This window comes from Manis javanica, chromosome 4 (genome assembly GCF_040802235.1).
Source record: "Manis javanica isolate MJ-LG chromosome 4, MJ_LKY, whole genome shotgun sequence".
NCBI classification, from domain to species: domain Eukaryota; kingdom Metazoa; phylum Chordata; class Mammalia; order Pholidota; family Manidae; genus Manis; species Manis javanica.
This window is the reverse complement of record NC_133159.1, coordinates 149,950,741-150,079,742: the sequence shown is the minus strand read 5'-3', so window position 1 is coordinate 150,079,742 and position 129,002 is coordinate 149,950,741. Positions and strand designations below refer to the sequence as shown.

The following is a 129,002-nucleotide window of genomic DNA, read 5'->3' as shown; positions in this document are numbered from 1 at the left end:
CAGGGAAAGATACCAAGAAGACTGACCCAAAGCCCCCCACTCTGCAGAGGTTGCCAAAGCCCAACGGTCCACAGCAAGGGCCCCAAGGAAGGCAGGCTGGCTCTCAGCTGGCCAGGCCTGGAGGATGGAGCCCCGCCCCAACCCTGTCTCTGCCAGCGAACGGGACATCCTTCTGTGGCTGGTGGGAGGGCGGGTCTGTGCTCCGTGGTCTTCACCCCCTTCCTGAGCCTGGAAACCCAGTTCCAGAGGCCCAGTCTTCCGGGCTAGGTAGGTGCTGATGGTTTTATCTGGCCTCTTTCTATTCTAGGTTTTACTCTCAGTTTGAGAAGATAAGAGGGAGACCTTCCACAGAGATGAAGCTCCCCCATTCATACTAAGTGGAAATGAGCATTTCAGCCTCCTACAGCCCAGGCTGGAGCAAGGATGGGGTGAGCGGGGGCTGGTCACTCTTGAGGAGATGGGGAAAGACACCACCACACCTCCCCAGGAAGCGCGTCTGCCCCTAGACCCTGCTTGTACCAATGAGGGATAGACTAAGCTGTCCACGGAGGCATCTGTGCAGAAGAAGGACGTCCAGGCCATCGTCACCAGAGACTGCTTGCTGCCCACCAGCACCTCGGCCACTCCTGCGGGGTGCCACGTCCAAGCCTGGGCTTGGGTCACGTGGCTGTGCCTTCTCTGCATGCCTTTCCCTTTCCCTGTGGCCGGAACCATGGCTGCCCAACCTCAACTCTATAGACAAACTCAAGGCCTGATGGCAGGAATTGGGGTGCCTCTGACTTTGTGAAAGGCTCACCTCAAACTCTGATGTAGCAGAGAAGTAAACGGCTATCTTATTAAAGCTCCTCAGGTGCCCCTGGGCTTCTGGTTACAGCAGCCAGACCTTGCTTCTATCCAACACACTCCTCACGCGCATCACCCAAGAAGGTGGGAGTGCTCGCCTCCTCCGCATATGCTCAGAGGAAGGGTGAGAGGAAGGCCTCTTGGAGGCAGAAACCACAACACATGGGAACATTCTCCCTGAGACATAGCCTAAGTGAGACCAGAGGTGAAGAATCAAATCCCAAACCCCTCTTATTCCTCCTCCCTTTTTAATTATAATCCCATTTGTAAGCCAGACCCTGTCATTCTGTCTCCTTAATGGCTAGTTTCTATTCTGGGACTTTCTCCACCCTATTATCTTTTGCAATATTTAGGAGCTCAGGCAATGAAGGGGTAAGGCCGCTCCTTCAGACTGCCTGTCCTCCTCTATCTTTTTAAATATTTCAGTTGCTCTCAATCTTTATTTCTGCATTTCGATTTCCTGTGGTACAGTACATTTATCTCGGTCACTCAGTCAAGTTTTCCCGGCTCTCCTCTCTTATCTTTCCTGCTCCTGGGCTGACTGAAAATACCTATATTATCTTTTGCAGCCAATATGCTGCCTGGAGGGAAATCTACAGATTGCCTGATAGGGAAACCTGGGAAGGGCTGAGCTTGTCAAAGGACAAGTGTGAAGTCTGTGACCTCAGTCAGTGACTTTCTTTCAAGGTTAACCATACCACGAATGCCTCTTCCAAAGGCATTTGTAAGGATTCTCCTCCTCTTTGGTTCAGTTTAGAACCAAACCTTCCATTGAGTCTTTGTCCTTCCGTGGACTGGGTCTGCTGATAACCTCAGCCCCCTCGCCTGGCTTCAGATGGCCTTGACCACTAAGAACCTGAGCCTTAGACTTCTCACTTGGTGCGAACATGCTATTTTTAGATTAATGGGACATAAGCAGATCTGTCTCAGTGGAATCCTAAAACCACGATTTGAGAGAAAAAGTCTATCTTTGCTGCCTGAATCCTAAGACTCTTGAATTAGAGAACCTCTCTCTTTTGACCATGCTGTTGCCCCTCATGGAGACCTGAGCACGGAGATGGTGGCAAACGAAAATCTCTTTTAAAGGTGAGGGTTAGACCCTGCACCAAACCTCTGAGTGGCATCCCTTCTTGAACAGCCCTGAGCTCCCACAGGTTTGGTGACAGATGGACTTTGCATGTTGCTCATGTCATGGGGCAGTATTCCTTAATGGAGCCTGTGCTGGGGCAGCTCAGGCTTAACTTCCACCAAACCATAGCTTCACAATAGTGTGCTGGATAGTGGACAGGCGGTGCCGGTCATCGTTCAGCAGTCAGTCAACCCACATGGATCTGGAACACAGAAACAACAGTCCTTTGTTTCACTTTCATGTTTTGTCACCTAATCTGCTCAAAATCCATAGATAATTTGGGGTCCTGCTCCTCAAAGGACACAGGCTTTCATCCGCAGCTCTTGGCTTTGGGTGGCCACCCCTCTCAAAGTTGGTAAGGAAAACTTGTCCCTTTCCTTAAAGGCTCTTCTCCTCTTAGCCCATTTTCTCCCCTCCTCCTGGTTCCACTTCCAGTCAATCCTTAGAACATATTTCAGTCATTTCATTCCACTGCAGCTGATGACTCTGGAATTAGAGGACAGGGTAAGAGACATGTGTTTGGAGCCTGCCAGATGGACTACTTTTAGCAAACCTCAAACCTTCTCCAAGGCTCTAATACTTGGGAATTCCATTTATCTTCCTGTTAGAGATATTTGACCAATGTGGCCTAAACAAGATAGAAATTTGTATCTCTCATGTTAAAAAAAAAAAAAAGAATCCAAAACAAGGCAGTCCAAAGCTGATCTGGTCATTTCCAGGCTCCTTCCATGCTTCTGTTCCACCATCCACAGCATGTGGCTTCCATCCGTGACGTGGCTTCAGTGTGGCTGCTGAAGGTCCAGACATTGTGTCTGTATTCCAAGCAGCAGGAAGAAGAAATAGCCACAGAGCTTCTACTTACATCTCATTGACCACATAAGGCTGCAAGGGAGACTAGAAACTAGTTTGCCAACTGAAAATGTTGTCCAGGGTCCTGACACTAGTGAAGAAGAATAGAATGAACATTGAGTGGGCAAATGGGAGGGTCTTCCACAGAGGCGGTCATAGCAGTGGTCAAGAGAGGAGGCATTGATAGTATACAGATGCTGTAGGTTCAAATCCATTGCTCTACAATTCAGTCACCAGCTGTGAGATCCTCGACAAGCTTCCTCATCTTTCTGTCTGTCCTTCTCTGTTCTCATCTGTATATGGGAGTACTGTGCACTGACCACATCACTGGGAACCTACAGTGCTCTGGGAGCTAGTGAGTGCTTGCCAAATGCTGGTTATTTCCTCTGCCTGTAGGTATATTACTGATGCCCCGACTATTACCCTGCCTCCAATGCACCTTGCCTGTCTGATTACAGAGGAAGAATTGATCTTGGAATCAGCTGAGGGAGAGGAGGGTAATGAAAGGTTGAAATGAACTTTTTATTCCCATTCACAGGGTAAAGGAACTCAAGTCACTTGAAATGTCCCTTCATTTTCCTTTCCATCCTCTCACAAGATGGGCCAGGAATGCAGGGAGTACAGACGAAGTCATGCAGAACAATGCCTCCCCACCCTTTCTGCCCATCTCAAGCCCCAAGTGCAGTACTGAAAATGTCAGCCTTCCCACAGAGTCACCCTCAAGCCCTGGATTGTGCATAACTCCATTCTAGGGGTTTGGGGCATTCACTTAAACCTTGCTCCTAGGAATTTATTGTCTAGAACAAGAGACAGCAAATTATAGCCTGCAGGCCAAATCCAGCCTTGTGGCAATTTTGGCGAGTAAAGTTTTGTTGGCACACAGCCACCCTCTGCTTACACACTGACTGTGGCTGCCTTGGCTCTACTGCAGATGAGTTGAGTTAACGGCAGCAAACACACTACGACCTACAAGCCCAAAATACTATCTGGCCGTTTCCAGAAAAAAAGTTTGCCTCCCTCTACTCTAGGAGGAGAAAAAGAACATATTTTTGAAAACACCAGCAGATGTGCATAATCAGATAGTATGTTGAATCGGTGTATGTAAAGATACAGAAAAGGGCCTGGAGGCACTAACCACCACCAGCGAGCCCTGGGTACCCGCAGAGCAGAGGAGAAGAGCAGAGTGAGGAGTGAGGATACGGTCAAAAGCCATGTCAGCCTGACCTGTGACATTTTGTTTTACAAGGAGAATAGACTTGAGTAGTTAAAACCTAATCTTTAACAGTGTATATCGATGGCTGGAAAGACTGTGACATGTTTAACACTTTTATGGACTCCTAATAAAGTATAAATTAATATAAGCCTTTGGAAAGCAATTTGAAAGAATACATCAAGAGCCTCAAATGTGTTCATACTCTTGGCCTCATAATTCCACTCCTGGGAATCCATCCTAAAGCTATAAACTAAAATGTCAAAAATCTTAATGCACAAATATGTCCATCGTGATATGATTTATAGAAGCAAAAAGCTAGAACCATTTAGATTGTCGGTCATATTAGAGTTGAATATATGATACAGCCATATGAGAGTATTACATAGTAATTAAAATGATGTTCACAAAAAGTTTATAAACAATTTGGGGGAAATCTGAGTGGATATGTTACAAAGTTGAGTATCATTTCTGCAAAGCAGTACATAAAAAAAAAACTTACTCTACCACTTGGGCATATACCTAAATGTCACAGTAGTTATCTTTGCAGGAATGAGTGGTTCACATTTCTTTTTTTCATGCTCATATATATCTTTTTTTCCAGAACATGTTGGTTTTATTTTCATAATGGGGAGCATATATATCATCTTAAACTATAAACCTTAAACTTTGAAAGATTTGAGCCAAGTGGATCAGAGATGCCACAGAAGCAGAAAAGAGGCTCGTTTCTATCAAGTCAGGAAAGGGAAGCAGAGGGAGGGGAGAGATTTACACTCCACCCCACCAAATGACAGGTGGGAAGCAGGTTCCTGGACCAGATGCCGCCTTCTGGCCCTGTCCTCCATCCTCCACTGCTCAGGACCTGGTGGGGGCAGGGGGACTTGAAGGGCTGGTGAGAGCTCTCCCCACGTCCTGGGCTCAGGTTTCAGTTTCTTCCAGGAGCTGGAAGCGAGGGAGGGAAGAGCATCAGGATGGATGGGAAGCCTAGGGTGGCTGGAGTCCATTCATTTTCCCTCAGGGGCCTCTGAGTCACAGAGATCCCTGCCTTCTGACTGTGTTCCTCTGGCTCAGCCTGCCGCCCAGTTCTGAAGGCTCCAGGCATGCTCCTCCCTACTGCTATGTTTTCCTTTAGCAGTAACACTGGGTTTCTCTTCTCTTACCCTAAAAAAAAGACAAGGAAATTATATCCAAGCTGGGTCCTCAATCTACGCAGTGTTTCAGGAGTGTTCCAAGACACCAGGTCTTCTTGAAGGCAGGAAATTAGGCACTCATAAGGGAACTCTTCAGAAAACAGCTACCCATTGGGTCCCTTCTGCAAATCAAAGCCCCTGATTTTCAAATCGGAACAGGCCTCCAATCCTGGCTTTGCTCTGACTTAGCTCCATGACCTTGAGCAAGACATCTACACTCCCTGAGCTCTATTTTCCTTCATTTATAGATTAGGGTAGGAAATGATCTTCCAAGGAGTGTTGTTGTAAACATCAGAAATAAATTTTTTAAATGTGCCCCATGTAATGATGGGCAGATAATAGGTGCTCATAAAAGGTCATTCTTTTTTTTTTAATTAAAGTATCATTGACACACAATCTTATGTTGATTTTAGATGTACAACACAGTGGTTCAACAGTTTAAAGGTCATTCTTATTTATCAAATTACATCTCTGAGCACCCTGAAGATGTAAGGGGCAGTGCCCTGGAATCAGGCACTAATCTAGAAAAGATGGTTAGCCCTCTATCTTTTCCAAAGCAAAAAAGAATCATGAAATCTTTTCATGGTGTCTGATGTACTCAGCCTTCAAGGAGCAACTCAAATCCGGGCCTTGTCCCACCTCACATCTCCCATCCTGCCCCAGTGCAGCCCTTCCTGACCACATGGGTCTGAAGCCCTCCCTCTCTCCCCTGGACCAGGAGAACAGTTACTGTCAGGAGCCATTCACTTGGTGATTGATCTGATAAGGACCTGTGACATCTGTTCTACTGCAGTTGAAACTTGTTACTCTGCGCCCTGCACTTGCATGTGTTTGCATCTCATCTCTTCTTCTAGACTATAAGGCCCTAGAGGGCGAGGCTACTTCTTCTACTCCTTGCTCTATGTCTCTCTCCAGTAGTTATGGATTGATACTCGTTCCACATTAGTTTTTGTGTCTCTTTAGGCCTAGCCCGCAGAAAGTACTGCCGTGCTTGGCTGGTGCAGGTAAAATAGTTGTAGCTCTAAACACATCGGAACAGCTCTCGGACAGGCTGCTTCCAAAGGGCACATACAAAGAATGTACAGCAGGAAGGGGCTTCCTATGCCCCTCAAAGTGTGGCTCCCCCGATTCTGAGCGGATGGGGGTGGAGGCAAAGGCAGCGCTGCCAAATTCAGGGCTAGATTTGTGTCGGGGGCAATGCTAGGACACTGGTTGCCTCCTGCCACCCACAGCAGCTTCTGCGGGTCCCAGGGAGCAGCTGCCCTGGGGAAGTCAGACCTAATCAGTAGGCACTGGGCCACGCAACCTGGAATCATTTAGAAAGGGGTAGCATTCGGTTTCTCCTCCTTCTTCTCATCTTTGCTCCCTGGGCTTGTGGGTCCCGGAGAGAGCCAAGAAGCGCACGCACCCAGCGGGAGCAGCTGCGTCCCCGCCCTCCCTCTGTGGCCTGGGGCGCCTGTGGTCCTGCAGGAGCAGTCACAGGCAGCAGACAGCTGCTGCGGCGCCAGGGCTCAGGCGCCCACCACATGGCTTCCTTTTTTGATTCTGGCCCTCCCTCGAGGTTGCTTGCTCCTCCCTTGCCACCAGAGAAGCAAATGGCCAGTGGGGTCCTTGCAGAGGGGCGGAGGAGGGTGGGCAAGGGTTAACAGCACCTGCTCCCTCTTCACCCTCCTTCCTGTGACATTCACTTCAAAGTCACAGGACTGATGCCTCCCTTTGTTGCATCCCCGCCCGATACCGGAATCTGTTTTTCCCAAATGGGAATTCGTATTTCAGCGGTTCTGGGGGTTGGGATCTCAGAAAGGAACTTGGGGAAGAAAGCCGATACTTGCTCAGTGCCTGCCAATATCTGACGCACACCATCCCAGGCGCTGGGCTAGACCCCTACGAGCTGGGCTCCAGCGCAGAGCTAAGCTTGCGGGTCCCCTTCCCTCCGCTTCCACTATTTTAGCATCAACAAGCCCCAGCCAAGGGCCAGCACCTCCCACCTCTATCCCATCGTTGCCCCACGACCGTTTACCGGACAGAGGTTCTTCCTGACCCCGGGAAGTAGCTTTGCTAACAGCAGCCGCCGTAAACTGCTGGGGTATCCGCTGCGGAGGGGGAACACCCGCGGGCGGGGCGGTGGGGCGAGGGAGTACTGTTTTCCTCTCTGCTACGTACTCTGGAGCGATTGCCAGCCCGGTCCGCCACTCGCGAAGGGAGAGCGCCCCCTGCTGCCCAAGCCCCACTGTGTCACACAGCCCGGCCGCTGGGAGAGCGTCAGCACCGGGAGCTGCGTCCCGGCAGGGCGAGTCATCCAGGAAGCTGCACCCCGGTCCGGCGGGACCGCTTCGCCGCTCAGCCTGGCAGAAGGTGATGCAGCCTCCCTTCCCGACATTTGCCTGCAGCGGCCAAGGGCCTGGACCAACCCCTGTTGGGGAACGGCTCTCCAGCGCGGCGTGGTGAAAAGCATGGGATCTGGTTCAGAACCTGGCCCCATAGCGCACTGCCTGCAGGACGCTGGGCCTGTGGTTCAACCTCTGCACCTTCAGTTTCTTCGTCATTAAACAGAGGTAATCAATAATATGTATATCACAGAGATGTTCTGAGGAGATAATTCCTGTAAAGCACATAGTAGCCCTTGATAATAGTAACTATTATTAATGAGTCAGCTGCCACCTCTACAACTGAGTGACAAAGGAATAACTGACAAGATCCGGTGGATAAAAGTCAGAGCATTTGTTTTTTCAAATCATTTTCATTAAATGGATCTGATCTAGTTCCATGGGCATATTTGAGGGACACAATATTGCCTACAGGGGAAATAAATGCCAGAGACATTCACAGAAACATCAACTACAAACAATTACTAAACACATTGATCAATGCCCCAAGCTGTGCAATAAAGAAAAGGGAGAAAAGTTATATTTGGGGAGACTGTCCTGCATTATCAGTTTTTTCCATTTTGCTGGATTGTTTCCATTAACGACAAACATGCTGAAACATATCCTATTACAAAAAAAAAAAAAAGACTTGACATCCCCCTTCAGCTAGCCCCTCACCCATCATTTTTTTCCTTCCCTAAACAGCAAAATGTCTTGAAATATGCTCAGTGACTCCACTTCCTCTCCTTCTGTTAGCTCTTGAACTCAATCAGATGTTAGTGCCCACCACTCACTCCACTTTACCTGCCCCGGTCATGGTCCCCAGTGACCCGCCGCCCAGCTCATTCAATGGCCCACTGTCAGGCCTCGTCACTGCACCCAGTCGCACCGCTGACCTAGTTAATGGACCACTCCCTCTTGCTTGGAACACCCCCTTCCACCCACCCCTGGTTCTCCTCCTACCTCTCTGGCCAGTTCTCAGTCACCTTTGGCTGGATGCTCACCATGTCAGCCTATAAATGTTGGGACATCCTAGGCTTAGTGTCCAAGCCACTTTATTTACACTTACTCTCTAGGTGACTTCTGCCAGCCCCATGCTTTAACTACTACCCATTGATGAGGCCCACATTTATGTCTCTAGCCCCCCCACCCTGCCCTGAACTCCAGACTTGCACATCTAGCAGCCTCTTTACCTTCTTCACTTGGAGGTCCTATCGTCATCTAACTTGACAGGTCCCAGTGGAGTTCTTGATTCTCTCTTCTCCCTCTTTTTCATCTGAATAAATGGCAACTTCATGCTTATAGTTGCTCAAGGTAAACACTGTGCCAACCTTATTGCCTCTTGTTCTTTCACACCCTCAATCAGCCCATCAACAAATCCAATCAGTTTTACTTTCAAAACGTATCCACAATCTGATTCTTAAAATCTGCACTGTTGACTGCAGCCCAAGCCATGATCATCTCCTGACTGGTCTCCCAGTTTCTACATGCTCCCCTGCAGAAATCTCCATGTAGCAGCAGATAGAGTCTTTTATAACAAAGAGCCAAATCATGTCACTCCTTTGCTGAACATTCTCCAAGGATTTCCTTCCTCACTATGAATAGAATATAGTGGTCTGTCTACAGGGCTACACGTGATCCTGTCCCTGGCTTCTCCTCCAACTTTATCTTCTACCCTCATGTTCACTTCACTCTGGCCACACTGGTCCCCTTGGGGTGTGCTGAGCATGATTCTGCCTCAGAACCTTTGCACTTACTCTTCTCTCTTCCTGGAGTGCTCTGACTCCAGGCACCTGAACTCCTTTTCTCACTTTATTCAGTCTCTGCTAGTCTCAGCTCTGCTGACCACTCTGTAAAAGATAGAAACCCTTCCTCCTTAGTGTGATGTATTCATAGCATTTACCCCTCTTGACATATAAATGTAATAGTTATTTTCTCTCTCCTCCAGTGGAGCAAGGATTTTGTCTTGTTCACTGCTATATCCCCACTTTCTAGAACAGTACCTGGCACATAGTAACTGCTCAGTATTTGTGTTGACTGCAGAAATGAATGAGTCCATCCCAGCTCTCCTTCCACATAACTAGGAAGCAAAAAGACCCCAGGCCAACCTCAACACTGATTTAGAGCTGAGTTCACGGCTCTGGGCTTGCCTGTCGCCAGTCGCCTACTAGACAGGCTTATATCTATAAGAGGAGCAGATGCCTGAGTCTTCTCCATCTCAGAAATATTGATTATGTAAGCCTGGGAGATTCTGAGATAATGGCCTCTTCCACTTCTGGGTTGGCCAATTCGATTTCTTTTTTTTTTTTCTTCTTTTTCCATCATAAGAACTGAGACAACCCTGTGAAATAATCCACTCCAGGTTTTCTCTCTGCTATATCATGTCATCAGTCTCTATCATTCGTTGTTCCAGTGATACATTCAAAGAAATGAACCTTTCGGGTAATATGGCTTTACACTCTCCAGCTTCACATGTAAATTCCTCTCCTTAGTGGTGACCTTAGTCTTTCATTCTACAAACATCTGGCCAGATAGACAATTATATAAACTCACAATTACCATTAGTGTGCAAAATATTAAATATAGGTATTTACAAGGCATGAAAAAGCCTAGAGGAAGATTCCTTGGAGGGTGGGGAGTGATATAAAAGCTGGAGCAGAGAGGGTGCTGAAGTGGCCCTTCAGTTGGGAAGTTGATGCAATAGCCCAGGCAAGGCACAGTGGCCAGTGGGCTGGTGCTATGGGATAGCCTGGGCTGAAGAGAGACCAGAGGGCTTAAGGGAGGGAAGGAAGAGGCACAATCCAGGGAGACTCCCAGATTTGGGGCCCAGACCACTGGATACTCAGAAAGATTCCCAACCGCCCATCCCTTCTTCCTTCCTCTTCAATACCTTCAGGCTCCAGTTCACCTAACTGTCCCCAGACCAAACCTGTCAGCCTTGTCACTACCCTCTCCGGGTCTGTTTCCTCATCCATACAGGGGGGCAAAAAGAGTCATTTCCCAGAAGCTTGCAGCCAGGCATAAGCAGCTGGTCCGTGTAAAGTGTATTAGTACCCGGGACATAGTAAGCACCCCGATGTGTTGGCCGGGGTCTGCACCATGACCACTGCCGCCGGCATCATTATCACCAGCATTATCACTTCTTTTTCAGCCTCCTACCCTGAACCACTGGGCTCCTTTCTATCTTCACGAGCTATCTATGCTCTCAGCCCTTCTTCTCTATTCCTTTGCACAGTAGAATATCTTTTCCTGCTTTATTTTTCTCCTGTCTTCAAGACCCCCAAATATCTGCCATGGAGGAACTTTTTGGCACAAGACTTTAACTCATTCTCAAAGTGAGTCAAATTAAAACTGAGGCTCCGTCCTCTGGCCCCTCAGCACTCCCCTCCTTCTCCACCCCAGCAGCTGCCTCTCTCCCCTGGGCAGAAGGAAACAATACAATCAGGACAGAAACTCCAACCCCCTGGCTGGCTGGATTGAAACCGGCTTGTTTCTTTTTCCACTCTCTAAAAGCTCACAGTCGGCTTGCCTCTATTATGTGCCTTCCAAAGGACGGGGGAAGGTCTGATACTTGTAAATACTTTAATCTCTCTTCTTTCTCTTTTGGTATCAAAAGAAGCAGGGGGTGGGTAAGGAGATGCTTTTCTCCTTCTGGGTAGAGTTGAAGTTGGCAAAACCTGAGAACAACTTCATTTCCTATCCCTGGGGGGTAGGAACAAGTGAATTAACTGCCCAGAGAATTCAAGTGAGCCCTTCACCCCTTACTCAGCACTAATCCCACCAGCTTCACTGGACTCAGAAAAGCACTAGAAGGAATTCAACTAAGGAGTCGCCAGCGTGGCCACAGACTGAAGTGGGGACCTGGCAGGGCCCGGAAAGGGCAGTGGGTTTCTGAATTGCTGCCAGACCTTTAGATAAGAGAATTGGCCCAGGAGGAAAGGACAGGAATGACTACTGGTGGCCTAAGACTAGATTGGGAGAAGAGGAGGGACAATCTGCAAGTGCATATTGCCTCGTGACTCTGCTTCACAGCATCTTTCAGAAAGAACCGGAGGCTTGATGCAGGAGGGGATGATGTCACAGGTGTCAAAAACCTTAAAGTTTATATCTGACAGGGGAAATATTTACTCTAGAAGGTGTGGTACGTGGAACAATGTCACTCATGATTTAAAGACTCAAAGCAGGACTCTGTGGGAATGTAAATTCATGCAAAGTCTTTGAGAAGCAAATTGGCTAAGTGAGTCAAGAGTCATAAAAATATCCATCATCTTTGACTCAGAAATCCCATTTCGGGGGCTGGATCTGAAGGAAATTGCTCCAAATACAGAAAAAGATGTTTGCTATGGTATTATTTATAACAGCAAAAACATAGCAGCAGAAATGGAAACATGCCACTTTGCCATTGATCAGGTGCATGTTCGGAGGGGACCATGTGGCAGCATGCCTCTTTGGAAGAGCATGTGATAGCATGGAGGCATTTTATAACAAGGCTGGAAATGACAGTTACACATAAATTTAGGTATACTAGACTTTCTGCCATCAGCGCGAGATGATGGGGATGTGGATGCAAAGAAACTAATGGAATAAAATAGACAAAAATGCATTTACGCTTGTGTTTGGGTGATGGGACACTGGTAGGTTTTGTTTTCCTTCCTTGTTTTCTTTTTGTATTTTCCAAGAGTTTTTAAAAGGAGTGTTTTCAGTTTTGAAGTGGAAAATAATGATTGGTCTTCAAACTGGAAACCCCATCAAGAGTTGTTGCTATAACACCTAAATGAAAAGTTTTACATGGAAATCATTTTTCCAGACTTTGTTTCATTCCACTGTATAGTCTCGAGGTGGTAAAATTCTGCCACTCCAAGCATATCCACACAGCTTTGCTCCCTCAAAATGCCCACATTCCTTTAGCCTTCACTAGGAAGCAGGGAAAACATTAGGTGGGGCAGAAACAATTATGTTATACACAGCTAAATATAGACTGTTTACACAGGAAGACTCAGAGGAAGTGAAGATAAGATCTTCCACTGGAAGGCCTGATTTGCCTAAAAACATCACGGTCTCCCGGACAGATCTTAGGGAGGTACCCACCTTCGGTGCTCTGGGACAGCAGCATGCAGAATGCAGGTCTGGGAGGACTGCAGAAACGGAGGAGGAGGAGGGTCTGAGTGTAGAAATCATTCCCTTCAGGCCTGGGGAAACCAGCAGAGACAAGGACCCTCCCAGCAGCTCCCCCGCACGAAGGAGAAACAGCAGTCAGAAAGGACTGGCGCTCCCCACCTTGGGCCCTAAAGACACCAAGCTGCTGTCAAGGAATAACTAGGCAGGTATGAGACAGGAAGCTTCCGGGTGCCTGCTGAGCCCCTGCTTTGAGTTCCTATTTCAAAGGGCTGACACCCTCTGTCAAAGAAGAGTCAGAAGTCACCGAGGGGCCTGGGGTAAATGAGCTCCTGGCAGGGGTGATAGTTGCTTTAAGGGCATTTTTTTGCATTCTGCTTGAGATGGCCTGTAAGATTTGCCTCTTAAATATGACTGTTCTGTTTATGAATATGAGAGGGATTCGGTTGACAAATACATAAGGAAACAAACAAATAAAAAGGGGGCTACCTCAGAAGCCCCTCACTCTGTCAGAGGCACCCCTGGTCTGGCAGCCTCCAGGTGGCTTGGAGGGTCCTGGGTGCCCTCTGGCTTTCTCCCTATCCACACCCCTCCCATCCTGAACACCCATCCCACTTCTGCCCATGTATCTTTTGTTCAGTCAAAGAGCTAGAATTTTCTTAAAAAACCAAGCTTTTATAAGGAAACATTTCAGAGTATAATAAACCCTACATAGCCTTCTCCCAGATTGAATTATTGTCAATTCATGGCCGGTCTTGCCTCATCTGCACTCCCACCTTTTCCTCCTTCCCCTTCAGTTATTTTGAAGCAAATTCCAAACATTGCATCATTTCATGCATACAGAGTTGAGCATATATACATATACATATATATATATATATATACCTAAAAGGTAAATTCATTTTAAAATCATTGGCACTCTATGATTTTATATGATTTTGGCTCAACCAAAAAAAAAAAGTTAATGATTCTTCAATATCATCAAATATCCAGGCAGTATTTAACTTTCCTTGATTCTCTCATACATTTCTTTGTTTATTTGAATCAGGATCCAAATAAGGTTCTTATAATTGTGGTTGACTGTCAAGTCTCAAGACAAAGAGCTGAATCCTGAATTCTGAAACCACAAAATCCAAAATCCACAGGCAGCAAAGTGATAGTCTTAACAGGTGGCGCCAGTCATCAAAGCCAAGAATTCATTCTTTGACTCATTCAACAAACACTTATCAAGGACCTTAGTGCACTGGCCTGCACACTGGAATATACTGGTGGCTATCCTCTTTCCTAGAGCCTTCACTGTAGGGGAGGTCTGGTGAGCAAGGCAGACATTGGTCAAATGATCACACAAGTAAATGTGGCATTTGAAAGATTGAGAAGTGCTGTGAAGAAAGGTCCTACAGACATCAATGGCAGAGTTTACATAACTCTAAAGTACAGAATTAGGATCCACAGACTGAAGTGTTGGGAATCAGATTTGGGCACAGTAGAGGGAAGAATGCAAAAAATTGTCCGAGCATGAAAAGAACTGGGAACATAGGATCTGTAATGAAGAGAAAAACTAAGCACCAGAAACAGATCCAGAAATGACACAGATGATAAAATTAGTAGGCAGGGTCTTAAAATAGCTAACACTCCATATGTTCCAGAAGGCAGAGGAAAACATGATCATGACAAGGATAGACAGAGAAAACACTGAGAAAAGACTCAAGCCCAACTCCTAGAGATGAAAAATACATCTGAAATGAAAATACTCTGGGTGAGCTTACTTCAGAAGAGAAGACTGATGAACTCGAGGATACAGCAATAAAAACAACCCAAAGGGAATCACAGAGCGACAAAAGACCAAAACAAACGAACACCAATGCAGTTGAACTGGCTATCAGCGGGCTGTGACACAGGATCAGACATATGTGTAGCTGGAATCCAAGGAGAGGAAAGGGAGGGAGAAAACAGTTTAAAGAAATACTGACCCAAAATTTTCTGAATTTAATGAAAATGATAAGCCCACGGATGCAAGAAGCTCAATGAACCCCAAGAACAAGAAACACGAAGAAAGTTACATTAGGCCATGTCATCATCCCATTACTTAAAACCAGTAATAAAGAAAAAAAAATCTCAAAAGCAGCTAGAGAAAGAAAGGTGCACATACAGAATAGTGTATTTAAATTTAACTACATCAACAGACACACCCACTTAAAAGATAGAGATTGTCTGTATAAGACAAAGACAGATTGGATAAGAAAGCAAGTCACAGCTCTATGCCCTTTGTGAGGAATCCACTTTAAATATAAAGAACAAATAGGTTAAAAGGGTAGAAAAAGATATATCATGCTAACAGTAAGCAAAAGAAAGCAGGAGTTGCCATGAAATATCAGACAAAGTAGATTTCAGAACAGGAAAATTAACAAGGATAAAAGAAATAATAAATATTATTTCATTATTTCTTAATAATAAAGGGGTAACTTCCTCAGGACATAATAATCATAAATATTTATAGAACTAATAATAGAGCTCCAGAATGAATGAAGCACAATGTCATTATTCACAAACAACATAATTGTGTGCATAGAAAAATCCAAAAATATATAGAGAATTATTAGAATTAATAAGAAATTTACAAAGTCACTGTGTATGGGGGCAATATACAACCTCTTCCATTTTAGCCATTTTCACGGGTGGATGCTGGTATCACATTTTAACATACTTAGTGACAACTCAGAAATTTTCTTCTGTAATGTACTTATACAAGTCCTTTGCCCATTTTTCTATTGGGTTGTCTATTTTCTTCATTGACTTGCAGGAGTTCCTTCTATATCCTATGTATGAATCTTTGATAGATTTACATATGGCAAATATTTTCTTCCACCCTGTGGTTTGCATTCTCATTTTTGTTCTACTTGTAAATTTACTACCTCTCTTGGCTTTGCTTCATTGATTCTGGAACTGGACTCTGAAGATGATATTTCTCTTTGGCCAGCTGGCTGATGATATGCTTTGTCAGTGGAAGATTCTGGAGGCTCACTGCAAGGCTGGAAGAGGAAGGGGTGCTTTTTTCTTCTGTTGTTCTATCTTTGCACAGAGTGGCAAATGGAGCGGTGTACAGGGGGGCCCGGTTGTGTTTGGCACAGGGGTGGGCTGTTCCTGCAGATCGGTGGGGAGTCCTCCAGCCATCCCCTTTGTCACTGCATAGCGGACAGGATGTTCTTGGGATGGCCCTGCCCCCTCCTCAGAGAGGTGAATCTCCGCCTTGCAGGTTCCCCTTCTGAATTTTTTTTTTCCAAAACAGACTTGTAAAAACTGTATTTGTTACACTGTGCACAAACCTTTTATACTAAATAAATATCAAACTACATTCTTCTGAAAGATGTTTCCCCTTCTAAATCTTTAAGCTCCTTCCTTATTCATCTTTCCCTCAGCCCTGGTGTAATAGCTGTTTCCTGTAGTTACTACGCTTAATCATATCTCAGAATTCTCTTTCACTTTTTTAAATAGTGACTTGCCTTTTCCTTCCTCTGTATATTTCTTTGTATTAAGTTTCCTTCTTCATATTAGTGGTATATTTTCTGTCTCCTGACTGGATTCTGACTTAGATTCTCTTGATAGTGTCATTGGGTGAATAAAATCTCTTAATCTTAATGTGCTTTGGCAGCTCTGTCAAGAATCAATTGGTCCAATCTGTGTCGGTCTAGTTCTGGGCTTTCCATTATGTTCCATTGATCTATATAACTGTCTGCACGCCAGTACCACACTGTCTTGATTACTATGGCTGTGTAGTAAGTTCTTGAAATCAGGTGGTATACATTTTCCAACTTCACTCTTTCTCAAAGTTGTTTTGGCTATTCTAGGTCCTTTGGGTCTTCATGTAAATTTTAGAAACAGCTTGGCAATTTCTAAAAATGTCTTCTGGGATTTTAATTGGAATTGTGTTGAATCTAAAGATCAATCTGGGTCGAACTGATATCTTAATAATATTGAGTCTTCTGATCCATGAATATTGTGTTAGTCTGCTATAAGAAAATAGACTGTGTGGCTTATGAAAGTAGACTGGGTGGCTTGAACAACAGAAGTTTATTTTTCACAGTTCTGGAGTCTGGGAAACACAAGATCAAGGTGCCAGCAGAGTAGGTATCATTCTGAGACCTTTTCTCTTAACTTGCAGACAGCTGCCACCATGCTGTGTGCTCACATGACTTCTGTGTGAACACAGAGAGAGGGAGAGAGCTCTCTGGTGTCATTTCTCATGTGGACACAAATCCTGTCAGATCAAGATCCACCCTTATCACTTCATCTAGTCTTAAGTCCTTCCTTGTAGATCCCAACTACACAGTCACATGGTTGGGGCTGCAACATATGATTGGGACGGGGGGAGCCCAATTTAGTCCATAGCAAACATCATGTATCTTCCATTATTTAAGTCTTCTTTGATTTCTCTCAACAACTTTTAAAATTTGTCAGTGTTCTGCACATCTTTCATCAACTATGTCCCTAGGTATTTAATATTTTTGATGCTATTATAGATGATGCTTTTAAAGATTTTGGTTTCTAATTGTTTTTCACTAATATGTAGAAATAAAATTTATTTTTGTATATAATAGACCTCATATCCTAAAAGTTTTCTAAACTCACTGCTTAGTTCTCACAGCTTTCCTTAGGATTTTCCACATAAAAATCATGTCATCTGTGAACAAAGATGGATTGTTTTCTGCCATCCATCTGAATGCATGTTTTTCTTTTTGTTTGTTTTGCCTTATTATACCTGCTAGAACCTCCAGGACAATGTTGAATAGATGTGGTGAGAGCATTCTTCCTTGCTCCTTGGGAAAATGCATCCTTTTTCCCAATCTTAGGGAAGTATTCAAAATTTTTATGCTTGATGTTAGCTATAGGTTTTCTTAGGTGCCTTTTATCAGTTGAGAAAGTTTCCTTCTATTCATAGTTTTCTGGGAGTATCTGTCCTAAATGGGGAAATTTTGTCAAATACACTTTTCTGTTGAGATGACCATGTAGTTTTTCTCCTTTACTCTGTTAATAAGGTTAATTACCTCAATTGATTTTCAAATATTGAACCAACCATGCATTCCTGGGATAAATCCCACTATGTATTATTCTTTTTATATGTATTTTGGATTTGATTTCTTAGTCTTTCGTTAAGAATTTTTGCGTCTATGTTCAAGAGGCTTGTTGAAGATCCCCGTGCAGTTGAAAAGATGATCTAGTCTGCCATTGTTCAGGATAGTGCTCTATAAATGCCGGTTAGGTTGCTTTGATTGACAGTGCTGTTCAAGTTCCTAGAGCTTTACTGATTTTTCTGGTTTTTGTATTGACTACTGATTATTGCCAATTATCATTTCTGTAAGTTTTTGGTTCATGTATTTTGAAACTTTTGTTACTAGATGCATTCAGCTTTAGAATTTAACATCTTTTGTTTTTAAGCTATGTTTTCCCCATACAACTAAAGGAAAAAACAAACACAGTAACCAAAAACACTTGTGACTGCATTTCTTCATAAATTCCGTGTTTAATAAATAGTAAAAGACATGAGCAAAAACAGAGCAGGAAAAAAATCAAGCATAATCCCACCTCTAGAGAGATAAGCTGCATCACCATGCTAGAACATCTTTCAAAATGTTTTTCATGGATAGTGTAATACTTTTCTATAGCCAAATAATCATGAACACTTTTCTGTCATTTTTATTCAATGTTATTTTTAGTGGTCACATAATATTCCATTGTATAGATAACCGTAATAATATTAGCTTCATATTACATTCACACACAGCTTTTTAATTTTAGTCTTATACATATTCATTCATTGGGATCCCCTTTTCAGAATGTTTTCCCTTTATTCTATTAGCTTTCTTTTCAGAGTACAGGCTGCAGGTAAGTCCTGTGCTCTGACAGCTAGTCCTCCAGCTGGCAGCCATTCACTCCATGCTCTTCTGAAGTGTCTGTTCAGCCACCTCTGCTACCACCTGAGCACACTATCGTCTTTCTCTTCCAGTAACAGTTTAAATGCCTTGTTGTAGGAAGCTAATTCATTTCACTGATTTTTTTTTATTAAGGTTGAGCCTTAGAGAGCCGTTTGCACACCGTACTTGGCACCATAATGGGCTCCACTGACACCCCTCCTGCATCTGCTGGTCTCTTTCACCAGCTTTGCATGCCCACTGCCCCTTCTGGGTACTTTCCTGCTAACAGCTTGCACTGGTGACTTTCAGAAGATTCACTTTGGGCGCAGAAGCTGCTTCCCCCTGGGAATTTTACACATTACCCTGGCCAGCCTATAGGCAAAAATGGATGTTTTGAGAGCATAAAAGCCCAGTGACTTTGATTCAAGGTGGTAAGCTCTGAAGTGTAACTTATGCTCCAGAGCTCCCATGAGATCAGGCTGAGTCTGGGCCCTGAAATCGGACCTTCACTGGCTTCCTCCCTTTCCCTGTCTTGCCTCTCCCATTCCCATACAGATTTCTTCTGAGAGCAGTTCCTTTATAAATCACTTGCACCCAAGTCCAGGCCCAAGCTCTTCTTGTGGCAGAACCCAGCCATAAGACAGCATCCAAATGCCACCTAAAGCCTCACTCAAAGCAGGCCCCTGCAACACTGCTGCCCCCGCCTTCCACACCCAAAGACTGGGGTGCCCAGCTTCAAAGCAATTTGACATCTGAACATCTGTGCTTGCACGAAAAGAATAATCGGGGTTTTCTTCACCTTACAAAAGAACTCACAGCAGAGTTCTAAATATAGGGAACTCTACTTGTGCATTTAAAATAAAATTACAAAATTGTACCCCCCAAACTGACCTACAGCAACTTTTCCAGAACTAATATGTCCTATATAAAGCAGTGTCCTGTATAGCAGCCTAGTAATGGAGACTCTGAGGTCCCTCTCTGTGAAAGTGGCTTTCATCTGGGACCCCCTGGTAAGTGTCTGACTTTCCCTCAGCCCTCTTGGTCACACCCTGAAGGCGGTTGTCATGGTGACCGTGGGCCAGGGACCTCTGGAGTACCTCGCACTCAGAAGAAAGGGTTTCCATCAGTGTGGCTAAGAAGTAGGGAGCCGAGATGCCGATGGCAGGCTCCTGCATCAGTCAGGCAGATACTTAACTAGTTCAGCCTTGGAGATGTGCGGCAAGAGCCCAAACCACATCAGATGCTGGGAAGCCGACATGGTGCTCACCCTGCTACTGAAGAGCAGAAGCTGTGACACTGCGCCTGCTCTGAGCCTGGCTCAGACCGATGTGTGCCCCCACGGAAAGGCCACCCCAGGGAGGCAGGTTGGGACTGAATGGCTCTAATTAATTTATTATGGGAGTTCGTTGATATAAAGAGAGGATCAGCACATATGTAAATGATGCTGTTTCTATCCCAGGATCAGGCACTTAACCACGGAAAGGAAAGCTCTTTCATGTTTGTTTAATTCGCTTGTTTGAAGAGAAGAGAAGCCAGGGAGGGACCAATAGGCCTGCACTCAGGAACTTGCCCACAGGAATCATTCCTCACCCTCTTGACACGAAGACCCTGCTGAACTCTTTCCCCAGGACTTTTTAAATATGTTACCAATATTTGCAATTACAAGGATAGTTTGGTGCTCATTGTAACAAGTCAAACAATACCGAGTTTTTAAGTTACTGCCTCCCATCCAGTTCGTCAGTTGTGGTAATGAATGTTAACCTCCTGAGTATATAGCTTCCCACCCTTTCTTTGCAATCATTTATCAGTACACATCCAAACCCCATAAGTCCCCCCCACCTCACGTGCTTCAACACTGCTCTGGCTCCTTAACATTATACCACGGTATCACGGGGGTTCCTCCAGTCGGCATATATGGATTCATGCTTTAATACTCCATAATATTCTATAATATCCTTTAAATACTATAATTTATAACTGATGGACAATTCCCATCCTATCTAGCTTTTGCTACCATGAATAGGGTCACTCTCATGTGTATGTGTGTGTATCTTATCATATACATACAATATTGTATACTTACATTTATGTATACTGATGTTTTTATTTCTATAGGACATATTCTCAAAACTGGAATCAAAGGATGTGTTCATTTTCACTTTCTCACAGTCACCTTGAGATTACTTTCCCAAAAGGGTTTAGCAATTCACATATCCATTAGCAATGTATGACAGTCTCTGTTTACCCACCCACTTGACAACACTGGATGTTATCAATCTTTAATTTTTTCCAATCTGATGAGTGAAAACAGTATTAATTGTTGTTTTCTTTTGCATTTCCCTGAATACAAATAGAATTGAGTGTCTTTTCATATGCTTATCAGCCATTTGTATTCTCTTATTTGTAAAATGCTTGTTCATATCCTTTGTCCATCTTTTTTTTAAGTTTTGTTCTTTTCCTTATTAGATTATAATATTATATTATTACTATTATATATAATTAATATAATATTATTAGGTATTACATAATAATAGTCTTTTGACTTAGTGGGACTTGATCATTTTTTCCATTCTCTGTCAGTTTCACTTGTAAATGCCAGCTTTCACACCATTTTTTCCAAGTTAATGGGCAAAGTGTGGGGCTGGGAAAAAGCACACCATGACTATAGAACAGAAAGGAGATTCAAAAGACCAGAGCAGCAAGTTTGTGCTGGGAGGCTGGGAAATAACTAAGCTGGAAAGCATTCAGCATCTGTGATATTCTTGTATCTGCTGGAGAGAGGTAAGTAGCTTTTCCAGAATGCAATCAATCTCTTTGTTCTGCTTTCAATGTTCTTCCTCCTCCTTCTCCCATTCAATGTTCTTCCTCCTCCTTCTCCCATATCTAGCTCACACCTACTCACCCTTCAAACTCAGCTCACACATCCCCTCCTCTGAAAAGCCTTCCTTGATCCACCCACAAGATGCTCTAGATGACCCTTCTCCATATAATTCTATTCTAGCTCTTGTCACGTCATATCACAACCCACTGGTTGGCCCCTGAGAGTCTCCCTCTAGACTGAGTGTTCATTAGAAGCAGGACTCCCTTTGAAGCACACGTCTGTTCCCAGGATCTGGCACCTTCGTGAGTACTCTGATTGTTCACAGAATGGCTTGAACAAATTTAGCAAACTTTTGTTTGGCACCACTGTGCCAGGTGCTGTGGGGGTGACAGGAGAACTGTGACACAGGACCCCTGGCAGCAGAGTGGTTAAATCTAGCTAATATATAATACATTAAAACTGAGACAATAGCACAGGAGAGCAATTGCACTTCAGTAGATTATTATGTAATTGAGAATATAAGTAACGGAAGCCCTGGGTGAGGGGGCACAGAGGAGAGTCACGGAGGACATGGGCCTTGATCTGGATTTTGATGGGTAGGTGGTATTTGGGTAAAGACTAAGAAGAAACAGAGGCAGACAAGTAGGGGCAGCAGTGGGCAAAGGGTGTGGGACTGGGAAAGAGCCCATGGTAATTATGAGGCAGCAAGGAGGTTAAAGTGGCCAGAGCAGAGAGTCTGTGCTGGGAGAAGGAGGAAAACTGAGATGGACAGCATCTAGTTCCCAGCAAGGGCTTTCTGGGTTGTTGTGAATATGCACGCTGCCTCCCCAGATTTTGCTGGCTGATTATGGCACTTTGTTATGTACTCCAAAGATATTTTCATGCATCTCTCTCACTAAATTGCAAGCTCCTCATCTGGAGCATGATTTGCTGAATAATATCTCCCCAACCCCTCCAAAAAAAGATGTCCATGTCCTGATCCCCAAAACCTGTGAATATGTTGCATTATGTGGCAAAGGGGAATTAAGGTTGCTAATCAGATGGCCTCAAAACAGGGAGATTATCTGTGGGCCCAATATAGTCACATGGGTCCTTAAAAGTGGAACAGAGAAGATGAGAATCAGAAGAAGCTGTGACTGTGGAAGGTCAAGGTCAAAGTGATGCAAAGAGAGGATCTGGCTTACCTGGCTCACCATTGCTGGCTTCTAAGATGGAGGAACGATTCAAGAAACCAAGGAGTGCAGGCAGGCTGTAGGCACTGGGAAGGTAAGAAAACAAAATCTTCCCTACAGCCTCCAAAAAGGCACACAGGCTTGCAGACATCTTGATCTTAGCCCAGGGAGACATGTTTCATACTTCTGACATACAGAACTCTAAGTTAAATATGTACTCTTTAAGTCACTAAGTTGGAGGTCATTTGCTGCAGCAGCAATGGCCACCTAACCCAGGAGGGACTGTGTCTCATCTGTATGTACATACACACAAAACCTGGCTCCATTGATTGTGGTGCCCAGTAAATGCAGTTGCGTAAAGAATTCTTCATGATTCAACATCCCTTCCAGAAAACACAAAGCAAACTTTATCAGCATCCATGGGCTTAGAGCCATGTGCCTAAGTCAGTTTGCTCCCAGGTTTTGTTTTTGCTACTATAAATAACTCCACAACAAACATCTTTCTTCTGTTTTTGAAGCAATTTGCTTCTCCTAAGCAGAATTCCTGGGTCAAAGATGATAAACATTTGTTATGGGTCTTGACCTATTTAGCCAACTTACTTTCCAGAGAGTTCAAGCTAATTTACACACCTACTTGTAATCAAGCACCACTCTCCTCCACAACTGGGCCTAGCAGGGCCCTCCTGCCCTGCCCTCTCCCGGCACATTAAACTTTTTCCTGTTCTGATATAAGTTGTATAAGTTCTGGCCTCTGAGACTCAGTGGGACCTCCCACACTGAGCAGAGATCCTTTCGCTTTGGTGGATTTCATAAAGGCAAGAGCCACTTCTCCATAGTCATGAAGAACATTCCTTTGGGATAATGCTAGTCCAGGAGGGAGAAACCTGACACATCCCTAGTTTATTTTTAGTCAGCAATTATGATGAGAGTTTTTTTTGTTAAGATTGCAAGAAATGATATGCCTGTGTTCAGGAAGCTGGTAATTTTCCAATGTCCCCAAATAGGTTGTCTGGGAATGGTAGCTGACTGATCCAGGGGAAAAGTTGGTTGATTTAAGGAACTGGTTCTTTTTTTCCTCTTTGCAATACAGTAGGCATTGTTTTTGGTTTTGATTTTGTTTTGAATGAGTCTTTTGTTGACTCTTCTAATAAGAGCATCATGGAAGCAAGAACGAGATTAGTCATTTTTCCACCTGCCCCCAGTCCACAGGACAGAGACAGACATGCAGGTTTCATCTTCCCGTAGAAATGACTGTCTCCCCATTTAGGGAAGAAAAAAATCTTGTGACTCTAACTTTCCTTGCCTCTGTTTCCTCACTCATAAAAGTTTGATTGGCTTGGGTGTGGAGGATACTGGTCAAGCGTGGGGAGGCAACCGGGTCAGGGTGGTGCTAACAGGACCTGCCAAAGAGGTTGGAATCAGAGGCTGCTGGGAAAGCGGGTCATTCCCCTCTCAGGCCCTCCAGGGTAGACCAGCAGTCTGACAGCCCTTCCCTCCCTTTTCTCCTCCCCCTCTGCTTCCCCAGCCACTATGTGTGATGTGTCCGTGTGAAATAGGGTTGATGAAGCATAGCCCTTGGGAGAACAGAGCAATGTCCTACTGCACCAGAGACCCAGCCTGGGACTCTGTCAGGCCCAAAGGTACCTTGGTTTTACCTGCATGTGCTAGATCCGAAGAATGGAAAAAGCCTTTGGACTCTGCAGGTAACTGCTGTAGTCTTGGCTCCTCCCCAGGCTTCCCTTATGACTTTGGGGCGTCAGTCCCCAGTCCCTCAGATTCCCACTCTGTGAAATGGCCAAGCAATCCTGCTTCCCAAGCAGCAAGCGCCTGGAGCGCCTCGGGAGAAAAGAGCAACAAATATTTATAAATCCATCACTGAAGTGGCAGCTGAAACAGCTGACAGAGCGAAGTCCCACCCTGTCAGGTCCCGGTCCACGGGACCTGCTTCTTCCTGCTGCCTCCCACCCGCACTCTGAGAGAGCAGGGCGAACCTCCAGCCTCCCGGTGGGGCCCCAGGCAACTTCCCAGCCCATGAATTTCCTTCTGCACTTTGAGGCTCCCCAGGAGGATTCATGAGACCGCAGCAGGAAATGAGGAACATATTTTTAAATCAGAAGGGGAAGCAATGTCTTTGTGTCAGATAAGTGGCCTGGATCCAGGGCTGAGACTGTGGTGCATTTCTCTTCGCAGACAGCAGGTGCTCTTCTAGATGTGGTTATGGCAACAAAATAAATGATGGATAATTGCTTTTGTGACAACTTGCCAATTAAATTAGACTCAGCAGAATAACATAATGACAATTTGTTATGCTCCGGTGGGCACTAACATACCAATCATAATTAAATGCTATGACTGAAATAGAATACGGCTCAACGCAGGAATATATAACCCCAATTCCCTCTCCATGAAACATTATAGGTTGAGGCTTGATTTTAATTTCGGAAAGATAATGGCATTAGTGCATATCCAAGTGGGTTTGTGAGAGGCCTGTGTTGAGAAGAGATGGGCCTGAGTGGGAAAACAAGGCCTGTAAGGAAATACCCTGGAGCCAAACTCCAAGGTCATGGGGAAGAGTTGAGGAGCCCTTGGTTGTGAAGACAGTGCTTCATGGGCTCCAGATGTGCCTGGTCCTGTCGGTGGGCCAGGGAGGGCGAAGAGGAGGCGTCTGCCAGTAGCTTCTGCGGTACCAGGGCCTGTGCTACAACAGCTCCATGGCCCCCACACCAGAATGTTCCAGGGGCATGTCCTCGAACAAGAAGCTCAAGTTCACACTTCATAATAAAGATCTACTTCTCCTCCAGCGAGTATTCAGTATGCTTCATCCGTGAGGCATTTTCTCCTCACAATCCTCAACTAGAGTGAGGTGGCCACCAGGGAGATGAGGGACCTACTCAAAATCACAGCCCATTCAAACCTAGACTGTCTGCCTTCAAAGCTCCCCTCCCTCTAGGTTTCCACCAGGCTCTTGGTAGCTGCATGAAGCAGTTAGCTCAATACACAGGAGGGAAGGAAACACAGGGGAGAAACATAGCAAACCGACTGGAGGTGAAATGTCTGTCTGCCCAGTCCACACCCACCCTGCCTAATACAACCCTAACCTCCCTGTCACAGCTAATTGGGCCAGGAGGGAACAGTTGATCCAACATGGGCCAGTCAGGTTCTCCTCTGGTAACTTTGCAACTGAGCTACTGCAATTCCATTAAATGGTCATGAATGTACACTTCTGTCTCAGTCCATTTGAACTGCTGTAACAGAATACCATAGACTAAGTGGCTTACAAACAACAGAAATTTATTTCTCACATTTTTGGAGGTTGGCAAGTCCAAGATTAAGGTACCTGTACATTCAATGTCTAGTAAAAGCCCACTTCCTGGTTCACTGTGTCATCACATGGTGTAGGGGATGAGGGAGCTCTGTGGGGTCCCTTTTTATAAAGGCACTAATCCCATGCATGAGGGCTCCACCCAGATGACCTAATCACCTCACAAGGACCCCACCTCTTAACACCATCACATTGGGGTTAGGATTTCAATAGATGAATTTGGGGGGGACACAAACCTTCAATCCATAGCAAGATTTATTTTAAAAGAGCTTCTCTATTTTATGATATGCAACAATACATACAGTAAAAATAGGCTACAACTATCAGAAACTTGACCTAAATTGGATATTCTGATAATAAGTATTAATTATGTATTTAAGTTTGAGTATCATTACTGATGTATTAATCCCCAAGCATTCCATAAAATATTTGAGGTGGCTTTTTAAAAAATCAAGTAGCATGATTTTGTTTGTTTGTTGAATAGAAGGGGTTCTATAGAAATAAAAAGAATGATTGTGGTTTCTCTCAACAATTTTATTGAGCTTTTTTTGGATGTATTAATGCAAAAACAAATCACATAATACTGAAATGTTTAAAATAAAAATCCACCCTTGTCAATCCTACTCCCCAGCCATTACCACTGACATCAACTCAGTTTGTTCTTTGAGCCTTTGGTCCCTGACTGCACCATCTTTTGTGAATGTGGATCTGATATATTTATGGATATGATGACAGGATATTTCAGATTTGCTTCAAATAATTCATGGGCTGGGGAAACGGGTGAATGGGAAGGAAAAAGAGTAGCCAGGAAGTGAAAATTGCTGGAACAAGGTGATGGAACTATTGCAGTTTTTTACACTATATGCTTTACTTTCAATGTGCTTGAAAATTTCTACAATAATAGCTTAAATTTTTAAGTGCTATTTTACTTTGTTTAACTGTTTAAAAAATGGACTCGTTTTATGTAGTATTTATTCTTCAATTAACTTTTTTCTTTAACTGGCACTTTGTTGTGGACATTTGTCCAAATCTGTACAACATGGATATAGATCAGCCCTATTCTTTCTAATAGTTTTCCTTTGTATGGATATTCCACAATTTACCCAGCCTCTCTTACTCTGATGGATTATATGCAGTGTGTTTCTATAGCAAATAATGCCACAAAGGCATAGTTACACATACATCTCTTCTCTCTTGAAGGAGGGTTTCTGTATGATAAATTCCTCAAAGAATAATTTATGGGTCAAAGGGCAAATATATTTTAAATTTGATATATTGCCAAATTACTCTTCAAAAATGTTACAGCAAGTTTTCATTTCAACTACTAATGCCTTTTTTATCTGTATCCTTCCAAACACAGTACTAGCAATCTGGCTAATGTCAGTTTGGACAGGGAAAATGCATCTCATTTTGTATTGATGTAGTTTGTTTCAATTATTGCTGAGGTCGAGCGTCTTTTCATGCTTTGTATACTGCATGTATTCCTTCTTCAGTGAATAGCCAGTTCATCACCCTGGCTCTTTTGTCTGTGGAATTTCTCTTTCTTACTGATTTGTAGCAGCTCTTTATATATTATAATCTTAATTTTTTTCTCTAGTATATATGTTAAAAACATTTTCTACCATTCTTTAACTTCTGTTTGTGGTATTTTTTACCATACAGAACTTGTCACTTTTTTTTTAATGTAGTCAGAACTGTCACTCTTTCTCTTCTGTCATGTGGGCATCATGTCATACTCAAAAGGCCATATATTTTCCTTCAGTACTTTCAAGTTTTAATTTCAATTTTTATATCTTTCATCTATTGGGATTTGATCTATTTGGTACAGTATTGTTAAGAGAACTAAATTTAAATTTTCCCAACCTATTTCCAACACTATTTAACAGTCCCTCCTTTTCTCACTGATATGAAATGCTTTTGTCATATACTTAATAGCTATATATACACAGATTTTTTTTTATTCTGTTTTACTCCCCTAGTCTAATTGCCTATTCACATATCTTCATCATGCTGTTTTAATTATTATTGCTTTGTAGTATATTTGATAGCTAGTAAGATAGTATCACCTTCTGATATTTTAAAAATTTATTGGCCCATTCTCACTCAGTTACCTTCTAGATGAATTTTATTAACAAGTTATTAATGTAAAAATAAAAACTGCAAGGTGATCTAATTAGAATTGCCTTAACTATATACATTAAGTTGGGAAAGATGGTCTAAGACTTTTCGGGTGAAAGGGAAAAACAAAAACTAGCCGTCCCACATATCCAGCATGCCATGGCTAGACTCCAACAGGCTTAGAAGCATTCTTGGAATGATCTTGCCCCACAACCAGGTTCCCTTCCTCTCAGCCTGCTCTGTATTCAACTCCTGTTTTTCCTCCCTGTTGGGCTCCAACTCTGATTCCTACATGCATATGAGTTATGTGTTTCTCTGGCCTTCCAACTACCTCCTGTTCTTACCATGAAAAATTGATTAGACTTGGCCCCTAAGGACCAGCTCAGGGCTGCCAGGCCTGGCCATTTCTAGCAAACCTTTTGATAACGAAGCCACTTATTCTGGCCTCTAAAATCAAGGACATCTCCTTGTGAAGGGTAGAAATCCAGGTGAGATAAGATTGATAATCCTGCATTGCAGAATTTATTAAAGATGTCCAGATTAAAAATTGGGTTGCCTGTCAATCAATCAGCCTGTTCTCTCCTAGTAGAGCTTCTGTTTTTAACTGATAGCCGGAGAGAACCAGCATGGCCTGGTTCTCTCCTTTGACCGTTCTGTAATCTGATTCCTCATGCAGATGAGTGGTCCTACCCACTGAAGCTGGCCAGTAGGGGACAAGAATGGGTAATGTCTTCAATGCCATAATAACGGAGGAAACAAAGGACAAGGGCAAATCCAGGGACCTCTGTTAGGGAACACAACCACAGTTGTCCTTCTGAGGGGAAGGGAAGGGAGATTAGCATTTATGATGTCTACAGAGGGTTCAGTGTCATACAGGAATATGTTTAGTAAATGACAGAGAAAAATGAAGAAAACAGGCTGATTGATTGACAGGCAACCCAATTTTTAATCTGGACATCTTTAATAAATTCTGTAATGCAGGATTATCAATCTTATCTCACCTGGATTTCTACCCTTCACAAGGAGATGACCTTGATTTTAGAGGCCAGAATAAGTGGCTTCTTTATCAAAAAAATTGCTAGAAATGGCCATGCCTGGCAGCCCTGAGCTGGTCCTTAGGGGCCAAGTCTCATCAATTTTTCATGGTAAGAGAGTTTTTCTGACTAGTTACACATAGGAGATCAATCTCTTTACATAAAGCCTTCCTGGATGTAAATGCAAGCAAAATGCAAATGCCAACTTCACCTGGATGCAGTAATTCTGTTCCAAGAAGCTAAAATCACAATGGCAAATTTCATGTGTCTGCCGAATGCAAAGCTCTTTCCATCCAGGTTCTTTTTTGACTCTTGCCCCCTGAAAGCAGGAGCAGTGCTGTGATTATCCCCACTTTGCAGATGAGCAAACTGAGGCTCTGAGAAGTCAAGTAATTTGCCCAAGATTCTGAAATGTTATGTCAGAGCTGGAACCCCAATCAAATCTGTCTGAGGTAGAGCTTCTGTTTTTAACTATGATGTTATAGTCTGATAGCCTAAGGATTTTTAGCAATGTCACCTATACATCATAGCATCCTAGCCACTTAGATTTTAATATTTACTTATCAAATTTAGTATTATATTTCCCTATGGTAATTTAAAAATATGGGCCTTTTAATGCAGAATAGGAGTGTGGTATATTGTCTGTTGTTTATTCTCAAGGTTTTTCAGTCAATTTGTCTCAAGGTATTTCTCTCATATTAATAATAAAATTCAAATTATAGTTTTTTAAAGTCACAAATAAAAGCCAAAAGGAAGTTCTAAGTTTGACATTCTTTGTTGAAAATAAACATACTGAGGACAGGACAATGCCTTTTCTAGTTTGCCTAATACCAAATCAAGTGAGATTTCCATATTGAATTCTGCTGCCCAGAATATCTTTCTTCTTAGGGGAATGGTGAGATAGGGTAGCATGGGAGGGAGAAATGGTGGATACATAGCTGTATATTTGTTTTATAACACCTTCTTTTTTTAATGCTTTCTGTTTTCCAAAGATAACTTGAAACTTATCTTTTATTTATCTAAACATAATAAGGAAGAAAGTCATTTATTATTGTCTATAGTCTGATGGTTTCAGTATCAAAAGTCTTTTAATATCTGCCCTTATCGCTTGTTTTTGCTGGTTCTCACTCATGAGTCAGGCTTCCTTGTGTGCTTGGTCATTATTGACTGTAGTCCAATATTTTTAAAATTATTTATAGGAATAAGATGAAGCCTACCTAATGTAAAAGTAGCTATGCCCAGAGATCTGCTTCTTAATTCATTGGAGCCATACCATTCTGGGCCCACCTAAAACCAAGTCCAAGGCCATAGATCTTCAGGACCTAGACAGTTTGGGTAACTGGAACTGGGGTTGCAATTCTGTGTGAAGGCTGCTCCACTTCCAGGTCAGCCTCACCTGCTGGTGTGGCCCTGGTCCTGGCTCACTGTGGAGAGGGCTTCCTCTCCTTGGGCTGGCTCCTGGCTTTTGTCCTGCCCTCTCCTGGTGGGCCGCAAGGCCATCCAGGATCAGTAGCTTCAGGGCAAAAGTGGCCTCTGTGCCTATTCACCTCTCTGGCCCTATTCTTTCACCTCTGTTGACCTAGTCTTGTCAACAATTACCAATTATCTTGTCAGCAATTTAATACTATTTAAGATTTCAGTAAATATTTTGTGCAGCTTTATGGTCATCTCCAAGTGGGAGAGTTGGTCCAAATAGTTTAGCCTCCATTGTTTGAGTCATCCTACAAGTTTGTCCAGAAATAACCAACTCAGACCAAATTTGGGACCCCTACTGAGACCTGAAGTTTGGTTGTTTCTTTAAACAAAATAATCAACTTTTCAACAGACATGTCTTTAATTGTGCTGAGGTATGCAATTCACAGAAGCACTGGTTGAGGGTCCTCAAAGGCATGGGGGACCTGGAGGTGGGAACGGAGGGTTGTAAGAGTCACTTGCAGGGTCAGGCTCACTGCTTTGTCACTGAGCAGTTGTGCAACCTGGCCAGTAAAGCCGGCTCATGGCTGCTTTTCTCAACTGGAAAATGAGAAGAACAATAATAATGCCCATCTCACAATGCTGTCCTATGGATTAAATGAGATTAAATAACACATGCAAAGCCTTTAGCACAATATTGTGTCCGATAAACATAGTGATTATTAGTATCCCTACGATGCTGGTGTCCTCAGACACACGCACACACATGCTCACAGACTGCGCCCTCTTCCCCACGTGCACACAGATCTCGTCAAGAACCACTGCCTTAGTTAATGATGATTTGAATAAATCACTCAATTCCAAAGGTCTGGTTGCTAAGGACATCATTCTGAAGACCTAAAGGCAGACCTTCTGGATTTTATCTCCCTTAACTCATTCTGTGACCTACAAATTCAAAGGACAACAATAATTCAGATGTGGAAAGGGCCTGGAGATCCCCCCAATAAAAGGTACCTCTGCAACCACATGGCAAGTTGTGCTATTGTGATAAAGCAGAAGGCTGTTTGAAAATAATCAAAAATTCTCTCAGGAAGCCCAATTATATTTTTACATCAAGAATCAAAACGCTGGTGCTGCAGACTTCAGCCTATCATTCACAAACCTTTTATCCTGTAATTAAGCCAGAGCTGCTGCTGGGCTAATTCTTCCCTGAATGACACCACCCTTTGAGCCAGCCCGTGTGTCGGCAGAAGACTTCACTCTGATGGTCTATTACACCAATACATCACTGCGGTGAGCTGCCTCCTTAATGATTTATCCATAACACATCATCAGAGTGAGGCACACTCGTAATATATTGCTCAATAAGTCTGCGGTGGCCAAGCAGGAAAGCCACAAACAGCGGCCAAGTCCGTGCCCTTACATGGCTGGTGTCAGCACGCAGGGCCCATGCTGGGCTCTCCCTTCCCAAACAAATGTTTATATAGGTGGGAGCGCTTTCATGTTGATAGGATTTGAAAACATGAAGAACCATGACCTTAAGAAAGCCCTATAAATCCAGAACAGAAAAGGGCCCCCCAGTGGGTAGTGGGGTCTACCCTTCCAAGCCTCTCAAATAGGTAGAAAGCATTTTCTTGAAGGTCTTACTTAGTAGAAGGCCAGGGAGGGCCACTGCACTGCACAACTCCAGGGGGCGCCACTCACATTGCTGTGCAAATGGTGCCCTCTAGCGTTGTGCAGGGTGCAGCCCGAGCCACCCCAAGTGTAAGCACAGAAAGAGGCCCTGGCTGAGGGTGTAGACTCTGGCATCAGACCACATCGTGTGAATGATGGTTCTGGGAATAATGGTCCTATTCATGGAGTTGCTGAGATAATATGTGAGGAGCACCTATCACATAGTAAGCACTCAGCAAATGTTAGCCACAACTGATAATAGCAGCCTGAACAATTCCAGAGCCAGGAAGCCTGTAGGTCTAGGACTGGGGCAGCAGGCAGTCCCATATACTGCACTTTTCAGTCGGGGGGCCCTGTCTGATTTCTATATATTTGTATACTGCTTCATGCAAAAGAGAAAGGAGGGTGAATAGACAAAAGAATGCTTATTGAAATATATATTAGGATAAAAATAAGTAGATGGCGATGTTACTTAAAGTTTAAGCAGTAGTACACAAAAGCCACGCCAAGAATGGGCAAGATGAGCAAATATGGCAAAATATTAATAATGGTTGAGTCTACAGGATGAACATATGGAGGAGTGTCATACTGTTCTCCACCTTAATGGGAGTTCCATAATCCAAATTTTAAAAGTAGAAAGATTCAAATAACTAATAAGTTTGGGAATGTGCTTGTTCTCCCCATCTTTGCAGCTCTTCTTGGACCTGTAGACCCAAAGAATAGGATTTCTGAAGTCTTGTTCTTCAAACCCCCTTATTTACAAATGGTTAAAAAGGTTTAATGACTCTCTGAAGTCACACAGTCAATTGGTGAATGAGCTGGGGCCAGGCTGGGTGTCTGGGGGACTTAGCCGGTGCTGCAGCAGTTGTCCCATGTCCTTTCCTGCCTCGGTTTGGGGAGAAAAGAGCTACTTTCAAATGTCAGTCCACAGTGGCAGTACACTCAGGTCTTTTTCTTTTTAAGGCAGATACTGCCTATGGGTCATTCTCACATATAAGAAACCTTGATTGTACCCCAAAAGTTTTACTCCCTTCAATGTAACAGTAAAGCACATTCAGGCCCTTTAGATCTCAAAGTAACCCTTTGGAGTTTGGCAATGCATGTCAGTTGAACAGTAAGCATCTATGGTCTTTCATTAACATTATTATTATATTAATATTGATCAAATTAATTACATTGAAAATAATAAAATTATTAATTTCAAGCCAAAAGCTCAGGAGAACTAGTACCTGTAGATGAGATTTTCCTAAATTTGACCTACAGGTATTCCAAGTGGCTCTTTGAAGAAGCCAGTCTGGGCACTTCAGTAATCAAAAGGAAAGGCATGGACTGGTCCAATCCTGAGAGCGTGCTATATTGGAGGCCAGGAGAGATGTGGCCAGAGGCTGCAGGCCTGTGGAACACTCTGGCTCCCTTTACCTGCCTACAGCTCAGGTTCCCAGGCCCCTCCTACTCACCTGTCCTGTCCCCCCTGCCCCTTTCTCTCACACATTCAAAAGTGGGAAAGTAGGGATGGGGCAGGGCTGCCAAAGTCAAGCTTGCCTCCTTAGGATTTAAACTGAATTTTCTGGGATTAAGTCAGCTGCCTCTTGTTCTAACCACAGGGGCCATGCACGTGGCTGCATGGGAGCCTGGGGATGGGGCTCAGTCACACTCACTGAGGTGAGCCTGGCATGGGGGCACTGAGCCCTCCCTTTCTCAGGCTGAAAAGGGAGACCATACAGGTGCTGGGAGTCAGTCCCAAGGCTCCTGGCAGGTGCTAAGCAAGCCCAGTGTCCCTTGAATTACACCCGTACGGGGCTGGAAGCCTTGAAGAACCTGTGACGTATATGCTTGGGCAGGGGCATGACTCCTGGGAAGTCAGACTGGAGGAAGGTGATGAGCTCCAGGAGGGCTGAGATGGAGCAGGGCCATTTCACCTCCCTTGGCAGGAGCCAGGGGCTAGAGAGAAAGCTCAGGATTCCTCTCTCTCCATGTTTAATATTCAGGAGATAATCTTGAGCATGCTTAGGGTTGAAACTGAGCACCCCAGGAGGGGCTTTGAAGAGCAATCTGGCATTTGCAGCAGGATTCTTCAGCAGGCAGAAACTAGCCCAGTCATCCTCGCCTGCCCTACACCTTTCCTCAGTCCACGTGCCCTGACTCTGCTCCCCTCCTGGGGGACCCCAACACCAGCAGTTCCACAGCCATTTTCTTCTCGGCATCTTTATTTCGTGTAACTGAAGAAAGCTTGACTTTAAAGTTGTGCCACAACCAACATCTTGCCTGGGCTCTGCACCCTAAAATGTCCTTGGTACAGATATCATTATCTCCATGTTATTGTTGGGAAACCATTGCATTTTTCATTCATTCATTCAACATACACACTTTCCGGGCTCTAAGACTCCAGACTGGGACTGGGCATGGCTCAGAAGGGTTAAGTGAGTTGCCCAATGCCATGGTCACACGAGGAGTGACAGCAACAGGATCTGAACCCAGTTCTTTTCACTGAGACCCAGCGGGAAGAGACCAGAGCTCTTCCTCATCACGCACCTGGGTGGCACTCTCAGCCCCTGTGCTACCCTGACCTGGCATCCCAGGTGCCCAGAGAGGCTCGGAGGCCCATCTGCAAACCAGCCACGGCCAAGCGAAGCGAGAGGGGTGCAGAACAGTGAGAAGGGCACAAATAGATCCTTCTGGCCCCCAGACCTCACTCCCATTCCAGCCCTAGCCCCCTTCACTGGAAGGGGGACCAGAAACCCCTGCCCCCAGAACAGCAGAGCAGCCCTGGGTCCCAGGAACAGTGTCCCTGAGGTTGGACCCATATTCTCCTGCTGGACCTCTAGATAGTGACCCTAGAGGGAGGGTCTCCAGGGAGGAGAAAGAAAGGAGGGAAGTTCACCAAAAGGAGGGCAGGGAGAGCACCAACAGGAAAGGAAAGAAGGGACGGGGGGAATGCCACTAACACAGTGGTTTCTACACGCACGTGCAGACACACACCGTCTGCCTAAGAGGTAACTAAACAAAAGCAAGTTTTTCCATGAAACCACTGGCACTGGGTATCCAACAGTGGACGAGTTCCTGGAATGTTCTTTGGTTTCCTCCTTTGTCTTTATTTTTTCTTTTAATTGATTTTGCGCTAGAAGGTTGGAAGATGATGAAAGAAATAGTAACTACTAGGTGGGAGGGGTTGAGAAAACAGAAGCGGTCAAACAAGTGGCTGGTAAAAAGGTACAGATACCATTTTGTGGTTTCTTCTCCCTTTTAATCTAATGCACGTTTATCTTCACCCAGGAGGAAGCAGCAGTTGCCAAGGGCCTCCCGAACACCGAGGAGAGCAAATGGAGGCTGACTGCGCTGCCAACTTTGTGCGTACTCTCATTTAATCCACCTAACAACGTGAGGGAGATGTTATGGCCCCTGCTTTACGGAAAAGGAAACTGAGACTCAGGGTATTCACCGGCTCCCCTAATGTCACAAGACAAAGCAGTCGGTCAGGGTTTCAATCCAGATCTGTCCCTCCGAGGCCTGGGTGCCTTCCCGTGCTCCGTACTGCTTCCCCGCCTGCTCTGTTCGCTGCCTCCGTCCCCCACAGCGAACTCACAGGTGTGTCCCTGACTGGAGAAGGTTAGGAAACACTGCTCTGGCTAGTCTCCAGGGGTTCACACAGCTCCTTCCTCTCCCACCCCCATTACGGCACCAACCGTGCTGGTTCCCCTGCAGGCCTTTGTCATTCGTCCTCTGGCCTACCTGCTCCCCTGCACCCTATCCCAAGCACCCCAGGACCTCAGCTTCCTAAATCTCAGCCACCAACAGTATTTCACAAGGACACGCACCAACCTTGAAAGGCAAGGTACCCTGAGGCAAGGAAACAGTTATTGTTGATGAGCAGCATGAGAGCGCAGCGCCACCTCGTGGTGCCGGGGCCCATGGTCTCGGGCAGTGACATTTTCAGACCATCAATATCTCATTATTAACCATAATCACAACCTGATGTTTACTTTTGGAGGAATGTTCAGCAGCAAAGGATGCACATGCACTTTTCTGCGTGTTCCAGAGGCCTGCGATCCTAAATGCCACGGTGACTATTAAACAGTGTCCTGCCCATGAGCAAACAGGAGGCAGCAAAGATTGACTGTGTATCTTTTTCATCTAAGCTGCTCACCAAAAACAAAGCATCCGTTGAAGCCACTGACCTTTCACTAACTGCTGGAAGGAAAATGCTTGATAAATAATAAATAGAACCATCTTTTAATTAAAAGAACTGAACTAGAAGGTCAGGTGACTGACATTTAAGTTCCAGTCCAAGAAAAGCATCAATCGCGGGTAAAACTATACCTGAAATGTATCTTATTGTCAGCTAGCATTCAACAAAAATCCCCTCTGTCATCTGTCCGGGTGGGGGCGGTGGCTACATTTTGTAGGGGACGTAACACTTAACATCTTGCCTCCCTCGCCTCCCCCAGCAACGTTGTCATTGTCAGGGAGGCAGTACCCATTTGTCAGGCTCAGCATCTCCACAGGGACTTCTCCAGTGCTGGACTCACCCAGTTAGAGACCTGCACACCGCACTAAGCTCTACCCTAGGAGTGACATGGAAGCCAGTCCCTGTGTTTTCCAGGCCTCCACCAGCCAAGTTGCTCACTGAACCTACTCAGGCATCCACCTCACCAAGCACCGTCAAAGGGCCAAAGCACATGACTAACCTAGTCTGTCAGTCCTTTCACCTTTTGACTGTTCTGGAATACAGCTCAGGAACACAGAGACCAGGAACATGTAACAACCTTGCTCCCCCTGACACGGCTCACCTTTCCTTGTTCCTAGCTTCTCAGCCCTCTGCTGAGGCAGTGCTGCCATGCTTTCTCTATCAGAGTCATATCATGTCATATGTCCTGGTGCCCGTGGAGCCAGGAAAACTGCCAGCCCAGTTCTGGGTCAGGCTTAGTCATAGCTGAAAGGCTAAAGGAATGAGGAGGCTCACAGCTTAACTGTGCCTTGTCTGGATTCCCAAGAGCAGAGGCAGGCACCAATGCTAGCCCTGGAGAAAATCTTATCCTACTTGAATGACTTTGTTTTAAAAAAGCATCTGTTGAACATTTTTAAGTGGTAAGCCATCGTTTATTTAGAGAAGGGTAAGACTTTAACAAAACCAGGAATCCTTTGGAGGCATAGTTTTTCTGTAACACCACATTGATTATCAGAGAACATGGCGCTAAGTGGTATACAAAATTACACACACAAAAAAAATTGGGCTTACCTTTTTAAGGACAAATGATCAAGAAAACCAAAGAACTCTATGAAACCTGGCAACTCTAGAACCACTTAAATAAGCCTCACTATTTAGATGCTGAAAGATGTGGGACCTGTTCTCCTTGCTGACTTCCTCCTGTCCTTTCACTGACAGCATTCACCTGGCTCAGCCCCACCCTGTGTCTCTCTACATCCCCCTTGGAGAGCCCACTCATTCTCCTGGCGCCAACCCTTACCTCTGTGCTAGATATTTTCTCCCCATCTCCCAGACACCTACTCACCTCTCTGCCTGCCACATGGCCACCACACCATCTCCTGTTACTCAGTATGTGAGAACTCAGGTCTCTTCCCCACCTTGCTGCCTGTGATGTTGCTATTCTCCCGGTCACCCAGGTTTATAACCTGGGAATGTCTGCCTCCAATTGGAAAGGCCACAAAGAGACCAATGTCTGGTATGTCTCCTCTTCCCTCCCTCCCTGAACCCCATTCTTTATAGCACACCTGGGTGAATTGTCCTTCAACCTAACACTGCTTGAAAGACCCTACTTTACTTCCCTGCTCAGACTTTTATACCCAACTGAACTGTGTAGTTACTGAGGCCACCATGATTTCATCCCATCCTATCTGTTCAAACCTGTCTTCTCCTGTTCCTCAAAAGAGTAATGAGCAGCTGACAAGTGAGCTTTGCTCTCATGATCTCAGTTAATTCTCACCATGCTAACTGGAAGCCAAAAGGGGAAATGTTATCCCTATTTTGTAGTCTGAGAGACTGTCACACCAGTAAAAACTGCAGTAACCCGAACGAGAACCCAGAGCTTCAGACTTGTCTTGTGCAAATGTCACTGTAACCTGGACACATGCCTTCCTCAGCTGAAGCTGAGGAAACCCACGTGGAGGGCCCACTCCTACAAATAATGCTTCAGGGGATCCAAGAACTTCTGCCCTTGTCTACACTCTGAGTAGGGGAAGAATAGTTACCTTTGGAATGGATGACCAGGCTAAGTCAGGCAGGAGGACAGTGGACCAGCATGCCAAGCAGTGAAGTGCACATGAGAGCAGTCTGCAAGGGCTCAGCAAGGGACCTGAGACTTGAGTTGAATATTAGGTGAAGCTTCTGAGTGGAAACACCATTGAAAAGGGAACTGAAGGTGTCTAAGGACAGTGGTGGCTGGGAAGGCACTCCTAGCAGAAAAACAGCACACACACTTCAAATCCTACTCACCCTTCAAGGCTCCTGGCACACTTTTATATAATTTATAAGGATTCCTCTTCATTTTATCATTTGGAAGATCACTTTTATCTTCCCAACTAGATTTTAAGCAACTTACAGGGAAGAATGAGGTCACCCCTCCATCCTCTCCACACTAGGGAACTGATGATGCATTTTGCCCACACCAACTCCGGGAAGAATTATGAATTCCCCAGTAAACCTCACACATTTCACTATGTTTTCATCACTGAGATTCAACCTAAAGAAGATTTCTAAGGCCTGGTCTCCCTTCTTCCAGGCTTAGGCCTGCTGCATGCGAGTCCCAGTGTGGTTTAATAGTCAGTGTACTGGTGAGGGTGTAAGGAACAGGACTTCTCACACATCGCTGGTAGGATATAACTTAGCAGTTTCTATGGAGGATAATAACCAAACTGAAGACGAGTTACCACTGCTAGGAACACCCCCCACAGCTACTAGCCAATCTGCAGCACAAGAAAATGTAGAAATAACATACTTTGGTTAATCGGACACTGATTAAATCACTACGTATCCATACAGGATCTCTGAGACATCTTAAGTGCAAAAAAAGGGTATAGGACAGTATGCAGTGCCCGCCATGTATATACCCAAAACATTTCTGGAATGGAAATGATGACAGTGGTGGCCTTCGGGAAGGGAAAATGGGTGGCTGAGGGATAGGGGTGGGAGACTGCCTCTTCACCCTTAATTTTAAGCCACGTACATGTAAAATTTAAAGAATTATGCAATAAATAACTTTTTTTTAAATGAGTTCATCACTAGAGCAAAGAAACTGCCTTTTAAACCCAGAAACATAAGGGTTGGAGTAAAAAATGACCCAAATTGGTCCTCTGAGAACAGAACCATCCCCCCCACCTCTTTAAGCCCACCTGCAGAAGCCTGGCCCAGAATTTGGCACCCAATGGTTGCATAATGTTGCCAATTAATGAAATTTACTTCCCCAGCTAAAAGTAAAGCATTCCCCAAACAAGAGGAATTGCAAAACAGTGAGAAAGGTGGGCAGGCAGAAGCAGCATGGCTGAGAACTGCTTTGGCCTCGTGTACTCATTTGCCTTCCATTAACTGAGCACCCACATACACAGAGTTGTACAGGCTGAAGTGTGGGCCCTGCCCTTTGCATGAGACAGACGAGACTGCACAAGAAGGTCAACAGGGCAGAAAAGCTACATGGGGTTTAAAATAAGGAATTTCTGAAGGAGCTTATTACTCATAGCTGAAAATCCTGGCTTGATCATAAATACAAAGGCTACAATTTCAAAGGGATATTTATTTAACACAAGCTATGAAGAAAGCAGAACAGTTCAAGGACTTATATGCACACCTTGAAACCAGGGAGGCAGGTAGATGCTGGTGGAGAGCCATCCACATTAGCTGGCCCCCGCTCATGGCAATCCAGTTACCTACAGAGATGTCATCTGAACCCAGTCTTTAACTGGATGTAATCATTCATTCATTCATTCATTCAGTAAGTAAATCTTTACTGAGCAGCCTACTATGTTCAGGCCTAAGCTAATTGTCTCCAGCACATTCAACCCATCAAATTAAAGTTGTAGTTTTGGCCTTTGTCTTACCATCAATGATAGGTTCTCATTCTTACCATAAAGCCCAAGTCAGCTTGGCCTCTCAAGTTAAAGCTCAAGAGTTCAATAGCAAAATATACAAAGATTATCTGCAGAAACATTGGCTAAGGGACCAACTGTATGTGCAAGTTAAATCTCATGAATCCAGAAAAGAGAAACATACCAGAGAATCAAATGTAGCCAGTCCACATGTTAACACAAAAATCTAAGCAAAGCTACTCAGAATGAGTCCCTTCAAACAACACTTACAAAGGTTTCCTCATGCTATTTACAATTTTAAAGTAAATTTGCTTTCTAAGCAACTAGGGAATTCTTTACTTAATACCTTTCTAACACAAAGTTCACATAACTGCTTCTTTCAAATCACAATACTAAGCTTTATCACAACCTAGAAGTAGGATCTAAAAGGCAGCAAATATAATGCCTTAGAGATCTAGAAACATTTACACAGTTCAACTGTTAAAAATAGCTCAACGTTCATCTAGTGAATACAGTCAGATGTCAGTATACAAGTTCTTCAGGTAGGAGAAAGACCTTTCGACTGTTCTTCAGGTGCCTCCAAACGCTGATTCTGTGGAACTTCTTTCAGAGGCTGGTTTTTTCCAAACACAGTTTGTGGTTTCATAGCCCTGAGTTCAGATTTCCAGGAAATGTGATCACCTTCCTGCTGCTTAAAAGACCAGACATGTACATCACACAGATGTCATCATTTTCACTCAATTAACAGGCTGAGCATATGCGTAGGCACATTCTGTCACTGAATCAAAAATTTAACATTACTATCTCAGGTCAAATTCTACTATAACAATAAACATGACAAAAATCTCTACACAACCACAATTCCAAAAGCCCTAATAACAATTCACTCGCTCCAAGCAGCAGTCATTAGCACAAAACTCCAGTATATTCAGTCTAACTGTATTTGACCTCGAGTTTAGGAACATGAGCCAAGGTTAGGGAAAAAAAACAAGCTCTCCTTTCACCTCTAATAAACAGATAAATCCTAATAATTTTAGTAATAAAATACTCACCATCCTTGCTTCCCTCACTCGTCTTAAAATGACACCTTCTGCCAATAAAGCTTTCCCTGTTTCTACAAACAGCTTCTCTTCATCTGTTTCTCCAAGATTCTGTAGCTCAAGGTACTTCTCCACAAACCTGGAATTCCAAGCGGTCACATCTGAGGTCTGCTGTCACAGAGATTCAAGCATCCCCTTAACAAATCTTGCTATAGGAACATCTTTTTCCTCAGGTGGAATTCAACCATACTCCTCAAACTGATAACTAAATCCTTAAAAAAAAAAAAATGTGACCCAGGACTTATAAAATGGCTTACTGTTGACAGGTAGACTTGAAGTTTGGATTGAAGAGATCAAAAGCTTTTTGACCAGATCCATAGGCTGCATAAAATTTCCTAGAAAATACAAAAAACAATATAAATTTCCAATTATAGATAATGTCCAAGAATTAAGTAAGAAATAACTCCTGGGTCCTAAGAAGGATAACATGACTTAAAGCCTGAGCCTAACAGTTTTTGTAGTTTTTTAAAAAATAAGTAACACATGCATGTGATGAATACATCACATTACAAAAAGGCATCCAGTGACAAGCAACACTCCTCACCTCTGCACCCCAACCCCTGAGTTCCCCTCCCATGAAGCAACACTAACCAGTTTCTTGTCTATCTATCCAGGAATATTCTACCAATAGACCAGCATATATGCACTATCCTTCCCTGTCTCCAACGCTGAGGATAGTAAACACTATTTTACATCTTGCCCTTTTTATTCAGTAGTTCTTAGAGATCACTTCAAACCAGTGTCTGATTTTTTTTCCAGCCCTTTGCTACTCTAGACAGTACTGAAATGATTACCTTTAACTGTATTTCTTAGTGCACTGTGCAAGTAAGTCTGTGAATGAATTTTTAAAAATGGTATCGAGTCAAGGTATGTGCATTTGTAATTTGGCCTTCTAAATTGCTTTGAAAAGCAGTTGTGCCAAATCGCACTTGAACCAGTAACATATGAGTGCCTATTTCCCCATACCCGGACCAAATTATTTGTTTTAACATTTTGATCTGTCAATTTGATAGGTGAAAAATTACAACTCATTATAGTTTTGTTTTGCTTATAAAACACATTAGATATCTTTTTTTGTATGGAAAAGCAAACTGAATTTCCTTTTCTGTGACCTGTCTATGGTCTTTGTCCATTTTTTTTAACTTGATCTTTTTATTATTCACCAATAAGAATATTTATAGCATGTAGATGGGAAATTAACCCTTCATCATACATGATGCAAAAGTTTATCCCAGTATGTCAACTGACCTTTGATTTTGCTTGTGGCATTTTTTTATGCAGAAAATTTTAGTATTTGCATGTATGGCTTCTGGGTTTTACGTCATGCTTAGAAAGACCTTTATCACTCAGATTATTTTTTTAATTCTCCCATTTTTTCTTCTAGTACTTTTATGATTTCACTTTTTATATTCATTCAGGTTTTGACATATCTAGAATTCATTTTATTTATAAAATGTTCTTTAAAACACCAAAAAAAACCCCACAAAGATAAAGGTTAACAAAACTACTTAAATACAAGTTATTTTAGCATTAACAGTAATAATAAAAGAGAGCAGTAAACTATTCCACATTCTCCAATGACCTATAACCCAGTTCCACTACAATCCACACAGAAGTACAATTAACGTATAAATGAACTTCAAACACATCCCAACCAAGTATATACAATGGGCCTGAACAGAAAAGTGCTGAAAAAGTATTTAATGCCCCCAAAATCTCATGTCCTACCTTGAAAATTTCCAAGCTGAGCAAGAACATATTTATTTCCCTATCTCAAAGGAGTGTTGTTGGGGGGAAAAAAATTTCACTAAAATGAAAGACGCCTTAACCTCAACAGAGAACATAATGACTGTAAATTCTGTTTTCTTACATCCAAGAACAGGGTTGAAAATAAAGGATATGTATTAATTTCAATTAGGCACAACCTCTTATGTTAACATTTAAGAAAAAAGTAACTACACAAATTCTAGGTACTAAAAACTAACTGACATCAGTTTTTTGAGGAAAATGGTTTGTCAGTAAATTCCCAGTGATTTGACCTCCTCGAGGCTCACAGTCTTCATCAATAAAATGGAGACAAGGATACCTACCTTACAGGGTTGGAGTAAGGCCTAAATGAGATAATGTTTGTTTTGTTAAGGGCTTAGCACAGTGCCTGCCACAAAACAGATGTGCAGAAAGAGGCAGCTATAACTGCAAGTTGATCAGTCCCGTTGCTGGACTCCAGATTCCACTTCTCACCTTGTATCTCTCACGTCGGGGAGGGGCGCTGACTCCCTAGTTTGTCTAGATATATAAGACCGCCACAGGGCCAGCCCGGACTCAATTCCTATTTAAGTTACCAGACTTCTAGCTAAACCTTTCCTTCGGAAGTTCTGCTGCGTCCTGCCCGCCCTGTGGGCTTCGCACTCACGCTCTAATCCGATCCTCGTGATAAAAGATGTCCTGGATGTGAGCCTTGGCTTTGCCATATCGCAGGCGGGGCCTTCGGAATACCGGCTCTCTCAGCGGGGGAAAGGCGTTATATACGTCAAACCAGAGAGGCTTCTCCTTCAACACCCCAGCCCGCATCAGGTCCCGAGTCCTTAAGGAAGGGGAAAGAACGAAGGCCTGTCATGTACAACAGCCTAAGCCCCTGAATCAGTTTAGCCACCACAACCGGAGACATCTACGGGCTCATGGACCAGCAGGAAGACGGACCAGAGCATGGGTGCTCCCCACCTAGAGGTAGGCATTTCCACATTACAAACCAACCTAACAATGCTATCATCTTCTACGCGTCCCACCCGCCTTCCCCATCCCTTGTCCCGTCGAGGAAAACGCAAAGATGGTCCAGCCTGGCCCATCGGCCTCCTTCTTCTTCCTAGAGCTCTCCACCCGAAGAGGGGTAGAGGTGCAATCTTAAACGTGATAGAGTCAAGGAGTGGTGTCGTCAAGCACAACTATTCGGAGGCAGGCAAGAGCACAAGAGAGCCTCCCTCGGCTCCAGCACCGGCCCTCCGGAGAAGGCCTCGCCGGCTCAGACCCACCCAAGGAAGAGCGGGGCCCGCTGAGGACCTCTGCCCGGGGAGGCGCCCTCAGCCCAGCCCGGGTCCGAGCACACACCGCGTGAAGATGCTGCCCACGGCTTCCAGCCGCGTCCCCGCCATGACGGACACCTCGGATCAGACGCAACCGGGGGCTACCGGAACCGGAAGCGCCAGTGGCAGGCAGATGGGCGTAAATTGCTGACCGAGCCCAGGATTGCCGCTCTGGCGCCGCGGCCCCAACGGGAGAGCGGAGCCAGGCAGAAGCAAAGGATGGGCCGAACTGCAGCGCCCCGAGGCCACCCGGCAGGCTCAGACGGGAACACTCGCTAGCCGAGCCGAAGGGAGGGAGCGAGCCCAAGCCGGGCAGAAGCAATAAATGACCGATGTAGAGGAGGAATTAACTGTGGTGGTTGCTTTTTCCCTTTTGGCTTCACAGTACCGACTCTTCTCGAGAAGGTGGGGCCACGCCGCGGGAGGATGATGGGGAGGTGCCTCCAAAGTCCCGGGGAACTAACCCAGGCCGTGGAATCCACAGAGGCCGAGGGGAGAGGTCGGCAGCTGCAGGCCCGGACTGCACCTAATCTTAGTTGGACTCACAGACTATGCAGAAGGAAACCGAGGCCCTGGGAGGAGCAGTCACTTGCCTAAGGTGGCACTAGAGTCCTAGCCTCCGCCCTCCGTCTCCTGCTGTTTAGCGCTCCCCACTAAAGCCTCAGACCCTGGAGCGCCTTCTGCATCCGCTCTAACAGGGATGCTGCCGGCAACTAGAGTTACTCTGCGGGAAGCGTGCTGGCTAGCTGCTCTTTCAGCTTGAAAAGTGAGTGTCCGTCCGGAATACGCATTCCGAAAAGGAAACTCAAAAATATGGGGAAAGTAGTATCTCAGGGTTACCTTTAGGTCCAATAATCATACTTCGGGTAAAGTACCCCATAGAAAACACAATTTCATGAGGATATTTGTGCAAGGATCGGCATTGCAGCATTATTGTAGTGGGGAGAAGTCCGTCAAATGGGAAATGGCTGGAAAAGCGTGGTTCATATAGTCTGCAGAATCCTATGCAGCTATTCAAATGAAGGAGATCAAGTGTGTTTGCCTAGATGAATGCCCATGACCAGAAATGCCTTTAGTGGGATCCTAACCTGCTAAGAGAAAGAAGAAAACTCCTTTATTTGTGTTTGTGTTTGCACGAGAATAGAAACTATGTGGAAGGACGCACAGACTGTGAACATTGGTTATCTCCAGTGAAATTGCTGGAGAAGGGGACCTTTTTTCTTTGTATCTCCCTCAGACTTAAACCTGTAAAAAGTTTGTATTCATATTTGAACGTTTAAATCCAGTGACATGTTTTGGATCACATACATACAAAATATCTCCCAGGAGCCCATGATCTTTTGTCAGCCTGAAAGAGCATCAAGTCATCCCAGAATTCTCCCACTGAGTGAGGGGCTGGCGAGGAGGAGGAAAGAAATGTTTGATGAGCAGCTACTGCTTGTGTTTTCTCAGAGAATCCACACGCCTACTCACAAGGTGGCTGTTATCATCCTCAATATAGATGAGAAAGTGAGGCCACAGGGGATTAAGTAACTAGTCTGATAGGTAACACAGAGCCAGGCTTCCAGGCCAGCCTGGGCCCTTTCCAGGACCCTGAAATGCCACCTTAGCTATGCCTTCAAATTGGAGACTGGTGGATGGAGGGCGTCCGGCAAAACTGGCTCCAGGGACAGGGAACAGAGTGATTTGATGCCCACAGCTGACCGAGAGATGGGCTTTACTGCTGCCTTGGGTCCCTCTGGAACAAGGAAGAGCACAGCTCTGGCTGCTGGGCCAAGTGTGGAGATTCCAGTCTTCCAGTCCCAGAAAGGTATGACATACTTTGCTCTGGGAAGAGCAAACAGGCTCGTGGCTAAATATAGTCTTCCCAGACCCATAGAAAGTTTCTAATTCTGTCCAAGTCAGAGCTAGCTGCCAGCCTAGACCGCATACTTCCTTTCTCCCACTCAGGCCTGCCCCCATAGGCCACTGCAGTTACTGCTGCTAAAGAATTGGAAGGAGTTATTCCAAATTCGGAGTGGGGAGCCAAATACTCAAACCCTCAATGGGGGAGGAATTGCAAGGGGAATATTTTCTCTCTAGATCTTCTGGGGAAATCCCTTCCATTTCTGAGCCCTTCAAGTTTCTCCTGCAGCATCATGTTTAATGTTTTAGTGACTGAGGGAGCAGATGTTAGTAGATAGAGTAGGAGGACCATGGAGACATGTGAGCAAGATGGATTGGGAACCCTCTGAGCCTGCAGCAGGCAGGGGGTGCCCCAGGGAGGGTTCATTCATAATATAGGAGGAAGCTGAACAGGCAGCTGGGAGCAGGCAGAATTGACATTACAGGTTTTCTGTCTTCTCACCAGGACCTCTCAAGGCTGCAAGGGGCTCATACACTCATGCCGTGCCCTGAACCCAGAACCTGGATTATCTCATTCAATTGTTTGACTACCTGATGCCATAGGTAATGTCCTGGCAGTCTTACAGATAAGGAAACAGAACTTATAAACTCTCCAAAATAACATATTCTTTCCACTACACCACTTGGCCCCATTTTCATCCTACCACATCACACTGTAGATGTGTCCACTAATCATGTGGGCAAGTTACATAACTTTTTAAGCCTCTGTTTCCCCAGCTGTTAAAATGTGGATGGCAGTGTCAGTTATCCGAGTGGCTTGTTGCAAGAGTAAGAGTGATCATTCATTCATGTAAAGCACTAATTGCAGCACCTGGCACATAGCGAGGGCTCAAAACAATCCTGATGGCTATTATAGCACTGCTCTTACTGTTGTGTCCCATAAACTACTGATTGCCACCTGGGACTGCAGCATTTTGATGAAATTCCATAGGTTGCCTTATTGTTCGATTTTCTTGTTAAATGATCCATTCTCCCCACAAATATTTAAACACTTACCTGACCCTTCGCTGAGTCGTGTAGAAGCTGACTGTCCAGTGGAAGAGACAGGCAAATTCCTAATTAGTAGGTTATGGGCTGAATAGCTTATTGATTGTATTAGTTGGCTAAGACTGCCAATAACAAAATGCCATAAACTGGATGTCTTAAACAACAGGGATTTATTTTCTCACAATTGTGAAAGCTTGAAGTCTGAGATCAAGGTGTTGGCAAGGTCGGGTTGCTTCTGAAACTTCTCTTTGGCTTGTAGATGGCCTTCTACTGCCCATGTCTTTGTGTGCTCTTACCTCTGTGTCTCTGTCCTCTTCTTATGAAATCATATTGGATTTGGGCCCAACTTAATCACCTCATTTTAACTTAAATACCTCTTTAAAAACGCTATCTCCAAACATAGTCACATTTTGGAGGTCCTGGAACTTAGGACTTCAACATATAAATTTTGGAGGGACACCATTAAGCCCATAACACTGACTGACAGGTAAGTCCTTGTGCTGAGTATCTTCCATTTGCCCATTCAGATCCACATCCATACTGTGCCCCAGGAGGATGACAGCAGGACTGCATCCCCCACCCCTTGCCCTCTGCTTCCAGTTGGGTTCTAGTTGGTACCACGAGTGGAAGGCTTTGGCAGGAGACTGGAAGGAAGGAGAGTAAAGTCAGTCTCTATTCCCCTGGCTTCCTCCATGGACAGTCCAGGAACATAAAGTCACAGCGCCACAGGGCCACCTCTACACAGAGCTCTCTCACCAGCTTCCCGTCACTGTTCTCTCCCCTGTTCCTTCAGGGCTTGACTCAGTAAATTATGCCCCTCTGTTACTAGCCATAGGCTCCAGGCCATCCTTTGTGGCTTCCTTATACTCCACCCACATCCTTGTAAACAGTGCCCTTATTTAAATAGTGCCCAGGAGTTTGTCTGACAGAAAGAGTAAGAGCAGAACAGATTTGGGAAGTGAAAATCCCGGCATATTGATGAAATCATTCCAACAACTACCCACCTCTGGCAGAGAGCCAGGGTCAGGGAGCAATTAGCTGACTGCTTTAAAAGAGGAAGAAAGCACTAGTATATACTCAGTACACAATCCAAGGACCAGGAAGGGGAAGGGCAATGAGGCAGGAGTGCCACCTCTCCCCGCCAGGCTGTGGAGTGCTCCCGCTCCTGGCCCAGTACCCTCCTTTGAGGCCCACACCTCCTCCTCCTTTCAAGAGTCAGTTGGAAAGGCACTTCAGTCCCAGCACACACTCAGCTGGCCTGGGTCAACGTGCCTCCAGGACCTGCCCCCTCCCTCCCTAAGCTTCTCTCTGGAGCAATGCCTGTTGTAACTCTGCCTTCTTGTCTTCAGTCTGTCTAACCAGGCCTTTTGAAGGGCAGGAACCCAGGACAGGAACCTGGAGTCTTATCTCTGCTTCCACACACCCGGGCTGGTGCTTGGCCCACAGCTTGGTCTTAGAAAGAGTTTTCTGGTGAACAATGTGATGAATAAAGCCAAATTAGGGCAAAAAGGATGCAGCGATCTTCAGTCCTCCTTTGCTGGCTGCCCACATCCAGTCCTCCTTGATGGAGGCCTTCCCTACACACATCCATGTGGAGAAAGCTAGAGTTACATGGAAGAGTCCTCTACCCCACCATGTACCTGGTCATTTCTAGTTCTGGCTATCCTCTGTGCCTCATGGACAGATCCCTTTTGTAAACCTCTGGGCCTCTGCTTTGTCATCTGTAAAATGGGCATAAGCATAGCACCCAGCACAGAGACTTGTTCTGTGGGATCAGTGGGGTTAATACCTGCAGAATGCTTAAAACAATGCCTAGTGTATTGTAACTGCTCAATAAATAGGAGTGATGGTCTAATGATTTCTGACCATTCCATGTTTAAGAACAATAGATCACATTTATTAAATCACACCTAACAATTTACAGGTCATTTTCACATGGCTGCTCATTCATTTCTTCAGCAAACAGCAGCCTTGCCTCCAAAGAGAATCTAATTCGGGCAGAGGAGAGGGAAGCACTTCCTGCCTGGACCTGCCCTGGGAGGGCTGTAGCATCACTTTGGCTTCTTTTGTAGCCAAGCAAATAGGAGCCACATTGGCCTGAAGCAACACTCTGGCCTTTTATTATTGAAATTAAAGGCTGATTGGAATCACTCTGTGAAGAAGGATGAGGACCTTGAAAGCAGATATTTCAGGACTGCTCTGGACCCTTTTCTGTGGAAGGCAGAGCAACTCAATCTGTATTGTGCACCTGAACCTCCTGGTGATCTTGGAAAATGCAGATTCTAACTCAGTAGATCCAGGGTGAGACTTGAAACTCAATTTCTAACAAGCTCCCAGGTTGATGCCAATGCTGGTGGTCTGCAGATAGGGGGACCAACTAGCCCAAGTTTGCCCTGGACTTTCCCAGTTTTAGCACTGAAAGTTCAACATCCGAGGAACACTTAGGCCTGGAAAGCCAGGACAGTTGGGCATCATATCCACAGGCCACACTTTGAATAGCAAGTAGCAAGACAGGCTCAAGTCGAGTTTGTACAACTCTTCCCTTGCATGGAGTAACCCTTGTGACGTGATAAAGAATTGTAACTCTAGAAATGGCAGGCCAGGCAGATGGGGGTTTTATGGAGTCTGAAGCTTATGTAATCTTAGTGGCTCTTTTAAGAAAAGAAGTACAAAAATATCTTTGTTTTGCAAATTTTACAAAACATATGCCCATTTAAACAGTAAATTCCCTTCTGTCAGTTTGGCCTGAGGGGCCCACTTTTTCCTTGTGGGAAAATGGTGTTTTGGCCTCTAAATGGCCAGCAACTACCACTTCTGAGAGATGACCACCAGGTGGCAGTAGATTTACACGGCCCCTTGCAACCACCACCCCATGCCCCTCCCAACTCCAGAAATTTCTAAATCTTCCTCTGGCTGGCCTAGCTAATCCAACAAATTAATCTGTGCTGCTGTGATAATGGGCAAAAGAGTTCGTGTGCTTCTCTAAATAGCATATTTGCCATTTAATGGAAATGTTAAGAGATTGTTTTTAAAACCAGATAAAGAATGCTAATAGGTGAATTCTAGGTACACTGTTGGATCACCCATCACTGTGGAGATGTTTTTAACCATTACTGTGCTCCATACGTTGCATCTATGCAGGTTCTAGTCTTATCACCTCTTCCTGCAACCCCAGTATCTTGCTTAGTATTTGGACACCAGTTCTGGAGTTCCGTTGCCTGAGTAAAAGGATTATCACTCACTGAAGGTTGTGTTGAGTAAGGACCTTAACATCAGTTTCCTGATCTGTGAAATGGGAGTAATAATCCTGATTTCATATAATATTTGAGGGGATTAGGTAAAATAACATATATTAAAGTGCCTCAGAAAGGTGGCATACAGTAAGTGCCCAATAAGTAGCTGATTTCATCATCCCACTCCTTGCCTGCTTTCTGCCTTCTTTAAATCACCTTCTTCTCCTGTCTTTCCTCCCAACTCAACCCCCTAACAAGTTCTTCAAGGGAACAGAGGGAGGACTGAGACCTCAGCATAGTAATAACCAGGCCAGTTCTTCTGGGCACTGTTCTCCAGACCCATGATCTCCTGTCAAGTTGGGGCTGAGCCCTGGGACACCAGAGCGTACAAGGAGGGAGGGGCACGGGCTGGACCGGATTGTAGTTAGCCTGGCTCAGCACTTTTGCAGGAGATAAATCTGCGAGTGTCACCTTGAGTATACAATGAGCATGGTGTGTGAAGGCAGCTGGCTCCCTCCTGGGTCCTATATATACTGTTCAACCAGGAGGGACACATCACGGAGCAGAGCAGGAGCTTTATCTTCTGCACTCCTGCTGGACCCAGCAAGCTTTCTGTACTTCCTCTCCCCATGCCCCCTTCTCTAGTTAAAATCAGCTTCATCTACACCAACAACAAAATGGTGAATGGTTCTCAAACTTTACTGCATATTAGACCCAGAGGAGCTTTTACAGTCTGACTCCCAGGCTAAATCCTAAAGCGACTTAGTCAGAATCTCTGGGAATGGGATTCAAGCATCAGAAATAATTCCAGTGTACAGCCAAGTTTGAGAACTGGTGTTCTAGAGTAGTGTTTCTCAAACCTTAATGCTCATCCAGGTCACTTGAAGAGTTTGTTAAAATGCACTTTCTGGTTCAGGAGGCCTAGGGCAGAGCCCAAAATTCTATGTTTCTAACAAGCTCTGGAGGATACAGATGCTGCTGGTCCACAAACCAAACTTTGAGTAGCAAGTTTGTAGAACTGTGGTTCATGTACCAGAATCATCTGGAGGTCTTGTTAAAATATAGCCCAATTGCAGACTCAGTAGACCTGGAGTACAGGGCCCAGTAACATGCATTTCTCACAAGCTCCAGCGCTGCTGCTAGTCCATAGGGCACACCCTGAACGGTAGGACTGTAGAGAAACACAGGCTTGGAGTCGGGAAGCCCTGGGGCCTGTTTTCTGGCTTCACACTTTGCTAGCTCTGTGATCTTGGAAAGTTACTTAACCTTTCTGGATTGTCATTTCGTCATCTATAAAGGGGTTATTACTGGGCAAGATTAATTGGGCAAATTCGAAACACCTAACAGACTGCTCTGTGCACTGGTCCTCAAACTCAACTGCAAATTCAAATTACCTGAGGAGCTTTAAAAGAAACCAGCCCATAGTTGTTGATTTAATTAGTCTGAGCTATGAGCATCAGGACTTCTTGTAAACTGCTCAGGTAATTGTGCTGTGCAGCCTGTACAAGGTACTGGCCTGGCCCATGTCTCCCAAACCTCAGTCACAGATTGCTGGGCTGCACTCCCAGAGTCTCTGACTCAGTAGGTCTGGGGTAGGGCTGAGAACTGTGCTCTGCTCCAGGCATTACAACAGCTATCAGTAAAGAAAGCACAGAGCTGGGGTTTGAAGGTACTCTTGGTTTGCCCAGGTCCAAACAGCCCCTGGGGAGCACCACCCGCTATCACTGGTATGCCAGTTTACACCCACCTCCATCTAACTGGGGTGGGGTCGGGGAACCTCTTGTTAGGAGGAAGGGAGGAACTTGCACTGCCTGTCTGGAGGAGAGTCAGACCACTGAGCTAAAACATGGCATCAAAGGCAACCGCAATGGCCTTGGCCTGGGTGACCTAGAGCCCAGAAACAAGATGTGTGAGTGGAAGCCACAGGGCCTTAGGGCTCAACACAGGAAGAACCTTATAACCTTGGGAACTGCCCTGTCTGGAAAGGGCTCCTTCCTCTTTTGGCTCTGAGTTCCCTGGTGTGGGAGGTAGTCCACCAGAGTTGGGGAGCAGGGAAAAGCCAGCGATATTTGAAGCGGATGATCTCTGCGGGCCGTTTGAAGTCTGAGATGGCACATCCCTGCAGCCTCCCATCCAGCCGGCCGTTACTCCAGAAGCTTTCTGTTTATTTAGGGAGGTGACCGGCTGGAGCTTTCGCAACAGACTGGCTTTCCCGTTGTTGGCGTTTTCCTTTGCCTCTCAGCAAGCGGTTTTACTCTCCCAAGGCAAACAGGAAGGCAACGGAGCTAAGCAAAGCCAGCAGGTCGGCGAGGTTGCAGTGCGGGCAGCAGGTGCCACCTCGTGAGTGCATTGCAGAGACGGCTGAGCCCTTAGGACTTAGAGACGCTGAGCAGCGAGTTAACGCGGGCGGGCGAGGGGGCCCTAAGGGCTCCGGGGGCCAAACCCTGCGCAGGACGGAGCAGAGAAGAGGAGGGGCCAGCCCACGCCACCGGCCACATCAGAGCACCAAGAGAACACCAAGTCTTTATTACAGTTGTTCCTATTAAACAACTCCAAGAAAAAACCCACATAGAAGAAAAAACGACTAACAAGCAACACACACAGACGTGGGGCCCGGGGCTTCCCCGCCATGCGCCGGGTGCTGGCGCGAGGAGGGATCAGAGCCACAGTCCGGAGCCCCCTCCTCTGCCCCTCAGGGTCGGAGCCGTCAGCAGCTCGGGCTGGCGGCCTGGGGGATGGGGGGCTCGTGGGGGCCACGGGCCTGGCTGGGGAGAGCGGCGGGTCCCGCTGGGCAAGGCGGGCCCCGCGCTAGCGCCCCTGGCCCGGGGTGCTTCCAAACTTGGTCACGCTCCGCGGCCTCGGCGACGCGCCCAGGCCCCTCCCGCGGCGGCCTCCCAGAGCAAGGGAAGCTCGGCTGCCCGAATGTGCCCAGGGGCCCTCATCTGGCACCGCACAGGGGCGGGAGGAGCGAGGTGCAATCGTGGCTCCCACCTCTGCCGCTGGCCCTGGGCGCCCGCCACGCCCTCATCATCTCGGGGTGACTTGAGGCCACCAGGCCTCCCACTCCCAACCTCCCAATCCCGCACGGTGGGCTAGGCTGGGCTGGGCTGGTTCCACACTCCGGCCCCGAAGCCTCGTGCCTGCCTAGGCTTCCTGGTTCTCCGGAGAGGTCCTTGCGTTGCCATTTCCACAGTGGGGCCAGAGAAAGTGGGGCAGCCCCCCTCCCGTTGGTAGTGGTTGGTGCCGGTAAGGGTCTTAGAACCGTGGTTTCCCTCCTCGGGTCATTCACCTGTCGCTCTAGGCAAGGGGCACGCAGCAAGCCTCCCTAACCCCAGCGCTCCCACGCGGTCCGGCAGTTCACAGCCCTGTGCCTTCTCAAAGGTCATTTCAGAACCCACCACTCCCCACCCTTAGGACATCAGGACTTCTAGGCAGAGTTATCCCCCCACCTCCACCCAACCATAAGCCCCTACTGTTGTGTGACTGCAGGGTCCCATCCAGAACTAGCTTATGTCTTCTGTCAAAGTAAAAACTAACCCTTCCTCGTCAGAGTCCTCCAGTTCCTGAGGGGCTGCTCTCCTGACCCCTGCTGGGAGGTTTACGTCAGCCCCCAGCAGAACCACCCTGAGCGGCCCAGGCAGGGCTCAGCAGATACCTCTCTTTGGTGGCCCATCACTCCTCAGAGGGGGCCCAGGTGATTGCCCAGGGCTCTCCCACCAGGGATTCTGTGCGGTGGTTGTGCCGAGGGTTGGCGGCCATGGAGAAAGGCTGAGATGCAGGAGGCATGGGAATAAAGGGCCCAGGAAGCCCAGGGGAGCCGGGGATGGTGGGGGGGATCAGGCAGTGTCTGCAGCCCAGCAGGACAGAGGGGAATGAGGGAGGGGGGCTCCACCTTCAGGTCAAAGAGCTTCTGGCAGGGTCATTCTGCCCTTTGGGGCACTCCAGCCTTTGCCTGTTTTCTGAGATTTTTTTTAAAAAGTTGGGGGAGGAGAGGGCGATGTGGGGAGGTCCTGCATTTCCACTCATTGCCCACAGAACAGAACATCCTGGTTACAAAAGGGGCTGTGATTGGCTGCCACCCTAGGAACCCCAGGTCCTTCCTCCAAGCATAGCACGCAACTCCCAAGTTCTAAGTCCCATGAAAATGGCAGTGACAGTGGCAGTGGTTGGGCTGGACTGTGGCCGGAGAATCACTGGGCCCAGGTACTCAAGCACCATCTGTCCGGCTGCAGCTGGGACCTTCAGCTGGGCGCCGGTTTTACTGTCTGGCTGTCTCCATCGGGTCTTCAGCAAAGAGGAACGGCAGGCATCTGGTAGGGAAAAGGGAGGGGAGAGGTCTTTTTCAGTGGAGCCCAGTGATCTTTCCTCATCATTCATTCCTGGAGAGATGGTTCTGGGCAGAAGCTTCCAAAGACAGGAGCCCTCTCCTCCCTCCAGGGACTCTAACATCAGTGTTGGAACTGTGCTGGGGTCATCCCCCAGTGCCAAATCCTAGCTCCTCATAACGCTCTAACTTGCAGAAGAGCAGGGACTCTGGCAGCTAGAGATGGAGTGGGGAGCTGAAACTGCAGATGGAATCAGCTGTATGGGAAGGGCTGAGAGGTGGGGAAGAGGCTGGTTGCTCTGCAATTCAGTGTAGCTCAGATGAGCTGGACCAAGGGGACCTGTAGGAGCAGAAAAGTACATTGGGGTCAGGATTTGGTGGCCTCCACACACAGGCTGAGGAGTTCAGAAGTCTTTTCTTGGAAGACTCAGAGGTATAAATGAAATAAGGTAGTGATGGAGTGAAGAAAGTACAGCTGTGCACCAGAGGTGAGAGTACCAGAGCAGTGGCGGAGGGAATAAGGGAAAGAAATGAAACGGAAAGGCTGGAGCAGAGACTTTCTGACTTTCAGAGAGCTGGAGGCACAGCTGGAGACAAGAGAGTGGCTCAGAAGGACTGGCTGAGACGGAGAGTCCAGTTTTGGAGCCAAATGCACAGAAGTATTGCTGATGCTATAAGAGGGCGGTGGCCCCGCTAGAGAGTGTGGGCGCAAAAGGGTCAAGGGCAGAGCCACGGGGGAGTGAGGGAGTGGGAGGGGCCGCGGAGCTGGGAAAGTGCGGGAGAATGAATGGCAGGGAGATCCAGGAGACACTGAGCACGGGACATCCTGGACCTGGCAGGGGACCTTCTTGAGTCAGTCTGGGGCTGCCAGCCTGCAGTGGGCAAAGGTGGATGCCACCTTTTTTTTCTTTCTTTTTAAACAGACCGTTTTTTTTTCTCACCCAGAATGCCACTTTTTCTCCAGCTGGGTGATGAAGGAAAATAGGGAGAACTGTTTTTAAGATGAGGAGGAGGAGGACTTGAGGATGGAGCTGGAAAGGGAAAGCTGGAAGACTTAGGAGAGAAATAGATGGTGACAAGGTCCTGATATGGGGGTGGCTTTGGACCAGACACGGTTTCCCTGGGGACCAGAGGAAGGAATGGCAGCAATACTGTGCGGAACCGGGGCCCTTCGCCAGGCTGTATTTGAGCACTGCGGATGAGTGGGAAGCGTGGTGCAGCGCTGTGGGTAAGGAGAACCCGTTAGAAGGGAATCGGTCTGAAGGTGTCTGGTGGGGGATGTGGCGGAGGGCTGGCTAGAAGTCACATGGAGGCCAGCCGCCCAGGCTGAGGGGAAAAGGCACTGGTACTGTACATGGCTATGACCTCTGTACCCTGGTTTAACTCACCTCCACTACAACGATTGTGAGAGTAGCAAGTATTTCTCTATAGTCTGAAATACGGCCATACCTGCCACACCATCAGCTCAAGAAAGCCTTGTAGATGGAGCCCTGGGACCAGGAGAGCGGGGAAGGGCAGGCTTGCAGCTTCCTGGTGGGGGGTAGGGGCTGGAAGAGGGACAGGTTCCACTGAGTCCTGGAAGAAGTGTGACATTCCCTGTTTATCTCCCAGTGATGTACAGGAAAAGAGGAGGAAAAGCAGCCTGGGGACCCAGTCGGAAACAGAGCCGCCTTGAGAGAGGCCGTTCCCTTATCTGGTTGTGCCAGATCTACACCACCACCCCGTTACGGGAGAGCTGTGTGTACACATGGCCATAGTGAGTCTGGTTCAGTTTTGTCTTCTTAGGGTGCTGTTAGTCCTGGACTGCCTTCTCAACTGGGCTATAGGCTATTCACAGTCAAAGCTGGGTTTTTTTTTCCTGTTCATTAACACCTGGCATAGGCAGGTGTGACTGTCTTTTGTCAAATGAATAAATAACCAAAAAAAAAAAACCTCAAGAGACTCATTCCCCTGCAGAACATGTGCCCTGCCACACATGGGAAAAGAAACCCAGGCCATGTGGCTGTCCAGCTGGCTGAGCCCCATGCCTCTGGACTTTTTCATGCTTGAGAACACCCCATGGCAGACACCCCTGAGAAGATGCCTGGGGTGCGGCCTCGGGCGGACCCTGGAGCTGCGGCTCCTCACCTTACTGCTTACTGTCCTTCCCGCAGGGCTTCCTCCACCTCCGGTGCCTCCTGCCGCCTTCCCCGGAAGTCTTCATCTGGAAAACAGAGGGAAGCTGCCTCCTCCTCCTCCCTGCAGGGCCCCAGTCAGGCAGTCCCCAGGCTGGGCAGAGGGCTGGCCCAGCTCTTGCCGCCCCCGTTTGCCGGGACACCTGCTGATCCCTAGGGGATGATGTGTGGGTCTGGTGATGCAGCTGGGCACAGGGTGACCTTAGGAGGCGGCTGCTGGCCTGGCTCTGTCACTGAGCTCTGAGACTGTGGTATAACGAGTCATAAGAAATACATATTTGGTCATTCATATGTTTCCCAGGTATATTTGGTCTTCTTCCACAGTTCCTAAAGACACTGCTGTGTCTTAAAGGTGACCTAGGTGTTTTGTCATGTTAATGAGAGGCTGTCAGACCCCACCCAAAGGCAGGGACTGGCGGTTGGATCAGCCAATGACCAATAATTTAGTCAATCATGCCTAGCAATGAAGCCTTCAGAAAAAGCTCTGAGAAGATCCTATCCTTCTCTTGCATCCTGCTTCTTGGCAGTCAAGAGCTTCTATGCTTGGGGACCTAGAACGCCTCCACATGCCACCAAGCCAGGTCCCAAACTCCATGAGGATAGAAGCTCCTTTATTTGGGACCTTGCTCTTTGTATCTCTTCATCTGGCTGTTAACTTGTGTCCTTTACGGTATCCTTTATTAAACTGGTAAACATGAGTGTTTTCCTGAGTTCTGTGAGCCAATCTAGCAAATTAATCGAATGTAAGCAGGAGGTCGAGGGAACCTCCAACCTGTAGCTGGTAGGTCAGAAGCACAGGGAACTGCAGCTTGTGACACCCAGCATCTGGAGTTGGGGGTGGAGGGCAGTGTTGTAGGACAGAGGTCTTAACCTGGGGAATCTGGTGCTGTCTCCAGGCAGATAGCATCAGGACCTACTTGAATTCACCAACACCCTGCTGGTGTTGGAGAATTGCTTGGTGTTGTGTATGTGGGGGGGAAACCCCTCCCCCGCCCCCACACACATTTGGAACAAGGTCCTGGAACCCGAAAGGAATAATAATACTGTTATACTGCTGCGTGACACTATTGTTGGTATATAGGAAAGAAAAAACCCCTTTGCAGAGACCTTGGACAAGTGCTTTTCCTCAGTTTCCGAATCCATAAAATGGGATGGGGCAGTTGAACTGTCCAGATGACCTCCAAAGCCCTTCCAGCCCTTGTTTCTGTATGTCTGCTGACCACCAAAGAGCCCCTCTGCTCTGAGGCATGAGTACCAGGGGTAGGCTGTGGGCCTGGGAGGGCCTAAGGCCCTGTTTTCCAGCCCACGTGGCCTTTAGGAAAGACTAGAACACTAAAAGGCTGCTGGACCCAGGGACTGAGACTGCCCAGCACTTGGTGCTCAAGGTGAGGCCCCTCCATGTGGGCAGGCCTGTCTGCCCCCTCTACCCCCCCCCAGAGACTACTCTCCAGGAACAGCACCTCCCACTTTGTTCTCCATGTAGAGGTCTCAGTGCTTGGGGAGGTGCAGCAGGGGCCCCATTTCAAGAGTGGAAGGAAGGGAGAGACAATATGGACCAAATGGCAGGGCCCATTCCTTAGGATCACCTGCCCGCCAACCCTTGATGTTTCCTCCAGGTCGGGTGCTCCTTCCCTGACAGATTAGGTCCACCTATAAAACACCTGGGTCCCCCTCTTGGCAGGCCACCAACCACAGGCAGCTTAGAGCCCAAGTTTCGCAGCCCTTCCCGCCTCACCACACGGGTGGCCCTCCACGTCGTCCAGGAGATTGGCTGTTGATGCCGCAGCCCCCAGCCTGCCAGGCCATTCAGGAAAACTGTCACAGGGATAGGTAGGCACTGCCAGTGTCCCCCCAGTTCTACTCACTCCCTGTCCCTAACCCTGAACCATCTGCTGCCAGCTCAGGAGGCTACGGTCATGCCAGCCTAGCACTGATATCTCCCCACAGGTGCCTTTTCTTGGGGTAGCTGAGCAGCCAGGACCTGACTCTCACCGGCTCCCATCTCAGCATGGAGAAGCAATTTGGGCTGCTGAGTTTCTAATATCCTGTGCCCTGTTTGAGAAGCATGGATGGGAGTCTGGGTAAAAATATGAAAAACCTTATTTTGACTCAAGGTACTGAAAGTGAGAAGACTGGGTCAACATGCTTGAAATGATGCAGAAAGATCTGTGGATCAATTCAACTCAAGAAATTAGAGAAAGGTGTGCTGATTTTGTAGGAAGAATCAAGCTTTCTCCCAAGATGTAGCTTATCCCAGACAAAAAGTTAACAAGTTGTAGGACAACTTGTGAACCTACAGAAGGAAGGTGGGAGCCACTGGCCTGCTTCCCACACCAGGTCATGGTAGTCAAGATTGGCCCCAAGAGGCAGGGCGGCAGACTGGCAGTGGGGCTCAGCGAGGAGAGGACAAGGCCACAGAGCCAGTTGCACTCCAGAGAGGGCACAGGCTGGGAGTCCAGCCAGGGTCTCAGCGGCCTGAGCGCCCTCCAGCCCACCTAGCACCAAGCCCAGGAAGGATACGCTTGATGCTTCAGCAGGTGCTTCCTCTTTGACTTCCCCATCCTGGTCTTCTCCGAGAAGGCCCTGGCCAGTTCAAACAGCTTCCTCCGGGTGGCTGGGGGCAGAGACAGCTTTGAGCCGGCAGTGGAGCACCCAGACCTGGGGAAGGCCAGGGTAGCCCCCCTCAGGGGAGGGGTAGGTGGAAGGCTGGTGGGGGAGGCAGGGAGGTGACAGGAATCACAAATGCAGGTGGGATGAGGCTGCCATCCCTGGTTGGCCTACATGGGTAGCACAGGCCAGGAGAGGCCAGGCCAGGGACCGCCAGCCTGCTGGCAGACCAAGATCCGGGTATTCCTTCCTCAGCTACCAGAGACAGCCAGGCCTTCCCCCACCTCCAGTTGGTTCTGGGCTTTCCATGACTAATCCAAGATTTTCCCTGAAATGGAGCCAGAAAGGATGGCAGCCTCATTCACACATGGCTGTGTGTCTGTGTGGTGGGGAGGGGAAGAAAGGGAGGCCGGATCTGGCTGGCAGGACTTTGTGGGAAGAGGTCACCAGCCCTGCAGGCCTCCCGCCCACCCAGAGTGGGCTTAGCTTGGGCCTCCCCACTCAGTCAGGCCTGGCCAGGCCCCCTCAAGCCAGAGTGTGAACGCTAAAGTTAAGGGGGAGGGGAGGCAACACATGATTATTTTTCTGCAGACAGCTGGCTCAAGAGGATTTAAAACTTAATTTGTATCCAGACTACACTGCAGGGGGAAGTGAGACAGGAAGGCTGAGGGAGCTGGCTTGCAATTAAAATGTCACTGTGGTTCACCAAGAGTCAGCTTCATTAAACATTCTGGGCTCCCTCCCATGAGGCCACAGGGCCTGTCTTCTAGAGTTGGGAAGGGGACATAGGCTAGACTCACATTTTCCCATGTGTTTCAACTTGTCCCTGAATAAGGCATCTTCCGACACAGCAGGGTTAGTGTCACTGGTTCCTAGAAGGAGAAGACATCTCTGAGAACCAGCTGGAGGGACAAGGGCTGCCCAAGGTGGGTCAGGGCCGTCCGCAGAGGACAGAGGTTCAGTCTGATGCTCCCATGTGAGGAAGGAGGCAAAGGGCGGGCTTCTTCCCTAACCAGGAGTGAATTTAAAGCAAGGACAATGCTTGGGGTTCCCTAATGAGTGCTCCTTTTCCCATTGGACCCCACTTTCCCTTCTTCTGTAAAAAGGGGGACAGGGGTATGGTCTCTGTGTGCAGAAAGTCCGCTCACACAGGCTCCCAACTGCTTCTCTGGATCAACTCCGCATTCCTCGATGCCACGTTGGTAGCTTGAAATCAGCCACTGAGGGAGTATTTTTGCATGGAAGTCACCAGATGTTAAGCACTGGGGCTTCCCCTGCACCCGGAACATTCACCAGCAAGCCACCTGCATCCCCATGGCTGAGAGTTAACGAGGGAGCAGAAGGGCAGTGTGGGCACAGAGCAGGCATTCCCCCGTGGCAATTCCCTTCTCCCTCCTTCCTGGGCCAGCCCCTCTATTACTCCCCAGAGACATGGAGTCTTGGACTCATTGGACAGTGAGTAGGAAAGAGAATAGTGCTAGTTCCAAAGTCAGAACCTAGTGGGCCACTCAGAGCGCCCCCCATTCACTCAGCACCCACTTGGTGCCCTTCTGAAGCCCTGCTCTCCACTCTGTAACTCAGCTAATCCCAAGTCACCTTGCCTGCTAAATCCCCTGTGAGTCATGATCCATCTCAGCAGCCCTGAGTGTCTACTTAATTCAGGATCGAGGACAAGAGGCTGTTGTTGAAACTCACAGATGCACATCTGGTGGTACTAAGCTCCCAGCCTGCTGTTTCTGAATCAATTCCAGTGGATTTTCTCTCTTCAAGCTGGGATCAGCTGAGCTCCCCATCCTTCTGCTCCTCAACCCCACCCCACCGAGTGATGTTGTAAAGCCTCTTTTGTGCAAAAGCTGCTGACCCTTTCTGGGATATGGGCCACCTGTGTGTGCAGAGGTACTGACTGACTTGAGCATGAGGCACACATGTGGGCCGAGTCCAGATGTCAAATGTGGGACCCAGGCCTACTGGGCCTCTCTGCCTCATGTTCCCGGTTCCAGCTGGACCCTCTCTGTGCATCCTGAGAGCCTGCTGTCCACCCTTGGCCCTCCTTCAGCCAGCTAGGGCTCCTGTGCAGCCTGGCCCTCTTCTGAGGCAATTCTTGCTTCTCACCACCTTTCAAAGAAAGCTCAAAATCATCCTCCTCTAATTCCAGGGCAGGGCCTGCCCCATGGCAGATACCCCCAGCTACTGAGTGAATGAATGAACCCCTCCCAATGAACCCTGCCCTTCTCCTCCCTGTGCGTTTGCCATAATCAACAAGTGTGTCCTCAGCTTTGCTGGCTTATTCTACCCATTTCTTACATCTCTTGCATTCCTTACAAGACTATAAACTCCCCCAGGACAGAGCCCATGCCCTGTAAATCTCCAAGTCCTCTGTGTGCCTTCCCACCATGGTGGCATTATGTGGGTGGTGTGTCCCCTCCCTGCTCACACTTCAGGCACCTCTCAGTTCAGCCAGCCTGTTGGCCACTCCCAGCCGTGGGCTCCAGCTGCTGCTCAGTTGGTACGAACTCAGGGCTGCTAAGTGAGAGGCCATCTCACTCTGTGGTGAGTGTGGTTGGGCGGGGGCAGAACCCTCCCTCCAGCCTAATTCCTCACCCCACCCCCAAACTCAACTCCAAATATGCAAGGCACATGGGGGTGTGAGTCTCCTATGTCCTCTGACCTCCCTCCCAGGAAGGCAAGGTTACCTGGGGCAGGAGGCGGAAAGCCAAAGTCATTTCCCGTAGCCACGCTGCTGGATTTGGATTTCTGGGACTCATATTTCAATCGATCTGAAAAAGGACCACATTCCAGTCAGGGAAGTTAGCTCCTGGAAAGAGGCTGTTGGAGGCTGAACCCCCAGAATTGCACATGAGCACACACAAAATATGTGTACACCCATCTACCAGCTCTCAAAGAATCACAGGAACTACTGCCCAGACAAGCATCTGGAATGTTAGAACATCAGAATGAGAAGGGCCTTGGAGATCTGTAGTCCAACCCTTCACTGAAAAGGAAAGGCCCTGAGCCCCCGGCACTTTTGCTGCAGAGCAGAGCCAGCCTTCCCTCCGCAAGCCCTGCTCCCTCCCACAGCACACCACCAGTCACATTCATACACACACTCACACTGTGAGCCTCATAAGGCAGACCTCCCACAGCCCTCCCCCTGCACCCCACCCCAAACACACTCCCATCCTGAGGGGGAAAGGCAGACAGGCTGACGAGGTGGGTCCCTGGCTCAAAGACAACCCAGCACTTGAGTCCCTGCTTCCCTCAGGGAGGTACCTGCGGACCCGGTCCCTTGACACTTCATGCCAAGGCTGGCACCTGGCACAGAGCAGACATGCGGCAGGGATGCAGAGAGCCTAAGAGGGCACACCCCTCTTCCTCTGAATCCCAGGGGAGGTAGAAGAGGTGGCCCGTGACTCAGGTCCCTGTTGGCAGGTCCCCACAAGGGAAACTGGACACCATGTCTCAGCAGGACAGAGGCCACCCTTAGCTCCTGCTCAAGGCTGCTTCTGAGCCTAAAGGCTAAAGCCAGCACCAACCCCCTTCCTCAGCTACAGAGGAGTGGCCATCGCGCCCCCACCCGGTATACCACCTCTCTCCAGGGCGAGGAGGAAGTCACGGTTGCGTTGCAGCTCCTTCATGAACTCCTCGTTCTGCAGGAAGAGTGCGATCCTCTCATCCTCCAAGTACTGCTTCCAGCGGCTCTCCGGGTCCCGGGCCCCAGGCCCGGCCGCAGGGAGCAGGCCTCCCTCTCCACTTGCAGGCTTCGACACCCTGGGGCTTCCCTGAGGAGGGGAACATGTGGAATGGCTGCTCACAAGGGCACACATTGCATAAACACCCATGCACATCTGGGCGTACATGTTTCCTTTCCCAGGACCCTCTGCCTGCATGCTGGGGCCTGCACATCCTATCTGAACCCAGTCATCAGCCAAAATCCACCATAACAGGCCAGAGCCTTCTCTTCTAGAAAAGCAGCAAGGCCTTAAAAACTGGCTTTCCTCCTTCTTGGACCACCTCCCATCCCTCCATCTACAACTGAACAGTCCCAAAAAGTGATCTGCAAGCTGCTCATAGCCTATGCATGGATTCCCACACTCAAACCTCTGCTGGTACCAGCTGTCTCAGGCTGAGACCGCCTGACCCACTGCATGGGCCCCTCAGGTCATACGTACTTCTGGGGGAAGCCACCCCTGGCCCTTTTCAGGGGATGGAAGGAAGTGCCCTGGCCCCCTGCCATTGCCTGCCCCCATGTCCACAGCCCTCCAGCCTGGGGTGAAGGCTGCAGCCAGTCCCCTCAGCCAGTCACCTTCCCTAGGTGGAACAGGAAACCTCCCGGCCCAGACAGGAAATGAGGCTTCCAGTTCAGCATTTTCCCTACAAACCCAAGGCAACAGAAATAGCTCAGCCTGGGCTTAAACACTAGGAAGTGAAACTGCCACAAACAGTGTGGGTGAGCAGAGATGATGTACAGGCAGGTGGGGGCATCCCCCGTTACCTGTATGCTGTCCAGCTGCTGGGGCAGGATGCGGAGAAAGTCGTCGGGGAGGTTACCCAGCAGTGGTGGGTTCCAGTTCCGATAGCGCCTCTGGCTCAAAGGGGGCCCAGAGCCCAGCACATCAGTGCTGGAGGGTGGGAGGTGACAGCGAGGAGGGAACAGTCAGGCCAAACACAGGTGACCCCCCGGCTCTTCACACCAGGATCCTTGCTCAGAATGCCACTCCTGCTCCAAAGCCTGCCATGGCCTCCACTGTCCCCAGGACCAAGATCATCACACTCAGGCTAACCCAGCCTCAGCCCCAGCCTGGGCTCCTGCTGCTCCAGACATTCAGCTCTCCACCCACTCCTGCCCTCAAGGTCTCCAGGTCTGGAGCCTCTCTATTCTCAGCGCTCACGAAGGGCCTCTGGCTGTAGGTGAGGGTTTCTCCATGTCCTCTGAAGACAGCAGGGATCACATTATCTCAAATTATGTCCCCAGCACGGAGCACAGTGCGAGCTCATGGCTCCTGGGTGACAGGCGTGCTCCAATGAATGGACATACAAGCCCCCAACGGTGCAGCCTGTCCAGGAGATGCTGGGGCAGGGGGCCTGGGGGACATCAGGATCCCTGCAGACAGTAGAGCAGAACCAGACTCCAGTTTAGGCTCAGCCATACCCAGCAAGGCGGTCCTGGGCGAGACCCTGCTCCCCTCTGGGGCTCAGTTTCCTCATCTAGAGACTGCTGCCTCCTGGCCAAGGTGTGTGGGAGCGCCCTCATGAGGCTGTGTCTTGAGCAGTGTTCTAAAAAGGCACACTGAGGTGTGGGGTGGAAGGTTTCTTGTACCAAGGGACACTCAGGAGCTGTTCTTCATGGGCAAGCTGCCTGGCAGGGTGTCTGTGCCACGCAGAGGCGACCGCAAGGCGCAGGTGAGAAAGGCAGGAGGTGGCACATGCCCTCCCTGACCCCAGGCCCCGCCCTGCCACTGTGGGCCTGAGGGCAACTCCTGGGCAGCCTGCAGCGTGGCAACCACGGGACACGTGTTCTGCTGAATCAGGGAAATGACACACACACAAGGCAGCTGAGGGCCGGCGGTGGAGGCCACTCTTGCCTGGCTTTGATTTGGTTTCCAGCTCCAGGAATCCCGCCCGCCCCCTCACTGAAGGGGAGCTTTTCTGGGCTGCCGCTGACTATGGAAATAACTTCCTTTCCTTTTCTATTTTGGGCGGGTGGCCTGGCAGGGGGGAGGGGCGGGGCGGGGCAGCAGCAGACAGGATGACAAGCTGCTAAGTGCATGGTGGGGGCACAGCACCCAGTCCGGAGCCCAGGGCATCCCAGCAGCCTCCTCCACCCTCTCTCTGTACAGAGCAGGGAATGGCTTGGTGAAGAGCTTGCATCACAACCCAGATCTCCAATTCCTAGGCAGATTTCTCTCTTCATCACTCTGCCACTTTCTGTCACTGCTGGAGGCTGCAGTTTTCCCAAGGGTGTGAGAGGCAGGGGAGAAGATATCCCATCCCTCAGGGACTCGCAGACCATCTTTGGCTGGCCCAGCATGGAGAAATCCTCTCCAGAGTCATTATGCTTCCCTGGGCTACAGGGTCTTCACCAAGGACACAGGTGCCCACCCCATCCCCACCCCATCCAGAGCCACCAGGGGAGCTGCAGAGACCCCCAGGTCACATTGGGACCCCTCTGGCCATTTGCTACTGAGAACCAAAGAGGGGAACAGTGCTAGGAGAATAAGGCCAAGTCATCGGCCAAGTTTCCCTTGCTGCTGGGCCCGTGGTCCTGGAGGAAGGATGGACCCGGCCCCTCCAGACCCCTTGGCCTGGCACCAGCAGAGATGAGGTCAGCCCGCAGCTGCGAGAGCCAGGAGGGGCCTGAGCCCACACAGCCCAAGCAACTCCACTGTGGTCAGAAAGGAATGTCAGAAATGAGCTGAGAGGCAAATAAAAAACTTCCAAGGCTGTAATTTCAAAGGAAAAACAGCAAGGGGCCTGTGCAGAGAGGTGCCTCTGGGTTTTAGGAATGGTCTTTCATTCAGGAGACAAGGGGGATAGACTAGGGGAGGGAAGGAGAGAGAAGGCTGGGGAGGCTCTCCTGAACCAGAGCCTCTGCCCCTAGACCCCAAAACCAGAACTTCGTGCCCCATGAGATCCCAGAAGGATCTCAGAGACAAACCTTCCAGGCCAGATTTTTGGTAAAGACTGGACAATGAGGATCAGAGGGGGTCAGGCCCCATTGCACACAGATGATCCAGTCAAAACCTAGGCCCCGGGATCCTAGCTTTCTAGGCATATGTCCCTGGGATCACCTGCCCCTCTGTGCCCCAGCAGGGTACACTCCCAACCCCACTCCATCTGCAGTCTTAGAGACTAGAGGAGGAAGGGGGTGCCCCACCATTGCTCCCCAGTCCCTGACTCAAATCTGATCTAAAGATTCTAAAACACTGACCTGACCTGTCACTCTCTAGCTAAACCCACTGGCTACAGGATTAAGTCGAACCTCCTCAGAAGGCCCACAAGGACCTCCCATGATCAGCTTGTCTCTCTAGCCTCAGCCACCATTCCATACTTACTGGAGTTTCCTAGATGCTTCCCTCTTTCCTGCCTCCAGGCCTTTGCACATGCTGTTTCCCCTTGCCTGGAGAGCCCTCCTGTCCTCAGCTTCGCCAGGCCACAGATTGGACATCAGTTCACCTAGGTAGCCTTTCTGCACCCCTGTTCCCAAGTCTATGCTTCCCCCAGACTCTGATCTCCTTGGGGTAGGGGGTGGTCCAGGCAATGCTGTATTCATGCCTGCACCACACACATGGTTCTGCACCTGAATATTGCAAGCAACTTAATACATACTAGAAATGAATGTCCTGGATGAAGAGACTGAATGAGGCTCTGGAAATAGCCTACGAGTGGATCTGGGCCTAGCAGGACTATCCTGGGACAAAGGGGCCCATGCTCAGAGTCAGGTCCTGCTTCTTCTGAACACTGGCTTCAGAGGAAGACATACCACTGGTCTCAATGTTCAGTGTCAGAGCTCAGAGATCAGCCATGCCGCCAGGGGGTTGGGAAGGAAGAGTAAACCACTGATAGGCCTGAGCCCATGCCTGGCACTGTGCTAATGCTCCACACACAACATTGTGCTCAATCCTCACAACAGTGTTGGGATGGGGAGTAGTATTCCCATTCCACAGATGAGGCAAACAAAGCTCAGAGAGGTTAAGTAGCCAGCCAAAGGCCACACAGCAAAGGCACCTGAAGAACCAGAAGTTAAGGCACTGAGGGAAGGGAGTGAGGAGAGCACTCTACTTCTGTTGGACTCTGCAACTCAAGTTCTCTTCCCTGTATCCACCCCCAGCCCAGCAAAGCCTTTATTTTGGGGGTCAGGCCCCTGAATCTCAGGCAAAGACTTGTCCAAAGTCACAGGGTCTGAACAAGGCCTCCTGAATCTTGTTCTAGTACTGAGGTCACCTTTCTCCAGCTGGGGCACCCATCACTGGGCTGCAGAGCCCCCACCCCAAGCCCAGCCACCCACATCAGCTAAACACCCAGCCAGAACAGAGGAGAGAGTATATGGCCAGGATATCCATGCCAGTTTACAATAAGATTCTTTCTCTTATGGCCTCAGTTTCCCCTTCTGAAAAATAGGCAGAGTCGCACTGCCTAATAGAAACTGAACCTTTTGCAAAAGCATCTTGAGATATTAAAAAAAAAAAGAAGTCAAAAGAAAATCATTTAGCCCTGGGCTTTGTGATTCATCCCAGATTGCAAGTCCTGCCAAGGTCTCACTCAGACCCACCTACTTACTCACCACCTCCCACCCCATTATAACCTCCTGGTACCCCTTGTGATAAAGGAAGGACCCCAGCACTGCTCGCATCCCTGACTCAAAACACTGCTCCCCGCACCCCAGCCTTCTGAGGCCCATGAGCTCCCTGAGCTGCAGTCACAGAGAACTTTCTCATCAGGGAGGTAACAGGTCACAGCAGCGAAGAGCACTGGATTTGGAGTCAGAATGACCCAGGTTCAGATTCTGGTTCTGTGGCCTTGGGGAAGTTACAAAACCTCTCTGAGGCTCCATTTCCCTGTCTGTGGAACAGGGATGACAACGGGCCTACCTCACAAGTCATTAGAGGATGAAGTGCCTCACCAGTTTCTAGCACTCAGTGACTGGCTGCTGTTACTAAAGTCCATACTGTGTGATAACAGCTCTCCATTGCCATGGGCTGAGACTCCAGAGATCTCCAGAAGGGATGATGCTCTGGGACATGTCCCCCATCCTGCCACTCCCCTGCCCCTCACCACCGCAGGCCATAGTCATTCTAAGGCACCGTGGGTCTAGGACCAGAGGCACCTGGATTCCAGCAGTCTCACCACAAACATGGAGCCCAGAAAAACAGGCACTTCAGAGACACATAGGGCCCAGCTGGGGTCCCATAGACATTCAGTTCATGCTGAACATCCAAAGTACAGAGTTTGACCTGGAAGAAGTCACCAGGGACCTAGCAGTCTATTCTTGCTTCCAGTTACCAAAGTATTCCAGAAAGAAAGGCTTACTTGCTCCCATTGCTTAAAAGTCCCCACAACGTGCCTAGACCAGAGATGGCAAGAGATATCCATTCCATCAATTACTGATGAACTATCAGTGAGCGCTATGTGGGGAAGGATTCTGAGGTTCTGTCTCAGCTGGGCAGGAAAGAGCATAGCGATCAATCCATACCGTTTGCCAGGGGCTTGCCAGGGAAGTGTCAGTACACATTCTGTGTGTTTGTCACTCCCGCTCTGTACCTCCCTTGACTATATGTTCCCAGAAAGCAGAAGCTGAGCCTGATTTAACTCTGTACTGTGAAGTGTTCAGCATAGCACTGAGCCTAGAGAGAGTAGGAATCCAGTGAATGTTTACTCTTGCAATCCTTACGGTTTGAAAGTTCTCCTTATTATCTAGCTAAAATGTCTCTTGCTACAGTAGGAACTTGTTCTTCGTGGAATAATATATTGAGGGTTCCAGCCAAGTTCCCGACTGTGTTTTTACTCAACCCCAACTCCTGATCCTCTTCCCCACTGCCCTGCACTTTGACAGGAAAAGAATGCTCACCGGGGCGGTGGAGTGGGAGGAACCAGAGGGTAAGGCCTGTCGAACACGTGCATGTGGTAGGCCGGCGGGGAATAAACAGGCGGGGGCTCTTCATCTGAGCTGTCAGGTTCCAAAGTCCTTTCCAAGATCTATATCAGAGACAATAAAGAAAAAAATATTAGCGATCCTACCTTGAATTTAGAGAACATTCAGACAAAATCAAGTGTGGGCGAAGATGTGTGGTAAGAAAATTATGTTGCTGTTGGGAGTGTAAATTGATACAACTGCCACTTTACAAAACTGTTTTGGCTTTATACAGTGAAACTAAACACACGGCTACTTCTGACCCTACAATTCCAACATACTCAACAGACATGAAAGCACATGTCCCCAAGAAGAATGCTCAGAGAAGCATTATCCATCCAAGGAAGTATCAAAAACAAGCGAAACAAATCACAGTGGTAGAAGTCGGAGCAGCGTGACCTCTGTGGGTGTGGGGAAGTTCAGGGAAGGGGCACCGGGGGGATTTCAAGTTCTGTTGATGTTAATTGATGTGGGTGCTGGTGAATCTCACTGAGCTGCACACCTGTAGTCTGCATATGCTTCTATGTGTCGCTTTTGATAAATAACTATTATTCATAACTTCCTTTAAAACACCTCCACATGGATTATCTCACCTTAACCTCAAACAACTTGGCAAGGTATGATATGGATCACATCCCCATTTTACAGACAAGGAAACTGAGGCCCAGGCTGACTAAGTGACATGGCAAAAGCCACACACTGTGTTTAAAACCAAGTCTTCAACCTGGATGTAGTCTCCACAACAAGGGTCCGTCCTTCAGGCACAGTGCCGGCACACCATGTTGGATTCTCGGGGAGACAGTGGCAAGGGGGCCACCCATGATGCCTCTCCCTCTTGGACTCCTCTCTTCATCCAGCAGCCAGAAAGAGGGGCAGGGGGAGGCCAAGGGCTGGGCAGAGCCCTGGGTTTCTGCTGCACAGACTGCCCTGGACTCTGCCCCACAGATCCACAGAGCCACCAACCAAGAGATCTCAGGTCACTGGGAGGCAACCACCCTGCGCCTTAGCCTCCCTCTCTCCTCCCCTCCTCCTTGGTCCCGTTCCTATCTCTCCCAAGACCAAGAAACATGGGGAGGGCTCACAGGACGTCAGTGGGCTCGAGTCCCTAGACCTCACGTTTTCACCCTAAGTGAATTTGTAGAAGTCACTGCTAAACTGTCTCTGCAAGCCAGGGCCAGACCGGGCTGTGCTGGCCCATCCCTGCCCCATCCCTGCCCCGAGCCCAGCCAGTGCCCAGGAATGCAGACTCTCGCAGGGACACCCTGGTGAGTGGACAGGTGGGCGAGTGAGCAAGCACATGAGTACACACACGCTCATGCATGCAAGCACAGACACGCTGCCACAATTTGTGTACACACAGCCAGCCTGACCCAAGGAGGCCTCCCACCTGGAATGCACTGACATTCTTTCCTTTGAGGCAGAAAGTATTTAAACAGATGCTTTTGCTGAAAAAGAAGAATGTAGCTGCTTTGGGGCCACTGCTCTGCTTACCGCTAATTTCCACATGAAGAGAGAAAGAGTGCAGGGTAAGCTCCAGTCCAGTTCGCTGGCAAAACCTCCAGTGCCTGGCACAGGACGGCAGCTCTGTGACCATCTGGTGCCCCCACAGAGTGCTAGTGCCACCCTATAGCCCCCATGGCCCGTCCCCCAGACCCTGCTGCTCTGAGGGACAGGGTTTCAGGCCAGGGTCTGGGGCCAGCTCCTGGAGACTGAGCCTCTCCTTCCTCAGTGGTTGGCCTGTCCCGCCCCCATGGGGGCAGCATGAGGGAGATGAATTAGGAGGGGAGAGCTGAGTAGGAACTATTCCCTGAAGGAAACCAGCTGGGCTTCCTGTGACTGTGGCCTGAGCAGGGAGCCCCCAGACTCAAGGAGCTCAGGCCTCCGTGGCGCTCCTGCTCTTCACTGCAGCCTCCTGGGGCTGCAAGAACCAGACATTCATCAGAGGCTCCTGCAGCAAAATGAGGAATTGCCAAGGACGTGGGCTGAGGGCCAGGCACGCTCTGGAAAGGCTGATCCCGGGTCTCCAGGGAGAGTCACCCCAGCCATGTTTCTGGCTTTCCTCTGCCTCTCTCTCCCCAGCCCCACCAGCCACAGTGAGTTGTTCTTCTGGCTCTAAAGGTGCTGAACTTTCGGCTCTGTGGCCTCCTGGCTTAACTCAGGGCGGGTGACAGATGCCTGCCAGGTACTCAAGGGGCCAGGGCCTGAGCCATTTCTCTGACAGGAGGTATTTCTCTGTGTCAAGGATACCCCTCAGGCCAGCCCACCAGCCATCAGCCCCCAGAGAGGGGGCTTTTTTCCAGTTAGCAGTTATTGTCATCCCAGCTGCTGCTCATAAATTTTCCAAAGCACTTTCCACTGGCTCAGGAACTGCCTGCCATGGGCCCAAGCAAAGCTCCAAAGGTGGGGGGCTGGAGAATCAGCCAAGGAGGGATGCTGAGAAGGCTCAGTCTGGAAAGCAAAAGTCTTAGAAAAACAGAAGTACAGACCTATCTAGGGGACGGTAAGCCTTGCAGAGATTCACAGGGCTGTGGGTGCTGCGGACAAAGAAGGAAATCTTATCCTACATCCAGACTGCAAAACAAATGAGAATGTAGAAGGGGCCAGAGTTTACAGGGTTTCCTTCCAGCTCACACTTAAAGGATGTATCTGCACACACACACACGCACACACTCACTCTTCCTTTCCACAAAGAGGATCTAGGTTTTTCGAAACCCCTTCCACTGGCTAATCCAGGCAGATCAAGGAACTGGTTTCCCAGGGAAAGAGACTGAAGAAAGCTCTACAAAGACAGTGGCAACATTTATTCATTCAACAAACATCACCTGAGTGCCTGCTATGCCAGGACTGTCCTGAGTGCTGCAGGTAACACAGGGATGAGCCAGATGTCATTGCCCAGAGAGTTTCTCCTCCACCTGGAGAGAGAAACCCCAAGCAGCACCCACTAAGGGAGAAGAGCAAGTGGGCCTCACCCTGCAGGACGAACTCCTCCAATTGATGAACAATGGCTGCCTGTGGGTTGTGTTGAAAAGACTCTGAGGCTCTATCTAGATCTAGGATTTCTCTGCATGAGATAATAATAATGCCATCTCACACAGTTTGTGAGGATTTAAAGAGATGATAAATCTAAAGCACAGAGGATGCTGCCTGGGCCAGGTTGGGGCTCAATTGAAGAGCAGTTAAATCCATGTGCTGGGTCCTTCTGTCTTGTCCATGGCTGCTTGTCCCAGATGCTCCTAAAGGTGGTGACCCTCTCACCAAAAGACTGTGTGCCCCTTCAGAGATCAGTACTGCAGGTCCTGTAGAGACTGGGGAGGGTTAAATGTGTACTGACTTCTTGAATGGGGCCAGGGAGACTGGCCTTGTCCAGCAGGTGGGCCCTGATGCAGTGGGATATCCCCTTCTCCCCCAGCCACGTCCCCAGAGACAGAAGAGCACTGCCTGAGTATTGCTTGAGACCATCAGGGCTTCCATCTCGCCCATCATAGCACTTACCACTCCAGCCTGTCTGCCTGACTCTTGTGAGCTCTGTGAGGGCAGAAACTTTGACTTGGCCAAAGTGGATACCCAGAAGTTCAAAGGAGCCTTTCTTGAAAAATACAACTGGACAGCTCCAGCCTGCAACTAGGATTCAGTATGTTGGGGTGGGACCCAGGTGTTTGCACTTTTAACAAGCTCCTTAATTCTGATGACCCTGACCCAGGGTCTAGTACCACTGCCTGCCTGGCCCACCAGCCGAGTAGATAGAGGCTTGTTGAATGACTGCATGATTCTGACCTTAAAATAGGATCACTGACTGACTTAGGTACAGTTTTCCTATGAGAAATAGGCTATTTGCTTATGAGAACTCAGACCTTTGAGAGGTTCAAAAGGCTTTGGATTCGCTGGTTAATTAACAGGGCTGCGCCCTACCTCCGGGGGGATGCTGTCCTCCGAGTCGGAGCTCTCCTCGTAGACGCTGCCGCCACCCCCGTCCAGGTTCATCTGCAGCAGCTGGTCGATGGTGGCGTCCACCGCGCCGCTGTTGGCGCGCAGCACGCACTCGATGATGTCGTGGTCCATGTTGGGGAACATGGTCTTGAAGTCGTCCATGGCCTGGTTGAACTCGAGGCGGCGCACCTGGCGGGCGGGCCGGCTGTTGTTGAGCTCCTGCGAGGCGGCCGCCGCGCTGCCCCCGGCCCCGCGCGCCCCGCCAGAGCCGCCCCCGCTGCTCCCGCTGCTGCTCCGGCGGAACAGGCTGGTCATTTTGCCGAGCCGCTGGGGAAGAATGTTTCCCGCCGGCGCGAGCGCCTTCCTTGGGCCCAGAGGTGGCCGCCCACGCAGCGGCTGGGAACGCTCACTCCGGCCTCCCCCGGCCCCTGGGCGGCCAGGCGGGGACAGGAGCGGCGGGGTCGCTGGGTCAGGAGTCTAGGGCGCAGGCCCACGGGCGGCCGTCGGCAAATGGTCCTCGTGGGGTGGCGGCATCCGGGCCCGGGCAGCTGGTCATCCACACCCCCAGGGCATCCTGGGCCTGCTCCACGCACAGTCCCACCTGAAACGGAAGGAGACAGTCCGGGTAGGAGTGCATCAAACTTAAGCCCATGGTGGTGGCCCATGGAATTAGGGTAGCCCTGCCATGCCCTTGGAAGGACTGCTTCATTGCGCTTTCCCCCAGGCTGCAATAATTAAACGGCCACAGTTCTTTAATAACATGGGAGGGGCCACCAGTCAGCCAGGGGTTACTCTGTGCCAGGCATCATCCTAAGTGTTTTCTGTGCACTAACTCATGACACCATCACAAGGAAGGCACTACTATATCCATTTGGCAGATGGGAAAACTAAGGCATAGATGCTGAGGACCTGGAGCGGCTGCGATTTGAACCCAGGAGCATGACGCTTGAGTCACTGGTCTCAACCACTACAGGCACTGTCAAGGTGCCCTGAGGACCTGAGTGAGGCAGGAAGGGCTCTGTTCAGACCACATCATGCCCCTCTGGTCTCCAGCGCCATCCAGTCCTTGCTTCCCTAATCTTCCCACTTCACAGTCCCAACATCATGGGCCCACCATCATGGCCTCCAGTTTGTGCAGAGCTCCATTAAATCTGCAACAGAAACCCATCCAGCCCACCCAGAACCAGGCATGTAAACCACTGGCCAAGGTCACACATTCTGTTAGCATAGTCAACTGAGAGTTGAATGTGTCTAAAATGTCAAATTCTGACTTTTCTCATGCTTATCCCAAGACTTACAGTAATTTTGTTAACTGTAGGAAAACAGCAGCTTTATTTGAAGGGACTGTTTCATCAAAGGATATTTCTTATGTTTGATGAAACAGGTGCATACCTGTTTTCCCTTTTCTGAGACTTGGGGCCATAACCTTAACAGCTGATAAAGAAACATTCATGTGAGCAAAGCAACGTGATCATCTGCCTGGCCATGAGCTCAACAGTCAAATAAATGATGATGTAAGGAAGAAGAAACCAGAAGGGATGCAGAAGATGTACCCTGCCTGACCCTGGTTCACTCTGTCCCTTTAGGGCTGTCCCTCCTAGGTAAAACAGGACCTCATACTGTCCCCCTAGTGCCTGCCAGTGCCATCATGCTGAGACTCTAATCTCATTCAAACCTCCACCTCCACAGAGGGATGTGGAAATTGTCTGGAATTCCTGCTTTGGAGCTTGCGGGGAAGGTATCTGCCTAGTCGCAGGTAAGCAGGCTGCATGCAAGAATGGGAAACTAGAAGCACATGGGGTCCATGCAGCCCCTGGACACTGATATTAAAGAATTATAATCCCCTCCTGCCCACGGAGAAAACCTGTTAACACTCTGGGGTATCTACATCTAGATACTTTTTCTATGCATACACTACCATATGCATGAATTTATTTTACTGAAATATGATCAAATCATAAATTCTACTATGCAACTTATTTCTTCCACTTAATAATTTATTGTAGCGATCTTCCCATATCAGAACATATAGATCTACTTCATCATTTTTAAGGCCTGAGTTGTATTCTGTTGACTGGGTGAAGCATGATTTATTATTCATCTTCCTCCACCCTGCCTCTTCCCAGATGAGCAACTCAAAGCCCAGAGAGGCCAAAGTTATTTCACAAGACACAGAGGGGTGAATGCAAATGATCAGTCTAAGAATTCTGTTACGGAAATGAACACAGGAAGGTAGCCAAGTATGACATGGCCTCCCAGAGCTGGCGTTAGATCTCCCAGCCTCCCACACCCACTCCCGCCCCTCAACTCTGACACATAGGCAGGTCCAAGGGTGCTGCTCTGCCTCTGCCAGAATGCTCTCCAAGGCGGGGCTCCACCCGGAGCAGCTCTCTCTGTCCTGGACTCTCAAGACCCGCCTGAAGCCCCTGACAAGGACCTCAGGGCCAGGAGTCCTGGGCTGTCACCTGCCGTCCTGGTGTTCTCACACATAAGGGTCAGTGCCTTGTACTAATGCCCTCTGGAGTAAAGCCAACTTCTCCCCACCCCTCAAATAATTTAGTGAGAGAGATGGTGGCTGTTTAAGTGAGATGGAGAAAGAAGCCAAGACCTGATCCACCCCTGGCAGAGGAAGAAGATGATGGGGCCTGCATTTCTCTGTAAAAGCCTTTAGGATGGGTCGGGAAGGCTCTGGGCCTTTCTGAGTGCTGGGGAGCCCCGAGGAGGGGTTCTCCCACTCATACCGTTTACAGTAAGTACACTGGCTCAGACCCAGGCTGCAGTTCCTGCTCTGCCATTTCCCAGCTGTGGGCCTCCTGCAGTCTCCTCTCCTCTTTGTGCTCAATGCCCTCACCTATACGTACAGGGCTTCAATGAGAATGTAACAAAGAATCCTCAGCACAATGCCTGGAGTGGGGTTGGCTGCATGACTGCTGCAGCCATCGGCCCAGAAGGCTGGGAAAAGGCAGAAGCAGCCAGTACACCAGCCTAGCTGCTACCTGGAGTGGATGGGTGGGGTAGTCTAGGGAATCCTTCCCCACAATTTGGTTGGCAACCCCTAGAATTCCTTCAGCCCACTGGGAAGGCCTCTCAAGGGCTGCCCCCTTTCCCCTTTGCTAAGCTCAAGTACAAGTCTGAGTCCAGGGTGGAGATGTGGCTTGTGCGGCTGGGAGCTGGGAGGATTGTCCTCAGGGTCAGTCATCTGTGCCAGGCTGCTTCGGCAACCAGCGTGGCTCAAATGCAAAGGAATTTAAAACACGTGAAAGAATTAAGGCAGGCAATTTAGGTTTACAGGTTTGTGCCAGGCACTTTCACATTTAATCTTTATTAAAACTCTAGAGATAGGTGTTATCATCTCCGTGTCATAGCTGTGGAAACAAGTTCAGAGAAGTTAGATAGTTTGCACAAAGTCACACAGCCAATAAGTAGAGAGGCTGGAATTAGTAACCCACTTCCTAAGGGCCTAAAATGCCAAGTCAGGTTTGCAGGGCACAGAGCCAAGTAGCCTCAGAAATGCAGGTATATGTGCCCCAGGCTTAGGAGACTGGGCACAGCCTGGCTGACTTTCCAGCAGGAGGAATGTGACCCGGACAGCACCAGGGAAGGGAGGGAAGAAGGAGTGTCTGTTGGCTCTGCCCCAGAGCTGGCTCTGTGACCTTGGAGAATCCACCCACCTCTCTGAACCCTAGCTGCTAGGAGCTGGCAGGGACACAGAGGGAGATAACCCCTGACTGGCTTCTGAAAAAGGAAGTGAATCAAACTCACTGAGCCCATGTAGATGTCTTGGAAGACGACTCAAAGGCTCTCCTGAGCACACGGTTGTGAGCAACCTGGGGATTGGGAAGCAGAAATCCTACACCTGTCCTCCCTGAGATCCCAGGGAACCAGGCCTTCTACTTCCCCATAAAGGAATCCAGGCCTGACAGGCAAATGGCCAACCCTCACTCTAAATGTTAGCAGACAGCCAATGCCTGAGTCACTCCCAGCCCAGCCTGGGGAGGTGGGCAAGCTGCCTGAGTGTTGTTCTCCCAACCTTGCCCAAGGTCATCCCAGCCAGGATCCGCAGGGCCAGGTAGGAACTACATGGGGGTTGTGAAAGCCCAGGAGCCTGTTCTGAATTTCCATTCTGACTGGGCCTATTAAGGTTGTGTGACTTGAAGAAATTATTTCACTTCTCTGAACCTCAGCTTCCTTGTTTGTAAAAATAGGGGTACTACCTACCTGAAAGGGGTGTTGGGACAGAACTTATATGGGTGTCTGGGACACAACACCCAAAGAGACAGGTTGGTGTGGCCTTGGGCACAGGCCCTGACCCTTCTCCTGGGCTACACTCATGCCCAAGTGATCCTAGCCAGTCCCATGGCTTTAAATACCACCTGCACACTGAACATGGGCTCCGTTTTCTCTGCCTGAGGTTTCTTGGGAACAGGCCCTTCAGTTCCACACTTGCACATCCAACCTGCCGCCCTCACTTGAATGTCCAGTACAACTCCTCCAACCTCAGGTTTCCATCCAGCCCACCTTGCTCCTCTTACCTTCTCCAGCTTAATCAATGGCAATTCCTCATGACCAGGCCAAAAGCCTGGGAGTTGTCCTTGAGTGCATGCATCCTCTTACACTCCACATCCATCCCAGCAAAGCCAGGCTTCCCTCTCAGTGACTCCAGAATCAGGCCACACCTCACCACTGCCACTGCCACTACCTCTTCGCTGGCTCCTTGCCCCCCTGATTGCCTCCTTACAGACTACTCATCAGGATTATGTCATTTCTCTGCTCCAAACCCCCAATGGCTCCTTATGTCCTCAGAACACAACCCAGAGCCATATCATGCCCACCAGGCCCCACCTGGTCCAACCTATGCCACCTCTCTGACTCTGCCATCAAACCATACACGTGCACACATGCAGACCCTCACTCTCTCCTGCTGTCCTGGATCCTTGCTAGTCCACCCACAAGCCATGCATGCTCCCATCCAGGGGCCTCTGAACTTACTCTTTCTACTGCACTGCCGGCCATGTTCCTCTCCCAAATATCTACACACTCCCTCCCTCCCTTCCTTCCAACCTCTACTCAAGCATTGCCTCATCAGAGAGGCACCATCCCCTCACCCTTTACTCTGCTTTGTTTTCCTCATGAAACAGGCAACCTGAGAGATTATATATTTGCTTGTCATTGACCACCTTCTCACTCAAATATTAGCTCCATGAAGGCGAGGCCTTTGCTTTATTCACTGTGGTGTGCTCCCAGTGCCTGAAACAGAGCCTGGCTCTATAGATTTGTTAGGTGGATAAGCAAAGAAGAGAGGAAAAACTGCAGGAGCACAATGCCTGTGGGCTATTTTCCCTTCCCTTCCTCCTCAGGCTCATAGTAATGGAGTTGGGGGCCTTTTCACTACCAAAGCCCTTTCTTCTCTCTGATCTCATTTAGTCCTTTCAAGAAATCCATCATTCATTTAGGGCCATGCATGATTATCCCACTTCATAGACAAAGCATCCGAGGCCAAGCAGTCAATGATATGGCTAAGGTCCCACGAGCCTCCTGCCCCCTGGCCTGCAGGCCTCCTCCATGGTGCACAAGGCCGATGGCAGGCTAAGTCCCCTCTTCAAGCCTGCATCAGTTCTAGGGGGCAGGGGGCTGACCCCAATCAAGATCTGACTTGACATTCCACTGTCTTTCAACTCTTCTGCAAGCGGGTGGTACTGCCCAAGGCCAGCACTGTCCCTGCACAACCCTGGCTCTCTCCTCTGAAAATCCCAGAAGGAGAATTGTCCATTGATATTTGCTGTGATCCCCACCTGCAGAGGGATTTGCTGTCCTTGCCAAGATCTGGACCCAGTCCAGTGGCACCACCAAGCCAGGCCACTAGGTGGTGTCCCAGGACTCAGGCCATGTCTGCTCCCAGGAAAAGGGCAAACAGCAGCTTCTCTCCCTGAGCCCAAGAATCTGCCCCATGCCCATCCACAGACTGACTAAAAGGGAGAGGAACCACCCCACTGCCCCAGGATTCTTAGAAGCCAAGACTCAAAGAGTTACAAAGTAATTTATTCCCGACGTGGGAAATATGAGGCACACATACCATCAATTTCTATCCCATGTCCCTGGAAGACATCACTAATCCATCCAGGTATTATTGTTCTATGGAACCCACACAGCCTCAGAACCCTTTTCAACACAGTGCTCTGGGCAAGACACTACCAGTGATTAGAACTGGCAGGCAAGATACAACCTGCTTGCCAGCTGTTTCATTTCCCGTGTGAGAAGACTAGGCTCAGGCTTACTTTGTCTTATCAGGAATCCAGGCTGCAAAGGCCAGAGGGGCCAGAATGAGGTCATATGACCCCTGGGACACGTGTTTAACCATGGTTAGGTCCTGGGGAAACCTCAAGTGCGTAATGGCCCCACCCGTTAATGGAGAGGCCCAGGGTGGCTGCATCCTTGTCGGATTGTCACCTCTGGTGTAATGGGGACAGGATGCAGGTAAGTCTGACCAAGCTTCTTGGCTTCTGAGCTGGTGAGGCCCCAAAAGGGGGTGAAAGGAAGAGGGGGACAAGAGGCAAAAAGAGGCTGACAATGTGTGTGTGTGTGTGTGTGTGTGTGTGTGTGTGTGTGTGGAGTATGTAAGTGTGTGTGTGAGCGCATGAGTGTCTAGCAGGGAGAAGAAGGGGGCAACCCTGACAGAGATGCCTTGTCCGCATGTCCCTGCACAGGCTTGTTTTCTTCACAAGCTATTAATGTCGCTGTAGCTTCAAAAGCTGGTGACCTTTAAATGCTGAGGCTCCTGCTCCTGCCCAAGGCGTGGAAATGGCTTAATGGAAACTCAAACGGCCACAGCTGCTGGGGCAGCAACAAAGCCAACCTCATTCCCCAGATGCCTGGAGGCCTGGTGTGCTGGGCAGCCACACCTGTGCCCTCCCCCTGGGGAGGGGGCAGTGGGGCAGGAAGGACCAAGAGGACCCTTGGGCACAGCCACTGGAGAGAGGAGACTTGGCTGAACCTAAGACGAGGAGAAGTGATAGCAGGGGAGAGAGCCTCAGCTTTGCCCAACCCTGCTGGGTGACCATGGGTCGGCCCCTCACCTCTCTGAGCTGTCCCCCATCATTTAGTCCAATCTAAGGCTGAGGCAGAGAAAAAATCCCCTGCCTTGGAAAAATCTTGTAAAAATCTGTAGAAGAAAATAAAAGGGAAAAAAGACATTTTCTTTCCCAATTTTTCTCTTACCTTAACTTCTGTGGGCAGATCTGTAGCCAATGGGGGCTATAGGTAGGGACTAGAGCAAGAGATTTCAAAGGAAGTCAATAAGGTCCCTCCCCTATGGAAGGATTGGCCCAGAAGCCTCCGTCCTAAGGACTGCATTATTCAATTCTGCTCCCGAGACCCAAATGTTGGACTTGGCTGCTATATAAGGTGCCATTAAGAAGCCAACTCTGCATTCCAGTTGAGAATATCCCAGATGATGCTCCTTAGGCATGACTTGTCTTGGTAGGATATTGTTAACAGTAATAATAACAAAACATTTATTGCTGGAGAAGCCAACGACTATTCCAAGTGCCTTATGCATGTTAACTCCTCGTTCCCTCTGTAGCCCTATGAGGTACATATGACCAGAGCTATTTCCATTCCACTGATAGAAAAATGAGGCATAGAAGAGTGGAGTAACGTGTTCAAGGTCCCATAGCTAAGTGGCCAAACTGACACTTAGGCCCAGCAGGTCTGATTCCAGATTTGACATTCTAAATCCACCGACCACCCCTCTGTATTCTCTGGAGCTGAGCAGACAGCAGAGCACACAGCAAAAATTCAGCAACTGTGACTTGAATTGAGTCCTAACAGGGCAGAGTTAGGCTGGAGAGGCTGAGGGTGCCTGGTGCTTGTGTCCAGGGAGCAAGAAAGGAGGGAGAAGGTGTTTGCAGACAAAGCTTCATCCAGAGAGAGAGAACTGTGGCAGCTGTCTTGCAAAAACCTCTCCCCATCCCACCAAGGTTATCAGTTGTCTGGTAACCAACTGTTTTCTGCCTCTACCTGAGTTGGTTGGGACTATTTCCTCAACAATCCCTCCTCTCTCCATCAACAAATGCCACCAGCTCAGCCACAAATCTCAAGTCAGGAGCCTGGGAGGAGATCAAACCTCAGTGGATGGAGGGGATGCTGCTCCCCACTGCCCCACCCAGGAGCCACAGCCCTGCGGAGCCCTCTGGGCTGGCAAGAATGTATGTGTACCTGGACCAAGTGCAGTGCCCCAAACTGGGAGACGGGGGGTCCACTGGCGGCTCAGGTGCAAGGCAGTGAAGCTGGGCCAGCACCAAGCATGAGCTCATGCTGACCCAGGTCCACCTCCCTGGGAAAGAGGGGCCAGCTGCCCCTCCCTGGGCCTTTCTCTCAGGCAGTTAAGCTGCAGGTCCCTCCACAGGCAGGACCTGTGTGGTTTGCCATTGAGCCCTGGAGTCTGGACAGCAACAGATGTCTCTAGGTCCCTGGGACAGGTGGTCAATGATGCCAAACAGTTCAGTATCTCAGCATGCCCAAGGAATCCAGGCCAAGGAACCAAGATTAAGGAAGGGTGCTCAGGGTGAGGCAAAGGAGGGTCCTGGGAACAGAAGTCCCAGCTCCCGCTCCCTCTTCCGCATGCTAACACACACACTTTGCACCCACCCACTGATCCATGAATTCCATTTCTATAGAATTCACAGAATATCACAGTGGAATAGTATACAGTAGTAAACAAAAATGAGGCATCTCTATAGGTCTCTATGCCCAAGACCTATTGCTCAGTAGAACAATGCAAGGTGCAGAACAGGGCATATGTCACTATACTGTACTGCATTACGGCATGGGTATGTCTGTCTGTATGGGGGGGGGAAGAGGGCACTCTGAAAGGATTCGTAAGAAACTGGTAATATATGATTCCATATATTCTATTGGTTCTATAGAACTATATTCTATAATATGCTTCCTAGTTCTACAGAATTAGGCCATAAAAGACAAACCAGGAACTTTTCTCTGTAAATCCTTATATATATATATATATCTTGTACACTTTGATTTGTGTAGACTTATTAATTTAAAAATGAAACAATAATCTTATAAAGACTATCAAAGTGAGAGTATTACCAGTGATTTTTTAATGTTCTTTTTGCATATGTGTATTATCTACAATGGACATGAATTATTTTTTAATAATAATTATAAATATATCTCTGTATACTTACTATGTGTCATGCACATTCTTATCACTTGGCATGCATTGTCTCATCAAAGCCCCACAGTAAAGCAATTTACAGATAAGGAAACTAAGGCTCAGAGAGGTGAAATAACTTACATAGGGCCACACAGAGTCAAGATTTGAATCCAAACAGTCTGGCCCCAGAGACCATGTTCTTCTTAACTTCCACCTTATATTGTCTCTCTGATTTAAAACAACAAAACAAAACAAAAAATAAACAAAAACTGAATGACGACAGAAAAAAATCTTACAAAAAGAGCAAAGCACACAGTCACCAGGGCTTTAAACCCTTGTGATCCTTAGAATCCCAGCTCAATCCTCCCCGCCTCTGCTTTGGCTCCAGTCCCACCTCAGTGGGAACTAGGCGCCCATCCTCCCATGGTGCTGCCCCAAACCCCCTGGTCAGCCACCTGCCCACCTCCTGGTGGGCTTGCAGGGGAGAGTGAAGGCCCCGTGGGCAAGGTGATGGCCCATGCCACGGCTTTCCAGAGGCTAGCCCCACAGTATGGGCGGCCCACAGAGGCAGAGCCACAGCTCGTATTCACTGGTGCTGAGTCCAGGTAAACGGACATGAAGCTCAGCGGTTACAAGTGGGCTTGAGCTGCGGGCTGAGCTCAGCTTACATCCTGGTCACTAATGCCTGGTGAGCAGAACTTCTGAGTGAGCTTCCTCTTCTCTAGAATGGGTACCTGCATCTCCTCAGATGGGTTCCTGAGGGGGATTCATGTCATACAGACCCATAGGCTCCACACACAGAAGCTCTTGGTAGGGGGCAGCTGTAATAAAACTGTTTGTTGTGGGCCATTCAGGCCCTAAGGTCACATAGTTCTCAGGGGCTAAGTCTAGAGCCTGGCTTGAATCCAACCCTGAATATGGGGAGAGTGTGTAGCACAAAGGCCTCCCCTCAGGGTCCTCCAGGATTTAAGGCTCCAGCGCCCCTGAGTGGAGCAGAGAGCTGGGCTAACAGCCCCATTCCTGACCATCCTCTGCCCTGGCTAAGTTACCCATGGGAGAAGGTTCTGGAATATATATAGGGATTGGCCTGCCCAGGCATCCCACTCCTGCTGGAGGCTGGGGCATGGTTTGACAGGGGCCTGCCCTGGGGTGGGGGTGCTCCCCGGGCCCTGGACAACAGGAAGACAGGCACACAGGCAGAGTGGCTGCCTCAGAAGTGCCACCTCTGGCAGCTGAGGAATGCAGTCCCAGGGTTGGAGAGCAGAGGCTTAGAGGAGGGGGTAGTTGGCCCTGAGCTTCGAAAGAACAGGAGGCAGCTGCAGCTGGGAGGGCTGCTGCCCTCCTTGGGCAGCCGGGACACCATCAGAAATTCCACCCCAGCGAGAAGGGCCCAGCCCAGAGAGCAGATGGGATTGTTTAGAGCCACTTATCAGGCCAGCTACTCTCAGCCACAGGCTGCTCCCTCCTCCACACCTTTACCCCTTCTATACAGCCCCAGAGCCCAGAAGCCTGCGCCAGACATCCCCTCCCCACCCTAGGCCTTCATTCATTCACTCTGCCTTGCCTCCACAGACCCACGTGCCCACACATGCCCCTGGGGACTCCACAGTTAGTAAGGCAGGGAGAAAGCCCCTGTTCCCACTTCCAGATGGTGCACATTGCCATAGGTCACCGAACTCCAGGCCGCAGAGTGGGATCTGAACCCAGTCATGAGACTCCCAGGCCAGTGATCTCCAGGGCAGGTACATACACTGGCATGCTCCAATACAGCTCTCACACCTGTGTGTTCCACACGCACCAGCTCACTCAAACCCACTCACTTATACAGTGCCCCGTGCTCTTCTCAGGCGCTCCAGCCACAGGACACAGATGCCTTCTTTAGACTTCTCCTGAAGCCTCCTGTCCAGCCCAGGCACTCAACCCACTCCACTCTTCAGCCAACTCTGGAACTATGTTTTTAAAATCACAGCCACACTCTCTCCTAAACACACACTGATGTGCACAGCACCCTCCCCTCCTGCAGCCCACCCTGCAAGCCACTCCCTTCACCAAGCTGAAGGTAGGGTCAGATGAGACCCCATCCCTCTCTCCCACTTCCCCATTTGTGCCCAGAATGATTTTTATAGCATCTGGTGTGCAGGACAATGACGTCGGGCTGACCTAACTTGCAGTAAAACTGGCCCAAACTGGGAAGCGGAGCAACCTGGTTAAGATACTGCCTTCCTGGTTGCCTGCAGAAACAGCTCCTAGAAGGGAGTGCAGACCCTGGCCCTCCAATATGACAGTCAGAGGAAAGGCTAGAAGCTCCTAGGGGTCCTGTAACCAGACTTCTTTGCCTCCAGAGCCTCAGTCTCCACCTCTAGAAAATAGAAACAGTCCCTATTCAGTCTGACCTTTCTCATCACTGAAATTTTTTAGGGATGCAATGACATGAGTGGGGATGGGGGCAGATCAGGGCCAGAGAAAGGCATCACTGTACTAGGTATACACCATGACGCTACCTCTGCAGAAGGAGGTGGCTGAGTCCCAGTCCCCCAGGGCTGGAAGGACCTGGACCTTTCTTTAACTATGGAACCACAATCCTTTCTTCGATGGAAATCCTCAGCAGAAGTCCATTCTACAAGGACATTAAGCAGAAACCTTAACGTACTCCCCTAGCACTTATGCATAATCCATGAACCTGCCATTTACTGAGTGCTAGGCAAATGCTTCTCACACATGGTGTCAATCCCAACCATAATTGAGAACTGTAGACTGATACCTTCTACCATTATCGGAGACATTTTACAGATAGGGATACTGAGTCACGTGGAGGTTGTCCACATCCAAACGGCATGGCCTTACAGGGCAGAGACCAGTGTGTCTGCCCAGTCTCCTGACACACCAGTTACTTGCAAGTGTTTTAAAGCCTGGATTTAATCCCTCATGCTCTCCTTTCCTGAACTGTTTGCGTCTACCTGTTTCCCCTACTGCTACCAGCCTGCTCTTGGGGGAATGCAAATGTGCTTTTCTACCAGTCTAAGAAGCAAATGCTGTTTGTATTATAGCAATGTATTTCAGAGGACTGTGAGACTTCATGAGACTCCCCTGACGTGTGTGCCCCACTATAAATCCCCAGGGGTGCAGCCTGGGAATCTGCATAGTAACAAGCTCCTCAGGTCATTCTGATACCCAGAAGAGTGTGAGAAACACAACCTTACAGAATTGATGCAGTTTGGAGCCGTGGATTCTGGTTTTAGCTCCATCACTAACCAGCCAAATTATGACCTTAGGCAAGTTATTTTTACTCCCTGGGCCTCCAGGTTCCCATCTGAAAAATAGGCAGGGAGGACTAAGTGATCTCCAAGACCCATTTCATCCTTGACATCCTCTGTGTCTGCCCAGGGTCCCAAGGTGGTCCACAGGTGTACGAACTGAGTCTCATGGACTGTTCAGTCCCTGTAGCAGCCAATGTGCACTGTAGGTACACATTAAAAAGAATTCCTATCCAGTTTATTTGAGGATATCTACAAAAAAATACCTTATCTCTGCCTCCAGGCCCTAAACAAATGGCTTTCTGATTGTCCATACACCTCCCCACTCCCCTGAGTATCTATTTTCTTCATTCCAGCCTGAACCAACCAGGATTCTGTAAACATTGGGTCTGTACACCTGGGCTTAGTCAACAGTCATCAAACAAAAGCTCTGCCAAATCACCCCACAAGCCCAAGCACGCACCTGCTCTGTCTGTCACAGGGAACTGGCCAGTCTGGGGCGTGTGGATCTGGAGCTCCTTCCGTCCCATCACAGAATGAGCATGAGGGGTTGGGCAGGATAGAGGGTGTAGCCGGAATGGCTCCAGCCTACGAATGGGTTACAAGGTTATCCAGACTTAAGAGGTCACCCAACAGTTGCTGGGACCTTCCAAAAGCAGCTAGACATTCCTCAGTCCCTTGATTCCTAGATGATCACTATTAAAATATAACGTATTCAGCTTGTGCTCACTCATTGCTTGCTGGCAGTAAAACATAAGATCGATTTGTCCTTCAAGGTCTGTAAATCCTTGACAGTGGAGTTGTGGGGACTCTCAACACAGCCCCCAGACACAAGGTGAATTCAGATGCAGTCCACTTTTTTGTGTGGTGAGCCTGTGTGTGCACACAAACTAACTAAAGCCAGCGGGATGAACAGGAAAGGCAAGAATGAAAATGCACTTCCACAGTGGGAAACATCTGGGCACTGGAGCCAGGGTCTGCTGATCCTAGTCATTTAAAAATCCCAGAATAGATGGTTCACTTACTCTGAGCATGCTGAGTACCTCCAAATGCTTGTGCTTTACATGTGTACAACACTTAACAGTGTACACTGCTGGAGGAGAAACCACAAACCCTTTCCCTTCAGCCAGGCTCTAGGCTGGGTATGTGCCAGACAGCAGAGCACTCACCCTGGCACTGTGCTAAGTACTTCATCCACATGCAATCCTTACAACAGTCCTGTGAGGTAGGAAGTATTCCCTTGTCAATGAGGAAACTGAGGCACAAAGGAATTAAATGACTTATTTGAGGTCTCATAGCCAGGAAGTGGCTGCATCAGGATTCTACCGCAAAGCCCACTCTCCCAACCACTCACCACACTGTCACCCCACTTACAGTGGTGAACCCCTGACCTCGGCATGGGGCAAAAAGGGAAACTGCGTCTCCAGAGGGGCAAGGAACATGAGGTCAGCCTGGCAAGGGTCCCACCTTCAGGCATCCTGGACAAGCATAGAGTGGCTGCATGGAGTAGGCTGGAGAGCAAGGAGATGGAAAAGAAGTGGGTGTACCCCAGCTGAGAGCTGAACAGGCCAGGTCTGCCGCATGCCTCCTCTGCCACAGCAGTCCCAGGCCCAGAGGGGGCCTTGATAGGCTCCCATTCTACCCCCAGCAAGACCCCCTGTCCCAGCCTGGGCTCTGACCAACACCAGACAGCAGCGAGTGAGTCAGGCTGGGCAGCAGGAAGTGGCCACACTTGAGAATCATTAACATGCAGGGCTGAGCTTGGTTCTTGAGCAAGGGCTGTAGAATTTCACTTTCAGGAAGGAGCTGGCAGGGTGGGGCAGACTCTGAATTGCACAACCAAAAAGCACAGGCTCAGACACACACAGGTCCCACGTGGAGTCTGCTTAGACAGGCCCCCTGCAAAACAGCACAGGCAAACCCAAGGCCCTGCACACGTCGCTGGTCTGCAGAGAGAGCGCAGGCCAGCCCATCTCCATGGCTCTTTACAGCAGAGAGGGCTTCCAACAGGGGGTAAATCAGAGCTTTGTGGGTAGTCGGCTTCCAAGTCAGGGAAGTCAAACTTAGGAAGGAAGCAGAAGGCAGCTGAGGGAGGGTGAGAATTCAGGCTTCCGACCACTACCACGGAAGGGGCACCCCAGCTCTGGGGTACCTTCCTGCCCCCTCCTTCCTGAAAGACAGCCTCCCTCCTCCAACCATGCAGGTGCCACATGTTCCCCAGTGTCTCCCAGGTGCAAGGAAGCCAGCACACAGCCCTGAGGGGCATCCTCCCCCAGTGTCTAGGGCAATTTTTAGGGGCCGTGGCTCATCCCTGAAAGAGTCACATCTCAACCACCAGCAGTGGTGGGAAAACACTGAACTAGTTCACTCTGGAGGTGATGAAGAGGAAAGGGAGAAAAGTTAGTCGACAAGGAAAAACCCATTTTTAAAACCATAAGATTAACTGCAAGAATAAAACAGTCTTTGAGCAAGCCCCATAGCTTTAAAACCAGGACTGTCTCTAGATCCCAGGGAATGGGCCCCTTGCAGGGGTCAGTCAGAGGCTAAGGCTTTACCCAGCTCCGCTTCTGCACCTCATTAGAGCTTAACCATCAGGCCTTCAAGGAAATTGGTAGAAATGGGACCCTTGTCCTTTGTCAATTACAAAGTAAACTGCTCCCTGGTGGAGTGGCCCTCCTTTGCAGGGGGGCTCTCACACTCTCAGAAAACCCCCTTGTTCCTATCCTCCTTCGGCTTGGCTTGGGGTAACAGTGAGAAGTGGAAAGGAATCACCCTGTTTAGGGAAGATGCCTGTTCCCTCTGTGTTGTGGGACATCTGGCAGGGGCAGGCCACCCACCAGGTCCAACTCACCCCCCTCAAAGTCGCTCTGTTTGCAAAGGGCTTTCGGGGACAGGAAGCAATAAACAGAGTCAAGCGGCCAAGATGCAGGGGCTGATTATGCAGTTTATGGGTTTTCCAGGCCTCTTTGTACTCTTTCCCCAGCTGCCTGGGGCCAGGCAGAGAAAGGTGCTGGCCAAAGCAAGACTGGCCCTCGGTTTGGAAGGTGGCCTTTTGCCAGGCCTTTCCGAGTGCGTGAGGGGACTGCATGCCTTGGTGGCCCCCCCAAGCACCTCTCATAGTTCCAAAGAGAACCCCACCCACCTGCCCCCTACAGCTAGAGTCCAGACACACACACGCACACATTCAGGCCGGCTGCTCACCTCTCCACCCAGCTCTAAGTTACTTCCTTACTTCCCAGGAGGCTGACTGCCATAGTTCCCAGAGAAGAGGACATGCTGGCCTTGGCAGCCAGCTAGCTAAGGCCAGGTGGGTGGCCCTCTTTCACAAAGAAGCCACGGCTCAGCTTAGTTTAGCTGCCCTGGGAATGGAAAGCAACTTGGGAAAAGCTGAGACTAGTGGGGAAGGTGGTTTGGGGTTACATGGCCTTCCTAATACCAAGTTCAGCTCCCATTCCCTGCAGTCTGATGAAACGGTAGCCCCCATGCGCAACACTGTAAATGCAGAGCAGTCTGGGAGGATGAAAAAGGGGAAAGTTCCCACTTGTCTCTCAATATCCGGTAACCAATAAACAACACAAGATAGACCCACAAAATGGAAAAGCATGCAGCCCAGATCTCAGGAGCCAATGTGGAACAATGTGAGAAAGTCAAGCCCAGGGCCATCCGTGTGCTCTGATATTTCAGGTGAAGTGCCCGAGTGTATACTTGTACATTTGGATATGCACAGGAAGATGTCTGAGTGGATACCCACCAAAGGTTACATACCAGTTATCTAAGCGATTCCATGAGGAAGGATCTTTTGCTGTTTACTTTAGGCTCCTCTGTATCCTTTGAAGTTTTTCAACAAACATGCATTATCTCCACAGTTTAAAATGAAGAGTCAAAAAATAATAATAAAGTGCATTGCTGGTGGGAATTTAAAATGGTGCGGCCACTATGGAAAACAGTTTGGTGGTTCCTCAAAAAAATTAAAACAACAAATTACCTAGGAACTATCAATTTCACTCCTAGATGTATGCCCAAAAGAACTGAAAGCAGAAATTCAACAGATACTTAGACACCCGTGTTCATAGGAACATTCTTCACAACAGCCTGAAGGTAGAAATAGCCCAACTGTCAATCCACAGATGAATGGATAAACAAAATAGTTGCATAGTCTATACAAATGGAACAACGGCACATTATTCAGCTATAAAAAAGAATGAAATTCTGATATATGCTATATCAGATATACGATATATATTATATATCGTATATATGATATATGATAAATATGATATGTAAAAATATATAAAATGTATATGTATATAAATTCTGATAACAACATGCATGAACCTTGAAAACACACTAAAACCCATACACAGAGGACAAATACTGTATGATTCCACTTGTATGAGGTATCTAGAATAGGTGAACTCCTAGAGACGGAGATTAGAATAGAGCTTACCAGAGGCTGGGGGGACAGGGCAGCAGAGAGTTACCGTTGAATCAACACAGAGTTTCTGTTGAGGATGATGAGCAACACAGAGTTTCTGTTGAGGAAATGAATTGTGGTGATGGTTGTACAACAGTGATACTTAATGCCACTGAATTGTCACTTAAAAGTGGTCAAAATGGTAATTTTATGTTATGAATATTTTACCACAATAAAAATAAATAAAGACATAAATCAGGAGGAATGAGGCACTGGGTTGTAGAAGAGACTGAGCATCACCAGGTAGAAGGGGGCACTACTAGGGGCTATTCAGACAGAGGGCAACCCGCACACAGGAAATCCTGCCTGCACAGAGGGGCCCTGTCCCCAGCTGCATAGGGCGAGCCAAGGCACAATGGCACCCTGTTGATGAGGGCTGTTCACATGGCCTACAGAGTCACATGTGCCATGGGATCTGGGGAAGATGGTGCTGGGACATTTGGAATAGCTGGGTTATGATACATTAGGAAACAGCTATTAGAAAAGGTTAGTGTGCTGGAAAATGAAGTATGATTCTGGGAGTCTTGGACAGAAAGGCGGTGGCGGGGAGATGCTTGCCTATACTGCACAGGGAGAGGAGAAGGGCAGAAGGAGCCTAGAGGGAGAGGATAAGAAGAGGTCTGTCCCATAGGGTACTCTGGCATGCAGAAACACTCATTCATACATTCAACAAACATCAGAGAGCACTCCCAGGCTCTAGGCAGTAGAAACTGGGGGCTGTGGTAGGGGTGGGATAAGAAGGCCAACTTATATGGTAAATACCATAGTGCATCTTCAGTCCCACTACCCGTCTTGCTAAAAAAATATATACATTTTTAAAGCAAGAAACTAAAAGCTGCCCCAGCCTTTACCTTTTGTGAGAAGGTAAAAATCCCTCTTACTTAAAGCCAAGCTATTCAATCCAGAATAGGAAATAGGACTGAAACGGCCAGTGTGAACCGACTACCCTGATGACTGGGCTTTATGCACACAAGCATGCTCATCGGCGAGTTACCAGGCATAGACCAATACCCTTCTTCCCAAAGAGGAGAAGCAAAGCCAGGAGTATGGGCTTGCCGGGGTGGGATCCCAGGTTTTGAAGCCTGTGCCTGCTGAATTCAGACTTCCTAGGTACACAATTTCCTGAGGTCTTACCCTGCTTATCTCCAAGTGAGCAACGACAGAGAAGCCACACACGTTTGTGGTCAGTGGCATCTCTGCCTGACCTGAGATAAGAATATTTCAACAATGGGTTTTGTTTTGAAAGGCCACCACATCCACGGACTTCCTGAGATGTATCATGTGTGTTTGTGTGTGCACAGGAAAGGGGGAGGCAGGCAGTTCTGAAACACCTTGCCTTGGCCACTCTCGGCCTTCTCAGAAACCCAAGTCTTCTAGAACTGTCCTGTCCAATAAGGTAGCCACTAGTCATGTGTGGCAATATAAATCTTAATCTTAATTAAAAGTAATAACATTTAAAATTCAATCCTGGGTTGTGCATCCACATTTCAAGTGTTTGATACCCGCCTAAGCTAATGGTATCATATTGAAAGGCACCTGTTTTAGAACATGTCTGACATTGCAGGAAGTTCTGTCAGACAGTACTATTCTAGAGCCTAAAGGGGAGCCCTCCTCTTCAATAGTATGAAGCCCTGGTGTACTGTAACTGGAGTGCTTTGCTACAAGCATCTGGGGGAGACCACGGACTGTGGCTAATTGACTCCCAACAGAGGAACCCTTCCACATCCTTCAGGACGGGTGGCTAAGTGCAAAGACTCCTCCTCCTAGACAGGTGAGCACCAGGCCTTCTCCACACTGGTGTCCTCAGCCTCATCCAAGATCAAAGCTTTGGCCGAGGCCCTGTGAAACCTGTACCCCAGGCAGAGAGAAGCAGAAGTCCATCTAGAAACCCATGTTCTGGTTTTAACACTCACATGGTCCTGGTCTCAGAAGACCAGATTCAGAAAAGGCCCTTCGGTTTGCTTTGCCTGGAGGAAGGGGGTGCTCAGTACTGCCAGGGTTCATCCACTGAGACCATTCTGGGTGTGCCCCACAGTGGCCCCAGCACTGCCTCCCTGGGTGTCTCCACAGCAATGGGAAGAAGTCAGAGGGAGAGGGCAGCTGAGGCAGGGGTACATGCGTGAGTGGAGGACAGGCAGTAGGTGCTTATTAAAGAAAAAAAAACATCATTTCAAGGAATCCGATAGACCAGGCTACAAAAATGAACTGAAAGGGGTTCTGAGAACACAAATGATGACTGGGTGTGTCTTTGAACTAACCAGAGAGAAAACCGATCAGAGCATCTCCCACCTCTGCAACACACACCAGACCCCATGACACGATGGCTGGGGCGCCGTCATGCCTAACTTTACCCATCTCCTTAAGCAGTTCCCCATTTGAGTCAAAGGGGAGTTGCCATTCTCCCCACAACTTGCCCCAGCTTGGCCCTGAAAGTCAACCAGCATGAGCAGTAAGTCAGCAGTTTTTCCGGCAAGCTGCAGGCTGGCGGCTGGGAGGTGAGTGAACAGACAACCCTCAAAGAATGGAGACCCCAAGGGGAAACTGGGTTCTGGTCCTGCCTCTGCCACAGGGAGCCTTGGGCAAGTTCCTTTTTCCTTTGAACCTTAAAAAAAAAAAAAAACAGATACAGAGAACTGCACAAAACAAATGTAAGTTTAATGAATTATCACAAGACAAACACTTTGTAACCACTCATGTTAAGAAACAAAACCTTGCCAGCTGCTCCAAAACCCTCTCCACGTACTGACTTCTGTAGTAATTACTTCCTTGCATTTCTTTGTCACCCAAATGTACATCCCTGGACATTGTACTTTAGTCTCACATGTTGTTTGTCTTTTAAGTCTATTTTAATTCACAGCTTCCCCCTTCATCCCTTTTTGCCCTTATAATTTATGAGTTGAAGGATGCAGGCCATTTGACTATGGACTTCCCTAGTCTCTGAAGTTCATGGAGCAAGTTTCCTTTTCTCTCTGAACCTCAGTTACTTCTTTCCTACCAGCACCGCCCTGCCCAACGACGGGGCTCCTGTGACAATAGACACAGCCTGGAAACACATCAGGAAATCCTTACGGTATTTGCTAAGCAAAGAATGCAGGATGCAAACCGATACATATGGCATGCTTTCAGCTACATGAAGAAAAAATGCAGAGGAAAAAGGACCAGATGGAAATACGCCATATAGCAGTAGCTGTCCTGGATGGTGGAATTCTGTGTGTCTCCCCCCACGTCTGCCTTATCTCTTTCTTACGTTTTCCACAACTAGCTTATAACAATTTGATAGGGCACAAGTCATTTTTAAACATTTTAAAGAATACAGTACTCTTAAAGTATGGCCCAAGATCAAATGTCACCAGGCTTGTCCACTCTCCCTTCACAGGACCACCCGGCTTTGCTCTGTGTTCCCACGGCCACCCCTGTCCAACTGAGATCCTCAGCATCCCACACCTGCTTTCCTTGACTCCTCCGAGCTGGTCTTCCCGCCTCCCTCTTATCTTCTCTCTGTAATGCCACAGAACTCATCTACAGCATGCCAGGTCACTTCCCAGGTCACTTTCCAGCTCCTCGGTCTATCGTGTAAAGATCAGACCCCTTCCTTGCTCTGCATCAGTGGTCATCACATTCGGCACCCAGTGAGCATCTGAGTCACCCCCAGGGCTCGTTAAACACACATTGCTGGGCTCTACCCCCAAAGTGCCTGTTTCCCTAGGTCTGGGGTGGGGACCAAGAATTTGCATATCTAACGCGTTCCCCTGGCTCAGGACCACACTGGGGAATGCCGATATGCACGGCTCCTCTGTCCTCCAGAACAAGCCCTGTCCAGCTTTCATGATTTTTCTCAATTTCCCCTTTCCATGAGGCAGTCTCCGGAAACTTCAGACAATACTGATCTCCTTCTGCTCTTCCAGACCACTCCTAGCACTTAAAAAGGTCTGGTGATCTGGAAGAAGGGAGAGAGCACTCAGTGGCCATAATGATGGGCAGTGAGACACGTTATCATTTGCTGTCTCCTTCCATCATAGCAGTTCTTAAGGGCAGACTGGGAGGGACACTTCTTCAGTGACCCCATACTACCCAAGAGGTTCTCTGCTAGTCCCAGGTGAACTGAATCTGTTTCTTTCATAGGCACCCCAGTGACAGTCACACACAGACTTCTAATTATTCACTCATTCATTCACTGTCAATCAGCTATTTGGTGAGCAACCTGCTGTATGTCAGGATGCACCAGATAAAAATCTCTTATCTTCACGGAGACCAATACAATAGCATGAGTTACAACAGAAGCTTGCAGAAAAGGCTCCTTGGAACTGTGGCCAAATGCCTGCCCCCCCTGCCCCTGCCGCCCCAGGGACCGCTACACACACACAACCGTGGCCCGGGATACAGGCACTGGGGCCGCCAGCAAACGCATTGTTGTGGGCACACCCTCATGTAGCCATGGTGAGGCTTCAGCTGCCAGTCACAGGCTTCATCCTTCCCGCTAAGCCACCCTGGCCTTGGGGACAGGGTTTATGGGCAGATATTGTTAGGAGAACAGATGTTCAGGCAAGAGGGCAAAGCAACCAGGAACAACGGCTGTGAGTGTGCAGGCCTGGAACCACTGCAGGGAGGCAGGAAGTCAGCACCCCCTGAGGAAAAGGCAGTAAATGTCTGAGGAACAGACACCGCCCTGCTTCTTCAGAACATCTGGGGCTCTGGGCACTGAGGCCATCTGTCCAGCAACACATTTTGAGCAGACGGAAGGCATCATGGATTCTGTAAGGCAAATGTTGGCTTCTCTGTGACCTTGAATTTTCACTTTGTGTCCCAGCTTCACTGTCTAATAGTATCTTTTTAAAAAGTTGTAAAGCCCAAAAACAAGATGATAGAGATCCCCTTTGAAAGAATAAAAGGAGATATTAAAAAACAAACAATAATGCCACCCTGTAAAAGAAAGAAATTGCAGGGAGACAGGGCAAGGAAGATCCATCAATGCCTCAGTAGGGAAGTCCTAACTGTGCTCAGGCATCCCTGAGCAGTGATTCTCAGTGGGAGGGGTGAAGCAGAATCTCTGGGGAGCTTTAGAAGGACAAACGGCCAGGGACACCTTCTGAATGAGAATCTCTTGAGGTGCACATAGCCCCCATTCCCCAAATCTCAAGCAAGTCAATGAAGCTCGGGGTATCAGGGTCTCTCCTAGTTAAGAGACACTACCCCAGAGGTGTGTAGGAAATCATTATCTAGAGGGGAGGAGGGAGGGACAGTGGCCACAAGGAAAACATCAAGGGAGCCCAGAGGACCATCTAGAGAGGAAATGGAGTGTCACATTGAGGTACACTTTGTTTTTGCCCCCCCACTCCAGAGATCGGGTTCTGGAGAGGAGATATCACCCTTCTAGTAAGGTCAGCCAGTACCCCAAGGGCCCTGCTGTTTCAGCCACTGCATGGCCAAGTCCTCGGTGCTCCTTCCTCGGGCCACCGCCCCATCCCAGCACATTTGCCTGGTCCTGTACTCTTAATGCAACATGGCCCCAGCAGCCTCACCCTGACCCATGGCTACTCTTTATTTCAGGATTCTGATTGCAGTCTTCCTCCTCCTCCAGGAAGACTTCCCACATGTAATCCTTGGCTCACCCCTACATGGCCTGTTACATTCTCACTGCACCCCTCAATGTGGCAGCACTATTCACATGATATCACAATTACCAGTGTGGCCCGATAGACAGTGGCCACTTGAAGGGCAGGGATTTTTTTTGGTCTCATTCAGCTGTCTGTCCTAGCACTTAGCTCAGTGCCCAGCATAAAGCAGGTAAGCAATACATCTATTTATGTTGACTGGGAGAAAGGGAGGAGAAGAAATTTTACATCAACCCCACGAGGCAAAATTTTCAAAATTCCAGGGAAATTACAGTAAATATTTTTGTTTTTTAGCACTTCCTGTGTGCCATAGAGAACTCTGAGACACAGGGAGGTAAGCATGCCCACAGTGGCAGAGCTGGGCAAGAACCCAGGTGGTTTGGCTCCAGAGTCCTTGTTCTCCACCATTCTGCTCTGCTATCCGTGGCTCAAAGGGAGAAAGATGCCAACGAGGTAAAAAAAAAAATAGTTACCTCTGAAGTCCTCGCTCCCTGGGGCTTAGGAGTCACAGCAGTTCACACCTCACCCTCTGGACAAAGCCCAGGAGCAGGAGCAATTTGTCTGTGCCAAAGACCTCTCTTGATGAGGTACCAGGGACACTGCTGCATCCATTTGGGCCAGCCTGGGAGTCAGGAAGGCCCACATGGGAGCTTCTGGAGGCCAGTTTAGAAACAGAGAGAGGTATAGCATCTTACTACACTGATGGACAGTGCCTGTAATGGGGTTTGTGGAGGGGGGGGGCTTGGTGAAGGAAGGAGTCTAGTAACCATAATGTTCTTCATGTAATTGTAGATTAATGATAATAAAATGAATAAAATAAAAAAAAAGAAACAGGGAGAGGAATAAATGCCATTGGGCATTGGCATGAAAAAGCTTTTCTCCCCTATGCCCACGTCTCTTGTCCACTGGTTCAGGAGCAGCACAGGGGTGTGGCTCACACCTGCCCGACCTGGCCTCTCTGGGCCCAGGAACAGGCCAGTGAGGAGGAAGTTCCAATTGTCCAGGGTACTTTACTTAGGAAAGGCAGTGAAGAAAGGCAGGAACATTGAGTGGCATAAAAGTAGGCAGAAAATAAAATATATTCGGAGTCAACTGATAGCACTAAAAGTGAACTATTTTCCAGGCCCTTGACAAGGTGCATCCCCACAGTCTTGAATTTTCACACTGACCCAGTGAGGTAGCTACTATTCTCCTCATCTTACCAACAGGAAACTCAAGCATTGTTCTCCTGGAAGAAGAGAAAGCAAGGAGGCCACCCTCAAAACAGGTTGTTTGCCCAAGGCTGTGTAGAGAGTTCAGGGTCTTTGAATAAAGCATTAAGGACACTTGATCTTTGTTTTCTATGTTTCTTAAAGACAGAACAAAGTAAAATGGGATTTAAGTTAGACTGCAACAGGAACTTCTTGCCTGTAAAGAGGCATTAGAGAGTTCACTTCCTAGGATAGATCCCTGAAAGTTGCAGCTCCATCAAGTGCCCAGTCTGTAGGCAGAAGACTAGACAACTTGACCTTTACCACCACGAGACCATCACCTACCACGCTCAGAGGTCTCCTCAGGCCCCTTGGCTCCAGCACCCGTCTCAAGGGAGGCTTTTGGACAATGCAAATCTGAGGTTAAACACATCCTTTTCTAAATTTAACAAGCAGATGGGTAGAGAGTTCAAGTATGCAAATGAAGTTTGGAGTCTGCTAATTTAATCCATGAGGTCACTATGACTGCGTTAAAGTCAGCACAGGCATGGAACTGCTAAAAGCCTTCTGTTTCACCTATTGGATAACTTAGTTCAACAAACCAGCAATGGCAAGATGACTATGGAAAGTGGCAGGCAAACGGCTCTGGCAGAGCCCTGTCCCCCAGGTCTGCGTGGGCCAACCTCACCCACCCACTGCTGCACAGCTGGGGGGACACAGAGCAGATCTGCTGTGGCCCCCAGCTGCTCAGGCCAACACTTGTGCCTTGGCCTGGAACAGGAGGCTCCCCTGATAGACTGTAATCAGCCCAGGAACGCAAAACATGCTGGGCAGGAGGAGAGGGCGCCTGTGGAGCTGGATCACAGGCAGGGATGCTCAGTCTAAAGAGAGGTTTCCAATTCTGAAGTTTCATTTTAAACTAGGCAACTCACTGGCTTGAATCAAACACAGGATTTACTATTCACCAGAGTACAATCATGTGACAATAGCTACAGAGTTTACCCCAGATGTGGCGTTTCCTTCAGGTAAAAGGAGTAAGATTACCAAAGGCATTCAAACTCTCTCACTCTCTCAGGAGAAACCAAGGCCTGGAGAGGTTAAAGGCCTCACCCTCAAGGTCCCGCCAACGAAGCAGAGGGGGTGCCAGGCCTCCCGCCCAGCCTCCTGCCCCAGGTGGCCGGCCGCTGCCTCAGAGAGCACCTAGGAACCACCCCACACCTCCCTCCATGCGCTGGCCGCAGGGTGCCCAGGGCGCAACTGCACAGGCCGACCAGGCAGCACGTGGGGGGTGGGGCTGGAGGACTGGTAGCTCCCCTCCCCCAGGCGCCTCCGGCCACCACAAGCCCTCCTGTCAATCTGGCTCTGCCGCCACCTCCCTCTTTGATCCTAAATTGGAGAGGGGGTAGAGAGCAAAGAAAAATCCCCATTCGGCATCGATTTGCCCAAAGCAAAGGCCACACAAAGGCTGCACCTGTTTCCATGGAGACACGACTGGCGGAGCAAAGGAACAAAACGGAGAAACACAAACCCGTCACCACTTTCCCGGCCAGCGTGATGGATGCTGGCGGGCCAGAGCCCGGACTGGCAGACAGCGGAAGGATTAAGGTAATCAGAAGATCTAGAAGCCATACTGGGGGCCCTTTCAGCTGATGGAGAGGGAAGCAAGGGGCCCCCCACCAGCCCCCAGGCCTAAAAACTAGGCTGGCCCCCACTCTTGAGAAAGACCCTCAACAAAAATGTCCAGAACAGAAATCCAAAGTGAGCGATTATTCTCTTTACAAAAGGATTCTTTACTTGACAAAGGGATTCCTGGAAAGAACAAAATCCCACGGTGTACTGAAGCATTTGTTTTGTTTCCTTATTCACTTCTGTGAGGCTGAGGAGGAGGACAAGGGAGTAACTTCCAGTTGAAAGTTTGTAAGCAAGATGACACAATTCCTAAGGGGAAGGGGTGGAGGGGTGGGGATGGGACTCTGCTTATAGAATATCTGCTGGGTGAGGCCCACGACAAATTGAGACAGGGCAGCTTTAGAACAGGTGAGTGAGCGGATGCCTGCGGCCTGTTTGCCACTAAGGAGCTGGACCTACACTACAGCTATGGCTGTCCAGCTGCTTCTCAGCAGGGCGGACCCCAAAGCATGGCAGTCTCAAAGCACAAGGCTGAGAGGAAATGCGGGGAGCAGGAAGGGGGCCACCCTCATCACCCTGGGCAACAAGAAGGCCAAAGGCTTGAAAGGTGGTGGGGGGTGCCAACAGTAGGCTCAGCAGATAGCAGGCGCTCTAGAGCAGTAGTGAGAGCCCAGCACAGCCCCACTCTGCAGAGTCTCAACCATGCCTTCACTCCACCCAGTCTTTTCCTGACTGTAATTCCTGCAAAGAACAAAAAACAAGTATAACCACAGCATAGTAATTATTGAGCACGCTGGGAGGGCCAGACACTAACTGACCAGGGTCTCATTTATCCTCTCAACCACCCTACAAGGGAGATACTGTTCTCATCCCTATTTACTGATGGGGAGACAAGGCACAGAGAGGTAGGACACTTGTCCAAGGTCACACAGCTGGTAAGTAGCAAAGCCAGGATTCCAACACAGGTCTACCCAACTTCAAAGCCTATGAACACTAGGCAAAAAGGCTGCCACATCAGCCCATTTAACAGATAGAGGGGCTGAGGATGAGAGAATGCAAGCAACTTGCACTGAGGCAGGGGAAGGACTCTGAAGACCAGCTCTCCCCACCCACCCAAGGCTTTGGTGCCTTGCGATGCCTCTCCGGAGAAGACCAGCTTGCTTTCTCGGTGAGACGGACTGCTTTGTGGCCATGAAGTCACTCTCCTGTATGCCTGTAACGAGGAGGCATCATTACAGTGTGAGACCCTGCCATCTCAGAAGAGGAGCAGGGGAGGAACATGGGCCATGTGTCCAAGGTGTCACCAGGGAACCTGTGTCAACAACAGGCTCAGTCCCAAATCCAGCAAAACATTCTCAAAGAGCCACAAGCTCTGGAGTGAACAATGTAATGTTCACAGAGCAAAACCCTAGGTAGCATCCCCGGGAGGCATCTGGTTGAATGGTTCCTCCCTGAGTGGACATTTAGGAAACCTGGGCCAGGACTTGCCTGGGACATCCAGGCAGGACTGGCTTTCAGGCAATCAATTTCCTAAACCTCCACTTCCACCTGTAGTCCTTCCATAAACTTGATGTGCTGGGAACCGTCTGGGTCTAACAGCTCCCTTCCCACAATGGTCCTCCTAAACACATCTCCAGAACAGTGCCTCCCCAGCCATCCCGACTGTGCCCTGGTGCTCTGCCTGGGGATTAAAAGCAACCAAACAAAGGGGCAACCGGACAATGCAGCACTCCTGGGCAGAGGCCCTGGAGCATGGCCACTGGGGAGGGGACTGGCCTTATCTGTCTTATCTACCCATTTGTTTATTTTAGGATTAGAAGTGAGAAGCCAGGAAGCTGACACAGGAACAACTGTTTAACACATTTAGTCAAACACAAAAAAATGAAGTCTGACTTTCTGATACCATGTGTGATTTGGCTCATGGCTCTAGCAATGAGGTCCAGCCTTGTTGCTGTCAGGAGTTAAGGCAGGCATTTTCCATGACTGCATGGGCTGACTTTGCCATTCTAAGTCTTCGACAAAAATATATTTGATGCTAGCATATGAGGTTAATAAGCCTGGACATATACTTAAAGTTATGCTTAAAAATTTTGTAAATGAATTTATCCACAGATATGGGGATACAATTTTTCAAATTCTTTTAACAGATGTGGGAGCAAAAAAAGTTTGAAGCCTGTTGGTTTACTCCCCTGAAACCCCACTCAGAGGCTCCCCCACTGGGTTCTAAGGAGCAGGCAGCTGCATGTGTACAAGTACTAGAGCAGGAACCTGGGGGTGAGTTTATTTCTGCTACCTCTTAGCTGCGTGGGTCTGGTTAAGTCACTAAACTGCTTAAGCCTCAGTTTCCTCATAAGTACATGGTAATAATACCACATAAGGCATATTAAATATCCTGATGGCGAGGATGATGATGGTAACATCAAATGGATAATGAGAAATGTGTCAGTATAAACGACCTCAGAGTAGCTGACAAGCAAGTGTTTTCTGTCTGGCTTGGACAGCTTTATGGTGTCATCTCTAGACGACACGAATGCCTGATATTTACTGAGTGCTCACCATGTGCCTGGCCCTGCAGTCAGTGTTTCACAGGCCCCAGATCATTTTGTTTTCACGGCCATCCTATGGGTGAAGTATTCATATCCTCAATTTACAAGCATGGAAAGCTCACACCCTTGCCCAGCTCAGTAAGCTAGCAATTCATTAAAGACCCAGCAGGTCTGTTTGATCGCAGAGCCTGTGCTCTAAAACCTCCCCTACTCAAAGTGTGGCCTGCAGCAGGCGGCATCCGCACCAACTGGAACTGATTAGAAATGCAGGAACCTGGGACCTACTCCAAGTCTACCAAATCAGAGTCTGCATTTTAGCAAAATCTACTGGGGATTCATATGTACATTTAAACTGGAGAATCACTGCTCTAAACCACCAGTCCAGCTGATTTACCATCCCGGTTTTATCTTGCTCAAGATAATATGCTAGAATGTTTGCTTTCTCTATACACACACACATCCCAGAGTTGGCAATTAAAGCAGGTAAGATGGTTAGGGATTATAATAATTCATCAGGAATACATGCAAAATGCATTTTTTAAAAAAGGCTTGTAGCACACAGGGAAGGCAGTATAACAGAGAAGTAGTGATTCTATAGCATCTTACTATGCTGATGGACAGTGACTGTAATGGGGTATGTGGTGGGGACTTGATAATAGGGGGAGTCTAGTAACCATAATGTTGTTCATGTAATTGTACATTAATGACAGAAAAAAAAAAGGCTTGTAGGACTCACACCTATCATCAGTGGTTACCTCTGAAGAATGGGATGGGATGGGGTAAGGCAGTTATCAAGACAGGCTACTTGTTATTTGAAAATTTTAGTAAATACAGTGTAGTTGTGTTTGGGTTATATGATTAAAAAAGAAAACACGTTTTAAAACACAAGTAACAGATCACTGGAAATTTATTGTATTTTTTTTTAACTACATCAACCTAAAGCTTTTGACGGCTTCCCAGTTCCAGACCCTGGAGGAAGAGAGGAGAGAGTCAACAGAGAAGGGTTGGCAGGACTAAAGTAGTGCTGTTCTTGGACTCCGAAGACCCAGATGCCAGTCCAGCCTCTGCCCCAGTTTGCTGGGGGACCTCAAGGCTCTCAGCACCTGTGGTCCCATATTTCCTTCGCTACAAAATGGGGGTCACCCTACACGCCCTTCCAGCCCCATAGCACTGGTGCAGGGATCAGTAGTGGAGTGAAATGCATAAAAACCCCCTTGAGCTGCAAGGTGCTGTGTAATGCAAGGGCCGAGGGCTTTCCTGAAAAGAAAAGTGATGGAGAAAAGCAGTGAAGCATTCACTCTCACTCATTCCATTCCTTAAACACAGCTATTCCATGACTTTATAAGGAAGATATACAGAGTAACCTGGATTTAGATTCCATGGGAGCCTCAGGCTGATTTTCAAATCCTTATTCTAACTTAGAAGTTAGGTTTGGATGTGGTTCAGAACATGAAAGAAAGGGCTATTTCTCAAAGTCTGGTCCATTTTTTTTTGTACTTCTCGCCTGGTTTCCCTGAAGGCTCAGAAGTCCCGGGGAGATTCTGTTTCAGGGTTCTGTGTACTTCCCATCTGGGCAGCGGCTGCACTCCGCTCTGCTGTGCTTTTTATGACCTCCCAGTGCTGCCTCCCAGATGCGCTTACGGCAAAAGACTTTGGGTCTGCAGTTTGGCTTGCTTCTGACCAGTGACTCAGTTTCTCCACTTTTATTTTAGAACTCATATTTGCCAAACTGAAGAGCCAGTAGAGTTACCCCCTGGCTCCTCTGGGGAGTGTAGAGTTTGGGGACAGAAGGATAAAGTTTGCTCAAACCCACAAACTGGCTTAAAATAAATAGAGCTGGGGGTAGGTCTCTGACCTTTGGAAATGCCTCCTCTCCTTAAGATCTCTCTATTGTTTGTTTGCAACTTGTCTGTCACTGACTTCACCCATCTGTCCCTTCCTCCTAGGAGACATGTGAATCTGAGGACTAAGAGCCATTACTCTTTTCCTCAAACTGAATGATCCTAAAACCACACAGTCTGAAAGTTCCATTGAAATTGAGCCAGAAAAGAATTCCCTGCCAGATTCTCCATAGAGAACCAGACCCGTCTATCCCGCTCTGAGCTTCAGTTATGGTAATGGCAAAACAAGCCTCAGGGCAGCTCCAGCTCCACTACTTAAATGGCTGCAAGTGCCTTGCTTCACCTCTCTGAGCCTCAGTTTTCTCATATGTCAGTGAGAGGGCTACCACTTCTCAGGTTTGAATGAAGATTCTAGATAAGGGTAAAGCCCTTCATGCAGAGCCAGCATACGATAAACAGCAACTATTACCACCATGGTCATGGTCATCATTGCTCAGGACTATCAATCCCAAGACATCAGTTCTCCACTCCAGCTGCACATCAGAATCACCTTGGCATTTTTTTTCTTTAGTAACCAATGTCCAGATGTTATCCTCAATGATTCTGATCCATTGGTCTTGGGTGGGACCCAGGGAATCAGTACATTTTTTATAGCCCTCTGGGTAACTCTAATGACACCTGTGGCTGACACCTGATCTACACCAGTGCCTCTCAACCTTTAACACTGCACACAAATCCCCCTGAGCTCTTGCTAAAATGCAAGTTATAACTCAGTAAGTTTGGTGTGAGACCTGAGGTTCTGTATTTCCAACTAGCCCCCAGGTGATGCTGATGGTCCATGGCCTCAGGAGGAATGGCACCCAAAACTCAAGATCTTGGGCAGATGGCTGGAAAATTTCTTAGATTCCTCTCTGGACAGTCTCACAAGCCAGCTCTGTCTAGCCAGGCTAGAGTTCACTGCCTCCTAGAAGCAGACAGTCAAATATGACCTCAGACTGGGGCACAAGGACCCAGAACCAAAGTCTGTCCCCAGATGACTCTCTCTGGCTTCCTGTTGGCTTTCTGTGTTCCAGCAAGAGCCTGCAGGTAAGTGTGGCCACAAACACACTAGCAAATTAATTGTGATGCCATACCCTGCGTTCACATGGAGTCACCATCTCCAGACCATCCAAGGGCAAAGCCAGAAGGAAAGAGGCCCTAGTTACTGTCACTCGGATGAGCAAGGTATAGGAGAACATGGCCTGACTTGTCAGGATGTCCCAGCCAGAAGGAGATGAAAAGAATATCACCTCTGGCCAGCCAGACTTCTCTGATCAGCCAAGCAGGAAATTTTCCTGCCTGGAGCTGGCTAGGTAAGGGCACCATTGAAAGGACTCCAGAGAAACATGAGCAGGGAGGGGACACGGCAGGCAAGTCCCTTCTGGCTTTGAGGCTGGTGCCTTTTGTGACCCTGAACATCAACTAAACCACACTTACTATGCACCCACTATGTCACGGGGAATTTTACACAAATATTCTCACTGGATCATCATATCAACTCTGCAAGCCAGACATCATTGCTCTCATTGTACAAATGAGGAAACTGAGGCTCAGTGGGTGAGTGACAATGGAACTTACAGAGGACAGAGCCAGGATTAGACTTCAAGCCTGGCCAATCTTCCTTCCTTACATTGCTCCTCAAAACTCTTAAATCTCTCAATGCCTCAATTTACCCCTTCACTGGGATGGGGTGAAAGGGAAAAGGGTATAAATCAACAGAATTAAGTTGGCTTTGGGTCTCCAAGAACAAAGGATAATGCTTATTGTCATTATAATTATTATTAATCATTATCATCAGCAAAAACATAACTAAGAAACACTGGGAGAAAAGGTTGGTGTCTATCCTGACAGTTAGCATAGCTAAACAGGGCACTGGCCCTCCACAGTTTCCAGCAGCCCAGGCCACTGCAGTTGCCAGTCCCCTCTGGGACAGGGTGAACAGTGCCTGACGACTCCAGGGTGAGTCCCCAGGAGCCTTTAGGGGAAGGCTCCGCCTGTGAGATAGAACAAGAGTCCAAAAACCCAAGAGCTGAAGGAAAGAGATCGAGCTGGGTCACAGCAGGATGTTCCTGGCATCTGGAAATGAGACTAAACTGATTCACCAATGGGCCCTGAGCACCAGCCTGAAACTGTATCCCATCACCTCCCATACTAAGCCACAGAACCCCCCTAAAGCAACCAAAGGCCACTCAAACGAGAGCCACACTTCAAGGCCTATGGAGCTGAGGGCTGAAGAGACCATGCTAGGCACCTCTGTCCCCTCAGGGCCCTGGACCTATACCATAGCCTAGTGCCACTCTGGATTAATAGTACATCGATACAAACGAAACAAATGGCTCCTGCCTGTTATGTTCCCTAAAGTTCTGAGGCTTAAAATAAAGACAAGTTGGAGAAAGGGATGCTCAACAAAAGGGGAATATTCAAGTAAGCAATGGCTTGGCCACTGGGTCAAATATTATATAGTCATTTGAAGTAATGTTCTAAAACCATGCCATTTCATTAAAAAGACTCATTATGCAATGTTATGTGAAGAAGTTACACACGAAAGTAAATAATTAGTATTTCTTTAATTCTATGCACAAAAAAAGAGCAGAGGGAAAAACAAACCAAATGTTATAAATGACAGTATTTAAATGATCAGAATAATCTTTTTGTGCTGGAAATTAAATATTTTCAAGTTTTTCCTTAAGAAGCATGTAAACCACATGAGACAAGAGGAATACATTCTGACTAAAATCAGCATGTCAGGAAGATCTGCTGGGGAGGCTGGAACCCCAGCCCTGCCCTGGAGGCCCACAACAATGAGGGGTCATCCAGGGGCCTGCAGGGCTGTGGTGCTCACACCTGGGCAGACAAGCAGTGAAGTACCCTTCCCAGGGAGCTGAAATTCTCCAGGAAACATAGCCAAAGGCTAAAGGATTTTGGTGAAAGACCCCCTAAGTGAACCAGAGTCCAATCAGGGGCTCTGCCCCGGGCAGAGAGGCAGAAGACAGCTGTCACTGCCAGTCCATCATCCCAAGGAGACCCCAAGCAGACAAGGATTCCTGCCTGCGCCCCCACCCCTGTCCCTAGCACCAGGATATAAAAGAGACAAGCTTCAACATATGGGGCTCAGGAGCCTCCTGGGAATGGTTATGGGAGGGAGGATGGCAGGTCCCTAAGCCATGTGCAAATGTGAAGAGGAAGGGGGTTCAAAGTGAAGGAACTGCACCAGCTGTCTCCCAAAGAACACTAATTACAGGGCCTGTGCTGCCTGAACAAGGCCTAGTTCTGCAAGCAAGACCCTCCCAAGGGCCCAGCAGCCACCCAGCTGCCGGTGCCTGGCTGCCTTGTGGCAGACCCAGAAGCAGCTAGGGACATCTGGCTGGGGCAGCGGGCCTGCTGCCTTCACCGACGGCACAGGGAAGCCCAGGTCCATAAAGCAGCTTCCACAGCTCCTTCTTACTGAGAAGTCCGCATCACAGGGCCAGAGGCCTGCACTGAGTGCAGGCTGGGAGACACTGGAATGTGCAGAAGAGGCAGAGTCAGGTGGAGAGATTAGAGATGCAGGTTCTCAGGGGTCCCTCTCTCAGGGGTTCCTCACTCACAGCTCCAGGCAAGGAGCTCGAATTCACCATCACTGACCATGCCGCTCCTGGATGTCCTCTTGCTGCTGGCATTTCTGCTGAGATACTGAGAGGGACTTAAAAAGGCCACACTCATGAAGCCAAGGCAACAGGTAGGGCCTGGGAGTCAAAGGCAGGTCTGCAGCTTCTTAGCTGTGCGGCTGGCTGCAAGCCCCTTCCCTGCCCTGAGTTAGGTGTAAGTGGTATCCATCCTTGCTACCACACAGACCCATCTGCAGATCCCTAAGAAATGTGGTACTTTTAAAAACAATCAAATTCTAAACAAATGGAAGCTGTCATCATAAAGAAGGGGCACTTTGCTTCCATGAAAACTAGAAGCAAAAACAAATGAGCACATTACTTTTTTTTCAGACACTGTAAAACAGGATTGGATGGGGCTGTCTCAGACTCACAGAATGGGGCTCAGAGGTTTAGGGCCACACAGGCCTGCTGAGCCAGAGGGGAAAGGAATGGCTCTGGCAGGCAAAGAGAGAAAGGAGTAAACAAAACCAGTGAAACTGGGGAAGAAGGTTAGAAGCGAGATTCCACCCTCCTGGGAATGAGCCCCACGTCCCTGGGAAAGAGGCCGAGATGAAAGGGAGGCGCAGCTGGGGGAAAACAGGCCGTGAGAACAGAGCCACAATTGTTCTGGGGACAGGCCGGGTGCTGCACCCGCCTCTGCTGCTTTGTGCGTTAATGTAATTAAGGGCCCGGTGGGGGCCGATGTTTGGAATCCTTTAACTCCTCACCATTCTCACAGAACAGCTGGGCCTGAGCGTGGGGCTGCAGCTGGGGGTGGCACTGCGTTTCTGGGCAGCTCAGCTTAAAGGGGGCAGCACAGGGCCTGAGGGCCAGGACAGCAGGAGGCAAGCCTCAAGCGGGCCTGAGAGGTGCTTCCTCCTCCCCACTGTCCCCAGGAGTTCCCTAAAGCCCTGCCACTGCCCTGACCCCAGTTAACACTCCCACTAATTGCTGGGGCTGCAGAGAGCCTGAAAGCCCAGGGAGCAAAAGAGCCAGAGTTAATTAAGGAGAGAGAAAAAAAGTCTACTTCTCCATTCTTCATTTCCCTCCTCCCTGCCCCTCTGGGTTGGGCGTCTAGTTTCAGGAAAGCTCCCAATGCAGGGATCTCCATGCCCAGAGCCAAAACCAACAGCAAAAGGAAATTACTGAACAGGAATTCAGTAAGCTCTCCAGTGCTCCCAATATCCCAGAGGTAAGGCAAGGAGTCCACTCCCCACCCATCCAGAGGAAAGTCTCACATTCTCAGTCCATATAATGGTTGTTCTGAAACAAGGGCACTGCGAGTTCTTGCCTCCAAAGAGGGATTCCCCCAGAGCGCAATGGGACATTCAGTCAGCCGAACAGTAATAATGCACTGTAAGCATTTGACAAATATTATTACCCCATCTGATCTCACCCCTACCCTATGAGTGAGGTACTGTTCTTGTCCCCACTTCATAGAGGGGGAAACTGAGGCTCAGAGGAGATAAGTAATTTAGCCAAGCTAGGAATCTAGCTAGCCAACAAAATAGCAAGTAGCAGAGGAACGGTTCAGATTCTAGCACTCCAGCACTCTGGCTCCAAAACTATGCACTTAACCCCTACAGCATGCTTAGGGCCACTCAGACATTCTGGTACACTAGAAACAAGCCTTTGGAGCTTACACCTAGTATGAGGTTCTTAGCCAAAGGATTTGAGGTCCATGAACCCCCTGAAACTGAACAATGTTGTGTGTGTGCTTGTGTGTGCATCTACTTCTCAGGGTACAAGTGGGGGATGTCAAAATTCTCTTTAGATAATCAAAGGGGTCTGGGATCTAAAAGAGGTTAAGAAGCACAGGCCAATGAGATGATTGATGCCTTGCAAAGCTGACTCTCAAACACAGATCTTCTGACTTGAGTCCTCTACTTTGTCACTTCATCTCCTTCTCAAAGAGCCAAGAGGGCAACCTGAATTTCTCCAGAAAGGAGGGAGGCACTGGCAGTTTAGAATTAGGCAGCTTTGCACTGAAAATTCTCTCAGCCTGCTTGGGAGAGGGTAATCTAGGAGATATACTAAGGAAAGGGGGCACAAAGGGTTAACAGCCAGGCGCTGCAGGATGAAAGGGGTTTCCTACACTGTGTTTATTACTTCTTTCGATTACTTACAAACAAGTTCCAACATTGTTCCAACTCTGATCCTGAGTTTTACTTGGATCCACATAGGGGAAAATTCATTACCAGCAACCCCAAACTATCAAAAATTAGCAGGGAAAAAAGTTTCTATTCCAAACTAATTTCATATAGTCTTAACCTCTTTTAACTGTCTGTCTAAAAACAAGAGTAACCCTTAACTGGAGCCATGGTCCTCATTTTCAGATGCTGCAAGACATTAAACAATAACAATGGTGCTGTTGCCCACATTTCACACAATATTACTAAGTGTGCATTTTGTGCACTGGACTCTGTGCTTTACCAGATATCACCTCATTTAATCCTCACCCCAACCTTATCAGGCAGGGACATCATTATCTCTGATGTACAGATGACAAAATTAAGGCTCAGAGAGGCTAAACAGCTGCTCAAGAACCACAGCAAGTAAGTGACAGAGTCAGGGTTCAAACCTGGGTCTGAAGGGCCCTAAAGATGGGGCTCTAGACCAGGGCAACTAACAGAGAGTCTGCAGACTATCCATAAACTGTTAGTTAGGGGCCCTTGACAAGATACATTTAGGAAAAGAACAGAAGGAAGGATTCAGAGGCGTTTCTAGCAATTTGACATTGCCATAGCTTCCCAGCATGTGGTGGCAGATTTGCCTCTTTGAGCAGGAAATGCATATAGAACCAGTTCAGACACTGTCAGACTTGTGCAAACTGGTCAGACCCATTGGAACCACATGTCCATCCCCAGATGAATGAAAAAAACCTCCTGTCCTCAACCCCATTTGAGAAGCACTGTTCTAAAGCACTCTGCAAACAGAGGCATAGACGATGCTCAAGCAAGGCCTCCAGCCATCTCCTTGGCTGTCCCCTCAGCAGGCAAAGAGTCTTCCAGCACAGCAGGGCTCAGACTGGAATGTGCACAGGAACCATCCGGGTATTTTGCTGAAACGCAGACAGAGCCTGTAAACAGGCTCAGCCCTCAGAGCTGGCAGTGAGGAGGGCAGAGGCCTTGCTGCGGTGGTCACAGGCAGCCCTTGGAACACACCTTTTCCCACCCGCTGGGACACCTAGGGGCTCTTTTTCCCAGAGCTGCAGAAACAGAAAGCCCTTTCTGTCCCAAGGGTTTGACAGAAGGCAGAGAAAAGCAGCTCAGAAGCATATGCAAACATTCAGAGGAGTACTACCTATGAGCATACCCGAGGAGAGGAAGTGCTCTGAGAAAACCACTTAGCTCCTTGCTCTGCTCATGCCAGCCTGCAGCTGGGTCTTGGACAGTGATGCCTGGGAGAATTACTTCACACATGGGTTCAGACAGCGCTTTTGACCTCTTAAAAAAGGATATTCACATTTACTATGAGAGCTAATAAACCTAATTAAGAGCTGGAAGGGTGGAAGAGTGTAATGTGGGTCACCCCAGGAGGGCAGAAATGTCCCCTTAGTGGCCACTCCCACAGCCACAAAGGACCACAGCAGCTCACCTCCAAAGGAGAATGTCCCCACTTCTCTCAGGTTACCTGTCCTATTCCTTGGAAATTCTTGACAGTAGAGACCTTCCTCCTTATTACCAATCTCAGTCCCTCCTAATTCAATTTATGACATGAAGCCTGAAGGACTATGTACTTATTAAAGGGGCAATTCACAGTAAAAAGCCTGGATCTCCCATCCATTCAGGGATTCACTCACTCATTCAAAAACACTTAAGGGGCAAAGCCATGTGCAGGCACTGTCAGGAAGTGGACATCAGTATGGGTTGGGCCAACAAGGGCATTTTTCTCACCCTTCTCGGAGAAGCAAGAATTCAGGAAAGACAGGGTCATGAAGTGGTTAACTAAGGCCAAGGGCACTGCTTGGTCCTGGAGCAGCTTTCACACATGCAGGGACTTGGGGACAATCAGCCCCAGGGTGGGCCTGGGCATTTGAAGCTGATGGTACCTGACAGAGCTTCTTCACTTGACTCAAAGTAGAGTGAAGGAAGACCTGAGGGTTTAATGACAGATATAGCAAACACTCAGAGGGAACTGATGTCCCAACCAAAATGTCTGGACAAGATACAAGCCCAACTCCAAGGAGCATCAGGCTGAAAACCTCCTCTGGCTCTCAGATGACCCTTCCAAAACAACAAGCTTCTTTCTCTTTCCAAAAACCAAATACATTCTCCTACCTCCAAACCCTGCCATGTGCTATTTCCCTACACAATGTTCCTACCCTCTCCTCTCCACCCAGCCACCTGTCCTTCCCTTGCTCAGAATTGTGCTTAACAAAATCTCCAGAAGGGCTGGTCCAGGTACCAGATCAGGGTTTCTTAACCTTGGGCATGACATTTGAGGCCAGATAATTCTCTGTTGTAGCGAGCTATCTTATGTATTGGAAGATGTTTAACAGCATCCTTGGCCTCTACCCACAAATGCCAGTACCACCACGACCCCAAGTTGTGACAACCAAAAATGTCTCCAGACACTGTCAGTGTCTGCTGCTGTGAACACTGCACTAGAGGATGGCCTGCAGCACTGGCTCCCACAAGAAAAACACCTGGAAGGGTTATAAAACTCACCCATCCGACACGTTCTGATTCTGGCCTAAGATTCTACAAGTTTAACAAGAATGTCTGTCACTTTACAAACCCTTAATGTTCTTATAAGATTTTTGGTTCATCCATTACACTCAGTCTTCATTAGACTGAAGCAGGCACTTTATCTTCCTTTTTTCTCTCTCCACAAAGCTCCTGTTTTATGCTAATCAGAAAAGTTTGGAAAATTATCAAGTTCCCTCCACCGCTAGTTCAGATGAAGAAGACACTTCATATAGCATCATATAGCATCATCTCCCCCCAACAGCATCTGCCAAGAAGACTTTACAACTTCCCAAACTCAAAGAGGAGGAGGGAACAGAAGAGATGGGGTCTATGAGAATCCAGCCACCAGAATTTGCTCTCAGTGTCTCACCTCTGAATGAGACCCCTTCATGATCTCCCTTGGGTGTGAGGAAGCTTTGCTGAGTGACCAGAATGCCCACCTATGTATACTGTTAATTGATCACCACCCCTCTTGACCAGAATGGAAGGCATGAGGTGTGGGGGTCAGTAGCAGTACAAGAAACTCCAGTCCCCCAGATTGGATGCTACTTCCCTCAGGTGGACAGTAATTTGAAAATAAATATACCCAGGCCCAGAATCACCTCTTTCTAAGTTTGAAAGATGAGGATCTTTTCCCGTACACTCCCTCAAGGATCCCCAGGAGGATCTGCTGAGCTGACAGAGGCCTGGCCTGTGTTAACAGTTAGCAGATGTAGTCAGGTCTGTATCCTGTTTCCCCTCCTCCCCATACCTGAGGCTGCCCCCAGCTGGCCACCAACTCAGACAAGGCCAAAGAGGAATGCAGTGTCAAGGGAGATATGATTAACCCCTATCTTTCTTAAGTGGAAATGCGCTCATCACTTACCTATTCGAAAACAAACATAGAGAGAATACTTTATAAATGATCTAGTTAGAGAGCAGACATGCTATCCTTCCTGATTTTTTTTGGACATGTGTATACACTCATGTAACCATCACCTAAATCAAGATACCAAACATTCTGTTTTTGTATCCTTTGCCTATTTCATATATCCCCCCACCCCCTCCCCTATGGTAACCAACAGTCTGTTGTCTATATTTTTGGGTCTATTTCTTTTCTGTTTGTTTTTCAGATTCCACAAATAAGTGGAATCATATGGTATTTGTCTTTCTCTGCCTGGCTTATGTCACTTAGCATAATACACTTAGGTCCATCCATGTTGTCTCAAATGGCAAGATTCATCTCTTTTTGGGGCTAAGTAATATTCCATGGTGTTTATGTACCACATCTTTTTTAACCATTCATCTACCAATGGGCATTTATGTTGTTTCCATATTTTGGCTACTGTAAATAATGCTGTGATAAACATTGGACTGCATTATATCTTTCCAGATTAGTGATTTTGGTTTCTTCAGATAACATCCTTCCGGATTTTTATACTTGGGTTAGCTTAGAGGCAAAATGATGGGAGGGGAATTCAGGGACAGCAAACACTATTCAAACTCCCCACATCAGCTTTCTCATGAAAACTCACTGGTTAATACAAAACACACACACACACACACACACACACACACTCTCTCTCTCTCTCTCTCTCTCTCTCTCTCTCTCTCTCTCTCTCTCTCTCACCCTTGTTGCCTGGAAACCAAACACATTCCTGATGCTTACACTTCTTTTCATTCTCCAGAAGCAAGAGTTTGGAAACTGGGGCCTCCAGGAAACATGCCTGGGGCGGGGGAGAAGAGGGGAACCCGGGGCGACGTTTCCTCACAAACAGACCCGCCCCGTCCTCGCCCCTGCCGCTCTCCCTTTCCTCCCCAGGCCTGAAAAGCCCCGGCAGTCTGGAACTGAAGGGCTCCCACCGGGAAACAAGGCCCCCTTTGAAAGCCTGTGTTTACCCCAGCCGCGGGCAGGCGTTGCCATGGCCACGGTCCACCTTGGCAGCCCAGAGCAGCCTCCGCGCGGGCCATCCGTCCCCGCCCCGTTCCAGGGGACCCTACTGCCCCCAGCACCCCTCTCTGAGCCGCACAGCTCCTGGAGGCACTCATTTTCCTCAGATCTTCAGCTGAGCACATAATCCTGAAAGGAAGAGAGAGAAGGCCCCCCTGGAGCAGGCCAAGCGGCCGCCTCTCTAGGGGCGCCCAGGGCCAAGGCCCGGGGACCCGCCCCGCCCGCGAGGCGGAGGCCGCTCGCCAGGGGGAGGCGCGGACCCTGCCTCTTCGCCCCGCACGCCCCGCCGCTAACGGGGTGACTTGTTTATGTAATTCACTATCGCCGAGTCCCGGAGCCACGCACGACGAGGCAAGGCAGTCCTCAGCCGCGGAGGGAGGGCGGGAGGAGGCCGCGGGCCCCAGCCGAGGCCGAGCACAAAGCCGGGCATCTGGCCCGAGGCAGGGCGCGCGGCGGGCGAACGCGGCCCCAAGTTCCTCACTTGTCTCTCCCCCCAGGAGCAGCCGGAGGGAACAGAGCCTCTAAATAATTCAGGCCTCAAATTGCACTGTGGTCGGAAGAGGTTCTTCATTTATATTTTAACTCTCCAGGATCTGCAGTTTCACAAAGGGAAGCACAGCAATCCCAAATCGGGACCTGGTTTTATACCCAGAGCCTCCCAAGCCCAGCCAGGACCGAAGGGAAGGAGCCACTAAACTTCCAGGCTTCTGCAGAATCATCCCGAATTCAGTAAACTGCCCAGGCCCCATCTACAGTGGCAGGGAAGCAAGGGGGCAGGGGAGAGAGGCCGGCAGGCACCTCAGGGCTGTGTCTGCTTCACCTTGCACCGCACAGTGCTGGCAGAACCGAGTCAATAGACCCGGCGTCAGCCCACTAGACCTGCCTGACACCCCCTCCAGCTTCCTGTCCTCTCTTGGGGCTTCTTCCTGCACTCCCCACACACCTCTGTACAGCCCTCATATTCATTCTAACTCTTAAACGGCCTGGGCGCAGTGTTAACACACAGCAATAGGTACCTGGAATTGGCCGGTTTTGACTCTATTAATAATATTATTCAATATTTTATTGGGTGTTCATTTCATGTGATCCTCACAATAACTCTATGAATTACTACGAATATCCTCACTTCACAAGTGAGGAAACCGAGACTCACAGGGGTTAAGAAATTTCCCCAGGTCATAGAGCCAGCAAGTAAAAAACAAGAATTCAGACCCAGCTGTCTAATTCCAGACTCCATGCCTTAACCCCCGACCTTACACAGACATGCATATGCTGCACATGATCTTAAAAGAGAAGAACTAAGCCCAGAGAAGTGAAGTGACTTGTTCATAGTCACATAGCCAGCTGGAACAGTGCTGGACAAGGACCAAAGTGCCCTAATCTGAGCTAACATCCTTTCCACTTCACAAAGTTTCTACTACAGAAGCACGCATATTTACACAGGTGAGAGCCCAATCAATGTGCTCTCTCTTCTACAATGTCATGGTCCAATGGCCTGTAAACCTAGCTTGACCACTGGCAATGCCCTCTGCTATCCTGGCAACGCTATCCATTTCTTCTGGTCCCTGCTCCTTGACCATCCAACAAACACCTCCCCTTCCTCCACCAAGACTTTCAAATTGTCTCTCAGGGTTATAACCTCTCCCACCCCCTTCAGGGCAGTGCAACTTCAAGATTCTGAACAAGAAATCCCACACCACCTACCAGCTCACATTTAATGCAGTACTTTACAGTCCTCAAAACTTTCTTACAGACATTATCCAATCAACCCAACAACCTTTGAAGCATGGGCACCTTTCTGAGGCCTGCCTCCACCCCCAGTCAAAGGAGGTGGCCCACAGCCATGGTGGTACTATGTAGACCATGTCCTCCTGGCTGCAGTTGATTGGACCAGAGGGAGACAGCTGACACAAGTGAGTCAATCAACTCCTTTCCCCAGGAATTTGAATACAAGTTTAGGCTTGTATTCTCTGATAGTGAAATGAGGTCTGAAATTGGGAGCAGAGGGGTTGTGACATCTGGCACATATCCACAGAAGCAGTGGCATCCTGAAGTTCTAGGCACTTGGGAGGCCAGCCATAATTTCTGCCCTTGATTCTTCCATTCCCCTGTGGCTTTAAATAGCTCAAGCTGGTTTCTGTTACTTGCGATCAGTAGAGTCTGAGCTAAGACACAGGCTGGTTCATTATTCTCCTTTTACAGATGAGGAAAGAGGCTCACAGAGGTGAAGTGACTAAATGAATGTCACATGACCAACATGTAAGAAAGGAGGAGTTTAAATCTCTGCTATGAGACTTTCCTCCAGTGCCATCTCAGGCCTCCAAGAAAGTGAAAGGTGTTCACTTTCTGTGTGAAAAAAATGTAACTGAGAATAAGTGATTAGGCCAGAGGCATCCCAAAGGACTAATGCAGGGACAAGAAATACAAAGTGCTTTCCTTTGAAACCATGAAGGCTGCACTTTGCCCCTCTACATTTCCCACCTTGCAGGTAGATTGGGGCCATGTGACTAGTTCTGGCCAGTGAAATGTGAATGGAAGGAACAGGTGTCAGTTCCTTGCAAGGCAGTTAAACGCCAGGGGCTGCCTCCACCTCTCTCTTCCCCTCCAGTGATAATCTTAAGGCTCAATGATCCCAAAGGTGTGGCTACAGATGGGGGAGGACTGCCTAACTCACAGCCGACTTCCCATGAGCACAAATTAACCTAGATTGTGCCAAGCCACCGGGATGTCAGTATTTGATTATTACTGCAGCACAGTCTAGCTTCTCCTGCCTGAAGCACACAGATTAATTATTCAGCCTGGGTCCTTCAGCACATTTCTCTGGTTTGCAGGATGCTGCATTTGTTCAACAAATAATTCTAGAACACCAATGCCAGGTGCTGTACTGGGCACAGCCAGCTGCACAGCAGTAAAAAAAGACCCAATTGCTCCTCTTAAGAATCTCCCTATCTGGTGACCCACAGGCCCCACTCTAGGACTAAAGGGAACTGTCCTACAAGTGTGAAAAGCAGGACCTGTCACCCAGCCACTGGCTAAAAGCCTAGAGAAAAGGTAAGCTACCAGGAGGGAAAGACAGCTTATCCCAGTGATTCCAGGAGGGTGGCAGCCAAGAGTGAGTTCACACCAGGTTTTCACACCCTGGGCTCTACCAGTTCCCCTCCTGCCAGCCTCATGGCCACACACAAGTGCTTCCCTTGCCCTGGGCATGGACCAGGGGAGAGGAGGCATGGAGGAGCAGTCATCAGGAGAGCAGGTGGCTGGTAGAAAATGGGAGCAGCAAAGACACAGCTCACCTACCCACACCCTCCTCTGCAGCAGAAGTATCTCCTCTGGGAATCACCCACCTGCTTAATGTATTTTAGCCCCAGAAGTCCTGAACCACTGAACTTTTCTGCCCCACCCCATGTAGTTGAGGGCCAACCAGAGAAATCATCTGTCAGGAACTGGTGTCTGGCTACAGTCTCCTTTCTCTACACCAAAAGCTAGATGAGAAAAGAAGGTAGGCGGGCAGGGTCTCCATATAGAGTTGTGTGGGCTGTTCACTGCACAAGATGCCCATCTAAAGGGGCAAGTGGGGCTGAAATCCAGCCTATGCTCTGCTTACCAACCTGTGTACCCTGGAGAAATGGTCCCTTCTTCTAATTCTAACAAAAGTGTCTGCTGTGTCCTAGAGTCACAGCAGCATTCAACCCAGGCCTTCTCCATAAGGAGTGGAAAAGTTTGGTGATGGGTACATGGGAAGGCACTAGTCTCTACTTCTGCATGTATTTGAAATTTTTCATAACGGAAGTTTAAAACAAAAAACAAAGACTATTCTACCCAGTAAGTGGCTTAAACAAGTTACTTTGCCCCTTAGACCTCAGCTTCGGTCCCCACATCTAAAAAGACAATCATCTCTGGCTCATCGGGTCAGTATAAAACTAAATTGAATTACTTAAGTGAAATGCTTGACACAGAGTAAGTCCTCTTACAAGAATGGGAGGTATAAACAGTAGCTGCTGCTGGTGGGTGGGGGTATGAAGGAAAATGGCAAAATGGGGGGCAGAGGGACAGGGCTGAAAAAGCAAATGCTCCCGGGAATGTGTGCAATGAAGCCAGAGAGAATCTGAAAACACAACCCCCCTATTAACATTCGTAAATAGGACTTCCAGGGGGCTAGTCTCAGGGACTTTTCTTGCAACCCCTCCCTCCACAACAGCCTTGGGACCCCAGCCTCAGCTCAGAATCCAAATTAAGGTCCACAGAAAAGTCACAAGAGTAGTTTAGAAAAGGATGTGCTCCCTAGCCTCCCAGCAAATTCAGAGAACAAGGCAACTTGTGGAAGGGGCTGGGTGGTTAGGGGGTGCTTACGCCTGGAAGGCTCCTGTCTGGCAGCTAGAAGAGAACATGAGGTCCCCAGAGATGTCCCAGGGAAATCAGGCATTAGCACAGGGAGGGAGCCAGCCAGGGGACGAGTAGCCATTCACATCCCTGAAGGTCAAAAGCTATTTTTTAATCATCTAGTTTTGTAGTGAATTTTTATGTTAATGTCTCCAAAATTATCACTGCTGTGTGTGAAATTTCACTTGTGGATTGTCATTTTAAAACGACACACCCCTTATTCATTACCCCTTAAGGCCTAGTCATTCCCCAGTGACAGGGATGGGGAGGGCTGAGGATGGCAGTGACAGGAAGCTGAGAACCCTTCCCAAAGCCCCCAGAGGGACCTCACCCTCAGATCAAAGCCCCGGGGCCCTCTGTGTCTGCCTGGCCTCTGCCCCGGGAGACCGTCCCAGGAGGCTTCTGGTTTCAGTCAAATACCACCTCACTCGCTCTCTCCTTTCTTTTTTCTTTTCCAGGAGGGAAGCTAATAGGATGATTCATTCTCTTACTAAGTCGACTCATGAGAAAGAAGGAAGTCACCCAAGTTCCCAATCCTCTTTTGGTTGCACACAAGCCACTCTGTGGCTCATCCCCATATGAATTTTGTAGAAATGTGAAAACAGAGAAGAAATCCCATTAAAGAGGTCATCCTTCACCTCCTTTTATGTCTCAAGAATTCACTATCCCTGGCAGTTTTCTAAGTCTAACGCCGTCATAGCTGAGGGCTGAGATAGGATTTAAAGAGGCTTCCAAATAAAATGTGATAGGAGAGGAGAGAGACACATGGCTCCTAAATGCACAGGCGGGGCCATCCCTCATAGCAGATAGTAAAAATCCACCCAGAAAACATCCTTCTCTGTCCCTGCAGGCTCTCTCCAGAGCTCTGTCCCAAACTTAGAAACAGCTGTTTCCCTATAACCAAAAAAAGCTCTCATATGCTCCTCTCCTCATTTTTTCCAACACTGTGATCTGTACACTTAATCTACCTCCAGGCTCAGCTTATCCCTCCCTAGGTTCATCAAATGAGAAGTGGAACAGTCAGAGAATAAGAAGTACAACACTACAATGTTGTAAAGCCCCCTTGTAAATTCCAGTTTAGAAGCCATATCCTCAGATAACTAGCTGTGTGACCTTGGGCAAGTTGTCTTAACCCTCTGTGCCTCAGTCTCCTCTTATGTAAAGTGGTTGTAACACTATATTCATATAGGGCTGAGTAAATAATACTCTTAAAATGTTTAGAAAGGTGCCTGGCATGCACTAAACATGAATAAATGTCAGCTATTATTATCAGACCATCACAACAATCCTGTGCTGTAGGGAATATTATTACCAGCTCTCCTGAACAGATGTGTTCAATATCCTTTTGTCACTGTGGGTATAAGAATAGATTAACCTCAAGAAAAGTACAAATTAAGAAGTTAAGTCATCTGCTCAGAACGATGCAGTCCATACATGACAGAGTGGAGCCTGGATCTCCTGTCTTCGATTCCAGATAGCACACTCACAAAGTTCACACTTTAACATGCTCCCTCCCTCACACATGGAAATTTGAGAAGTTCCTTGAATCAGCATCAAAAACAGATTTCAATTCTGTAACCCTCAGAGAGTGGCAGTATCTCAAGGGAATGTAACAGGATTTGCCAAACAAAATTAATTTGCATTTGATTTTCCTATTCCAAGAAAACATACCAAAGCAGCCTACAGGAGAGGGTGCCACCCCATTAAAGGTATCAAAAGACCCCTCAAAGCTGAGTATCACACCCACCTCAACCATGTTTCAGACTAAAAGGGCTCCCTTGGGAGGCTCCTAGGCTGTCAGCGATTTGCAATAAAGGTCAGTGCAAATCATTTGGGATTGCATTTATGCAGGCATGGCCTAAGACATGTGGAATTCTGCCAAGGCCATAGTTTTTTTAAACATGCACTGTCTTCACCCTTGATAAATAGCAGCCAGGCTACAGAAATATTTCCATTACACCCAAAAGCCTCCTTGCCACCACAATGCATTGAAATGGATGTTTTCAATTTGAGAAGGACTTCTCAACAAAAACACAGATAGCATCCCAACCTTCCCAACAGAGTAACCAATCTGTCAGTTAGAAACCTCTTAAGCACTAGTGAACAGTATTTCTGGAAACAAATTATTTGGTAAACATATGCCCTCATGCCCAAAGTCTCATTATATCTAATAAATGGATTAAGCCCATTTCTTCTAGCTCTGTTATGAACATTCATTAGAAAGTTTCTACGAAAAAAAAACAAAACAAGCAAAACACAAATAGACTCATAAATATGGAGAACAAACTGGTGGCAAATGGGCAAAACAGGTGAAGGAGGTAAAGCAGTATCAAGTTATAAAACGAGTAAGTCTGGGGAATGAAAAGTACAACATAGGGGATACAGTCAATATTGTAATAACTTTGTATGGTGACAGAAGGTAACTACACTAATTGTGCTGTATATTTTGTAATGTATATAATTGTTGAATCACTGTGTTGTATACCTAAAATTAATATAATATTGTATGTGAACTACACTTTAAAAAATTACAAGTAAATGCTGATGGACAGTGACTGCAATGGGGTGTGCATGGGGGGACTTGATAAGGTGGGTGAATGTTGTAACCACAATGTTGCTCATGTGAAACCTTTATAAAATTGTATATCAATGATACCTTAATTAAAAAAATAAAAAAATAAAAAGTTACAAGTAAAAAGATTTCTACACAAGCACTTTCATAAATGCCGTTCATGTATTTCAAGACTGTGATGAAATCACCTTATGCCTGTGCTGGAGAGAACTAGCAATACAGAGAGGTTAACATCGTAGCTCTGGCTCTGTCACTACCTAGCCATGTAATTTCATGAAATGGTAATAATAATAACAGCAGCAGCAAGAGCACTTAACATTTATTGAGAACTTACAATATGCCAGGCATTGTGCTATGAGCTTAGTAAGTATTTGGTCCTCCTTAGCAACTATTAGGGAATATTATTACTCCCATTGTATGGACTAGGAACCTAAGACTCCGAGAGAGTAACTTGCCCCAAGAACACTGAACCCTGGCAGAGGCTGGGTTCAAACACAGGGAGTCTGACTTGATGTTCTTAACCACACACCACAGGTCTTTTCAAGGTGCTTAGTGATCCAGGACCACAATTCATCTGGGAGCAGTCTGGATGATCTTTGAAATCCTTCCCAGCTTTAAAATTCAGTGATTCTCTCATTTAGAAATAATGTGAATATATGAGTTGGAGAAATAAAATGCAGTGGTGCTCCAGCTCTGCCAAGATGGACTAAAACATCTGTGTATGCTTCACTCAGATCAAGTCAGGAGAGGAAAACTGCTGATTTCTAGGATAATGATGCCTTGTGGAACACCACACTGGCCCCAAACCGCCTCAGGAAAAATGACAGCTTGACGTTCTAAGAGGAGAAGATGCACCACCTCACAAAGGTCTGCAAGTTCTCAATGACCAGCTCTCAATACTTTATTTGACTTTTTTTTATTTCTTAAGGAAAGTCAAAGGCAAGAAAATGCTGCACAGAGGGGCTTTTTGAGGATGCCAGTACAAGATGTACTCAGGCCTTGTGGCATACTTACACCTTGCTTTCCTCTCAGGTGTATACCTGCTCATGAAAACCCCCCTCATACAGGTAATCTGCATTTTACAGGTTCCCAGTGACCTTCTGGCCCGAGGCTCCATAGTCCTGTAATTGCACAGGGTTTTGTCCTGTGCATACCTGCTGATATGTTCCTACACTCTCTCCCTCATCACCCATCCCAGGCTCTAGACACATGGACTCAGGGGCTGCCTTCCCCCATGCCATCTCTGAATCATCTTCTTCCTCCCCCTGCTCAGCACAGGGGTTCCCTGCCCATCCACCCACCGGGCCACTAGCCAATGCAGCCAATGGTGAATCTCTCTACCAGCTCAGCCCTCCTCTCACTCTCCCTAGCTTGCTTGCTCTCTCAGCAACTGGTATAGCCTGAAACTGAAACTAATCTCAGACCTGAACTAAGTGAAATCATTTCCTATGCCTGCTCTACATGACCACAGAGAATCTTCTCCTCACTAGAGCTCTAAACCTGAGAAAAACAGAACGCCGTAGGTGCCCCCCTAGCACCTAAAGGTTCCTTAAATAGCAGGGCATGACAGGGTTTGGGTAGGAAGCAAGTTCTTGCCTAGTGTTCTCTGCTGCCTCTCCATGATTTGCACAAGTCCATCTGAATTAATCCCAGGAAGTAAAATTTGCCACTTGGCATTTTAAACTCATTGTTCAGCATTAGTTCATATCTGACTCATTCTTAATCAGATTCTCTTCTGAGAGCAAGCCTTGTTCTCTTCAAAGATCTCTGAAGCCATCTTGCTGAATGCAGTTCAGATTGCAACATCACATGTTTCTCCTAAATTTGAAAAATGCACCCTTTACTTTGGTACTTTTTATAAGCGAAAAACGGAAACAAACCAAAAAAACCAATCATTGTAAATGAATATAATGTCACCCTTTGATCTTACAAAGAATTATAAATTTTGGGAAAGATCCTAACCTGTGTTTGGTTAATTACTCTTGCCCCCAGCACACTTCCGGGTACCTTTCTCTGTTGCTGAGGGTATTCTGTAAAGATTCTACTGTTGGCTTGAGCAGAATAGAAGTGGAAGGGTAAATGCACTTGTCCAAGAAGTGTATGGTAAAGAGTAATAACTTTCATATTGTCTGCTATTTACCCTTCATTCAGCAAAAGTTACTGAGGGGCCCACGTGTGCACCCACACCTCTTGCAGGTGTTGGGCCAGAAGGGTGACTCAGATGATCTGCTATCTCCAGTTGGGCATGCTGGTGTCAGAAACATCTTCTGAGAAGGAGCGGATGCTTTCTCTAGTTCTAACAGCCCAACAGTCACCTATCTGGGGGTTTCCTGCAGCTCTCTTCACAAGGCTTGGACTTCCTTCTGTTGGGCTGCAAGCACGCTGGGTAAACATCCCCGCTGACCCAGGTCAGTGCAGGGCAAGACCCCAGCTGTGGGGCAGATGTGGTTTGTGTCTTGGCTCACTAATTAACAGATAAGCCGTGAATGTTTGGGGGCATTCTTCAGCCCCTTCAACAGTAAAATGTGGGGTTAGGCCAGATTTGAGCAACCTTTTAGCTCACAAATTCCAGCTCTTTTTACCCTCCTATCACGGAGCTGTCACAGACCTCTAGGGGCCTCTACTTCATCTTCCTGTCTCCCGAAGAAACCTCTTAAACCACAAAGAGAAATGAAATGTGTTCCCATTTCTAAAGACCTTCTGGGGAGGCCATCCCCTGCACTCCTATGAATTACTGGTTCTACAGCTCACATCCTATTTGAACTATTTCCCTCATGCCTTTCTTGAGTCCTTCCTCCATAGTTTATATTCATTTGCTGCTGGTTCTACTTCTCAGTACAGAAAGACCAGAGTGAATCACTGTGTTCTGAGCAGCGTTACGAGATATTTTATTTCTCCTTCAGCAAGTTCACTGCAGGCATTACAGAAGGTGACTATTAAAAAACACAAAAGCATCAAGGAAGACAACCACATTTCCCAGTTCCTGTGTCACCCTGGCAAGGGCATTGCAGGAGCCAGATAATCTGACCCTTAGTTCTACTCAGAGTTCACAGTGTGGGAGAGTGATGTCTTCTGTGGCCAGATCAAAAGCCCCCAGAGACAGCAGCCACCTTTACCCTCATTCAGCTCAAGGGCCCCCTCTTGCAGGAAGCCTTCCCTGCCCTCTTCTGGATGGGCAAAGTATCCTCTTCTCTGGTGCTTGGTCTCATTGTAGCACTTGCCATGGGAACTGGAGTTCTAGACTAACATGTGTTTCCCCTACTAGACTATAGGCATTTTGTAGGCAGGGGCCATGTCTTAGTGATCTTTGTACTCAAGGTCAGAACCCACAGAGTGTCTGGCACTTTCTTGACCAGTGGTTCTCAGCAGACTGAACCCTCCATGTATATTCCAATGATGTCTGAATAGGACCTTGGCAGACCTTCAAGCAGAGTACAAAACCCCTTCAATCCCTCTACCCCATCACCCCTTCTCACTCCACTCCCCAGCTCTGCAGGAGTCTCTCTCAGAATTTCCCTATGGATGTAAGCTCTGCAGCCAGGCCTCTTGGATTCAAAACCTGGCTCTGCCACTTTCTAGCCATGTGATCTTGGGCAAGTTATTTAACCTTTTTATGTCTCTTTTTCTTCACTGAAAAATAGATAGAGTAAGTCATAGGGTCTTATGAAGATTAAATGAGCTGATCCATGAGAAGCACCTGGAACAGGGTTCTGACTCATAGCAAGTGCTCAGTGAATGTTGGAATTAGAATTTCTCAAACCTTTTCTGTCCCCTGCAGCTTCCACTCTTGATTGACTGTATATTGGGGCTGCCTCCTCCCATTAGACTTCCCCTTTGCCCTATTCCTCTGGGACCAATGTTAGCATTAATATAGAAAGCCATTCAACCTTTCTCACTTATGATCCACCCTGCATCCCACCCCCACCATCTTATAGGGTAAATTCTATGAAGAGAAGAGTTTGTTCCATGGCAGGGCTACAAATGCTGAATCATCCTGTCCCCCAACTATGCTTCTCTGTCAGCACCCTTGACATTTTAGGCTCCCTGTCCCCCCACTGTGCAGTCCTCTCTGCTCTTAATTTAAGAGCTTCACCCCACCTCAACCCACCCCTCCAAAAGCCAGCCTCAGCCTTTTCAGTTTCTACCAAAGATTTTCCTAAACAATAAGGAGCCTCAGAACACTAATATGCATGTACAGAAATAATAATAATAGCTCTGCTCTAAAAAACACTCTATTTGGCATATATGTTAGATCTCCTTTAACTCTTTCTAAAGCTGAGAAACTGAGGCATTCACAGACTCATAGAGGAAGATGGAGAGCTGGGGATATGTAACTTCAGATCCTGCACTCTAAACCACTAACTAAGCTATGATGGAAATAGGCACAAAGTGGCAGGTTGCCTCCTGGGGGTGGGGGTTAAAGGGAGCTGGAACTTTCTATCCCACCATCAGTCCTCAAAAATACCTGGTGCCACCATAATGAAAAGAAATGGTCATATTTCATGAAAATGGAGTTTATATTTATAGGATTGTTATTGCATGTATCATTATGACCTGCTTTAAAGATAAGAGCAATACCTGCATTATTAGGACTACATTACAGTGCTTGGACACATCAGAGGTGATCAGAGAAGCACTGAGAAGCCAATACAACCAGCATCCTTAACTCACCAACTGGTGGCATCCAGGGCGACAGACAATCCTGACCACTGAGAAATGTGAATCTACAATCACTGCCACAGGACCCTTACATCCCACCAAGGCAATTTCCAAGTCCCAAGTCAGGGACTGCTGGACCACGGCATCTTCAAGGCCTTTTACTAGCTCTTATGCCCCTAAGTGTAAGAGCCAACAAAACAGAAGCACCCCCCCCCCACCTCCAAGCCACTTTGTACAGTCAGTGGTGATGGGGATAGAATACTTCTGCCTATGCTGCTTATTGCCAGGATGGGGGACATCCATCAAGGTAGAGTAAGTATAGGGAGTTCTTAAGGAGGAAAAGGTATGAGTGCTACTATAGGCCAGACGCTGCTTGCTAGTTAAAGAAAAATCCCCATGAGATACCATTGTCTGGGAGCACTTGAGCTTGAGAAGGGCTTAGCAATACCTAGACAGAGAAGTCACAGGTGGCAGAAGCCCCTGAAAACCCTTCCAGATCTCCAGCAAGTGTACATGCCACGAACACCTGAGCAGCAGCCCAGGGACCAGTGAGCTTTGGCTAAGAAAGAAATGGCAGGCCAGGCCTCCCCAGGGATGCACTGGGTATAGTGACAGCCATTCCATCTGGCCCCCACTTGCCTTTTAAAGTCCAGAGTGATCTACAGAAACTACAACACCTAGCTCTTGGCCTTGGTCAATGCTGCCCCAAGATCTCCTCAAGAGGAGTGTCTCACATTTACACTTCGCGCTTCAGCCCCATTTCCCCAAGAATGAGCTCAGGCTCTTAAAGCACCCAGCTCCTAAGCTCAGTTGAAACACCAGAATATCCATTCCTTACCTTAATCCCTGTATTTACCTCTAATTTTATAGCTCTGTGGCCCCATCCCAGTGCCCAGAGTCTTACCACCACATAGACAGCAAAATCAGTCCCTGGAGAAGGGCCACTCTCTCTGCCCCCATCCTCTGGCTCTCTGTAGAGAGCTGGGATCTGGTCCAGAGCTCCCAGGTCTCCATGGCCACAAGCCCAAAGTTGCACCAGAGGGTCATCAGAAAAGACCTCTGGAGAGGTCTGCTCTTCACACCCTGGGATGTCATTAATCAGTCACACAGGAAAGAACTATTCTGAATGGCCAAGGCCAGACCACAGATTCTAGATCATGGGACTTACTCAGGGTCCCAGGTCCAAGGGGTATAATAACCCTCTGATACTGTAAATGTGTCCCTGTACACATGTGCGTGTTTCCAGGGGAGGGAGAACTTAGAGCTTTCACCAGATTCTCAAAGGGACCAACCTTTGGCCTGAAGTTCCTCCCTCGTCTACTATCGTCCCAAGGCAATCCTGGTGGTCCAAAGTATCTCCTATTCACAGATGGGCCCAGGCCTGAGGCACCACTCCTTTTCCCTTATCTCCTGCTCCTTCCAGCTGCAGACAGTGGACAGAGGGATTTCTAACCCAACACTCCTGCACACACCCTCCAGCTTCCTGGTGACCTGAGCCATGTTTCTCTCTCCATCCCAGAGATGCACCTCTCCATTCAAACTGAGGTCCCAATGGCATCATGCCCAGCAACAGAGTTGGCCAAATTTCACACTTGCTCCCACAAGGGCCAAATTTCATGGGGAGATACTTCCTTCATGAGAGGATTCCCAGTGCCCCTCACCTCCCTGAGGCACACCTGGCTAACTGCCACCCAGGCTGTGAAGATAGCATGCTTGGCAAAGACAAGGAGTGAGAGGCCCAGAACATCTCTCCGAGTCTTTCCTACAGGGCCAGGTGGCTCAGGGTGCTGCTGGATAACCAACAGGAAGGCTTTTATTCCCCATGCTGGGTCAGGTGTAGAGGTGAGATGGTCTTCTTTTATCCTGTATCACATCTTATTTCTCAACTCCCAGTCATTCCCCCTCACCTTCCACTCTCACCAAAAAAATAATAATAAAGAAAGAAAGAAAGAGGCAGAAAAATCTAAATTCTCCCTCCCCCCAAAACAAATTCCTCTCCAGGAATTTAATTTCAGTATAAAGTCTAGGAGCTAAAACTTCTTTTTAAGGTAAATAAATGGGCAAGCCAGTGCTGGGTGTAAGGCAACAATGCACCGAGAAAATGGAAGAAGAAAGAATGAATTAACGCAAACATCATCAACCCCCTGGGGTTCAGAGCCCGGGGCCCATGGAGCCGGAGGGGCGGGGGAGCAGGGGCGGGGACAGTGCATTCTGAACTTTCCCAAGCCGAGCGCCCGGAGATGCAGCTCCCAGGGGACGGGGTGGGACCAGCAAAGGCTGGGCCGACTTGTGACATCGGCGGGGGCACGAAGCGAACCTCCACTCCGCCTAAAAGGATCTCTGCCCCGAGCAGGCGCCCCCCGCCAGCCATCGCCAACCCGCCAGCGCCCCCGGGCCGGGGCACAGTGGCGAGGGGCGCCCACACAAAAGGGGGAGCGGTTGCAGAAGGGTCTCAGGGCGGCGCCGGCTCAGGGAGGCCTCGCTTCCCTTCCCCGCCCCGCCCGCCTGCGACCACCCCGCTATCCCGCGCCCGGCTCCCAACCCCTAGATGCCCGCACGCCCCGCACGCCTGAGGCCTGGGGTCGGGTGGAGGCTCGGGAAGGAAGCGAGGGCCGGGACGCTGCACGCGGTTGGGGCGGCGCGGGCTCCCGGGAAGCCTCGGCGGCAGCACCGGGAATCAAACTCGCGCCGGCCCGGCCGGCCCGGCGGCGCCTCAGCGCTCGGTGCCCGAGAAGGTGGGGCCGCCGGGCCGCGCTGGAGCCGGGGTTGCGCGCGGGGCGGCCGGCGGGGTCCGCGCGGGCGCGGGCGGGAGCGCAGGGAGGGTCTTACCGAGCAGCCGCCACGCGCTACCGCTCCCCGTGGGCCGGTGGGGCCGGCGGGCTGGGGGGAGGGGCCGCGATCCCGCGGCGGCGGCGGCAGGCCCGGCGCGGCGGCGCGACTGGGGCGCGGGAGGCGGAGAATGCGAGGCGAGGGCAGCTTCCTAGCGGCGGGCGGCGAGAAATGCAGCTGTCCCTGCGCGGCTGCCGGCGGGGCCACAAGTGGGGCCGCGCGGGGAGGAGCGGGGCTGCGGGCGGAGCGGGGGCCAGGCTGCGGCGCCCCCAGACCCTCTCTGATGCCCGACCTCTTTCTAGAGGAGAGGGAAGCCCTAAATGCGGTCCAAAAGCAGCGCAGTTGCCGGGGCTGGGCGCGCCGGTTGAAGATTGGGGAAATTCCCGCGGGTCTCCCCCGCACCAGCCGCAGTGACTCCGGGCTGGTGGGGCAGGAGGACACGGACGAGGAGCCTCGGTCTCCCGAGCAGAGCGGGGTGCGGGGTGTCCTGCCCCTCCCTGCTCGGGAGCGACACGGGGAAGGCGCACCCCGGAGAGGGTGGAGCGGGGAGGCCCGAGACCCGGGTTGGGGAACCGAGGAGCAGAGCTGCCCGGAGCGGGTCCCACACGTGGACGCACGGCTGGGCGTGGAGCAGCTGAGTTGTGGGCTAGGGGCGGCCCCCTGGGAGTTAGGGTTCTGGAAAGGAAACGAACGTTGAGGTCAGAGGAGATGAGGGGCAGGGAGTCAGGAAATCAAAGATGTTACCCATTCACACCATCAGTTACCACTTGCCATCCCCCCATCCCCTTCACAGCATTCCGGGTCACTTCAGGGGCTTCTGGGCCCTGAAATTTTCTACAGAACTTGTTCGGTAAATGGGAAATAAACACTGGCTACTCTTTTCCACGTGGTTTGGTTTCTAGCTCCAGTTTCTAGCTCCAGTTCGGGGTGGGTAGGGTGGGTCAGGTGACACCCTCCTCCCCAGCCCCCTGCTTTCAGAGGAGCTACCGTAGGGATCTGAGGTGGGTGAAGGCCAGAAGGCAGGTCCAGCTCAGGTCCAGCTCTGCTCCCAGACCGTGTGAGCAGGGTCTGTACCCTCTTCCTGACAAGTCTGCCTTAGAGACCCACTGGCCCATCTGGGATCTGACCCCAGGGAATAGCCTCCCTGCCTTCCTCCTCTGAGGGCTTACAGTCCCCTAACTCTGCTGAGGCAAATCAGTGTGCTTAGCCACAGACACATCTCATGGTAAAAACCACAAACCAAAGTGCCCCAGTGTGTTTCCATCATTTGCATGTCAATGGTAAATTTCTTCCGCAAGTTTGGAACCTGGGAAAAGGAGAAACCTCAGAACCACACCCTTCCCACCCCAAGGAGGCCCAACATTAGGTCAGATTGTTGATTGGAGCCCCCA

General features: G+C 48.4%; 2 protein-coding genes across 8 annotated transcripts; both read right to left on the bottom strand.

Moving 5' to 3' along the window:
* Positions 1-39,890: 39,890 nt before the first annotated feature.
* On the bottom strand, positions 39,891-44,566 carry MRPS23 (mitochondrial ribosomal protein S23). Of its 3 annotated transcripts, none has more exons than XM_017669373.3 (5): positions 44,408-44,566; positions 43,716-43,886; positions 41,560-41,637; positions 41,255-41,381; positions 39,891-40,893 (listed from the first exon to the last, which is right to left on the bottom strand). In XM_017669373.3, the coding sequence occupies exons 1-5, from the start codon at positions 44,449-44,451 to the stop codon at positions 40,741-40,743; spliced, it is 573 nt and encodes a 190-aa protein (XP_017524862.1). In that variant the 5' UTR covers positions 44,452-44,566; the 3' UTR covers positions 39,891-40,740. The 3 variants fall into 3 exon arrangements, with proteins under 3 accessions (XP_017524862.1, XP_017524863.1, XP_073091495.1); XM_017669374.3 differs by having other exon boundaries at positions 39,891-40,890; XM_073235394.1 differs by having other exon boundaries at positions 40,842-40,980.
* Positions 44,567-53,011: 8,445 nt separating this feature from the next.
* CUEDC1 (CUE domain containing 1) lies at positions 53,012-127,767 on the bottom strand. 5 transcript variants are annotated; one of them, XR_012130675.1, is made up of 12 exons: positions 127,612-127,767; positions 73,150-73,768; positions 69,178-69,305; positions 64,105-64,231; positions 63,199-63,391; positions 62,306-62,389; positions 60,413-60,484; positions 59,526-59,619; positions 58,741-58,799; positions 56,959-57,034; positions 56,281-56,406; positions 53,012-54,817 (listed from the first exon to the last, which is right to left on the bottom strand). XR_012130675.1 is itself a non-coding variant. In XM_073235393.1 (12 exons), exons 3-11 carry the CDS (start codon positions 73,480-73,482, stop codon positions 56,967-56,969), a joined length of 1,158 nt encoding a protein of 385 aa, XP_073091494.1. In that variant the 5' UTR covers positions 73,483-73,768; positions 90,041-90,125; positions 127,612-127,759; the 3' UTR covers positions 53,012-54,817; positions 56,959-56,966. The 5 variants fall into 5 exon arrangements, 3 of the variants coding, with proteins under 3 accessions (XP_073091494.1, XP_073091493.1, XP_036859739.1); XR_012130676.1 differs by having other exon boundaries at positions 56,281-56,378; XM_073235393.1 differs by lacking the exon at positions 56,281-56,406 and adding an exon at positions 90,041-90,125 and having other exon boundaries at positions 127,612-127,759.
* Between the last annotated feature and the right edge of the window lie 1,235 nt (positions 127,768-129,002).

Coding starts and splice junctions, on each gene's coding strand:
- MRPS23 (XM_017669373.3), bottom strand. CDS start 44,451: ATGGCGGGGACGCGGCTGGAAGCCGTGGGCAGCATCTTCACGCG. Junction 41,382..41,559: donor TTCAAGTCTACCTGTCAACA/GTAAGCCATTTT, acceptor TTGGAATTCCAG/GTTTGTGGAGAAGTACCTTG. Junction 40,894..41,254: donor GAGTGAGGGAAGCAAGGATG/GTGAGTATTTTA, acceptor TGGTCTTTTAAG/CAGCAGGAAGGTGATCACAT.
- CUEDC1 (XM_037003844.2), bottom strand. CDS start 73,482: ATGACCAGCCTGTTCCGCCGGAGCAGCAGCGGGAGCAGCGGGGGCGGC. Junction 63,392..64,104: donor AGCAGCTGGACAGCATACAG/GTAACGGGGGAT, acceptor TCCCCTCCTCAG/GGAAGCCCCAGGGTGTCGAA. Junction 58,800..59,525: donor CACCTGCTGAAGCATCAAGC/GTATCCTTCCTG, acceptor ATGGCCTGGCAG/GCTGGGGGCTGCGGCATCAA.